Here is a 144,179-nt window from a genome sequence, read left to right on the forward strand (position 1 = left end):
AGTGCCTCCTATTAGTGCCATATATGAGTGCTGCCTTTCAGTGCCCATCAGTGATGCCTGTCAATGCCCATCAGTGCCACCTACCAGTGCCTCCTCATCAGTGCCCATCAGTGCCACCTATCAGTGTCCATCAGTGCAGCCTATCAGTGCCCATCACTGCAACCTCATTAGTGCACATCAGTGAAGGAGAAAAATCACTTATTCACAAAATTTTATAACAGAAACTAAGAAAAAACTTTTTTTTTTCAAAAACCCGGAGATGATTAAATACCACCAAAATAAAGCTCTATCTGTCACAAAAAATGATAAAAATTTCATATGGGTACAGCGTTGCATGACCGCGCAATTGTCATTCAAAGTACAACAGTGCTGAAAGCTGTAAATTGGCCTGGGCAGGAAGGGGTTATAAGTGCTCTGTAGGCTAGTGGTTAAGACACATATCTTTTCCAAAGTAATGGAGGATAGATCACTAAAAATCTGAAGTTTGTCTCCCTTAAATTCCAGGGAGGTCTTGTTGCGAGTTGAGGCGATCAGAGCTTCTTTGCTGTCAAAGTAATGGAAACGAATAATAACTTCTTTGGGCCTAGTCCCCTCTTGAGGCCTCAGGCCTAACAATCTATGGGCCATATGCCAATCAACATCTAGGACTTTGGGAGCCAGAGTGGTAAACAGAGACAGCAGGTGGCGTTTAAGTTGGGAGTCAGGGACCTTTTCAGAGATCACAACAATAAAACAAAAGCAAGCCACCAAAAATGACACTAATAATTAATGTCATAAGCACCTCTCCGACTCACTTATACAAGTGTGGATACATAAACCCAGGGGACAGCATACTAAACAATATGATAGTGTGACAAGAACACGCCTATCTGAAAAAGAGGGTTTCTAAAGGATCCACGCGGAGTAGTATGAATTCAAATGAATTTAACAATACTTTATTTGATCACATAGATCATGAGGAGGTTAAACATGAGCACGGTGTACATATGAAAAAAATAAAATCATGTTTAAAAACACTTAGCGTCTTCAATTGAGGGTCATCTTAGCCAACAGAGCACCATATAAGGCAGAGTGGTGTAATGATGGAGTAGTTATCCTGGATTTCCGTAGGTTTCCTGCTTAATATTGTATGAACCGTATATTCAGTGGATGTGTTCCCAGTATATATCAGGGACCTCCTGGAATGTACAAGCTGGAACACAAAAATACATAGTATGTATCTAGCAATATGGAAACCAAATCACATCCAAAAATTTACCAGGCCTCCCTCCACAATAGTCAATGGATACTACTGTTACCTTCTCAGAGGTGAGACTATCATACCCGCCTCTCAAATGTAAGGACTTCCTGGATAGCCACCCCAAATGGAACAAGGTCCACAGTACCAAATGATTCTGAGGATATACATAGAAAAAGATAATAAATGTGTAGAACATGGGCATCAGGTAACCCCGAAAACAAAACACACATAGAGATGTGGATATATTACCATCAATGAGGATCAAGAAGACTCCTGTCGACTTGAACTAAGATCAGGTCCTTGATGCTTTTCCAAAAATGCATATGGGGGTGAGGGACCAGGTATACACGATGCGTGGATTTCAAACACATATAGTGTGTATATAGCATATAGCAGGCCGTAGATACCTGAATTTAATATACCCAGTAAAGGGTTTCCAAAAATTGCTCAATTTGAGAAGGTTATTTGCGGTTTTTATAAGGATGTGGCTATGTCACAGCAAAAAAATACCTGAATAGGATAGCGTACAGTGGGGCAAAAAAGTATTTAGTCAGCCACCAATTGTGCAAGTTCTCCCACTTAAAAAGATGAGAGAGTCCTGTAATTGGCATCATAGGTAGACCTCAACTATGAGAGACAAAATGAGAAAAAAAATCCAGACAATCAGATTGGCTGATTTGGAAAGAATGTATTTGCAAATTATGGTGGAAAATAAGTATTTGGTCAATATCAAAAGTTCATTTCAATACTTTGTTATATATCCTTTGTTGGCAATGACAGAGGTCAAACGTTTCTTGTAAGTCTTCACAAGGTTGGCACACACTGTTGCTGGTATGTTGGCCCATTCCTCCATGCAGATCTCCTCTAGAGCAGTGATGTTTTGGGGCTGTCGCTGGGCAACACAGACTTTCAACTCCCTCCAAAGGTTTTCTAGGGGGTTGAGATCTGGAGACTGGCTAGGCCACTCCAGGACCTTGAAATGCTTCTTACAAAGCCACTCCTTCGTTGCCCGGGTGGTATGTTTGGGATCATTGTCATGTTGGAAGACCCAGCCACGTTTCATCTTCAATGCCCTTGCTGATGGAAGGAGGTTTGCACTCAAAATCTCACGATACATGGCCCCATTCATTCTGTCTTGTACATGCATTAGTTGTCCTGGTCCCTTTGCGGAGAAACAGTCCCAAAGCATGATGTTGCCACCCCCATGCTTCACTGTAGGTATGGTGTTCTTTGGCTGCAACTCAGCATTTTCTCTCCTCCAAACACGACGAGTTGTGTTTCTACCAAACAGTTCTATTTTGATTTCATCTGACCATATGACATTCTCCCAATCCTCTTCTGGATCATCCAAATGCTCTCTAGCAAACTTCAGACGGGCCCGGACATGTACTGGCTTAAGCAGCGGGACACGTCTGGCACTGCAGGATCTGAGTCCCTGACAACGTAGTGTGTTACTGATGGTAGCCTTTGTTACGTTGGTCCCAGCTCTCTGCAGGTCATTCTCTAGGTCCCCCGTGTGGTCCTGGGATTTTTGCTCACCATTCTTGTGATCATTTTGACCCCATGGGATGAGATCTTGTGTGGAGCCCCAGATCGAGGGAGATTACCAGTGGTCTTGTATGTCTTCCATTTTCTAATTATTGCTCCCACAGGTGATTTGTTCACACCAAGCTGCTTGCCTATTGCAGATTCAGTTTTCCCAGCCTGGTGCAGGTCTACAATTTTGTTTCTGGTGTCCTTCAACAGCTCTTTAGTCTTCACCATAGTGGAGTTTGGAGTGTGACTGTTTGAGGTTGTGGACAGGTGTCTTTTATACTGATAACAAGTTCAAACAGGTGCCATTGATACAGGTAATGAGTGCAGGACAGATGAGCCTCTTAAACAAGAAGGCACAGGGCTGTGAGAGCCAGAAATCTTGCTTGTTTGTAGGTGACCAAATACTTGTTTTCCACCATAATTTGCAAATAAATTCTTTCCAAATCAGCCAATGTGATTGTCTGGATTTTTTTTCTCATTTTGTCTCTCATAGTTGAGGTCTACCTATGATGCCAATTACAGACCTCTCTCATATTTTTAAGTGGGAGAACTTGCACAATTGGTGGCTGACTAAATACTTTTTTGCCCCACTGTATATATATATATATATATATATGTAGATTCTCCTCCTGAGAGGATTTCCAAAAAATTCCCCGAATATACAGGGTAAATTAGGCCCATACAACATGCCCTATGAACACCATGTAGGCTCTGTAAATCTCAACAGCCATAAGCTTTTGAATAACTTGCCACCGTGGAAGATATATTTCCCTGAGGGATTGCCGTTTGCGAACCGCTGTGATGATAGCCCACTGGTAGTTCTCAACAGGTCTTGGGCCTACCTAACAGGGAGCTGTGACACCGCCGTTCCTTCCCGCCTCGTGGGCGCCGCACCCTGTGAAGACGCCGAGCGTAGTGACGTAAATACGTTGACGCGTTTCGTCCGCCAATCACCGCAGACTTCGTCAGAACTGGGAGGGGACTTCAGTCCTTTGCCTTATATGGTGCACTAATTGCATACCAAAGAGTCTCCACCTCGCCATCTTGTGTTGAAAGAATATCACTACATTAGGAATATCCAAAAGTGAATTAAAACATATATCTTGAATTTTAAAATGATTGCTGGATGTGGAAGAGGAGCCTAATTACTATGGATCAAATCATCTTCCAAGAGAATGATAAACGGGAGATTATTGTTAGCATATTTCACTTTCACATAGGGAAACATCAAAACCAAATACAGCTACCAAGATTTCAAAAACAGTCCTATTGTTTTATATGCTCACCACTTAATAAGAGTAGAAAGAATCGAACACTTAGGTTCATATTTTGTCCACAGAGGCCCATATTTAGTGCATATATAAGGTATCGCAATGTAGATTATAACTCAGGGTATATAAAGAGTTCAAGGGAATTTATTTCAAAAACACCCCAAAGTTAAGTTCTGTGTTTAGTCCAAATGGGACAAGTGCCCCTAGGGTATAGATCCAGAATTTTTCTTTTTGTAGGAGGACTTTATCAAAATCCCCCCGACGGGCCGAAATATTCAGCAGGAAGATCCCTTTTACTTTTAGACCGTCTGTTTTGCCCCCGTGTACTTCTTTAAAGTGTTGCGCCAATGGGTTCACTTTTTCTCCCTTTCTTACATTCCTATTTTCATTTCTAATGTCTCTCAGATGTTCACCAATCCTAGTCCTAAGGCTTCTTTTGGTTTTACCTATATAAATCTTTTTACATGGGCATTCTATCATGTATATCATTTTACTACTAGAACAGTTAATGAAGCTTCGTATTTGAAATATCCTAGAGTTATCATTGTTGAAGAACTGATTAGACTTATGTACAAATGGACAAATCTGACAATGACCACATGGAAACATACCATATACACCAGTCTTCCTAGTTAGCCAGTTTCTCTGTGGTACCCTCTGAAATTCTGATTGTACTAATATATCATTTAGATTCCGAGTTCGTTTTGCCACCATATGGGGGCTCTCTCCTACCACTTTCGCTATCTGCGGATTTTGAATTAGTAGATGCCAATGGGAGTCCAGGGCCTTCTTGACTTCATCCCATTGTTGTCCGAATTTAGTTATGAATCTTACCGGTTGGTTTTCAGTATTCGCAGCTGCCTTTGGTTTTAATTTATTAATTAGTTCCTCTCTTGATTTACCGAGGGCTCTTCTTTTTGCTCTTCTTAGGGTTCTATGTGAATAGCCCCTCTCTCTGAACCTTTTGTAGAGCTGGATAGATTCATGTCTATATTCTAATTCTTCTGTACAGTTTCTTTTTATTCTCTGGAACTGACCAATTGGGATTCCCTGTTTTAGACTCTTTGGATGGTAGCTATTAGCATGTAGAAGTGTATTGGCCGCTGTTTCCTTTCTAAATGTTTTAGTGACCAGTTTATTTTCGTGGACAGAGATTGACAAATCCAAAAATGTTATCACCTCTCTATCCACTGTATAAGTAAGTTTGATATTTCTATCATTCTTGTTCAAAAATTCCATAAAGCTTTTAAGCTCATCCATACCTCCATCCCATACCATTAGGACATCATCAATGTATCGCAACCAGGTTATTGCATATTGTTTATAGGGAGTGGAGGGATAAACTAGCTCCTCTTCCCACATACCTAGATGTAGACATGCGAATGCCGGGGCCCAAGGTGCTCCCATGGAGGTACCACATATTTGCTGATAGAAGAAGCCCAGAAACTGAAAACAGTTATGGGTCAACATAAACTCAAGCAAATCCAATATAAATTCATTTTGGGCCTCCATTTCAGGAAAATATATCTCGAGAAAATGGGCCACCGCTTTTTGTCCCCAAACGTGTGGGATGGAGGTATAGAGTGATTCCACATCAATTCCCACCAGGAGTGCACCTTCTGGTACTTTTACATTTCGAATCTTTTTAAGTACATCCCCCGTGTCTCTTACATAGGATTTGAGCTCCAGGACCAAATCCTTGATCAAGTCATCTACAAATTTACCTATTGGTTCCAAAGGGCCACCAATAGCAGATACTATAGGGCGTCCCGGTGGTTGAGAGGGATTTTTATGTATTTTTGGGATTACGTAGAAGGTGGGGATATTATATGTATCAACTGTCAACATATCACATTCCCGTTTGGTTAGTAGGTTTGCTTCACGTGCCAGCCCCACTTTTTTATTTAGATCGACCACCAGTTTTGGGAACGGGTTATTATGTAGTTTGCGATATGTATCCAGACTCCTCAGCTGTCTAAGCACCTCCTTCTCATATTCCACACTTTCTAGTAGTACTACATTCCCCCCTTTATCGCTCTTTTTAATCACAATGTTTTTAGCATTTCTAAGTTCCTTAAGGGCTATTCTTTCACCCCTAGTGAGGTTATCAGCATTCCTCATTGTCCAGTCTATTTTTCCAAGGTCATCATGTACTAGATCTAAAAAAGTACTTAGCCATTTATTTTCCCTGATATTGGGCATTCTTCTGGAAGGAGTTTTAAGTCTAGTATGTCTTTTCCACTTGTTAGAAACATCTCCCTCCCCAAATTCACTGTCTGTGGGAGTCTCATCAAGGAGACTAATGAGATCTCTTAATGCCTGTTGTTCTCTCTCTGAATTCAGATCACAGGGATTTTGTTCTTCTCTAGATACATATGGAATTCTTAAAAGGATCTTTCTCAGAAACAAGTTTAAGTCTTTATAGACCTCAAACAAGTCCATTTTGTCCGTAGGAGAAAAAGTTAGACCTTTCCGCAGTAAATGGTATGTTTCCATGTGGTCATTGTCAGATTTGTCCATTTGTACATAAGTCTAATCAGTTCTTCAACAATGATAACTCTAGGATATTTCAAATACGAAGCTTCATTAACTGTTCTAGTAGTAAAATGATATACATGATAGAATGCCCATGTAAAAAGATTTATATAGGTAAAACCAAAAGAAGCCTTAGGACTAGGATTGGTGAACATCAAAAACCCGGAGATGATTAAATACCACCAAAATAAAGCTCTATCTGTCACAAAAAATGATAAAAATTTCATATGGGTACAGCGTTGCATGACCGCGCAATTGTCATTCAAAGTACAACAGTGCTGAAAGCTGTAAATTGGCCTGGGCAGGAAGGGGTTATAAGTGCTCTGTAGGCTAGTGGTTAAGACACATATCTTTTCCAAAGTAATGGAGGATAGATCACTAAAAATCTGAAGTTTGTCTCCCTTAAATTCCAGGGAGGTCTTGTTGCGAGTTGAGGCGATCAGAGCTTCTTTGCTGTCAAAGTAATGGAAACGAATAATAACTTCTTTGGGCCTAGTCCCCTCTTGAGGCCTCAGGCCTAACAATCTATGGGCCATATGCCAATCAACATCTAGGACTTTGGGAGCCAGAGTGGTAAACAGAGACAGCAGGTGGCGTTTAAGTTGGGAGTCAGGGACCTTTTCAGAGATCACAACAATAAAACAAAAGCAAGCCACCAAAAATGACACTAATAATTAATGTCATAAGCACCTCTCCGACTCACTTATACAAGTGTGGATACATAAACCCAGGGGACAGCATACTAAACAATATGATAGTGTGACAAGAACACGCCTATCTGAAAAAGAGGGTTTCTAAAGGATCCACGCGGAGTAGTATGAATTCAAATGAATTTAACAATACTTTATTTGATCACATAGATCATGAGGAGGTTAAACATGAGCACGGTGTACATATGAAAAAAATAAAATCATGTTTAAAAACACTTAGCGTCTTCAATTGAGGGTCATCTTAGCCAACAGAGCACCATATAAGGCAGAGTGGTGTAATGATGGAGTAGTTATCCTGGATTTCCGTAGGTTTCCTGCTTAATATTGTATGAACCGTATATTCAGTGGATGTGTTCCCAGTATATATCAGGGACCTCCTGGAATGTACAAGCTGGAACACAAAAATACATAGTATGTATCTAGCAATATGGAAACCAAATCACATCCAAAAATTTACCAGGCCTCCCTCCACAATAGTCAATGGATACTACTGTTACCTTCTCAGAGGTGAGACTATCATACCCGCCTCTCAAATGTAAGGACTTCCTGGATAGCCACCCCAAATGGAACAAGGTCCACAGTACCAAATGATTCTGAGGATATACATAGAAAAAGATAATAAATGTGTAGAACATGGGCATCAGGTAACCCCGAAAACAAAACACACATAGAGATGTGGATATATTACCATCAATGAGGATCAAGAAGACTCCTGTCGACTTGAACTAAGATCAGGTCCTTGATGCTTTTCCAAAAATGCATATGGGGGTGAGGGACCAGGTATACACGATGCGTGGATTTCAAACACATATAGTGTGTATATAGCATATAGCAGGCCGTAGATACCTGAATTTAATATACCCAGTAAAGGGTTTCCAAAAATTGCTCAATTTGAGAAGGTTATTTGCGGTTTTTATAAGGATGTGGCTATGTCACAGCAAAAAAATACCTGAATAGGATAGCGTACAGTGGGGCAAAAAAGTATTTAGTCAGCCACCAATTGTGCAAGTTCTCCCACTTAAAAAGATGAGAGAGTCCTGTAATTGGCATCATAGGTAGACCTCAACTATGAGAGACAAAATGAGAAAAAAAATCCAGACAATCAGATTGGCTGATTTGGAAAGAATGTATTTGCAAATTATGGTGGAAAATAAGTATTTGGTCAATATCAAAAGTTCATTTCAATACTTTGTTATATATCCTTTGTTGGCAATGACAGAGGTCAAACGTTTCTTGTAAGTCTTCACAAGGTTGGCACACACTGTTGCTGGTATGTTGGCCCATTCCTCCATGCAGATCTCCTCTAGAGCAGTGATGTTTTGGGGCTGTCGCTGGGCAACACAGACTTTCAACTCCCTCCAAAGGTTTTCTAGGGGGTTGAGATCTGGAGACTGGCTAGGCCACTCCAGGACCTTGAAATGCTTCTTACAAAGCCACTCCTTCGTTGCCCGGGTGGTATGTTTGGGATCATTGTCATGTTGGAAGACCCAGCCACGTTTCATCTTCAATGCCCTTGCTGATGGAAGGAGGTTTGCACTCAAAATCTCACGATACATGGCCCCATTCATTCTGTCTTGTACATGCATTAGTTGTCCTGGTCCCTTTGCGGAGAAACAGTCCCAAAGCATGATGTTGCCACCCCCATGCTTCACTGTAGGTATGGTGTTCTTTGGCTGCAACTCAGCATTTTCTCTCCTCCAAACACGACGAGTTGTGTTTCTACCAAACAGTTCTATTTTGATTTCATCTGACCATATGACATTCTCCCAATCCTCTTCTGGATCATCCAAATGCTCTCTAGCAAACTTCAGACGGGCCCGGACATGTACTGGCTTAAGCAGCGGGACACGTCTGGCACTGCAGGATCTGAGTCCCTGACAACGTAGTGTGTTACTGATGGTAGCCTTTGTTACGTTGGTCCCAGCTCTCTGCAGGTCATTCTCTAGGTCCCCCGTGTGGTCCTGGGATTTTTGCTCACCATTCTTGTGATCATTTTGACCCCATGGGATGAGATCTTGTGTGGAGCCCCAGATCGAGGGAGATTACCAGTGGTCTTGTATGTCTTCCATTTTCTAATTATTGCTCCCACAGGTGATTTGTTCACACCAAGCTGCTTGCCTATTGCAGATTCAGTTTTCCCAGCCTGGTGCAGGTCTACAATTTTGTTTCTGGTGTCCTTCAACAGCTCTTTAGTCTTCACCATAGTGGAGTTTGGAGTGTGACTGTTTGAGGTTGTGGACAGGTGTCTTTTATACTGATAACAAGTTCAAACAGGTGCCATTGATACAGGTAATGAGTGCAGGACAGATGAGCCTCTTAAACAAGAAGGCACAGGGCTGTGAGAGCCAGAAATCTTGCTTGTTTGTAGGTGACCAAATACTTGTTTTCCACCATAATTTGCAAATAAATTCTTTCCAAATCAGCCAATGTGATTGTCTGGATTTTTTTTCTCATTTTGTCTCTCATAGTTGAGGTCTACCTATGATGCCAATTACAGACCTCTCTCATATTTTTAAGTGGGAGAACTTGCACAATTGGTGGCTGACTAAATACTTTTTTGCCCCACTGTATATATATATATATATATATATGTAGATTCTCCTCCTGAGAGGATTTCCAAAAAATTCCCCGAATATACAGGGTAAATTAGGCCCATACAACATGCCCTATGAACACCATGTAGGCTCTGTAAATCTCAACAGCCATAAGCTTTTGAATAACTTGCCACCGTGGAAGATATATTTCCCTGAGGGATTGCCGTTTGCGAACCGCTGTGATGATAGCCCACTGGTAGTTCTCAACAGGTCTTGGGCCTACCTAACAGGGAGCTGTGACACCGCCGTTCCTTCCCGCCTCGTGGGCGCCGCACCCTGTGAAGACGCCGAGCGTAGTGACGTAAATACGTTGACGCGTTTCGTCCGCCAATCACCGCAGACTTCGTCAGAACTGGGAGGGGACTTCAGTCCTTTGCCTTATATGGTGCACTAATTGCATACCAAAGAGTCTCCACCTCGCCATCTTGTGTTGAAAGAATATCACTACATTAGGAATATCCAAAAGTGAATTAAAACATATATCTTGAATTTTAAAATGATTGCTGGATGTGGAAGAGGAGCCTAATTACTATGGATCAAATCATCTTCCAAGAGAATGATAAACGGGAGATTATTGTTAGCATATTTCACTTTCACATAGGGAAACATCAAAACCAAATACAGCTACCAAGATTTCAAAAACAGTCCTATTGTTTTATATGCTCACCACTTAATAAGAGTAGAAAGAATCGAACACTTAGGTTCATATTTTGTCCACAGAGGCCCATATTTAGTGCATATATAAGGTATCGCAATGTAGATTATAACTCAGGGTATATAAAGAGTTCAAGGGAATTTATTTCAAAAACACCCCAAAGTTAAGTTCTGTGTTTAGTCCAAATGGGACAAGTGCCCCTAGGGTATAGATCCAGAATTTTTCTTTTTGTAGGAGGACTTTATCAAAATCCCCCCGACGGGCCGAAATATTCAGCAGGAAGATCCCTTTTACTTTTAGACCGTCTGTTTTGCCCCCGTGTACTTCTTTAAAGTGTTGCGCCAATGGGTTCACTTTTTCTCCCTTTCTTACATTCCTATTTTCATTTCTAATGTCTCTCAGATGTTCACCAATCCTAGTCCTAAGGCTTCTTTTGGTTTTACCTATATAAATCTTTTTACATGGGCATTCTATCATGTATATCATTTTACTACTAGAACAGTTAATGAAGCTTCGTATTTGAAATATCCTAGAGTTATCATTGTTGAAGAACTGATTAGACTTATGTACAAATGGACAAATCTGACAATGACCACATGGAAACATACCATATACACCAGTCTTCCTAGTTAGCCAGTTTCTCTGTGGTACCCTCTGAAATTCTGATTGTACTAATATATCATTTAGATTCCGAGTTCGTTTTGCCACCATATGGGGGCTCTCTCCTACCACTTTCGCTATCTGCGGATTTTGAATTAGTAGATGCCAATGGGAGTCCAGGGCCTTCTTGACTTCATCCCATTGTTGTCCGAATTTAGTTATGAATCTTACCGGTTGGTTTTCAGTATTCGCAGCTGCCTTTGGTTTTAATTTATTAATTAGTTCCTCTCTTGATTTACCGAGGGCTCTTCTTTTTGCTCTTCTTAGGGTTCTATGTGAATAGCCCCTCTCTCTGAACCTTTTGTAGAGCTGGATAGATTCATGTCTATATTCTAATTCTTCTGTACAGTTTCTTTTTATTCTCTGGAACTGACCAATTGGGATTCCCTGTTTTAGACTCTTTGGATGGTAGCTATTAGCATGTAGAAGTGTATTGGCCGCTGTTTCCTTTCTAAATGTTTTAGTGACCAGTTTATTTTCGTGGACAGAGATTGACAAATCCAAAAATGTTATCACCTCTCTATCCACTGTATAAGTAAGTTTGATATTTCTATCATTCTTGTTCAAAAATTCCATAAAGCTTTTAAGCTCATCCATACCTCCATCCCATACCATTAGGACATCATCAATGTATCGCAACCAGGTTATTGCATATTGTTTATAGGGAGTGGAGGGATAAACTAGCTCCTCTTCCCACATACCTAGATGTAGACATGCGAATGCCGGGGCCCAAGGTGCTCCCATGGAGGTACCACATATTTGCTGATAGAAGAAGCCCAGAAACTGAAAACAGTTATGGGTCAACATAAACTCAAGCAAATCCAATATAAATTCATTTTGGGCCTCCATTTCAGGAAAATATATCTCGAGAAAATGGGCCACCGCTTTTTGTCCCCAAACGTGTGGGATGGAGGTATAGAGTGATTCCACATCAATTCCCACCAGGAGTGCACCTTCTGGTACTTTTACATTTCGAATCTTTTTAAGTACATCCCCCGTGTCTCTTACATAGGATTTGAGCTCCAGGACCAAATCCTTGATCAAGTCATCTACAAATTTACCTATTGGTTCCAAAGGGCCACCAATAGCAGATACTATAGGGCGTCCCGGTGGTTGAGAGGGATTTTTATGTATTTTTGGGATTACGTAGAAGGTGGGGATATTATATGTATCAACTGTCAACATATCACATTCCCGTTTGGTTAGTAGGTTTGCTTCACGTGCCAGCCCCACTTTTTTATTTAGATCGACCACCAGTTTTGGGAACGGGTTATTATGTAGTTTGCGATATGTATCCAGACTCCTCAGCTGTCTAAGCACCTCCTTCTCATATTCCACACTTTCTAGTAGTACTACATTCCCCCCTTTATCGCTCTTTTTAATCACAATGTTTTTAGCATTTCTAAGTTCCTTAAGGGCTATTCTTTCACCCCTAGTGAGGTTATCAGCATTCCTCATTGTCCAGTCTATTTTTCCAAGGTCATCATGTACTAGATCTAAAAAAGTACTTAGCCATTTATTTTCCCTGATATTGGGCATTCTTCTGGAAGGAGTTTTAAGTCTAGTATGTCTTTTCCACTTGTTAGAAACATCTCCCTCCCCAAATTCACTGTCTGTGGGAGTCTCATCAAGGAGACTAATGAGATCTCTTAATGCCTGTTGTTCTCTCTCTGAATTCAGATCACAGGGATTTTGTTCTTCTCTAGATACATATGGAATTCTTAAAAGGATCTTTCTCAGAAACAAGTTTAAGTCTTTATAGACCTCAAACAAGTCCATTTTGTCCGTAGGAGAAAAAGTTAGACCTTTCCGCAGTAAATGGTATGTTTCCATGTGGTCATTGTCAGATTTGTCCATTTGTACATAAGTCTAATCAGTTCTTCAACAATGATAACTCTAGGATATTTCAAATACGAAGCTTCATTAACTGTTCTAGTAGTAAAATGATATACATGATAGAATGCCCATGTAAAAAGATTTATATAGGTAAAACCAAAAGAAGCCTTAGGACTAGGATTGGTGAACATCAAAAACCCGGAGATGATTAAATACCACCAAAATAAAGCTCTATCTGTCACAAAAAATGATAAAAATTTCATATGGGTACAGCGTTGCATGACCGCGCAATTGTCATTCAAAGTACAACAGTGCTGAAAGCTGTAAATTGGCCTGGGCAGGAAGGGGTTATAAGTGCTCTGTAGGCTAGTGGTTAAGACACATATCTTTTCCAAAGTAATGGAGGATAGATCACTAAAAATCTGAAGTTTGTCTCCCTTAAATTCCAGGGAGGTCTTGTTGCGAGTTGAGGCGATCAGAGCTTCTTTGCTGTCAAAGTAATGGAAACGAATAATAACTTCTTTGGGCCTAGTCCCCTCTTGAGGCCTCAGGCCTAACAATCTATGGGCCATATGCCAATCAACATCTAGGACTTTGGGAGCCAGAGTGGTAAACAGAGACAGCAGGTGGCGTTTAAGTTGGGAGTCAGGGACCTTTTCAGAGATCACAACAATAAAACAAAAGCAAGCCACCAAAAATGACACTAATAATTAATGTCATAAGCACCTCTCCGACTCACTTATACAAGTGTGGATACATAAACCCAGGGGACAGCATACTAAACAATATGATAGTGTGACAAGAACACGCCTATCTGAAAAAGAGGGTTTCTAAAGGATCCACGCGGAGTAGTATGAATTCAAATGAATTTAACAATACTTTATTTGATCACATAGATCATGAGGAGGTTAAACATGAGCACGGTGTACATATGAAAAAAATAAAATCATGTTTAAAAACACTTAGCGTCTTCAATTGAGGGTCATCTTAGCCAACAGAGCACCATATAAGGCAGAGTGGTGTAATGATGGAGTAGTTATCCTGGATTTCCGTAGGTTTCCTGCTTAATATTGTATGAACCGTATATTCAGTGGATGTGTTCCCAGTATATATCAGGGACCTCCTGGAATGTACAAGCTGGAACACAAAAATACATAGTATGTATCTAGCAATATGGAAACCAAATCACATCCAAAAATTTACCAGGCCTCCCTCCACAATAGTCAATGGATACTACTGTTACCTTCTCAGAGGTGAGACTATCATACCCGCCTCTCAAATGTAAGGACTTCCTGGATAGCCACCCCAAATGGAACAAGGTCCACAGTACCAAATGATTCTGAGGATATACATAGAAAAAGATAATAAATGTGTAGAACATGGGCATCAGGTAACCCCGAAAACAAAACACACATAGAGATGTGGATATATTACCATCAATGAGGATCAAGAAGACTCCTGTCGACTTGAACTAAGATCAGGTCCTTGATGCTTTTCCAAAAATGCATATGGGGGTGAGGGACCAGGTATACACGATGCGTGGATTTCAAACACATATAGTGTGTATATAGCATATAGCAGGCCGTAGATACCTGAATTTAATATACCCAGTAAAGGGTTTCCAAAAATTGCTCAATTTGAGAAGGTTATTTGCGGTTTTTATAAGGATGTGGCTATGTCACAGCAAAAAAATACCTGAATAGGATAGCGTACAGTGGGGCAAAAAAGTATTTAGTCAGCCACCAATTGTGCAAGTTCTCCCACTTAAAAAGATGAGAGAGTCCTGTAATTGGCATCATAGGTAGACCTCAACTATGAGAGACAAAATGAGAAAAAAAATCCAGACAATCAGATTGGCTGATTTGGAAAGAATGTATTTGCAAATTATGGTGGAAAATAAGTATTTGGTCAATATCAAAAGTTCATTTCAATACTTTGTTATATATCCTTTGTTGGCAATGACAGAGGTCAAACGTTTCTTGTAAGTCTTCACAAGGTTGGCACACACTGTTGCTGGTATGTTGGCCCATTCCTCCATGCAGATCTCCTCTAGAGCAGTGATGTTTTGGGGCTGTCGCTGGGCAACACAGACTTTCAACTCCCTCCAAAGGTTTTCTAGGGGGTTGAGATCTGGAGACTGGCTAGGCCACTCCAGGACCTTGAAATGCTTCTTACAAAGCCACTCCTTCGTTGCCCGGGTGGTATGTTTGGGATCATTGTCATGTTGGAAGACCCAGCCACGTTTCATCTTCAATGCCCTTGCTGATGGAAGGAGGTTTGCACTCAAAATCTCACGATACATGGCCCCATTCATTCTGTCTTGTACATGCATTAGTTGTCCTGGTCCCTTTGCGGAGAAACAGTCCCAAAGCATGATGTTGCCACCCCCATGCTTCACTGTAGGTATGGTGTTCTTTGGCTGCAACTCAGCATTTTCTCTCCTCCAAACACGACGAGTTGTGTTTCTACCAAACAGTTCTATTTTGATTTCATCTGACCATATGACATTCTCCCAATCCTCTTCTGGATCATCCAAATGCTCTCTAGCAAACTTCAGACGGGCCCGGACATGTACTGGCTTAAGCAGCGGGACACGTCTGGCACTGCAGGATCTGAGTCCCTGACAACGTAGTGTGTTACTGATGGTAGCCTTTGTTACGTTGGTCCCAGCTCTCTGCAGGTCATTCTCTAGGTCCCCCGTGTGGTCCTGGGATTTTTGCTCACCATTCTTGTGATCATTTTGACCCCATGGGATGAGATCTTGTGTGGAGCCCCAGATCGAGGGAGATTACCAGTGGTCTTGTATGTCTTCCATTTTCTAATTATTGCTCCCACAGGTGATTTGTTCACACCAAGCTGCTTGCCTATTGCAGATTCAGTTTTCCCAGCCTGGTGCAGGTCTACAATTTTGTTTCTGGTGTCCTTCAACAGCTCTTTAGTCTTCACCATAGTGGAGTTTGGAGTGTGACTGTTTGAGGTTGTGGACAGGTGTCTTTTATACTGATAACAAGTTCAAACAGGTGCCATTGATACAGGTAATGAGTGCAGGACAGATGAGCCTCTTAAACAAGAAGGCACAGGGCTGTGAGAGCCAGAAATCTTGCTTGTTTGTAGGTGACCAAATACTTGTTTTCCACCATAATTTGCAAATAAATTCTTTCCAAATCAGCCAATGTGATTGTCTGGATTTTTTTTCTCATTTTGTCTCTCATAGTTGAGGTCTACCTATGATGCCAATTACAGACCTCTCTCATATTTTTAAGTGGGAGAACTTGCACAATTGGTGGCTGACTAAATACTTTTTTGCCCCACTGTATATATATATATATATATATATGTAGATTCTCCTCCTGAGAGGATTTCCAAAAAATTCCCCGAATATACAGGGTAAATTAGGCCCATACAACATGCCCTATGAACACCATGTAGGCTCTGTAAATCTCAACAGCCATAAGCTTTTGAATAACTTGCCACCGTGGAAGATATATTTCCCTGAGGGATTGCCGTTTGCGAACCGCTGTGATGATAGCCCACTGGTAGTTCTCAACAGGTCTTGGGCCTACCTAACAGGGAGCTGTGACACCGCCGTTCCTTCCCGCCTCGTGGGCGCCGCACCCTGTGAAGACGCCGAGCGTAGTGACGTAAATACGTTGACGCGTTTCGTCCGCCAATCACCGCAGACTTCGTCAGAACTGGGAGGGGACTTCAGTCCTTTGCCTTATATGGTGCACTAATTGCATACCAAAGAGTCTCCACCTCGCCATCTTGTGTTGAAAGAATATCACTACATTAGGAATATCCAAAAGTGAATTAAAACATATATCTTGAATTTTAAAATGATTGCTGGATGTGGAAGAGGAGCCTAATTACTATGGATCAAATCATCTTCCAAGAGAATGATAAACGGGAGATTATTGTTAGCATATTTCACTTTCACATAGGGAAACATCAAAACCAAATACAGCTACCAAGATTTCAAAAACAGTCCTATTGTTTTATATGCTCACCACTTAATAAGAGTAGAAAGAATCGAACACTTAGGTTCATATTTTGTCCACAGAGGCCCATATTTAGTGCATATATAAGGTATCGCAATGTAGATTATAACTCAGGGTATATAAAGAGTTCAAGGGAATTTATTTCAAAAACACCCCAAAGTTAAGTTCTGTGTTTAGTCCAAATGGGACAAGTGCCCCTAGGGTATAGATCCAGAATTTTTCTTTTTGTAGGAGGACTTTATCAAAATCCCCCCGACGGGCCGAAATATTCAGCAGGAAGATCCCTTTTACTTTTAGACCGTCTGTTTTGCCCCCGTGTACTTCTTTAAAGTGTTGCGCCAATGGGTTCACTTTTTCTCCCTTTCTTACATTCCTATTTTCATTTCTAATGTCTCTCAGATGTTCACCAATCCTAGTCCTAAGGCTTCTTTTGGTTTTACCTATATAAATCTTTTTACATGGGCATTCTATCATGTATATCATTTTACTACTAGAACAGTTAATGAAGCTTCGTATTTGAAATATCCTAGAGTTATCATTGTTGAAGAACTGATTAGACTTATGTACAAATGGACAAATCTGACAATGACCACATGGAAACATACCATATACACCAGTCTTCCTAGTTAGCCAGTTTCTCTGTGGTACCCTCTGAAATTCTGATTGTACTAATATATCATTTAGATTCCGAGTTCGTTTTGCCACCATATGGGGGCTCTCTCCTACCACTTTCGCTATCTGCGGATTTTGAATTAGTAGATGCCAATGGGAGTCCAGGGCCTTCTTGACTTCATCCCATTGTTGTCCGAATTTAGTTATGAATCTTACCGGTTGGTTTTCAGTATTCGCAGCTGCCTTTGGTTTTAATTTATTAATTAGTTCCTCTCTTGATTTACCGAGGGCTCTTCTTTTTGCTCTTCTTAGGGTTCTATGTGAATAGCCCCTCTCTCTGAACCTTTTGTAGAGCTGGATAGATTCATGTCTATATTCTAATTCTTCTGTACAGTTTCTTTTTATTCTCTGGAACTGACCAATTGGGATTCCCTGTTTTAGACTCTTTGGATGGTAGCTATTAGCATGTAGAAGTGTATTGGCCGCTGTTTCCTTTCTAAATGTTTTAGTGACCAGTTTATTTTCGTGGACAGAGATTGACAAATCCAAAAATGTTATCACCTCTCTATCCACTGTATAAGTAAGTTTGATATTTCTATCATTCTTGTTCAAAAATTCCATAAAGCTTTTAAGCTCATCCATACCTCCATCCCATACCATTAGGACATCATCAATGTATCGCAACCAGGTTATTGCATATTGTTTATAGGGAGTGGAGGGATAAACTAGCTCCTCTTCCCACATACCTAGATGTAGACATGCGAATGCCGGGGCCCAAGGTGCTCCCATGGAGGTACCACATATTTGCTGATAGAAGAAGCCCAGAAACTGAAAACAGTTATGGGTCAACATAAACTCAAGCAAATCCAATATAAATTCATTTTGGGCCTCCATTTCAGGAAAATATATCTCGAGAAAATGGGCCACCGCTTTTTGTCCCCAAACGTGTGGGATGGAGGTATAGAGTGATTCCACATCAATTCCCACCAGGAGTGCACCTTCTGGTACTTTTACATTTCGAATCTTTTTAAGTACATCCCCCGTGTCTCTTACATAGGATTTGAGCTCCAGGACCAAATCCTTGATCAAGTCATCTACAAATTTACCTATTGGTTCCAAAGGGCCACCAATAGCAGATACTATAGGGCGTCCCGGTGGTTGAGAGGGATTTTTATGTATTTTTGGGATTACGTAGAAGGTGGGGATATTATATGTATCAACTGTCAACATATCACATTCCCGTTTGGTTAGTAGGTTTGCTTCACGTGCCAGCCCCACTTTTTTATTTAGATCGACCACCAGTTTTGGGAACGGGTTATTATGTAGTTTGCGATATGTATCCAGACTCCTCAGCTGTCTAAGCACCTCCTTCTCATATTCCACACTTTCTAGTAGTACTACATTCCCCCCTTTATCGCTCTTTTTAATCACAATGTTTTTAGCATTTCTAAGTTCCTTAAGGGCTATTCTTTCACCCCTAGTGAGGTTATCAGCATTCCTCATTGTCCAGTCTATTTTTCCAAGGTCATCATGTACTAGATCTAAAAAAGTACTTAGCCATTTATTTTCCCTGATATTGGGCATTCTTCTGGAAGGAGTTTTAAGTCTAGTATGTCTTTTCCACTTGTTAGAAACATCTCCCTCCCCAAATTCACTGTCTGTGGGAGTCTCATCAAGGAGACTAATGAGATCTCTTAATGCCTGTTGTTCTCTCTCTGAATTCAGATCACAGGGATTTTGTTCTTCTCTAGATACATATGGAATTCTTAAAAGGATCTTTCTCAGAAACAAGTTTAAGTCTTTATAGACCTCAAACAAGTCCATTTTGTCCGTAGGAGAAAAAGTTAGACCTTTCCGCAGTAAATGGTATGTTTCCATGTGGTCATTGTCAGATTTGTCCATTTGTACATAAGTCTAATCAGTTCTTCAACAATGATAACTCTAGGATATTTCAAATACGAAGCTTCATTAACTGTTCTAGTAGTAAAATGATATACATGATAGAATGCCCATGTAAAAAGATTTATATAGGTAAAACCAAAAGAAGCCTTAGGACTAGGATTGGTGAACATCTGAGAGACATTAGAAATGAAAATAGGAATGTAAGAAAGGGAGAAAAAGTGAACCCATTGGCGCAACACTTTAAAGAAGTACACGGGGGCAAAACAGACGGTCTAAAAGTAAAAGGGATCTTCCTGCTGAATATTTCGGCCCGTCGGGGGGATTTTGATAAAGTCCTCCTACAAAAAGAAAAATTCTGGATCTATACCCTAGGGGCACTTGTCCCATTTGGACTAAACACAGAACTTAACTTTGGGGTGTTTTTGAAATAAATTCCCTTGAACTCTTTATATACCCTGAGTTATAATCTACATTGCGATACCTTATATATGCACTAAATATGGGCCTCTGTGGACAAAATATGAACCTAAGTGTTCGATTCTTTCTACTCTTATTAAGTGGTGAGCATATAGAACAATAGGACTGTTTTTGAAATCTTGGTAGCTGTATTTGGTTTTGATGTTTCCCTATGTGAAAGTGAAATATGCTAACAATAATCTCCCGTTTATCATTCTCTTGGAAGATGATTTGATCCATAGTAATTAGGCTCCTCTTCCACATCCAGCAATCATTTTAAAATTCAAGATATATGTTTTAATTCACTTTTGGATATTCCTAATGTAGTGATATTCTTTCAACACAAGATGGCGAGGTGGAGACTCTTTGGTATGCAATTAGTGCACCATATAAGGCAAAGGACTGAAGTCCCCTCCCAGTTCTGACGAAGTCTGCGGTGATTGGCGGACGAAACGCGTCAACGTATTGACGTCACTACGCTCGGCGTCTTCACAGGGTGCGGCGCCCACGAGGCGGGAAGGAACGGCGGTGTCACAGCTCCCTGTTAGGTAGGCCCAAGACCTGTTGAGAACTACCAGTGGGCTATCATCACAGCGGTTCGCAAACGGCAATCCCTCAGGGAAATATATCTTCCACCGGTGGCAAGTTATTCAAAAGCTTATGGCTGTTGAGATTTACAGAGCCTACATGGTGTTCATAGGGCATGTTGTATGGGCCTAATTTACCCTGTATATTCGGGGAATTTTTTGGAAATCCTCTCAGGAGGAGAATCTACATATATATATATATATATACGCTATCCTATTCAGGTATTTTTTTGCTGTGACATAGCCACATCCTTATAAAAACCGCAAATAACCTTCTCAAATTGAGCAATTTTTGGAAACCCTTTACTGGGTATATTAAATTCAGGTATCTACGGCCTGCTATATGCTATATACACACTATATGTGTTTGAAATCCACGCATCGTGTATACCTGGTCCCTCACCCCCATATGCATTTTTGGAAAAGCATCAAGGACCTGATCTTAGTTCAAGTCGACAGGAGTCTTCTTGATCCTCATTGATGGTAATATATCCACATCTCTATGTGTGTTTTGTTTTCGGGGTTACCTGATGCCCATGTTCTACACATTTATTATCTTTTTCTATGTATATCCTCAGAATCATTTGGTACTGTGGACCTTGTTCCATTTGGGGTGGCTATCCAGGAAGTCCTTACATTTGAGAGGCGGGTATGATAGTCTCACCTCTGAGAAGGTAACAGTAGTATCCATTGACTATTGTGGAGGGAGGCCTGGTAAATTTTTGGATGTGATTTGGTTTCCATATTGCTAGATACATACTATGTATTTTTGTGTTCCAGCTTGTACATTCCAGGAGGTCCCTGATATATACTGGGAACACATCCACTGAATAAACGGTTCATACAATATTAAGCAGGAAACCTACGGAAATCCAGGATAACTACTCCATCATTACACCACTCTGCCTTATATGGTGCTCTGTTGGCTAAGATGACCCTCAATTGAAGACGCTAAGTGTTTTTAAACATGATTTTATTTTTTTCATATGTACACCGTGCTCATGTTTAACCTCCTCATGATCTATGTGATCAAATAAAGTATTGTTAAATTCATTTGAATTCATACTACTCCGCGTGGATCCTTTAGAAACCCTCTTTTTCAGATAGGCGTGTTCTTGTCACACTATCATATTGTTTAGTACCTTTTCAGAGATGCCACGAACACTAACATTCTAGCGGCGCTCCCTGTTTTCCAGGTCCTCCTGCTGGAGCTGTAATTGGGACATGGAATGTTTCAAATTTGCATTATTCTCCTCCAGGACATTCATATATTGCACCAATTCATTAAATTTTGATTCAAGGTGGTCTGTGTGATCTCCCAATTGAGTAATCTCCCCGCTGAGCTCCTGGACTAATTTTCCAATTTCAGCAGAGTCAGTGTGGGTGATATTATGCAAAAATACTTGCAATTTGTCTTCCAAGATATTCACTGTCAGACAAGGGTGCACCGGTGTAGGAAGCAAGGCAGCAGGGGGTCTGTGTCTGTCCCAGCCATGTCAGCGGACTCTCCGGAGCATTCACTCAGGCCTCTGCAACTACTCGAGGCCAGGAATGCAGGTCTAGTGAAGAAGCAATCCAGCATGGAAGGCCTTGGATCTGGAGGAGGCGGCATGGGTGGCTTCCATCATCCAATTTTGCCCATGGGTTTGCCTGGGTACGTCCTGACATGGGTGAGAGCACTCCCGGAGCTGTGGCTGCTGCAGAAGGGTGTCGGGAGGCCATTGCAGTCTGAGGATCAGCAGAGCTCACCCTTCACATGTCCACCATTTTGGGATGCTGCGCATGCGCCCTATCAGTTTTTTTTTTTTTCAACCCAGCAGACTGAATGAAAAAAAAACTGAAGAGCTCGGGCGGAGCTTGCTATACTAACTATCCAATGTTAGTACAGTGAAACCCACCCCCTGCTGTGCTATTTTGTTCTGAGTGGGGGAATACCCACCAGCCATTGGCAAGCTGGTGTACACATGGGCTAAATGTTGGCCAGTGTCTATTGAGCACCAAGTGCAAGAAAAGTGCCAATACGAAGGTCAGTGCGGAGGCAAATCTATCTTCCAGAAGTTCCAGTTTTGTTGGTAGGCACTTCAAGGAATCTAGCAACCTTTACAGATGTAAGTAAAATAAAACATTTTGTTATACCATTTTTTAGCTTTGCCAAAGCCAACTGAATCTTTATATTACTACACTGTAGGTATTTATCTCACTCCTATTTTGTTTTTGTTTTTTTCTTCTCCTCCTTTCTTAGAGGATCCATAGAAAATCTATGCTGGCTTAGCTTAGTAACAACTATACTCCTCAACACAAGTGTCCCCACACAGATTTGAATTGCAGAAAATGCTACATCAGTTACTTAGTGCTGATTACTGAGAGCATTGGGTCTACCTCTGGTGCCTTTTGAAGTATTACTATGACTTAAATTGAGTTCTATTGAAAAAAGATCTCATGTATTGAAAAACAAAACTTGTTTCTATGCATAGTTTATAATTATAAATTGAATATACAAAAATAATAGTTATGGCTTGATGACTCTATTATAACATGCCAAGATTCCCAAATAGGGAAAACCACTGACTCTTTACTGTCTCTTATGACTTAAAACACCCATAGGATTCTAGTAACCAGAGACCATGTAAACCTTGCTTTGGCTTTTCTGTTAGGGTACAGTGGTTTTATTAGACAGAGGTCCTTTCTCTTAAATAATTACATGATTGGCTTATGCTGGAATGTGCTCTTCTGATTCATGTTTCAGTGTCAGTCATAATGATAGGTCTAGTTTAATGCTGTGAGAGATTTTCCCATTTACACCTCTTACTGTCTGGTCTGTGTAATTCAGGGGCAAGGCAGGGAGAATATAGAGGGTTTATGAGATGTAGAGTCAAAAAGGAATGGGCAACACTACAACTTGACTTTTCTGGAGAAGTCTCCTAGGGTTCGAGGCTCAACTTCTAAAGCTGCCCATGGGCTTATAGTAGTTCTAGACCTGAAAGCTACACATAGATACCTCACCTAACAGAATACCATTTTGGACATCAAAGAATTAAGCTAGCAGCCACATCATAGAGATGCTTTCACTGGTGCAGTGTAAAGAAAATAGACATGCATTCCTTAGTTAGGTTAATAACAGGGTTCTCCAGTTGTCCTGGGAACTGGTTACTTTGATGTTACTTTGTCATGCTGATGCTACTCCACTGCAAGTAGCATTACTACAAGCAATCTAAAAATGGCATGGACCAGGAAAGTATTTAAAAACAGCAAATGATCAACTAGGATATATATAGACTATGGGATAGATTTACTAAAACTGGTGCACTCAGAATCTGGTTCAGCTGTTCATGGTAGACAATCAGCTTCTAACTTCAGCTTGTTGAATTAAGCTTTGGCCATAAAACCTGTAATCTGATTGGCTACTATGCAGAGCTGCACCAGATTTTTCACTCTCACGTTTTAGTAAATAACCTTTTGTATGCCAAAATGAACATAATTTGAGACCCATAAAACCCAATTACATTTTAAATTTCCTATTGTAACCTGCATAGGTAAATTAATATCATGTGAAAAATGTGGAACAATTGCTTTTCCTGCATTTCACAAAATAATCTTTCATCTTTTATCAAACATTTTCAAACGTGTAGAGAAAATTACAATTTTTTTTTTCCTTCTGTATGTATGGTAATCCACATTGTCACATCATAGAACAGTGCCATCAAACTCTGCAGTGATTATATTGTGTGCATTCATTTTTCTTGTGTTACAGTTAATGATAATAACCTAGACTTCATTAGGAGATAACAGCAGGTGGTTTGATGTAGACCTCATTTGTTTTACATGATATTTTGTGAACTTTCTAAGTCTGCCTCACTATTCATGCCTATGTAAACCTTCTGGGTCAATGGCAATTAATAACAGTGGGATTCTGCTGAGGCCTATGGCTATAAAATGGTGCAGCATGTTCCCAATCAAATTAGTTGTACAACTCAGCTTTTCACAAACGTCCAATAGTGCTTTGGAATACAGTGCAAAGGCTTTCATTTAGTATTATGTTAATCTGCTATAGTTACTGTATATAAACAGTGGATAGCAATCATTTTTAAATTAGCAAACTGATTTGATTGTTTCAGTGGGTGATCAGACTTATTCAGACATAATTAATATACTTGTAATAGAGGCCTGGTGCTTAAACTCTGCCCTGATCCTATGAGAGTCTCTAACGTAGAAGGAATGAGGTGAAATCTGCTTGGGTTAGTTTTGCAAACAGTTTCAGGAATCTTGCTCAAAGTTTGTAAACTTTGCGCCAAACCCAATTGAAGTCGATGGGGACAGGGGTGATGGGGTGTGAAGATGCAGAGAAAATCTCAGTTCTGCAATATTTAAAGCTAAAAACAAGCTATTGTAGAGCAAAAGACACAGGCAGTTGGTCACTGACATAGGGGACTTTTACCAAAATAAATAATAAAAAAATTAAAATGGAAAATGTACACTCCTTACACAGGTTTGTCAGGTCTAACACCATGAAAATATTTTTGTTGTAAGCCCACCCTTTTATAAAAAGGTGTCTGGATTATCCAGTTCTTTAGTTTGTTGGTTCTTATGACTCTTATGGCCATGCACTGCAATACAAGTTTTTCCTTTTTTCTGGCAGTGAACCTGCAAAAGTTTGTGATCCACAGGGATTTACCTTGAAACCATAGTAGTGACTAGCCTGAAACGTATCCCTGGTTCTAATAGATTTTGTGGCAGTTGCATAAATTTTTACTGCTGAGGTTAATAGGACAGAGTTTAGTAACAAAGGGGCAGCTAATAGCTCATATGTCCCAAGGACTGTAGTTTAATCTTAAAGTGATTGTAAATTATTTTTTTTATTTTTTAAAAATTACAATCAGTTTTTTACTTACCTGCGCTGTGCAATTACATTGTACAGAGCTACTCCGATCCTTCTCTTCTTGGTTCTCCTGACAGAACTCCTGCCCTCCGGTGAGTGCCCCCATAGAAAGCTACTTTCTATGGAGGCACTCATGTGGGCTCGCTTCCAAACCCTGCTGTCTGCATCTATAGACACAGACAGCAAGACTTGGCCCTGCCCTCCATGCCCTCGTCACTGGCCTTGATTGACAGCAGTGGGAACCAATGGCTCACGCTGCCTCAGAAAAGCCAGTAAGACCAGGAAATGAGGGTAGAAAGGGGCTGCAGACGGGCACAGCACTGGATCGAATTAAGGTTCATGTAAGTAAAAGGAGGGGGGGGGGGTGAAGGGGCAATGCTGATGCCGAAACATTTTTACCTTAATGCAAGGAATGCATTAAGGTAAACAATGTTTAGACTTTATAACCACCTTATAGCATGATTTGTCCAAAGAGGATGGTGTTAAGAAATGCCTTATAACACTGAAAATGTGTCTGTAAGTTGATGGAGGCACCATGCAAAGAAAGAATACAAACTGCAAGATCTTGTAGACAATACAACAAGTTTATAGATCTGCATGAAGAAATTCTTGAGATGTCAAACTATACAGAAGCACTTTACTTCTTTAGGATAGGTTGTTGGTGGAGGACAGCACTGAACTCGCACACGTTCCTGCACTAGCAAGCTCATGCAGTCAAAATGTGCTGTTCTTAAGCAGATGTGCCATGGAGCCACTAATTCTCAATTGCATTTTAGAAAATGTGTAGGGGCCTTTTCCCTGTGTTTCCTGCAGGTACAGCAGTCCTTTCAAACAAAATGTGAACGAGAGCCGCAGGAAGCGCAATAGTGTGAACCTAGCCTTAAAGCAATCAGACAACTACATTGTAACTTTGTGGGCTGCAGCAGGGGGTTACTCTGTGTCAGGGGCGGACTGACCATTTCGAAACTCGGGCACTGCCCGAGGGCCCTGGGTCAGTAGGGGGCCCTAGGAGATGCCCCTGGTACCTGGGCCCCATGAGTTGTCAGTCCGCCCCTGCTCTGTGTTAAACATTTGCAAGCTGCACAGGCACCAGAATTTACAACATTGTGTCATCTCTGAGAAAGCATATCAGTCCAGGTAGTAGATGCTGACCCTGGATGATGCCTGAACAAATATTGCTTCATTCTTCAAACGAGACAAACATTGCTTAGCATACAAGTATGTAAAAGAAATATATCTATATTTAATAACAATAAGCTCTTTGGGTTCTGCATCATTTTCTCTATGCCAGGTGGATAATTACATTGTTATAAGCTGTTTTTTGTAGGGTGTTAAACAACATACTGTACTTTCCAGTAGCATCAAAATGGGAATGAAATGATTAGACTTGCCTAAATATTCAGGACACCAACCATAAACTGTACTTGAACCTAATCAAGACCATCTAATATATTTATCATGTTTTACTGATTCCCAAAATTCGGGTCTTTTCCACCTAGGACACATATTGTATATGTGGACTCCGGGCAGGGGGGCCTTAAAACCGAGTGACCGCATATATATATACATACGGTCCTGTATAAAGAAATTACAGCACACTTCCTGCACACTCCCAGCATGGTAGCCAATCACAGCATTCACATGACCCAAATGCTGGTCTCTGTCTCCTGGCATCTAGAAGCTCTTAAAGGGAGGAAGCGGCAGGAAGGGGTTAAAGTATAAGTAACCATAACAGAATGGAATTCAGTTTGGGGAAGCACTGGGGTTCATTTACTAAAGGTGAAAAGTCCTTTGCAAGGGATTTTCCCCAGAGCTAAGTGAATGTGGTGAAATTTCACTTTGCAAAGAATACCCAAATAACATTTTTTTCTTGCACGTATTTAGATGATAGAAGTCAGCAGAGCTTCACCTCCTTTACTAAGCTCTGGGGAAAATTTCCTTACAAATTGCAACTTCCCTTGCAAAGTGAACCGCATATTTGCCTTTAGTAAATCATCCCCACTGTGTATCATAAACAAATGTTTAACTTGCTGTTTTTACCTTTATTTCGTCCTTTGTTACATCTCAGTGCTGTTGATAATGTCCAACCTCTTTCAGCCACCTCCTGTCTACATGCACTTGCTCTACTACACCTCCTCCCTCCACGCAGCCAAACAAGCCTACTTCCTGACCCTCATCAAGGCCCTCTCCTCCAATCCTCGTCGACTCTTCTCCACCTTCAACTCTCTACTCTCTCCACCCCCACCTCCACCCAGCACCTCACTCACCGCCCTTGAGATTGCCAATCACTTCAAAAACAAGATTGACACAATTCGCAAGGACATTGCCGCAACTCACACGCCCTCTCAACCCGTCCCCTCTCACACAGCTACCCCCTCATCCCCCCTCCCCCTCGACATTACCCGCAGGGACTTCGTCACTGCTCAAACTCCCTCCAACCCCGTTCCCCCTCACTCAGCTACCCCCTCTTCACCCCTCTCCCACAGCCCCACCACTGCTCTGACCTCCACTCCCACCCCACCCTACATTCCTCATACTGAAGCTCCCCCAACACTTCACAACTTTGACCTTACTACCATCGAGGAAGTCTCCAAGATCCTCTCTGATGCCCGCCTCACCACCTGCCCCTTCGACCCTATCCCCTCACAATTCCTACGACCTCCCTCCCCCTCCATCCTACGCTCCCTCACCCACATCTTTAATCTCTCCCTCTCCTCCGGCACTTTCCCCTCCCCACTGAAGCATGCACACATCACCCCCATACTTAAAAAGCCCTCCCTGGACCCTCCTCAGACCCATCTCCCTGCTCCCACTTACATCTAAACTCCTCGAGCGCCTCGTCTACACCCACCTATGCTCTCACCTCAACAACAACAACCTCCTCGATCCCCTACAGTCTGGCTTCCGTCCCCTACACTCCACCGAAACCGCCTTACTCAAACTCTCCAACGACCTTCTAACTGCCAAAGCTAATGGCCACTATTCAGTGCTCCTACTCCTTGACCTCTCTGCGGCCTTCGACACAGTTGACCACCCCCTCCTCCTCAAAATACTACACTCCCTCGGCCTCAGAGATTCTGCTCTCTCCTGGCTCTCATCCTACCTGTCACAACGCTCTTTCAGCGTTACCTATAATGCTACCACCTTCCCCTCACTCCCCCTCTCTGTTGGGGTCCCTCAAGGCTCTGTCCTTGGGCCCCTTCTCTTCTCCATCTACACCTCCTCCCTTGGCCAACTCATACACTCTCACGGCTTCAACTACCACCTCTATGCCGACGACACACAAATCTATCTCTCAACCCCCCACCTCACCCCCTCGGTCTCTGCCCAAATCACACACCTACTGAGCGACATATCAGATTGGATGTCGCTCCACTTCCTTAAACTGAATCTCTCCAAAACCGAGCTCCTTGTCTTCCCCCCAGCCCGAACCACACCCTCCATTGACTTCTACATCACATCCAACAACGCCAATATCAAACCCGCTCTGCAGGCCAGAGTACTTGGTGTCATTCTGGACTCCAACCTATCCTTCCAGCCCCAAGTCCAATCTTTAACAAACTCGTGCAGACTCCACCTCCGCAACATTGCCAAAATCCGCACGTTCCTAACCCCAGAAACCACTAAACAGCTCATCCACTCCCTCATCATATCACGACTCAACTACTGCAACTCCCTCCTCACTGGCCTGCCTCGCCGCTGGCTATCCCCGCTTCAGTCGATCCTGAATACGGCTGCCAGACTCATTCACCTTTCCAACTGCTCCATTTCCGCCACCCCCCTCTGCCAATCCCTCCACTGGCTTCCGATTGCGCAACGGATCAAATTTAAAATCCTAACACTGACGTACAAAGCTGTCCACCATACTGCCCCGAACTACATCACTGACCTAATATCCAAGTACCGCCCAACACGCTCCTCACAAGACCTCCTTCTCTCTAGTTCCCTGGTCTCCTCCTCCCATGCCCGCCTCCAGGACTTCTCCAGGGTGTCACCCATCCTCTGGAACTCCCTTCCCCAACCCATCAGATTATCACCTACTCTCCTCTCCTTTAGGCGTACCCTGAAAACCCATCTCTTCAGGGAAGCCTACCTCACCCCCTGCTAACTTGCCGACCTCCTCCACTCTTCCTACCACTCCATCCCTCACAGCTATCTCCTCCAGTGCCTCAAGAAAGACCTTTATGGCAGGATCCCAAGGTATATTTTTACTGAACGATGCAGATTTAAAAAGATTGAAAACAACTTTTTTGTTCAAATTACATTTTTTATTACATTTTATCAGTTTTCCAACATACAGATAGCAGTAAATATAGTAAGGAATTAGAACTATACATGTTGTACAGCATAGAAACAGAAGCAGTTGAAGAAACAAATACAAATGCAAGTGCAATCCGAAAATTAATGCTGACTCAAAACCAAGTGCACCACTTGGGGTCTAACTAGTAGAGTTTATCCATAAATATGAAAATACAAAAATACAAAAGAGGCCAGGGGAAAAGAGAAGTAGCAGATTACTTTCATAGTGTTATTGTTTGTTCCATTCAGTCCAGAATTTCCAATTTTTATCAAATGATGCCCAAGAGGCTGATTTAATGGCTAGTTGTCTTTCGTATTGATAATTAAGGCTGACTTGTGCTTGAACTTCAGAGGGGTTAGGAGTGCGTTCATCTCTCCAGTGTCTAGCAATTATTAATTTAGAAGCTATTAGTATGTGAGTGACTACAATACGGTGAGCTGTTGCGTATTGATCTATACTTAGATGTAGAATTGCTAGTGCTGGAGCTGGGGGTGAAAATACCCCAGTGATGTTGGCGATGATGCTAAAAATTTTCTTCCAATAACCGGTCAAATTTTTACAATTCCAAAATATATGATAGATGGAGCCATCTTGCCCGCATTACCTCCAGCATAAGGATGATAAGCTGGAATAAAACTTTGCTAACTGAGACGGGGTTCTGTTCCATCTGGTTATTATTTCTGAGTAAGTTCCCAATGATTAATACAGTGGGATGCTATATAATTGTTCTTTAATGCAATGGCCCATTGGTCAAGTGTGAACACATTGTTCAGATCCATTTCCCGTAGCAGTATTGGTGAGGATTTAGAGAGTTGTTGGGGATTTAGAGAGTTGTTGTTTATTATGGAATGTATTATACCATAGGGAGATGCCCTTATTATTTTTATATTCGCCTGTTAAGAATGCCCATATCCGGGGGTTTAAACAGATAGAAGGCGGTGGATATTTGGATAGGAAGGAGACTATGCATGTATACATATATTGGCATACCTTAGGAAGATTTTAATGACTTGTTAGTAAGTCAAAAGATCTGAGGGTATTTTGCCGCATTAAATCATCAAACCAGATAATACTGTTCTCTCTCCATTGTTTAGTAGAGAAGTAAGGCAATAATATCTCTATAGGGAGCCTGACTTTAGCACTTGGGGGTTCTTTGGGTGACTGAAGGAGTAAAGTTTTTTAGGCCGAGATTGAAGCCTGAGTGGTTAGAGGCAAATGAGATAGGATAAGCGGTTTCCATGCATCTGCTAATAACAGCAGGTTTATGTGGCTTCAATTTCAACTCATCGGGCTTCAGCAGGGATTAGAAACCAGTGTTTGAGTTGTGCAAGGATAGCAGCTAAGTAGTAATCTTTTATGTCCGGAAGAGCCATTCCCCCAACTCTTCTATGTTGAATGAGGTGTTTATGTGAGCATCTCACTCTTTTCACTTGCCAGATAAAATGTCTGAGAGTTTTAGTGAGTGCTGATATGTGGGCTGCTTTTAGTGGAATCGGGAGGGTTCGGAATGTATATAAAATTTTCGGGAGGATCATCATTTTAAAGGAGGCTATTTTGCCTGCCCAGAATAGCTCTGCTTGGGGCATACAGGAGATATCTTTATGAATCTCTGAGATAAGAGATTGAACGTTAATTTCAGCTATTAGTGATGTTTTGGCTGTTAAGATAATGCCTAGATACGGTATGGAACCTTTCGCCCACGTATACAGAAGATGAGATATGAGGTGTGATCGGGCATGAGTGTTTACGCCTAAATCTAGGATTAATAATTTATTAAAGTTGACCTTATAGCATGACAAGGTACTGAAATGGGTAAGAACATCATGTGCGAAGGATAATGAAATATTAGGGTTGGTTAAGAGGAGTATGACGTCATCCGCAAATAAATTAATAACATGAGAAGTGTGTTGAAATTTAAATCCAGAGATGTGTGAGTGAGTTCGAATGGCTTCGGCTAGCGGTTCCATCATCAAGTTGAATATACATGGTGACAGTGGGCAGCCTTGTCGGGTGCCAGTAGAAATTTTAAAAGTTTTGGATACTGAGGTAAAAACCTGGGCTGAGGGATGATAATATGGAGCTAGTATACAGTAGCTGTTTGTATCTGATATTGAAAGCCAAATTTTTGGAGGACCGCAGACATGTAACCCCAATGGACTCTTTCGAATGCCTTCTCTGCATCAATGGAGAGAAGCAGAGAAGGCATTCGACGTGATTCTACATAGTGTATATTGTTTAGGAGATGTTGAGTGGCATCCGCTGCTTGGCAGCCTTTCGTGAAACCGAGTTGGTCGGGTTTAATCAAATATGGTATGATATCGTAAAGTAATTTGGCTATTAGCTTAGCATAGATTTTGATGTCCCTATTCAATAATGAGATAGGCCGGAAGTTGGATGGTGTGTCTGCAGATTAACCTGGTTTGGGAAGGGTTACAATATGGGCTTTAAGCATCTCTGTGGGGAATGAGCCTGAAGAGTTTGCTTCCTGGAAAACTAAGCGCAGATGGGGGGAGAGAATCTTTTTAAATAATTTGTAGTAGTCATTTGAAAGGTCACCTGGGCCTGGAGCTTTGCAAGTGGGTAGGGAAAGTATAATACTGTCAATTTCTTTTAGGTCAATGCTTGCATTGAGTATTTCTGAGATGGAGAAAGGGAGGGTAAGTTAAGCGTGGCTAAGAATTTGTCTATCTCTTCTTTTGCGAGTTCTACAGTGCTGAGGTCTTCTTTCAGGTTATATAGGGAATAATAATAGTCTGCAAAACCATCAGCAATATCTTTTGGGTTTGTGAGCCTAGCTAATGTGGAAGGGTGGCTGATGTGGGAAATTTTAGATTTAATTTTCTTGTTTGCCAGACATTGGCCTGCTTTATTTTGATTGGCATAATAAGTAAGCTTGAGTTTACGTAGGAACACATCATTTTGTGTACATAGAAGTTCCCTAAGTTTGTGGCGAAGCCCAGACAACCTTCTAGCCAGTTTGTTGGAGGGATTAGACTGGTTTTGTGATTCCATAGTGCGGATATCAGTGAGAAGGATGTCTAACTTAGCCAGCTGGAGTTTCTTTTATCTGGAACTAAGTTTTATTAGTATGCCTAGTACATAAGCATTATGGGCGTTCCAGTTAATAAAGGGATCTGTCGTTTGTGGGTCGTTAAAGTGAAAATATTCTTCCAAGTATAGGATAACCTCTTGTTGTACTCTTGGTGTCTGTATCACCGCATCAATACATCTCCATAGGCGTGTTGCTGCAAAGGTGTTTCCCTCCTCTAGCTGTATGGTGACAGGCGCATGGTCTGACCAGGTGATATCATGGATTGTGGATTTGGATAATTTTGTCCTCCAAGAAGAGGTCAATATGGGAGTATGAGTTATGTCTAGGAGAGTAGTAGGTATAAGTTTTTTCAGTTGTGTGTTGGCACCGCCAGACACCATAGAGATCCTCTCTAGCCAGGAGGTTTTGTAGAAGGGGAGGGTGGTTCCTAGTCAAAGAGGACGCATCCTAATTGCCATCTAAAAATAGTGTTAAAGAAATTTAGATTTGTGTGAGTAAGGAGCATACGGCTGGCGAATAGACGTGCGCATGCGCACAGAAATGCATGATCTGGTCTTCAGCTGTTCCCTGTTTCCTGCTCGTTCCTGTGTGATTTCCTTGTTGCTGACCAGGCTTATTCCTAACCTGACTCTGATTACTCTCCTGCTTGATACTGGTTCCTGACTTCAGCTCTGCTCCTGACTTTGGCTTGCTTTTGATTTGGTACCTCGCTGTCCACCCGTTGATGACCCTGGCTGTTCCTTTGACATTGCTCCTGTCTCCCTTCCCTTCTTTCTGCCTTGCTCTAGTGCACCCCTGGCGATCTACCATACCAGCTCTGCATATCACTACTGTGCCTGAATCAGAGGTTCATCAGTCTTCCAAAGTCTCCAACTACAACAGCTGGAAACAACATCTGCTGATGCTCTTGTCCCCATGGTCCCTAGACACCCTCTGTTCCACTTCCAGTGGGGTCAGGGCTAGTGACACAAGTGAGGCCGACCTCGTCATTTCAGTCTCCAATCAGGTATGTGACACATACACATTTGTTATAGTAAAGGGTAAATTATTAATAAAACACGTCAAAATAATATACCGTCCTTCAGGGTCGATGATTGAGGTCTTGAGTTCAAAGGAGACCGAGTCTCTTATAGCAATCAGAACTCTTTTTCGCTGGAATGGAGGCCATAAAAATGTGAGGGAAGTTCTTATGAGAGAAAGCAGGAGATGCATCTTTATGGAAGTGGGTTTCTTGTACCACTAAGATGTCAGATTTGTGATATATTGCTTCCAGCCATAAAGAGCGTCGCTTAGTCAGATGGTTGAGGCCTCTGGCATTTACTAAAAGGAATTTAAGTCCCATGATGGCGTGTCCATATGATTTTGAGACCCACAGTTATGGGGTATGGGTACTTCCACTTGACATGGTAGGGGTACATGCAAAAGGTGTACTGCTGACATGGCATGGGTGAAACAAGATTCAGAGTGATTAGTTTGGGTGGTGTGGTGACTTCAAGAATGCATTTGTTAGGCCAGTAGAAGTGAGAGAGAAAGATACTTGTGGACGTAGAGTACAGAAAATAACCGTCCGTAACTGTGAAACAAGAATAAACAAACTGTTGAGACCTATAGTGTAAAGCCTTTAAGAAATATAGTCCAACATGGACCGGGCAGTAGATACTGCCAACAATCATGGGGGTCCAGGTACGTTGACATGTACCTCAAGCACAAGAGGATATTAGATCAACTAATTAGGTAAAGAAGTTGCAGGAAGCCTCAAGACTTCTTGGAGAGGGTACTGCGTTAACCTTTGATCTGCCAATCAGATTGAATGCGTGGCTAGGGAAGCCGCTGGTTATCGATAATGCATTCAGGCACAGGAGGAATAATATTCCAGGTCCTCAGGAGTTTTAGGTCATTTTCTAAGGATTCAATCATGTGGTTCAAGCCTTGGTATGTAATGTTAAGTTTGTTTTTTCTATCTATAGATGATTTTATGATTTCTCAATGCCTTAGAAATATTTTCCAGATTTCTGCGCTGCTGTAAGGTGTGTTGGGAGAAATTGGGCATCCTCTTACTACTCCCGCTCTGAGCCCCTGATAGTGGGGACAGAGGGCACCAAGCTAGGAGTGGCACAAGTGCCTGGTGGGTCTTGAGATGACTGTAGGAAGGTGATGACCCAGGAGACCAGGATGCAGGCCTGGTGCTGAAGCAGGAACGTAGGTGCAGCAGCAGGAAGGTATGGTGGCAACCGGGACACAGGCCAGGTGCAGATGCAGGAACATAGGTGCAGCAGCAGTTAGGTATGGCGGCAAACAGAATACAGGCCAGGTGCAGATGCAGGAACAGCAGTATCAGACAAGCCGGGTCAGGATCAATCGGGCAGATCAGGTACAAGGGAGCAGGCAAGCAGATAGTCTGGGATAAGCCGGGTCGGTGCAGGTGGAGTTCTTTCTTAGTCAGGGTCAGATCAGATACAGGCAACAGAATCAGGTTATGGAGTGCAGGATATTATAGACCAGGAGGAAAAGGCTAAAGTGTATTGGTGATTTAAATAGCCCGCCTTGCGATGACGTGCACGCCAGTGTGCATCCGTGTAACTGCACGCTTGCGCACGTGCACTACAATGGCTGACAGGGATCAGGCACATAGATGCGTGCCGGCAAGAGGACGATCCCTAACAGAGAGCATCTGTATGATGAAATGCTTCTACAATTTTTTACTTTACTTGAAAGAAATGTATTCGTAGGACCATATCTTGAGGAACCTCTGCCGGAAGAAAGGATGGTTTGGGCACTCTGTGTATCTTATCAACAGTAAGATCTGCAGGAGACAGTAACGGAATTACCACTTTAAATGTAGCATGGGCATAATGAGCGAGTTGTGACTGAATGGATTCAGGGACCCCACAAAGTTTTAAATTGTTCTGCCACTTTTGCTAGCCGTTTGGAAATGGTTTCTTGCTGTGACCTTTGCGAATCTACCAAACCGTTGAAAGAGGATGCATATACACTCATCTTAGATTCTACTTGGTGTGCCCTGTCACCCAGCTCATGTTTGTCGGCTCTGCATTGCTGTATACATGTAATCATGTCCGATTGTTTGGACGAATGCAGAGACATTAGCATATCCTTTAAGGTCACATCAGAAATCGGTTGTCCAGTGGTTGGAAACTGTGCTATGGGGTCTCTATTAGATGTGATGGGTATGGGGTTTAGGGTATGATTGCTCATGTCTACATTAGATATAATGTCAGCATCCTCTCCAGATTCCCTGCGGGGTTGGATTTTAGTTGGCTTCTAGAGGAGGGAGAAGATGGGACAGAGTCTGGGGATGTTGACCCTGTGTTTACAGCTCCAGCATCAGTGTGTTCTTGTACAGTGTCATTGTAATCTACTGTACTGGGCACTAGAGGTCTGGCCAGTAGTGGTGAAGAATGTCTTCGGCCACCATTTTGTTGAATCCCACCCTGTAGGTTAGGGAAGAAATTGGAAAGTATGTGTACCTGCGGCGGGGGTTGGCGGGTCTTCCCCATGTCAGCAGTTGCAGTAGGAGCTGGGGATGTTGGTGAGTTGGTCCAGTTGATGAAAGGTGAGTCCTGGGCTGAATGATGTGCTATATCTCCCTTGTGCAGAGCGGAGCTCTAGCAGAGTGCGGCCATACAGATGAGCAGTCTCCACGCCCCCCCCCCCCCAAAAAAAAAACATCTTTTGAAATTGCATTAACATGTTATACCATTATACTGTACCAAATATGAGATTTTAGTGATTGAGTTTAGATCTACATTATTTCACCACCATTTCTCATCCATTTTGAATATACAGCTGAAACTCAAAAAATTAGAATATCATGCAAAAGTTCATTTATTTCAGTAATGCAACTTAAGAGGTGAAACTAATATATGAGATAGACTTATTACATGCAAAGCAAGACAGTTCAAGCCGTGATTTGTCATAATTGTGATGATTATGGCTTACAGCGCATGAAAACCCCAAATCCACAATCTCAAAAAATTAGAATATTGTGAAAAGGTGCAATATTCTAGGCTCAAAGTGTCCCATTCTAATCAGCTAATTAAGCCATAACACCTGCAAAGGGTTCCAGAGCCTTTAAATGGTCTCTCAGTCTGGTTCAGTAGGAATCACAATCATGGGAAAGACTGCTTACCTGACAGTTGTGCAGAAAACCATCATTGACTCCCTCCGTAAGGAGGGAAAGCCTCAAAAGGTAATTGCAAAAGAAGTTGGATGTTCCCAAAGTGCTGTATCAAAGCACATTAATAGAAAGTTGTGTGGAATGGAAAAGTGTGGAAGAAAAAGGTGCACGAGCAGCAGGGATGACGGCAGCCTGGAGAGGATTTTCAGGAAAAGGCCATTGAAAAGTGTTGGGGACTTTCACAAGGAGTGGACTGAGGCTGGAGTCAGTGCATCAAGAGCCACCTCACACAGACGGATCCTGGACATGGGCTTCAAATGTCATATTCCTCTTGTCAAGCTGCTCCTAAACAACGTCAAAAGCATCTTACCTGGGCTAAAGAAAAACAGACCTGGTCTGTAGCTCAGTGGTCCAAAGTCCTCTTTTCTGATGAGAGCAACTTTTGCATCTCATTTGGGAACCAAGCACCCAGAGTATGGAGGAAGAATGGAGAGGCACACACTGCAAGATGCTTGCAGTCTATCTCATATATTAGTTTCACCTTTTAAGTTGCATTACTGAAATAAATTAACTTTTGGACGACATTCTAATTTTTCGAGTTTCACCTGTATTTGTATGTACATTAAACAAATACAGAGACAATGCCATTGGTTTTGGTTAGGTCCATCCTAAATACAGAAATTGGAACTGAAATTAAATTAACCAGATATAAAACATTTGCTGTAAATATGATTGGGTAATAATAGGGTATGTTATCATTACATTGGAGAACCTGGAATTTGCAGCAGCAAACCCTTTTATTCTTGGTTTCTTTTCTTTCCTGTATAGATTTTACTAAAATATATAATGGATATTATGTGCCTTAAAATGAGTCATCTTGGAATTATATAAATGCGTCAGCAATGTTGTCTGTACATGTATGGGAAATGTACAGGTTCTAAGTCAATATCCCATCTTTGCTTTCTTTTTGTGTATCACTTCTGCAAACATTGTTTTCTTATGTTACATTACAAGTACAATAGGCATATGTTTCATTGGAAGTATGATGTTACATAGTGAATTGAGATACACTCCAAAGACCCAGCAATACATTATATTAGTTATCTAGGGTCCTAAAAGCAGAACTTCACTTAAAAGTAAATGTTCTGCCCAATCTCCTTCTCCCCCCTTCCCCCCTACCATTATTGGCAGTTATTTTATTTCCTGCAAGACGCTACCTTTTTTGACACTTAACATGTCCTGGCAGGCTGTGAGACCAATCTGGAGGTCCAGCAGGATCTTGCACATGTGCAGTGGGGAGCAGGTTGTGAAACAGGAAGTTAGAGATGGCTTCTCACAGTCAAGATGGTGACAACAGAGATCTGTAGACTGGTAAAGAATCAGCCGGGGTGAAGACAGTGCTGGATCCCTGGGTGAGTCATCAGCTACAGTATTCATAGCTTCTAACTTTTTTTTTAACAGTGGCTGCAGTTCCTCTGTAAGATGTGAAAAAACAGCCCACAAAAGAACATATTGTCTAAATGCAGTTTGCAAATGTAGCGCCCTCTAGTGTGCTACTAGAATATTGTGTTAGATTCATGATAGTTGTGTGAGTCATGTGTTTAAGGTTGGGTTACTGCAGGTCAGCTGGTAGACTTAGCAGGTTGTGATTCTGTCACCTCCTTCTGACTCTAGAGGACCATAAAACCTTCCAGAAGTTGGTAAGAATGAAGGGGTGGAGGCTTAATCTGCATGTTCATGGGAGGTCCAGCCAATACCAGGTTTGGAGGCCCTGGTGGAGTAGTGGACTGGCCTATAAATATGGGACAGGAAGGCTGGTGGAAGATGGAGTGCTGAGGAGACTGTTGGTGCCTGGGAGGGGTCCCCTACGTCTGGAGGGGGAGCCTCCAGGCTGGGCTCAGGCTGACTCAGGAGGATACATTCAGTTGAGAGGCATGGATGGTATCAAGGTCTGGAGCAGCGGGGAGTAAAGAGGATAGTGTGAGTACAGCAGCACACTCTGGGATCTCCAAGGGGAAATACTGCCACATGTAGAAAGCTTTCTAAGGACAGCACTGGGCTTAATCCTTGTCCCAGTAGGTCCGAGAAGCCAGGAAGGCTGGTAGTGTTTGCAGGCTGTGGAGCTGGGAGCAGCTTTATAAGGGGATAGAAGACATCTCTGCATGCAGCTATAAGAAGTAAAGTGATTTTTGAGGGGCTGCTTGTTCCTCACCTGTAAAGGGCAGCTGCTACTGATCCAGAACAACTGATGGCTTTCAGGAGAAGTGTCCCCCTTCCATTGATTAAAGCCAAATTGGACCTCCCATAATCCCTATTTCCCTGTCCAAGTTGGATTCCCCCAATAAAGCAACAAAACCAAGCCCATGAACTGGTCATTGTCTCTGGATGCAAGTCTGTGTGGGAAATACCTGTTGCCTGGCTGTGCGGGGAGAAGCTTAGGGATACCCACTACACAGTGGCCCTCAAAATTCTTCATAGTGTTCCTGTAACAGAATGAAGCACTGCTATTACTGCCAAACATAGCAATATTTTACTTGCTATATTTTAATGCATTTAATAACTTTAAGGGAATATACAACTACATTAAAAGGTGTTACTTATTTAATGTCCAAAATTCAGGTTAAACTAGCAACATTGCTTCATTGGGTCACTGATGTGAATATCGTCGTGCACTTATTTATGTTCTGTGGAATTTTGTGCTCTTTCACTTTTTTCTTGACTTCTTGTTCTACAAAAAGAAGTGAGCTATGTCTACAATTAAGTAACAGGTACACCTTCATATAAGTGTAGCAGTACCCTTCAGGAGCCAGCAGTTAGATAGGTCCCTAAGGTATTTTTCCATAGCTTCACTTCACAGTCAGGCACACGTACACAGTCACACTTTGGCTCAGTAAACAGTCCAGGGGTGTTCTTTTTTGGTTGTTTTTATGTTTAGGGGTAACTTGAGTAGGGATTGGGATGAGTGGGATGCTCCAAAAAGGACTATGTACAAAAGAAGGACACTAATTTTCTTCTGCAGCACTTTAAGTACAGTCCTTGTAGGGGCCAGTAATGGACTTGGCTTAGTTGAAACAGACAAAGGCATAAACCTCTTTCTTTAATTAAACTGAGCGAAGTTCCTCCCACAGAACAAGATGGACTAAGCTCTTCATAAATCCAGATGGTACCCCTGTTTACTGCACTCTCAGCTGACTCTCAAGCACCAAGTCTCTAGGACCCCTCACACAGTCTGTACTCACAAATGTCTTCAGATGAAATGGATGCCTCCAGACACCACTACCAATGATCCCAGACCAGACCCAAAAAGAGACAGGCTTTTAGTCAGCTTCCAGAACTCTCAGCGAACCCAGATGAGGCCTCATGAACAGTAAGAATACTGAAGTACAGCCCAGGGGGCAGCACGCCCTCTAGAATGGATACTTCCCCCCAGGACAAGACAAGAAGACTCTAGATCTCAGGCTATTTATACCTATTTCTGAGCAGCCACTTGTGCAGGGCCCACAAAGATTGGTTGAGGTTGTATAAATATTCATGCTGTCCATTTACATTACTCCACACCTATGTTCCAGAACTATCTATGTAGCTCTAGAAAGTGAGAGCAATTATATCTTCAGCCTGTGAGACACAGAGTAAACCCTAAACAATCACATGCAGCTGCACTGGCTACAGTGAGCTAGAGCTAAATTTCTCTAACCCAGAATTGGAGCCACACTGAGTACAGTGAGACAAGCTAAATTTACCGAACAACAAAAATGCAGCTCCACTGGAGACAGTGAGCCAAACTGTATCAATTTGCTCTTAACACATATCAATGAGGGTGCTACATAAAGTGCATTTATTCTTTTCTCCTAAACTAATCAATTCCAACTCCCCTTATGCAGATGCATACTCACCAAATTCCAGTGTCTGAGGCTTCAAATAATTGTTTACATCCCCTACTGCAAGTCTTCTGTCTCCAGCCCACAACTACTCAGTAGGTATCACATAGAACCCTATGGGGCCTGTCTCCGTGAATCTCCCGACTGAGAAATGGAGGTAGAAGAGCCCATAGAGATCTATAGAGCTCTACTGTGCAAGCACAAGCAAGATACCGAGGACTTGTGGTGTAGGAGAGAAACAATCAGTTCTCAGCAAGTATGCATCTGCAGAGGGGGAGGGTGGGGTTGATTAGCAGAAATTATATTGGAACGCACGTTTGTAGAGGTGATGTCGAGATAGTGGGATAAAAATTAGGCCAATCACCTTTACCAGTGTGCGTTCCAATGTGGTTTCCGGAAGTCGGATGTTTGAGGTGCCATCTTTCCACCATTTATCTGGATATACAGAGCCAGCCAGCGCACATGATGAAGATATGTGATGAAGACATCACACACAGAACAGAGGTATCTATTCATGAGTCTGTTGACTTTTAACAATGTGAGTTGCCAATTTTATGTTTTTAATAAACAATCCTTATGCTACATTTAGTTGGTGCTCCCCTTTCTCTCTTATTTCATTCAAATATAAGTGCTATAGCGATTACTTACAATTCCATCTGCACATTTTTCTCTAAGTTCCCCCCTCAAAGTCCTACAAATACTTGCTGATCATGTCATGTGAAGTTTACCTAAAGTTAGGTTCACACCTATGCAGTTTGCATTTGAGCCGTTTCTGCATTGTATTTTGCATTGCATTTTACATTTTTGCACCTGCATTTTGATGCATTTTTTCCAAAATGTTGATACTTTTTGTGGGGTTTTTTATTATTTTTTTATTTTTCTTGTTGCTAGGCAGATTTAAAATCCAAAATGCATCAAAAACACATAAAAAATGTGGCAAAACCCAGCATGCTTTTCTGCAGCATTTCCGTTGAATTCTATAGAACCAAAGTTCCTGACCCTTTCCAAAAAACGCACCGGGTAAAAACACAGAGATGTGAACGTGTCCCATAGGAAATCATGTTAAATGGATTTTACTGCATTTCTGAAAATTCTTAGGTGTGAACCTAGGGTAATACAGCTTCCTGTGATGGTGTGGCAAGGATGTCGCATTGCTCCTTAATTCAGAGCAGAGTTGCTCCTCTCATGTAGGCTGCGCCTGCTTGAACTGCATTGTGATGACAAAATGATGCCTGTTCCTAAGATTGAGGCTTGTCATTCAACACTTGGCCACACCCAGCCCAGCCCAATGCTTTCTGGATTGACAGCACTGCTTCTGTTACTGAAGCACCCCCCCCCCCCCCCCCACTGTGATCTGCAGTGTCTTGGAGGGGGAATGTGTGAGACACAAATAAAAAATGATCTGGCTTAGTCATGGAAGGTAAACTATTTTTTGCATCAAACATTAACTGGATTTGGTACTTATTTAGACTGTCAATTGTACATTGTACTTTAATTCACCAAAACAAGTAAACTAGTGAATTAAATACAGCAGTATGAACAAAGCCTTCCACAAAGCCACAGCAGTATGAACAAAGCCTTCAGCACTGAATGAAGTAAAATAGTGAAAATGTACATATTACATGAATCACCATGGCTGAACAGCAAATCAATTAATCGCTTAGAACAATGTACTGTCGTACTCATCAAGTAGAAAAAATATTTGAAAAGTATTTTATTGTAAAATAAATGAAATGATCAGCACTTTGCTCATGTCTTCACACATTTCCAGTGACGGATCAATTCATCTCTGTAACCACTCTCACCCATGGAAAACCACCTGTATTTGATTCCGCTCTTGCTGCTAAATCTTTCATGAAATTCATAAACGAGGTGCTGCTGAGTCAGCCGACACATGAAAACATTCTCCCTTCCAGAGAACTGATTGCTCACTTTGGTGCTGGAGAATTCAATTTTAGCGATTTCCTTCCCATTATCATTATGTCATATCTAATACATGTGCTGTTCATGAAGCTTTCAGTGCTGGTAACTGCATCTACCATTCAGTGAGAGAGAACAAACTGAGATATATGTATGATGAAAGAAAAAGAAAATGTAATGAAGAAAGACACTTCTGTAGGTTTTGATACAATAAAGTAAATACAGATAACACAAGGTTTCCTTTATAACATTTAAATGAACAAGGTTTGTTTCAGTTAGAATCATTCATGTGTCAAATTTTTGAGTTTACTTGGCATCTGTGCTGCTACAATCCTAGTAGTGGCTAGCACAAAGGCTATGGAGTAGGTCTTATTAACCAATGGAGATATACAATTGCACATTGGTACCATGCACAAAAGCAAATCCTATGAATCCAAGGAATGTATTATTTGTCCATGATGTGTGGCACTGCATACTCAGGCTACAGTGAATATACTTTGAATTTATTAACAAGGGTGGTTTGCTACAGAATGTAAGGTCCAGTATCCACAGGTATGCCAAAAAAGCCAGCATTCTTGCCTGAAATTAAAGAAGTGTGATTTTCTATACCATTTCTGGGTTTACACACTATTCAGCAATCATAATAATGTGTCTTGCCACTGAGACGTCATCAGGGGCCTGATGAAGTCTTAGTGATGAAGTATGTTGATGTGGCCTCACACAATACTCTGGTGCCTGCCCTGTCTTTCAAAATAAACTTCTTGCTGTTATATGCTCAATCCATAGTTATTGGATGCACTATTTATGTGTAAGTGTATTTCTGATTTTTCAACCTTATCCCAAATAAACAGTTTTACATTTTGTGGATTGTTTCTTGTTTTGTTTATGAGCTATATACAGTACCACTGACTCCCTATGAGTATGAAGATGTATCTTCAAGGTAGCAGTGTCAAATTGGGGGAAATGGCTATTACAATATACTGTACTTGTGCACTGTTAAAAGAGAAGCATGGATTTTTTTCCCATTATACTTACCTAGGAAGATGCAGCATATAATGATGCTGCATCAATTCCTCACCAGCTCTGAGTGTGGGAACTCGGTGATCACAAGACCACTGATCACTGAGTTCTCACAGCCGCTCTAAGCCCCGTGCACACTGCTGCTTGATACTACTACCTTGAAAACAGCTTAGGCTGTACTTCTCCTTTAAGTATAATAAATTATCTTTTTCTCTGGGGAGTTTAACTTGCCTTTGGATGGTAGTTGTTTGCTTCACCCAGGAGGACACACAGGAAGCTGGGAAGTATTGTGAGAAGTTATTGAAGTCACTCTTGGAATTTTTTCTTTGTCTTCCTTATGGCACTTTTTCCCCTTGTTTTGTGCTTTTATCTTTATAACCTTTTTTTATATTTATTAGGTGGAAAGCATTATTATTTTTTGGTTAATTAAATGGTGCTTTTTTTGGTACATGTTTTAAGAAGGACCCCTTAGTAGTACATTTTTGGGGCTTATTATTTCCATTGCAGTTTAGGTAATTTTGATAGTACAGTGTTTTTTGTACAAGTTTATATTTGAAAAAATGTTTGGTGTACTCACTGTTTTGAACCATTTTTGAAAATTAGGCAAAATATTAACATTATTTATATTCAAATATTTTTATTGAAGTTTCAACATACAAAAGTGGTATTTGATAATCAATCATATATGGTTCACATTTGAGGATAATAGTATATAAAAATAAAAACGAAAGGGAATAGGAGGTTCCCCACCAGGTGGCAGGGAAACCTACATTTCTATAAGTTGGCTACATGAGAGGTATGTTTCGTATGTCGTGAACCATTTTAGGAAACTAGTGAAACATAAGAATGGGGAGAACATAAGGATAGTGGAGAAACAAGGGAATAGGGTGAGGGAAGGGAGGGTAGGCACCAATTTGGTTTGGACAGAGTATTGTACTCTTTACTAGTAGTAATCATATTATTGAGCAATTAGGGTTATTAAACCATTGTGACCATTGGATTTTAAATTTGTGGTAGGAGGAATTATAAAGTGCGGTTCTTCTTTTCATCTCGCATTGGAAGTTAAGATCAGCTATGAGGCGTGACAAAGAAGGGATTGTGGTGGATCTCCATAGTTTGGTGATGTTAGTTTTTGCGGCTGCTAGGATGTGGATTATAATAATACGTACGGTGACAGGGAACTTGTCTATTCCAATGTGGAGAAGAGCAAGGGCAGGATTTGCAAGGACTAAAGTTCCCGTGAGCGATGAGATAATCTGGAAAACCTTATTCCAATAAGATTTGAGGGATTTTCATGCCCAAAGTATATGAAGGAGTGTTCCCTTTTCTCCACAGTGTCTCCAGCAGAGTTGTGAGTGTTGAGGGCAGAATAAGGATAATTTAGTTGGGGTCAAGTACCATTGGTGCAGGATTTTCAAGTATGTTTCCCAATGGGAGCTACATTTAGAGGCTTTAAATGTGATAGTGAATGTTTTTTCCCAAGTGTTTATGGTTATTGGTTGGGATAGATTCTTTTCCCAATTGATTAAAGAAGAAGTGTATGTAGTGAATTGTGTTTCAGCAATAAGTGAATAGAAAGTTGAAATTCCTTTCTTAGGGTACTGTGTTCTTTGGAAGAATTGTTGTGCAGTTGCAGGAATTTCTATTTCGATTGGTATATGTGTTTTGGAGATGGCGTGGGCTATTCTCATATAAGTATATTGTTCTTTGTCGGGAAGATGAAATTTCTTTTGAATAGCAGAGAATGAGTCCAGTTTAAGGTTTGTGTGGATGTCTTGGATGTGGAGTATACCAAGGCTGCACCATGGTAATATGTTTAAGTGAGGAGTGAGGAAGTGCAAGGATGAAATGGGAGTGAGAATTTTCACATTGCTTTTGTTTGCTTGGTTGTGAATTGAAAAGTCCAACCAAGCATTTAAAGAAGCCTGGATACAGGGGTGTGTTTGTAGGTTTTTAGGTTGGGCTGCTCTTGGTATGAACAGTATGTCTGTTATTGTGTGTGGCCAGCATAAAGAATTTTCTAATTTGGTCCAAATCTTCTCGTCAGTAGGATACCACCAGAAGAAGATTTGGTCTAATAGGACCGCTTGATGATATGATTTTAGATGGGGGAGACCTATCCCCCCTTTGGAGGGTGGGCGTAATAATAGGTTCGTAGAGCATCGGGGTCTTTTAGAGTTCCATAAAAATTTATTTAGCATAGCTTGAAGCTTAGAGAAGAAGGTATGATTAACTGGGATAGGGAGCGTCCGAAAAATGTATAGTATTTTAGGTAATATGCACATTTTTATGGTTGCCACTCTACCTAGAGTCGATAATGTGGTTGTGCGTAAGCTTTTAAGTTCTTGAGGAATGGTTTCTAATAATGGTGTGTAATTAGTTGCGTAAAGTTGGCTAGTGGTTGCAGTGAGTTTGATCCCTAGATAGGGTATGCTATGTGTTTCCCAGGTAAAGGGAAAATGTTTGGAGATTAGAGATCTGGTTCCTACAGGTGTATGTAGGTTGAGTATGGATGATTTGGGCTCATTAAGTTTGTAATATGAAACCTCCGCGTAACAACGAATATGTGAACGTATCGATTGGAGTGATTTATAGGGGTTCGTAATCATAAGGATAATATCATCTGCGAAGAGACTGAGTTTGTGCTCGCGTTGATAAAGTTTAATTCCCGTAAAGTCTGGGTCATTTCTGAGATTGGTTGCTAATGGTTCGATAAGTAAGGCAAAGATTATGGGGGATAGAGGGCATCCCTGTCTGGTACCGTTTGATATACAGAAAGGTTGGGATAGTGTGCCGTTGGTCAGTACTCTGGCGGTGGGTTTGGAGTAGAGGGATAAAATCGCTGAGAGCATCCAGTCCGTTATTCCAAATTTTTGTAATGTAAGGGTCATAAATTGCCAATGGATTCGGTCAAACGCTTTTTCCGCGTCTAATGATAGAAGGAGGGATGATTGTTTTTCGGTCTCGAGGTGATGTAGTAGGGATATAATTTGTCTTGTAGCGTCAGGAGCTTGTCTACCAGGTATAAATCCCACTTGATCTGGGTGGATTAATGTAGGTAGATATGGAAGTAGTCTTAGGGCAATTATTTTGGCATATATTTTTATATCTGTATTGAGTAAGGAAATCGGTCTATAGTTTTGGATTAATTGGGGGTCCTTACCCGGTTTTGGAATGGTAGTGATTATGGACTGTAACATGTCAGGGGGAAATTCCCCATTTGTTGCGACATAATTATACAAGGCAGATAAGTGAGTAGTGAGATTAGGTGCTAGTGATTTATAAAATTCATTAACAAAGTCGTCGCTCCCTGGTGATTTATTTAGGGGGAGAGTATTTATGGTTTGTTTAATTTCTAAGGGTGCTATCGGCACGGAAAGAGATTCAAGTTGATTTGGAGTAATGCGGGGAAGATTTGTGTTCTGTAGAAAGTGTCTAATGGAGAGAGTTGTTGGTTGGGTTGTATTTGGGTCATCTTTTATATTATACAGATTCTGGTAATATATCGCAAATGCGTTTGCTATATCCTGTGGGTTTGTTAATAGAGTGCGAGTATTAGGGTGATGAATTGTAGAGATTTTAGTTTTAAGTCGTTTTTGTTTGACAATTTTAGCAAGGAGTGAGTTTGCTTTATTTCCTAGAGCGTAAAATTTGGTTTTTGTTTTTTGAAGGTTATTATCGTAATTATGGAGCAAAATGGTCCGTAGTCTGTTTCTATCTAGGGTTAGGGCCGCGGATGTGGAGGGATTTGGGTTCTTTTTGTTTACCTCTTCATGCGCGTGGATAGAGGTCATTAGTTGGTCAATTTGTTGGGATCTCTTTCTATTTGTGCGGGAATTTAATTGAATGAGGATGCCTCTCATGTAAGCCTTGTACGTTAGCCAGAGTGTAGTAATAGAGATATCAGGAGTAGAGTTCGTATCAAAAAAAAGGTTGTGAGCTTCTAGGATATGTTTCTGGTTTTCTGGGTTTCTCAGAAGTGAAGAGTTCAATCTCCAGATGGGAGGAATCGCTGAGCGTAGATTGTCGTCTAAGGATATACTGATTGGAGCGTGATCTGACCAAGTTATGGTACCAATTTTAGATGATCTCACGTGCTGTAATGTCCATTTGTCGGTGACAAAGTTGTCTATTCTTGAATATGAGAGATGGGGAGGGGAATAGTAGGTGTAATCTCTCTCAGTGCCGTGCTGACATCTCCAGATGTCATACAGATCGTGGTCATGTAAGAAGTGATTGAAGTCAGGCTTGGTGGATTTTTTGTTGGAGGAAGAATCTAAAAGCGGATTGCCCATAACGTTGAAGTCACCACCAATGATAAGTCTGCCTTGTTTATGTTGTGTTATGAGTTTGTGGAGTTTGCGGAAAAAAGACAATTGTTTGTTGTTTGGCCCATATACGTTCACTAGGGTATAGATGATGTCATTCAATTGGCACACTAGGATATGGTAACGACCATGTGGGTCGGCTGTGCTTGAGATAACTCGAAGTGAGGTAGTATCTTTAATGGCTGTGAGAACTCCATTCTTCTTTTTAGCGTCAGTTGCTAAAAATATTTGAGAGAATCGGTGCAGCTGTAGTTTGGGAATTTTCCCTGTGGCGAAGTGGGTTTCTTGTATAAAAATTATGTCAGCTTGAGATTTCCGGATTTCTTTGGATAGCATCGATCTCTTTAAGGGAGAATTAAGGCCTCGTACATTGAGGGATGTGATTTTAATCATTTAATAGTCCTTTCTTGAGGTGTGTATCTAAGTGGTATGTTGTTTGAGAGAATCGTGGTCCATTGTATGGCCATATGCGAGAAAAAGGATTTGCATCTCTGTTATACAGGGTAAATTCGATTAGTGAATCAAAGTCAGTTTTCCATATATAGTCCAAGTGGGTAGGTCTTGGGTTGAAGGTAGGTATTTGGTGGTGCCACCTTGGAAGGAGGGGAAGGGCATAGAGAACAATAATAAAAAAACACTTGCGCAAAATGCAAGTAAACCATGCAGCTTCATTAGCTACTTTTAAACTGGGGGTTTTAAACAAACCTTGACCGTCTATGAGGTCAAGCCAAATGTAAATGTGTAGAGCGATTTTCATCTGTTCTAGGCCGATCGCCAGAGAATCGATGTTGAACTGGAGCCTCTGGGGAAGAGCGTAAATATAAGTGTGCCTCAACTTATCTTGATCTGCGTTGTTAGTCATGTTGCTTCCATATGTTGGACGGGAGGTAGTGCGGTCTCCTGCGCATTTACAGGTATGATGTTCCAGACTTTAAGTAGATCTAGGCCAGCTTCAAGAGATTTGATCGTGAAAACTCTGCCTTGGTGTCTTACTGTTAGTTTTGTGGGGAAGCCCCATTGGTAAGCTATGTTGTGGTTTCTTAGGGCCTTGGTAATAGAAACCATTTTTTTTCTGTTGTAAAGTGTGGCTTTCGACAGATCTGCATATAACCTAAGATTTGCATGAGATGGTGGAAGCGGCGGCGGGTTTCTTGCCACTGTCATGATTCTCTCTTTGATATGGTAGAAATGTATACGGGCTAATACATCTCTCGGGATAGCCGCGGATAGAAATGAAGGTTTGGGCAATCTATGGGCCCGATCAATCGCCAGCTCTAGGTCGGGGATTGTTGGGATGAGGGTCCTGATATATTGTTGTAGGTAAGGTAGTAGTGTCTCGTTGGTAACTGATTCAGGTACCCCTCTAAATTTAATGTTGTTACGGCGCGATCTATCTTCTAGATCGGCTATTTTTAAATTGATTTGTTCCATTTCTGAAGTGTGATCCACGTGAGCGTCAATCAAATCGTTATGTGCCTTTATGATATCTCCCATATTAGTTTCAATGTGATGTATTCTGCATTCTTGCTGTTTTATAATACCAGTAATTTGGTTGAGCGATGCGGAGATATCAATGTGCAGGGTTTGACGTAATGATGAGAGCATGTTTCTCATGCAGATCTCTGTCAGCGGTTGGTCTGATGCAGGGAATGCATCTATTTCAATAAAGGTTGCGTTTGGAGTGTGTGGTGGAAAATTCAAGGCCTGATATGCAGGGCCTGGGTCATCATCTAGTCGTGGCCGAGATTTGGCTGGACTACTGGTTGTGGGGGACAGTGGAGGTGACAACTCACCAGGGTCCCCTGGGTATAACGACTGCTTCAGTCTGGGATCCGTCTGCTGGTCCCTGTAGTCCTCCACAGTGCCGCCTCTCTCTCCCTGTCTGCTGTTGCGGGCGCCATTTTGGATTCCCGGCCCGACGGCCGGGAAGAAGTTTGTAAGTTTCCCCGGCTGTCCCGGGGTTTTTCTTCTGCGGGGCATATGCGTGGAGGAGCAGGCACCTGTCAGTAAGGTCAGTATGCCTCTTGTGATCCCCAGGGCTGGAGTGTGCCGGTTTAGTGTCGGCGGATGGACGGAGCTGTGATCAAAGCGCGTCCATCTAGATGCCGGCCGCGCATGCGCCCTATTAACATTATTTAAATGTATTGTGTACAATTAGCAAGATAGGTTAATCATGATTTATCCCCTTTCTTGCATATTTTCCTTAGTGAATCAGCATTATTAGTTGAATAGCCTTCATCAATTCAATGATCAAAATCAAGTAATTTCTCTGATGTAAGACCAGTGCAAGATAGAGTCCTCTTGTTTGGTTTGAATACTGCTTTTCACACTTAGAGCTTTGCTCCTCCTTGTGCCATTTTATTGAATAAACCTCAGTATCATTATTGGGCATTTGTGTAAAATGGCAGTTGACAACAAATTATACTTCATACCCTGTGGCATATGATGAAAAATCACAAATATTGAATTGGGCATTTTATGTACATAAAGTAGGTACAGTGTGTGGGGCTTTGTCAATCATTAGAACATGTTAAAGCCCAATTCTGGGCAAAAAAAAAGTTTCCCATGCAGTGAGGCTGTGCTCACACTGCAAGGGTTAACAGCTAGTTTTTGTCTAGGGGATCGGAGAAGGGAGATATATTTGCCTAATCCTTCAATCCTCTCAGCACAAGTTCGGTCCCTATGGGTGAAATCTTCAGGAACAGTCCACCGCTGGATCATGGGGGAGTGCCGTTTGCTACTGGAGTGGAGGATCAGGTGAGTATAAGATTTCTATTTGCCCCTGGACAAAACAAACAGTTAACCGATGCAGTCCTGGAACAGCCCCACTGCATGGGAAAAAGCCCAGACCTGGGCTTTAAACAACACACACGCATGTGTGGTTTTACCACCTCCTCATCCACCCACCTGAATTGGAGAAATACAGCCTGACAGGCTGTGGGGCAGTACACACGCCATGGCCACAATGCTTGCTTAGCAGCTGCAACACATATAATGCTGGGTAAAGAGTTTGACAAGCAGTTGGGGTGCGGTAATGCGGCATTACAGGGTTAAACCAGGGGGTGAAGAGGCAATATAACCCTCCCCTCACAGCCTGTCAAATTCCCTTTAAAAAGTGATCCAAACACGAATGCTCTTCAGATGACATTGTAGTCTATTGCGAGTGTGAAAGAGACCTTTCTGCATCTACCCTAGTACTGGCAGTGTTTCTGTCATGATATATACTGTATATACACAAACACATACACACACATATTTTTTTCCACTCTAGAGCACTTTTCCTTCCAAGCAATGTTTTACTGGAATGGAGGATATTTTCCAATATGCAAGAAGTTTTTGCGAACATTCCTAAAGAGTTTTCATGGGTCCAAAATGTCCTTCATTTGCCACTGATTCAGTACCCAGTGTGTGGATGTTGGACAAATGTGTAACTTTTCAGAAAAAAGAAGATTTCTATATACTCTTCAGATTTATGCCCATCTGGTACTGCAATTGGCAGAAAGAAGTGCTTTTATTGATAGATTTCCCTAGACAGGAAAACGCAAGATTGTTCCTCGTTTACTCTGGAAATCCGACAGTACACTCTTCAGTCTACGGTGTCTTTTATAATGCAATACACACACTGTATAATGACTAAAAACCCTTAGCACCAGTGTTCACATCATTCCACCAATGCACTTCATAGTAAGTGGCACCAAATGATATTGTAAGATACATAAATTATTTAAAGGCTAGGATAATGATTTTCTGGGAGAAAAAATGGCCCTTGGCTGACACCCATAGAAAATAAGAGTCTCAACCAAGTTTCTGCTTCCAGACACCATATGGTTACCCCGGGCGATATTAACATTTAAAGACTTGTGGCCAAACATCAATAAATATGTAATTAATGTGCTTCCAATGTTGTATATGAAGTAAGCGCTAACACTTAGTCTAATTTCTTTTCATAATGAAGACAAAATATATTCTGTGTTTTATGAATTTTTATATTAGTGACAAATAGATGGTAAAGAAATACAGACAAAGAAAAACAGACCGACATATGGAGGAGCAGACAGGCAGTCCGAAGACTAGATAGATAGATAGACAGATAGATAGATAGAGTAGATAGAAAGATAAAACAGTCTAATTTTCCAAGCAGTAGGGACTATGTAGAGCTGCAGTAAGCAAATCAGTAGTAAAGTTGAAGAAAGTAAACTTCCTATTGGTATCAAATAAATATGCATACGTATATAACATATAGGTTTTGTTTTCTAGAGCATCTGGAAACCCTGAAGCTGTGGGCAGTCTGATATAAAAATTTCAACCTTATCTTGGAAGTTGGAGTTTTGACTCCTCGGAATTTGTGAAACCTCCAGAAAATAGTGATGAGAGTATGGAGAATGTATGTCTAAGAACTACCTACTGAGATGATGTTATTTGCAGAATAGAATACCCTAGGTATTGGGACTCTTGGGTGCTCCAGCAGCTAACTCAAGCTATGAGTAGACAGTTCTGGTTAGCTACATTTATCACCTGGTAGAATTTGAATTTCTTCACATTTACCACAGGTATACTTTATGCATCACAGAGGTTGGAGAAGTGTCAGGAGAAGAGCTGATTCACACATGTGCAGTGCGGATTGAAGCTCAGGGTTCACAGCTAATTGACACAGTAGTCGTTCTGCAGTTCAGGTCAAAATTACAGGTCTAGATCTGGTTCAGGTCAGCATTTTATCCTGTTCACAATGGATGATGTGCAGTTTAGAAACAGTTCCCATAGAAGTCAATAGACTGAAATACGCACCTGAACCAGACCGCTCTGCTCAGAAATCGGACAACACTCTTTTTTGATCCGCACTGAATCTGCTTTCCAGTGCACCGGACATATATGAATGGGCACCATAGAAAGCAATGTTATTTCACATGTCATGCGGATTGGATGCGGTTCAAATAGCATCCAATCAGCATATATGAGAATCGGCGCAAAGGATTTTGTGATACCATCACAAAGAACCCCTGTCAGTTTTTTTTACTACTGTTTGTGATTAACTATTTCTATATATCTTGATTTCCTTTATCACCAAGCCAAAAATTAGGAGGAGCTACAGAATGTTGATATCAAACTTAAATGTTTAAAAACCACTGACAGGCAGGGTTTTTAAAACAGAAGAGACCCTAGTGGTCCTCCTGTCATAAATGCCCCCATGCCTGTCAGCGGAAAAGTGATTTGAGCCCATTGTGCCATCATTTCAGCCTGGTTGTTCAAGCAGCCATTGTGACAGAACCCAGAAGGAACACCCAATGAAGATGGAAGCACCTGGGACCAGCGGGAGCTATGACAGTGCAGTGCTGGAGAGTTCTGTTTGACAAGTAAGTTGTATTGTGTTATTATGAGCTGCATACTACTATATTATGACTTAAAACAACAGGAGGGGGCGCATGCGCGGCCGGCTCCGGGATGACAGCTCTGTGAAGAGAGCTCCGTATCCCCGCCAGCCATAACCTGGCACGCACCGGACCCAGTGACACCACAGACCTCTCCCCGTACTGATAAGGGGACACAGGTCTTCTCTGGATCACCAGGGAAGCCAGGAAAGCTGACAAGCTTTTTCCCAGCTCTCAGCCCCTGCAGTAAAGGTGGCGCCGGCTCCTCACAGCATGAGACCACACAGCAGGAATACAGCAAGGAGCACACCACAGACCCCAGGCTCAAAGCATCCCTGTACCCTGGAGACCCTGGTGAGTCTTCTCCGCCCCTGTCTCCTACCACAAGCAGCCCTGCTAAGTCCAGACCTAGGCTGGACACATAAAAACCTCCTGTCTCTCAGCCTTCCTATTCTGCACTTAATTCTGCTATATCTGCTCCATCCTTAATAGAAAATGTCCCTGCTTCAGACCAACCTATCACTGAACTGTTCATGAAAAGTGTGCTTCTCTCACTGCGACAAACTTTACATGATGACCTGACGACGACGCTATCCCAAATTTCATCCGCGGTGCAACAACATGACAACCATATCCGCCATATTGAAAATAGAATGGGAGAAATGTTCGCCGCCCATAACGACCTCATAAATGCATGCACTGACCAAGGCACCGACATAGAACAGATTAACCTCAAACTAGCGGATCTAGAAGACCGCTCAAGGCGAAACAACATCAAATTGCGCGGAATCCCAGAAACCATTAATGCGGACGCCATAGTACCGTACTTACAAACATACATGAAAAACCTCATCCCCTCCTTATCAGATGTGGAACTCGCTATAGACCGTGCACACAGGCTACTTAAACTATCGCTCCTATCGGCTGCAGTACCTAGGGACATCCTGGCATGCATCCAGTTCTATCATGTAAAAGAAAAAAATATGATTGCCTCGAGAAACACTGCATCACTACCACCAGACCAAGCAAATATAAAATTATTTGCAGATCTATTGAAAGCCACACTTCTCAACCGCAAGAAGCTTGTTACTATTACAAAAGCGTTGCGGAACCACGGAATTGGCTACCAATGGGGCTATCCCACAAAGCTCATTGTTAAAGAACAAGGAAGGCTCTTTACGATTAAATCCCTTGAGGCAGGCATTGATCTGAAAGCCTGGAATATCCTACCGGCAGAATCTCACCAACCCGCATCCAACCATATACAGCGCATGGAAGCTGAGTGGTCAGGATCCTGAGATCACCACCATCAACATCCACCCAACAAGCTGGGATTCTATCCACCACTAATGGCTGGCAGACGGCACCATCACTGAACCCCAAGTTGCTCGTCAACATGACTTGCTACGCGAGTCATGTATGCTCTAATTCCCATGTCACTCAGTAGCAATAAGTGCTACACATACCACCTGTATTTTCAACAAGTTTTTTTTACCCCCTTTCCCTCCTACCTCTACCAGTCGATCGCCTCAACCCCTCCTCAATCTAAATGCCAACCTACAAGATGGAACCTCCACACCAAACCAGGGACCGCATCCAACACGATATCCGTTCTTTGTGGAAACCTTTCCAAAACGACAAAAAGATATGCCTTCAGTCTGCATGACTCATGAAATACCTTTGCTACTCCGAACAACTCGCCTACATCCAGAACTATGATTAAAATCTCATCCTTAAATGTCTGTGGCCTCAACTCGCCATTCAAAAGATCTTTACTACAAAAAGAAGCTCGCTCTTTGCAAGCTGATATCATGTTCCTTCAGGAATCCCACTTTGCCACCAACAAAATCCCCAACATCTGCATACACCATTTCTCACCAATTAATATGGCAACCAACCCCAAGAAGAAAAACGGCATCATCATGGCCATAAAAGACTATCTCCAATACCACTACATTTCAGAAGTCGCAGACCACAGGGTCGCTACCATATCCTGATATGCAAAATTAATGGAATTCTATACACCCTGGTCAACATCTATGGTCCAAACACCAACCAATTGCAATTCTACAATAAAATAAATTCTATAATTTCTGCTCAAAAACAAGGCAGACTAATTATGGGAGGAGACTTCAATATCATCGGCAACCCTCTACTGGACTCTTCTTCTAGCAAACGCTCCTCCAAACAATCTCTTAGCGTCTTTCTACATAAAAATGACTTCTATGACATATGGCGATGCCACCACAGTATGGAAAAAGACTACACCTACTATTCTTCCTCTCAACTCTCATACTCTAGAATTGACTTTTTCATCATGGACAAGTGGACTCTGCAACATGCCACATCCTCCGAAATTGGTACCATAACCTGGTCTGATCACACTCCAATCTCCATCTCTTTAGATCACAATCAACACTCAACAATCCCCCGTATCTGGAAACTTAATGCACTTTTACTGAAAAACTTGGACCACAAAAAAGCTATATTAGATGCACACAACATGTTTTTTGACATAAATGACTCTCCTGAAATATCGGTATCCACTTTATGGTCTGCATATAAGGCATCCATGAGAGGTATCCTTATACAATTAAACTCCCTCACCTCCAAACAGAGAAACCGACAAATTGAGGAACTTCTTCTCTCAATTAAAACAAAAGAAGAATTAAACAAAAAAAACCCAAATTCCGCAACAGCCGCCCAACTCACCACTGACAGAAATAAACTTAGAACCCTCCTGCTCTACAAATATGACCTCAACCTTCAAAAAACAAAAACTACATTTTACTCCCTTAGCAACAAAGCCAACTCCTTACTAATCAAAATGATTAAACAACGACGACTAAGAAATAAAATAGCCACAATTTATCATCCATCCTCACGAACCTTAACCACAAACCTGCAAGAGATAGCTAATGCCTTCGCGACCTACTACCAACAACTATATAACCTTAAAGATCACCCTATCATTATCCAACCAACGCCTATGTCCATACAACAATTCCTCCACACAATTAAACTCCCTCAACTGTCTTCAACCCAACTTGATGACTTATCAATACCGATCACTTCCACTGAAATAGAATCCATCATTAAAACACTCCCCCTTAATAAGTCTCCAGGAAATGATGGCTATATAAACGAGTACTACAAACAGTTTGCCCCTAACCTTTCACCATATCTGACCAGACTCTTCAACCACGCAGCCGCCACTGACACATTCCCCAAAGACATGTTACAGTCAACAATACCAAAACCTGGCAAAGATCTGCAATATGTCCAAAATTATAGACCAATTTCCCTACTTAACACAGACGTCAAGCTCTATGCAAAAATTATAGCACGCAGACTACTCCCCTATCTTCCCACTTTGATACACCCAGACCAGGTGGGATTCATACCAGGCCGTCAAGCACCTGACGCCACTAGAAGACTCATATCCCTCATCCATCACTTAGAGCAGCGGTTCTCAACCTGTGGGTCGCGACCCCTTTGGGGGTCGAACAACGCTTTCACAGGGGTCGCTTAAGACCATCGGAAAACACATATTTCCGATGGTCTTAGGAACCGAGACACCGCTCCTCTAATCCGTCTCCAGGTGTGGGCGGGATGACATGCAGCCCCTGTCATCTGGACACACCCCCAGGATCAATCCTCGCCGGTGATTTGCCGCCGGAACTGTAGCTCAGGAGAGGCGCACAGGCGGCCAATCACCGGCGAGGAGGTGGAGCTTGGAGAGGAGGAGCCGAGCGGCACCGCAAAGATCGAGCAAGTGAAGAGGAGCAGAGCGGCCGGAGAAGGAAGACAGCTGACCGGTAAGTGTCTGTACCATGGGAGAGGGAGGGAGCGAGCGAGCCCAGGCTGGAGCAGGGGTCAGCAAGGTAAGTATCATTGGTGTCAGTGGGAGGAATAGTGCCCCATCATTGGTGTCACTAATACCAATGATGGGGCACTATTCCTCCCACTGACACCAACGATGGGGCACTATTCCTCCCCCCACTGACACCAACGATGAGGCAAGATTCCTCCCCCAAATGACACCAATGATGGGGCACGATTCCTCCCCCCACTGACACCAACGATGGGGCACTATTCCTCCCCCCACTGACACCAATGATGGGGCACTATTCCTCCCACCACTGACACCAACGATGGGGCACTATTCCTCCCCCCACTGACACCAACGATGGGGCACTATTCCTCCCCCCACTGACACCAACGATGGGGCACTATTAGTCCCCCCACTGACACCAACAATGGGGCACTATTCCTCCCCCCACTGACACCAACGATGGGGCACTATTCCTCCCCCCACTGAAACCAACGATGGGGCACTATTCCTCCCCCCCACTGACACCAACGATGGGGCACTATTCCTCCCCCCACTGACACCAACGATGGGGCACTATTCCTCCCCCACTGACACCAACGATGTGGCACTATTCCTCCCCCACTGACACCAACGATGGGGCACTATTCCTCCCACTGACACCAATGATGGGGCACTATTCCTCCCACTGACACCAATGATGGGGGCACTATTCCTCCCACTGATACCAATGATGGGGCACTATTCCTCCCACTGACACCAATGTTGGGGCACTATTCCTCCCACTGACACCAGTGATGGGACACTTTTCCTCCCACTGACACCAGTGATGGGACACTTTTCCTCCCACTGACACCAGTGATGGGACACTTTTCCTCCCACTGACACCAGTGATGGGACACTTTTCCTCCCACTGACACCAGTGATGGGGCACTATTCCTACCACTGACACCAGTGATGGGGCACTATTCCCCCCACTGACACCAATGATGGGGCACTATTACTCCCACTGACACCAATGATGGGGCACTATTCCCCCCACTGACACCTATGATGGGGCACTATTCCCCCCACTGGCACCAATGATGGGGCACTATTCCCCCCACTGACACCTATGATGGGGCACTATTCCCCCCACTGACACCAATGATGGGGCACTATTCCTCTCACTGACACCAATGATGGGGCACTATTCCTCCCACTGACACCAATGATGGGGCACTATTCCTCCCACTGACACCAATGATGGGGCACTATTCCTCCCACTGACACCAATGATGGGGCACTATTCCTCCCACTGACACCAATGATGGGGCACTATACCTCCCACTGACACCAATGATGGGGCACTATTCCTCCCACTGACACCAATGATGGGGCACTATTCCCCACACTGACACCAATGATGGGGCACTATTCCCCCCACTGACACCAATGATGGGGCACTATTCCCCCCACTGACACCAATGATGGGGCACTATTCCCCCCACTGACACCAATGATGGGGCACTATTCCTACCACTGATACCAATGATGGGGCACTATTCCTTCCATTGACATCAGTGATGGGACACTATTCCTCCCACTGACACCAATGACGTGGCACTACTCCTCCCACTGCAAAATTACAGTTATGAAGTAGCAACAAAAATAATTTTATGGTTGGGGGTCACCACAACATGAGGAACTGTATTAAAGGGTCACGGCATTAGGAAGGTTGAGAACCACTGACTTAGAGCAAACCAAACAACCCTCATTGCTTTTATCGTTAGACGCCGAAAAAGCATTCGACCGTATACACTGGCTATTTTTGCAAATGACCCTACAAAAATTTGGCATCACAGGTTGGATGTTAACAGCCATTTTAGCACTATGCTCCCTCCCCTCAGCCAGAGTGTTAACAGACGGAATACTGTCAGATCCCTTTGATATTACCAATGGCACCAGACAAGGTTGCCCTCTATCTCCTGTCATATTCGCACTACTCATCGAACCCCTAGCATCTAAACTTCAGGATGAGCCAATGTTTACTGGCATAGAGCACCTTAACACTGAGCACAAAATTAGCCTATTCGCAGACGACATCATATTGATGATTACCAATCCAGTCAAATCCCTTCAAACAATTCGTACCCATCTCCAGCAATATACAGTAGTGTCCTATTATAAACTAAACGAGCCCAAATCCTCAATTTTAAACCTCCACACACCATATGTCACTCAACTATCCCTTGCTAAACAATTCCCCTTCACATGGGAAAAAAATACCATCCCATATCTGGGAATCAAACTCTCTGCTACAACAGACCAACTATTTAATTAGAACCATAAAAAATTTCTTGAAACTATACCCCAAGAATTTGCCAACCTTAGTACCTCAGAATTATTTAAAATAGGCAGAGTAGTGACATTAAAAATGCTCATCCTACCGAAAATTCTTTATATCTTTCGCACTCTCCCTATACCAATCCCCAATACTTTCTTCTCCAAACTCCAATCGATATTTACCAGATTTTTATGGGATTCCAAAAAACCTTGATGTACCACCAATCTTCTAATCAGACCACCCCCAAAGGAGGTGCTAGCCTACCACACCTCAAATCTTGATGTAATGCCACTCTCCTGGACCAAATTTATTTTTGGTGGCACCCAACCAGAGAAAAATCTTGGTCCATAATGGAAACCTCACCCTTCCTTCCACTTAAATCACAACATCTACTCTTAACCACAATATTCTCACAAACGACATATCACTTAAAACACCCATGCATCCAAGCCACTCTTCAAGCTTGGAAATATCTTTTATTCACAGATTACGCAGACTCCAAACAACTCCATACCCCACTTAACATACTACACTCCATTACGTCCTCATTAGACGTAACCCAGTGGGAAAAACAAAACATACATCACATAACAGATATTTACAAAAATAACATCCTACACTCATTTCAATATCTTCACACCAAATTTAGCCTCCCGGACGCTGAATATTTCACCTACCTACGAATCATCCACTGCATTCGAACAAACAACATACACCAAACCATATCAATCCCAGCTACGGCGTACACTTATTTCTCCAAACCGCATTACCCAAGTAAAGGCATCTCCACCTTCTACAAATATTTAACAGACCTGCAATTTAACTTAAAATCTACCTCTTTATCCAATTGGGAAAAAAACTAGCGGAAACCATCCCAACCCACTCATGGACTACTGCATTTAATGACACTTACAAATCCTCTCACTGCAGCTCACACTGGGAATTTTATTTGAAAATACTTCATCAATGGTACCTAACCCCTGCCAGATTTGCCATTTTCTATCCAAAACACTCCCCCTCCTGTTGGAGACAATGCGGGGACGTAGGTTCCACTCTTCACATACTTTGGTCTTGCAAATCTATTAAATCCTTTTGGAATAACGTATTCCAACTAATAGCGGAAATCTCCAAAATAATGATAAACCCCAATCCGGCACTTGCACTCCCACATATCTGGATTAACAAATTCCCATATACCTCCCGTACCATCATAGTCCACATTCTTTTTGCAGCAAAACTAAACATAAACCGACTCTGGAATACCACCACAGCCCCTTCCTTTCAATCACTAATCTCAGATCTTAACTTTCAATGCGAAATGGAAAAAAGACTGGCCACTAATAACTCCACCCAACATAAGTTTAATTCTCTATGGCCTAACTGGTTACGAAATCCTAACTGCTCCGTAAAACCCTGATACTGTACAAACAATCGCACAAACTATTCACGTCAGACTGGTACTCCTCCCCCATCCCCACACAACCTATCTTCCCCCCCTCCACTACCCCCCCTATTACTCTTCACCCTGTTTAACCCCCCTCAATACCTACTACACCTCCCCACGGTTCAGTTCACCCCAAACATACCTCTGATGCTTATGCCGCAACTATAACTCAGACCCCAGCCAAAAGGTGTGGTAAATGTCTAATAAAGTATTGTATTTATTACATTCCAAACTGAACCAAATGTTTATCTCTGTTAAAAATTTTTCTTGAAAACTTTCAATAAAAAATATTGAAACTCAAACAACAGGGGGGCAATTTTTTTTATACTGAGCTTACTACCGCTTTCAATAGAAGGGAAGCTTCCAATGCTGGCAACTTTCTAACAGGGGATTTCTAATATTGAAAGGTTTCTTCTTACTTCCTGCTTTGTCCGTAAGACAAAAAGTAAGAGGTGATCTAACCATTAGAACACAGATAGCACACAGGGTTTTTAATCATTCCGTATTCTAAAATAAAATATAAAGTTTTGACTTTCAATATAGTTTAAGCCTTATCACCATACATGTAAAGCCTCTGCTAGTTACACCAATATAAGAGCACCTCCTGCAAGTTGTCAAAAATCTTCCCCCATGCTTTTTTACATTTTTTTAATGAATGGCTGTGATCCACAACTTGTCAGCCACTGATCACAGATATTCATTAATCGGCAGAGTCAAGGGTATCCTTCTGCCATAATTTCACGGTCATTGAAGTGACCATGAGCTTATAGCTTCCGGCTGAGCTAGCCAGCTGGAAGTAGTTCTGTTCCACTGTAAGCCTTTTGCAGTGGCAGCAGAAGGGTTAAACGTAATTCCTAAATTAATCTTGGTTAAAACATAACCACTGAAAGAAGCAGGTTCATGAAATGCCACCCCTATGGGACATGTTTCTGTTGTGTTTATAAGGGCAGCACTGGCCATGAGAAGGGAGGAGATTTTTAGAGGATCAGAGGGAATGCATTCAAGTTCTGCACTGTAAGGAATGATTGTGGATAGAGAAGGGAAAGGTTAGAACTTTTGCCAGAAGACACAATAGAATGTAAGGGGAAAAAAGGCCATGAGGATAGAGATACAATAAGAACCAGACTGAAGTTGTTATCCCTCCCCAGTTGAATCGAAACTAGAAACAATGTTTTTCCTGGTGTTTTACTTTAACTCTTAAGCTATTGCCTTAAAGAGTATGTCCAGCCAAACCTGTTTTTATTTATTTCAGTTTAGTTTTAATGGAGAAGGAATAGAACTCTTGTTTGTTTTATTGCCATCCTGAACTCCATTAGAGTAACTTCCCTTCACTTTCTGTTCTGATGACAATTTCACTAGACAGGGAGAAAGGAAAAATCTGCTACAGGTAAACAGACAGCAATAACAAATTGACAAGGGTTCTAGCTTTCTCCTACACTAAAAATCTGCCTATGTTGCTGTTGTATATTTTCCTTCACTTTCTGTCTGGTTAAACCGTTGTCAGTGGGAGAGGAAGTGAAGACAAATCTCTCTAAGGGAATCTTGGATAGGAGTAACACCTGACAGATCTTCTAAAATGTCTTATTCTATGCAGAAGTAAAAAAAAGTTTAGGCTGGACACGCAGTTTAATTATCCCATAAAACATCCTTATTAGCAATGAAAGCATAGCAGCCAAGGATCTGTTATTTAGAAATGGAAGTGCGACAGGCCAACATCATCTATAGCAGGTCATCATGGCAGCAGGGAAACATCATTGGGTGGTGGTAAACATTGTTGGGAGGCGGTTATCATGGCTGATGAATTGATGATGGATGTACAGTACACCAGGGAACATTGTTTATGTTTCTGGATTTTTGTTAAATGACTTTGTCACAGTGTATGTGTGTTATTTACTTTTGGCTTACTTGTTTGTCCCCTGGGAGGGGGTGGATGTCTGAGCACCCCTTTATTTTAAAGGGGGCTTTTAGATTCACACAAAATCCTTTTTGGAGAACAGGACTTAAAAACACAATGTGGAGTTTCCCATGTAATTTCAACCAAGTCCATAGCTAGGCATGTAATCTAGGTGACCAGGAAAGGGTGGACAAGGAGCCTGTTGCCTCCACTTTCTGAACTACATCAGGTCACATGCCTTTCAACACTAGGGAGGGTAGTACCTTGCAAGGGGGTAGTGGCAAAGTATCTTTCCCTTTGCAAGGCATCTTGTCTCATTATTTTCCTTAAAAGGGATGTGAGAGTTTGGGAAGGGAACTTATAGAAATCTGGAAGCCCTTTTTAGAATAAGTGGGCCCTCAGATATCCACTCCTTCTCAAGGTAATAAGTACAGGGTACTGAAAAGGTCATAAATAAATAAACACTCACATACAGTGACAAAAGTCCTTCAGTAAAACCCTTAAAAAAGTAAACCTCTCCAGACATGAACCCAATGTCAAGCATATTGCCCAGCTATGTAGATTCACCATCATCAAAAATGACAGATCCCTGACTGGTGTATGTAAATAATACAGCTGGAAATCATGAGTGACAGCATTGACCAAATATTGTCATGGCCATATTTGAATTATTACATTTCCCGGTATCCCCAATTGCTTTGTGTATTTATAACAGCCAGAGATCTGTCACTTAACAGCTGTAGCACAGCAACAACATCTCCATGTGGCTCTGATAAAGGGATTAATGAGGAGTCCCAATGTACCCCATAATCATTCCCTTTGGAGGAGGGCGATAGCTCGGGGCCCTGTTATTATAAAGTGAGCTTCCAGGTTTCGATATCTTCCTCTCCACAAACCTCCATATACCTTTTAAAGGGCAGAATGTGGGGAAGAGGCTATTATCCTTCAACACTTCGGGAAGCTGGCTTGCAAGGAAGGTTGGTCTTTTTCTAAATTTTTGTTGCTTTGGAACATGTCCCCCATGGCAGTTTCAAGCTCGATATGCCCTTTTTTATCATTAACTATGCAATCTTTGAAAATGGAAAATGAAAAAAAATAACAATGTTCACTTTTTTAGAAATCAGCAGCAGGTATGGCCAGATCTGCGTGACTACACTAAGGAGACTGGGGCCAACTGTATATGCTATAAGTGAGATTTATTTACGTACGTTCCTAACCCCAGACACTACTAAACAACTCGTTCACTCCCTTATTATCTCACGTCTGGACTACTGCAACTCCCTTCTCACCGGCCTACCTCATCACAGACTATCCCTGCTTCAGTCTATCCTGAACTCAGCGGCCAGACTCATCCACCTTACCAACCGCTCCGCTTCTGCCACCCCCCTCTGTCATTCCCTCCACTGGCTCCCGATTGCCCAACGCATTAAATTCAAACTACTAACACAGACATACAAAGCCATTCATAACGCTGCCCCAAACTACCTCACCGACCTGATACCCAAATACGACCCTACCCGTAATCTTCGCTCCTCACAAGACCTCCTACTTTCTAGCTCCCTGGTCTCCACCTCCCACGCCCGACTGCAGGACTTCTCCAGGACTTCCCCCCATCCTCTGGAACTCACTACCCCAATCCATCAGACTGTCATCTACCCTCCTCACCTTTAGGCGCACCCTGAAAACCCATCTCTTCAGGGAAGCCTACCCTGCCCTCACCTAACAGCCGATCTCCTCCACTCCTCCTACCACTCCATCCCCACAGCCACTTCCTCCTGTACCACTATCCCCTCCCTCCTAGATTGTAAGCTCGAAAGAGCAGGGCCCTTGACCCCCTCGTGTTTTGTATTGTGACTGTATTGTCTCATGTTCTGTCCCCCACTATAATGTACAGCGTTGAGCAAACCTTTTAGCGCTTTATAAATACTGTATAATAATAATAATTATAATAATTTACAGTGAAATAAAATCCATCTAAGTGAACCAAAAACCTAGTGACAGAATACCTAACTAATCAACCTAACAAATAATAAGCCTAACAACTAACTATATACAACATAGACAAAATGGGAACACAGAAAAGCAGGGAAAACTTGAGGTTCAGGGAGTAGATGGGGAGGAGGCACCAAAACTGGGATTAGGAACAAGGGGGAGCAGGTACAAGACAGCATGGTACAGGGCACAGGGAAGGAGCAAGATCAGGATCAATGGCAAACAGAATCTCCTAGAGTGAGAGGCATTAGTAGGAGAACGAAATACCTTCCCAGCAGCCAGGTGGAAACTGATTACTGGAATCTGCTGGGAGACTCACACTGTGGGACACCGGAATTACAACCAGTGCCACCAGCAGGTGATACAGGTCCTGACAGCAGGTGACAGGTCCTGATCTGCTGGGAGACTCACACTGTGGGACTCCAGAATTACAACCAGTGCCACCAGCAGGTGATACAGGTCCTGAACAGCCATAGATGTTCAGCGCTAATTTGGAGGATTTCAGACTTCATTCTGGATTCACAGACTCTCTTGTGAAACAAACCTGAACCTGTTTACTCATCCCTACACCAGGTCCAAACAAAATGAAAGTAGTCTATTCTACATATAGTCTAAACTAATCTAGTCTACATAGAACTAAAATGTGGCCCTAGGAATTCCAATTGAACATTTTTTTATCATATGTGCTAAAATATAAAAATGTCTAAAAATTTCTTCTAACATTATTTTTCTACTAACAAGCATACAGTATTCTCCGCACACAACATAATGTGTTCTAGCTCTGTTGTTATGCTAATAGTTCATTCTCTTATGTTTTGAATATGCCCGCTAGGCCTTGGAGAAAATTAGGTCATGTTTGTCAAGTTTAAAAGTAAAGAATAGAAACATAAAGTGAATGAATCTCTCTCTGCCCCCTTTAAACCCTTAGCTTAAAAGATTATAAAGCTAATAACACCAGATAAAACATAGTTATTAAACCTAAGTCTAAAAACCTCTTCACTGTTCATTTTCTTAAACCTAAGCAGCTTTGGGGAAAAAAACCTTAGCTCTCACAGCCAAACTTTTACATGTATCTATTGAAACTTATTTTGCTCTGACGAATATCTGTTTTTCTGGGACTTTGGCAAAGCTGGATTGAATAGATTTATTCTGATCGAAATTTTTTTTGCCACCTAGCTAAAACAAGCACAGTTTCTAACACTGCATTAGTAATGTATGACCTACTTAAGTTTTTAATCCATTTTTATTTTTCAAGTGCTATAGAGAATCCTAAAATGTTTGTGCCTCAGGCTCAGATAATATATACCAAGCTGTGTCTTACAGAGAATATTATGTGCCATGAATTCAATATCCACATTTATTGTAGAGAATATTAATGTTAGCAGAAGACGGCCCAGTGGTTTTTGCCTATTTTGCAATTTCTTTAAGCACTACACTGTAAATGAAACCAAACAAAAACATGATAATATTGGCTTAAAGGGCATTTAGAACATTTCAATGATTTTTAGATATAGTATATATATATATATATATATATATATATTGCTCAGTGTAAATGTTTTTTGTATCTAGTCTTATCAGATATATTTTTCATGATATGTGCATGCATGTCAAAGTATACCTAAGCCCAAGAACCGAATTATAATATATTGCAGCTTACAGTCCTTAGGTGTGCAAACTACATTAGTTTTCTCTTTTTTTTGGTAATTTGGCCAGGAACAATCTTAGCGAGGCTACATCCCCCCCCCCCCTGCCCTTCACTGTATCTATGGAGATACAGTGGGCTCCGGGTTGGCAGAGGCTGGGAGATGAGCTGAACTGGTCCCTGGACACTGATAGCCTTGGGGTGGGAAGGAGAGGGTCACTGGAGCAGAGAAGCTGAGGAGACACTACCAGCTGGGGGAGGGGATCTCACTGTCAACTTCCTGGCTTCTGCGGATTTGCTTTTCCCACGTCTTAGGTTACCTGTGCCTGGGGGAGGCTCCAGAAGAGCAGGTTCTGTTGGGCTTTTATACATCAAAGAATTTTGATTCAGCACTGAACATTAACAAAGTTGTTATCACAAGTTGTCAACTGTTGATGAAGAGAGCGAAGTGCATGTATTCATCATCTTTTACAGCAGTGATCTGAAGCAGTATCCCTCTTAAGGGTACTTGGAGATTTACCTTGGGAAGAGCCTATAATTGGGAGTCCATTCAATATTCATTTGCCCATGTGACCATCTAGCTAGGAGTCCATACCCTCTGTTCCTTGGAGAGCCATTCACAAAAAGGAAATCAAAGAGGTCCATCCCATGAGTTGAGAACCCATATATTGCTTGACCGTAGAGCGGTATTTGACCACTTTCACAGGGGTCAATAATTTCCGGTGAGTGAGGAATTCATCTGTTGCACACACGTGGTGGAAAAGAAATTTCTTAGAACTTTGGGATACCCTTATATGGGACTGTTATTTACACTCTATATTTCAAAAATTTTTGGGAATTTAAGTTATCCTGTACCAATTTATCACCCATAAGGTGTTGGGAGAGCACTTTGATATTATTTGATATATGTTGTATTGCGTAAGCAACTATCTATTCACGATTGGATACAATTTTAGTGTTTATGAGGGAAGGGACAGTGAAGTAGAGCCCCCTGAATGCCCAGACTACATGGGGAGCAGTGGCAAGAAAGTATGGGGCTTGATGTTGTCTTTGTTCTGCAAGGGGTACCACTTGTCTATGGACTACCTCTATACAAGTGTACCACTATTTAGACACTTATACAATCTTGGAATTGGCTGCTGTGGCACCGTGCAACCTAATCACTGGGGCTTCTCCCCATGGCTTGTAAATAGGGATGGGTTTGAACATAGGCTGTTTGTGTGTTCGCCGAACACACAAACAGTAAGGGCGTTCATCAGGCTGCTCGCCTGCTGCACCCCACAACGCACTGCGCTCTCACAATACATTGTGATTGACCAAAGCAATGCACCTGACCACAGCTGTTGTGAAAAATTATACCGTTGCTGGATATTTTGATATGTTAGGAATTTATTTATGTTGAATTGTAATATCACTAAAAGGTCTTTTGATCGGAAAAATTATTACAAATTGTACCTTAACCAAAATTATTTTTGTAAGGTCAACCATGCTTTCCACATATTATCAAGTTTAAAATGTTTTAACATGTTAATGTTATTTTAAAAGTAATTTTCATTATTTTAAAATTAAAATATTACTTTTCATTGAAATAATACCTGGTAATTCTGCATTGTTCTGGAATTTCTGGTCAGCATTCTCTTCTTGTCTCCCACTTGTACTCCTGTGTTGTCACTTGTTCACGTGGGCTTCCAATGGTGACCGATTTAACACACATTATGCAGACATGACCTAAGTAATGCCAAGCAGCAGCCACTGGAGTTCTGGTGGAAAGTGATGCAAAGAGGCTGCATGAGATCAGCAATAATGAGATGCAACAAATGGACAAAAATCATGGTAATTGTTAATGATGCACAATGCTGAATAAACTAAATATCTTTCAGTTGGGGTTTAACCTACACTTTAAAGTGTTATTAAACCCAAAACCAGAAATTTTATATATTTCAGCTTAACAATCCACAACAAAGCAAAAAATATTTTACTCAAATACTGTACAGTGGGGAAAGGATCCTTTTAATGCGATTTTGATGTAAACACCAATCCTTTAAATTACATGCTAAGGGGATGCCTTTATCCTGGGATCACATATATGCGGTGCGGGATGCGGTGCGATTTTAAAGGCAATGCATTTTTGCTCATATGGTGCAGTGTATCAGACTAGAAATTGCACCCGCACTGCACTGAAAATCACAAAGGACCCTTTTTAAGTTCACACTATGGCTGTCCCGCATGTATGTGAATGGGCTCTTCAGAAAAGCATTTTAGTTCACATGTCATGCAAATCTGTGCGGTTCAAACAATATCAGAATTTGCATATATGTGAACAGAGGCTTAAAGCAATAATTAACCCAAAACCAAAAATGTAATATAGTGCAGCATACCATTCATTAGATGTGGCGGCTCCATTAGTTTTATGTTTTTAGGCTTTTTTAGACCTTTTTTTAGGTTTTTTGATCTGGTCAGTAACACACCTCCTATATTAGAGTGCATTCTCTCCTTTGGACCTCAGCATTGACAGTTTGGGAGGAGGAGAGTATAAGATGGACTAGCAGATTTAAATACACTAACACATTGAAAGCAAACTCCAGCTAACACTTTATAAGCAGTTACAGCAAACATTTTTTTTTCCTTTTGGGAGGAAGGTTTTATATAAATAAGTAAAAGCTGATCATTGTAAGCACCCCTGCTAGTGTTAAATAGTTTGCCTCATCTCATAAAATTGATACATCTGTAGGACATCTTGCTCTTTTGAAAAACGACAGCTTTACTGGATGAAAGTAGAAGAAAAAAAGACTAAAAATGAAAATCAATGCAGCCATCAAATCTAAGAAATGGCAAGCTGCAATAGAATAAATACTTACTTTTGGGTTTACCACCACTTTAATGCTAGAGGATAAAAGCATGACATTGAATGGTTGTTATACAGCATCCCACTTTTGTCATCCAGCTATTTTAAAGCGATATTAAAACCAAAATATGTAATATATTGCAGGTTATAAATCATTAGAGGTGGTGGCTGCATTTGTTTTGTTTTTCTTTTTTTATTTCCTCTCTGTTTTCACCTGGTTATCTGGCCAGTAACACAACTGTGGTATTACAGTGTCTCTACTTTGGATGAAGGAGCACAGGAAGCACAGCAGACAGCAGCATTGTCAGTCTGGGGGGAGGGGGGTATTATGTGGACTAGCAGATTTAGATACACTAACAACTTGTTCTTTTGAAAAACAGCAGACTTATTGGCTGGATCATTCGATGAAAACAGAAGACAGAAAGCCTATAAAAACCTAATGCAAACATCACATCTAAAAAATGGTAAGCTGAGACATAATAAATGTTTGCTTTTTGGTTTAATACCACTTTAATTACTATCAATTTAAGATATTAGACCTCATGTCTTGTCTTGTTACCTTTAGCCTTTGTTTTCAAAACACCCAGTTTTCCTCATCTTTCTATTCACAATGCATTATAAAGAACAACTTGCATCTCATCTGAACTCCCAACTTCCATTTTTGTTCTTTTGCAATTCAAATATAATATTCCATGTATTAAGTGCGATTTGAAAAATGTAATTATAACTCCGATAATAAGCAGGATTATAACGACCAGGAATAATAGTCAACTAATGCAACGTATTAAGAATCAAACATATTTAGATAGTCTCACGCTGGGTTGTCAGTTTTCAAATGGAGCAAAATGTAATCGGTAAAATGTTGAAATTGATGGCATGCTGACCACTTGTGCTCAAAATAAATTAAAATCGTCATATAAAACATATCACTCTGCAAACATAGAAAGAGTCAAGCTGGGGTATTTTATTATTTCTTAATACGCTACCTGTCGTTAGAGCAGGATAAATCCATCTTTTATTACCAAGAAAAGCAGGTCAAATGGAGAACATGTTTTCCTGACATTAATTAAACTCAAACAATTGGCTAGTCTGAATTTTTATGTTATGAGATATAAGATAGGATATGAAAGCACAATTCCAGTTTAAACATTTAAAAAATATAAGTAGTACTACATTAGATCCAATAAAAAGCAATTTTCTCTGCAATACTCATATTCTGCCCAGCACTTTCTATCACAGACTCATGGTCCTGGCCATTCAGCACGATGTCCATTCACAATTATGTCCATTCAAAATGACTATCCTTCAACCTTCTTCCTGAGCCCAGGGTGTCATAGTCACATCTCCTGGGAGTGTCTAATCTCTTTGTCCTAGGCTCACAGTAGAATGCTGTAAAGGACATGGCAAAGGAGTGCTGACGTCATTTTGTCCGCACTGACATCTACAGCATTAAAGTGATATTCAAATATCTTTAAAACAAAACACGTTATGCTTACCTGCTCTGTGCAATAGTTTTGCACAGAGCAGCCCCGATCCTCCTCTTCTCAGGGGCCCCGCCAACGCTCCAGGCCCCTCTGTCCTGCCTAGTGCCCCCACACCAGGCAGCTTGCAACAGGGCACCAGAGCAGACTCATTCCTGAGCCACTGTTCTGTGTGTCCATTTACATATGGAGTACAGCTGGCCCCACACCCACTCTCTCCTCATTGGCTCAATGGCTATGATTGACAGTAGCAAGAGCCAATGGCTACCACCACTGCTGTCTCAGCCAATGAGGATGGAAAAACTCAGGAGAGCCAATGCTCTCATGCACATCACTGGATCAAGATGAGCTCAGATAAGTTTTAAGGGACGTGGCTACATCATCACAAAGTCCGCCATCTTAATTGCTGTACTTTGGATGGATGTTTATCCTTAAGGGGGCAACTTGTCTTTTTCAGGTGGATATTCTTGTGCACAGGATTAGTTTGTGAGTATTATTCTTTTTATATGCAAATAAGTTGACATCCTTGGGATTACTCCACTATGAGCGATCTCTTATTTCTCCCCTAACATATTGGCTTTTATGATAACCAGTGAGCTGCTGAAGAGATAAAGATTCTAACCCATGATATTGGGAAGGCTGTTTCTGACCTAACTTGAGAGTTGGTCAATAAGTGGAGGTAAGCAGCAGCATTGACAGGTGGAGGCACACGGAGGTGTAGCATGTGGACATGGGAGCACGTTTCTATTATGTGTGTGTGGACATTGCACTGCTAACACAAATTTGGAGCATGTGAAGATATGCTTTGCAGTTTTTTACAAGGACATTATTATTATTATTATTATTATTATTATTATTACATCATTTAATATTTATATTTTGCTTGTTTTTTTCATCACTGACTCATTAGGTATTTGTTTTGTTATTATATTTATATACACATATTTGCTGTAGGCATGTATAGTATTGCACACTTATAGCTATTATTGGGTTGTGCAGCACTTTTGGTATTGTGTAAGTTTTAAGGGGGTAGCTGCACACAGGTTTTTTACCTTCATGCATACAATGAAGGGTGTAAAAGTGTCCGGTATTGAAGTGGTTAATTATATGTGAGCCTGTGCCTGGACAGTGAAAGGAGAAGCAGCACACTGATGAGGTCATCTCTCTGTCACCCTCCTCTCTCCTACTATCAGAATGTTCTTTGAAATGTAGCAAGACTGACTGAAATGTGCACACCAAAAATTTTCATTTAATTTCAGATGCATTTGTTCATTGGAGAATTTAGTTTCATGCCATGCATTATGTTGGCCCGATTCCTTTTCAGAATTTGTTTTGTATCTTCAGCATTCGTTTTTCGTTGGTCCGGTGGATTTGAAAAAATTTGCATATTTTTCATAAGATTGCTATATATGTCATATTTATGAAATTGGACAAATTCGAATCATAAAGATTCAATACTTTCAGATGCATACCACCAATAGCATGAGCTGATTGGATATTATCGACTAGCGTGATGAGCATACGAATTAAAGTGGAACTTTAAGTAAAAAGAAAAATGTCGAACAGGCAGGAATTTTAATGCAGAAGAGACATGCGTAGTCTCTTCTGCATTAAAGTTAATTACCTGCCTGTCCGCCCCTGTAGAGTGAGCCAATCATGCGCAGCTCACTGTACAAACTTAAATTTGAATAAATTCCTGCACTTCTTCAGGAGTGACGTTGGCCCCGCCCAGCCAATGACAGCCGCCTGTGATTGAGACCCTAGAAGCCGGTTGCTGAAGATGTCAGAGGCCAAGCGGGGAGAGGGACGCTGTATTGCTGGAGTCTAGGTGAGTATAGTTCTGCTTTAACCACTTGACCTCCAGAGGATTTACCCCCCTTAATGACCAGGCCTCTTTTTGCTACTCGGCGCTGCACTAATTCAACTGATAATTGCGCGGTCATGCAATGCTGCACCCAAACGAAATTTACGTCCTTTTTTTCACACAAATAGAGCTTTCTTTCGGTGTAATTTGATCACCTGTGCGCTTTTTATTTTTCACGCTATAAACAAAAAAAGGCCAAAAATTTTGAAGAAAAACAATATTTTTTACTTTCAGCTATAAAAAAAATATATAGTAAACTCAAAGTTGGTTATAAATTTAGGCCAAAATGTATTCTGCTACATGTTTTTGGTAAAAAAAATCCCAATAAGTGTATATTGATTGCTTTGTGTGGAAGTTATAGCGTCTACAAACTATGGTATAGATACTGCAATTTACGCCATTTGTCTGCTATACATCGCTGCGCTAGTTTAACGGACAATTGCGCGGTCATGCAATACAGTACATAAATGCAATTGACATCCTTTTTTTCCCCACAAAATGAGCTTTCTTTCGGTGGTATTTGATCGCCTGTGCAGTTTTTATTTTTTGCGCTATAAAAAAAAAAGGCTGACAATTTAGAGGAAAAAAAAACAATATTTTGGACTTTTTGCTAAAAAACATGTCCAGTAAAAAAAAATGCAAAAATCAAATTTAGTCATAAATTTCTGCCAAAATGCATTCTGCGACATGTTTTTACTACAAAAAAAACCCAATACGTGTAAATTAATTGGTTTACGTGAAAGTTATAGCGTTTACAAATGGCGGGAAAGATACTGGGATTTTTAGGGTTTTTTTTATACTAATAATGGCGGCGATCAGCGAATTATGGCGGAGATCAGGGACTTATGGCAGCGATCAGCGACTTATGGCGGGACTGCGGCAGACATTCTGACATTGGGGGGTACTGACTTGGGGTCACTGACATCCCCAAAAACACTAATACATCAGTGATCAGTGCAAAAAGAAAAACACTGACACTGTACTAATGGCAATGGGGAGGAAGGGGTTAACTTGATTTTGCAGGGAAGGGTTATAGGAGTGAGGGGAGTATTTTACTAGGGGGCGGGGGTGTGTACTGGACAGGACAAGGCTGATCGAGAAAGAGAAACTGTTCTTTCTCGATCAGCTCATCCTCAAGCTGACAGGGAAGTGACAGACAGCACAGCTACTTCAGCTGTGCTGCCTGTCACTGTTTGCCGCTGATCGCCGGGAGATAGCCACTAAGGACCGGCTGTGACCCGGCGACTCACATCTGCGGCGGTGATCGGCGGGACAAATAGGGCGGCGGCGCACCTCGCGCGCGCCCCCTAGCTGTTTACAAAACACACGTTTTAAAACGTGGTTTTGCCTGCCAGTGCCGCCCTGCCGCCATATATCTACAGTGGCAGGGCGGCAAGTGGTTAACAAATGGAACTAAATTCATATCCATTTGTTATCTGAATCCAAATTATTGAACACATTTGAAAATTTAATTAATTTCCCCACAGGTCAAAGCTACTATCACATCATGTGACAACAACCAAATTAAACTAATGCATTTGTTTCTCTTTTTTTAAATTCATTGACATTCATTACTATGTCCATTCAGAGATTTATGTACATCTGAATTTCCAAAAATGAACATGTCTACCTATTGACTACTTCTCCCTCTCCCAGTTTGAACTCTGTTGAACAGGAACTGCACAAGGCTGATACCAAGTGCACTTACATTGCTTGCATTAAAAACTATGTAACTATGTAAACGATGTAAGAATGATTACATAGATATTAAGAATGTATTAATAAATACATATATACATTAGTTTCTGTCATTTATTTTTACACTAGTTGCTTTAAAAAAACATACATGTAAAACCATATTAAAGAATACAGAGTTGCATTTAGTTAAGTAATTTCTATCTCTATTCTAAACTCTATGCCTAGAGTTCAGCTTTAATTACCTAAAGGCTTGACACAGCAGTCAGGTATTTTCCAACAAATCCTTTCTATTTATACAGTCAGGGTAATAATCAAAGTAGCAAATATTTTAAAATAATTTAAATGTATTTCATTCTCCACCATAAAAGTCAGAATGATAAAAATGAAATAGTTGCTTGAATAAAAGTTCACTTTCATTATAAGAAGATTTGTGAGTGTGCCAGGAAAAACACATGATATCATAAATAATCCCTTTCAGTGCAGAGGTGGAAAAGTCATCACCGCTAAAAATACTTAAAGAATAAATTGTAAATGCTGTCTGACACGTTGATTGTGCCTTCAGGCTTTAAGCATTTTTTCTTGTTCTTAATTCAACTGTGTTTTAAGTGTAACAAGAAAAGTATGTGTGGCAAGGGAGAGAAAAAAGGAGCACAATAGCACTGAACATCCAAAAAGCCTCGGGATGTTTTCTATATTTGTTATCGAATTTGATGTGCAAACATTTGTCTGACCAGTTTAAAGAAAAAATGCAACGCAAACAGCTAAAAACACCACTAAAATAAAGATATGTGAACTGGTTTACATGGAAAATAGTTTTTAATTCTGTACAGCCAGTCTTGTGATTCCTACACTCCTGCCACACACTACATAGCCAGGCAGATGCCAATTCTGTTGCCTAGTTTAAAGCAGAATTAAACTCTGTCACTCAACATTAACTATTTAACCCATATGCTGCTATCATTTGTAAATGCTAAATTATAGATAGGATGGTATATTATATTTACTTTGTTATTTAGGCGCAGACACTGCACCATTTTCTCTTTCACTGTGAAAAAGGTATGTGAACTTTGTTAGGCCTCTTGCACACAGCCGTTTTTAAAGAGTACTGTGTTTTTTTACTGATCTAAACTGCAGCCAATTGTTTACAATGTGCCTGTACACACAGGTGCGTAAACAAGCGCTGCTTATTCTTGAATAAAAAAAAAAATAGAAAAATCTGCATTCCGGTCAGTATTTTGTGCTGGTATGCGCAAATATGCGCATATGCACATAAATAGTAATGCAGTTTCCCTAAGAATATATTGTGTGAATGCGCAAATACATGCATAAATACGCGTGAAAATGTGTGGCACTTGTGCCACTTAGTTAAAACCCCTATAGTGTATGCCTTGAATTAATTGTGGTCCAAAATATTCCCTTAGAGGTGTCTCTGTTGTTCTTTTTTCAGCTCTGTAGTAAAGAAGTGTCTGCAGAACAAAACCACAGCATGCAGAAGGGAAAAAGGCATCTGTTTCTTCCAGAAATGTTGGATGCAGATTTCTCAGCCAGTGTAGCAGATATCAAGAGCTTGATCAGTGGGAGGAATAAGTATTAGGGATGAAGTTCAGGTTTGCAACTACCATGGGTTTGTGACGAAACGCTAGGACTCTCAAAGTTTTCAAATCACAAACATTTGCCCACCAGAAATAGGAGACAACCTATAATGCAGTGCATAGCCTTTCCATAGCCTTTCTCCCTGGTCATCTGAGTCACAAGACTCAATAGTTTGAAGGAATAGATAACCCTGTCCCGTTTCTTTAAAAGGGAAGGCTCATAGCAGCCATATTGTCAGTGAAGCAGCCTCCTAAATAGATGCTTAATTAGGTACAGTTGAGCTACATGTGATTATTTTGGTCTGTTTGTATTTCACTGGCTACAGAGTTAACTGCTTCCCCCTTTCAGACTAGAAAGGTTCTGGAAGATAGAGGACTAGACGAGTCAAAGTAGCAGCTGTATATTTATGCAGCTCTGGTCAATCCCTTAGAAAAGTGTGCCCTGATGGCAGCTGGGAGAGTGTATAAATACTCAAGTCTGGAATGGAGGGGTCTTTTGTATTGATGAAAGAGACTGCGGCCTGGGGGCGGCTGCCCTTCTGGGCAGAATCGCCATGTGTCTGCTGTTCAACAAGGTCTCAGATAAGCTAGCTGGGGGAACTTATTCTGCTGATAGTTGTTGGAGCTGACTTTCAACTGGTGATCTGGTCTGGTATCACTGGAGAGGTGCCAGGAAGATATTGGGAGGAGGCGTCCAACTATCCAAGGACATTAGTGTGTAAAGGCTGGTATGAGAGATCCCTGAGACTGTATGCTGTGGTGACTCAACTTCTGTTAGAGTCAGCATTGCTCAAAGGGGACATTGTGCCTAGTATCCTGTGTAACACCCTATAGCTAGGATAAGTATAGCTATGTTTCTCTGCTTAACAGAGACTGTTAGGAAAAACTACTTGGGCTCTCTGCTTAATAGAGTGCTGTGATGGATTAGTCAGGTCTGTTCATGATGCGTTGATGTTGCCTTGAGTTCTGCCCACCTTCAAGAAGCTATGAGAGCCTTCCAGAACCTGGGAGGGAACTAAGCAGATGAGCAGCATGAATATGGATACAGAATGATATGGAGGGTGACCCTGGTGCATGCTGGGAGTGGTATTTATGTTCTGTGAGCACACGGGTTCAGCATCTTTCCTTGGAGAAAATTGAACCAAGCAAGGCTGGAGGCAGGATTGCTTTGCCTGGCACTTGCCATCATGCAGGCCTCGGGAGGGCCTGAAGTTAGAAAGAATGACCTTGGCTCTACAGTAAGCTGACTGAGGGGAGTTGTCTGCCAAAGATCTGTCTGGTATCACTGGAGAGAATCACTTGGAAGATTGGAGGGAGACTGATATTCTGTCCTTGGACTTGTGAGTACAGACACTGAGAGAACTTGGGGACTCTGTGAGCTTTGCTACCCCTCTGGTGCTTGATAGTCAGTGTGGGTCTGAGAAAAATGGAACATTGGCTGGTGTTCTGAAAAGATTGTCCAACCACTGCTACTGCAAAGGACTTTGTTCAGTTTCTATAACTTCTAGACTGCCATGGTCTGCCGTAACAGGCCTGTACCTGAGGAGCTCAGCCCTGCAACTTTTACTACCTCTAAAGGGACTTTGCTTACTCCTAAATTACTTGTTACTACAATTTAAAGAGAAGTCTGCTTTCAGGACTTCATAAGTGATCAATTAAGAGATCAACTAGATATCCTCACAGTGAATAGTTCTAATTTTGGAATATCCTTCTGAATTCCCAATCCCTATCCCCAGTTCTACAATAAAAAAAACATCCCCTAGATTGGTCGTTGAAGACAATGAGCAAAAGAGTGTGTGTACCTAGCTGTTGAAAATACTTTGTGCTGTGGGGCAATGTAAGGGGAGACCTGGGCAAAAATACAAGTGACTCCTCCAGGGGTAGCGCTACACCTGATATAGATCAGTTCAATATTTGCTTGTGTAAGAAATCTGCTTAGATGTTTACAGGAAGATTAGTGTCCTCAGGTTGCTGCTAAACGTTTCTAGAGTATCCAACAGTCCAACTTCAAGTTCTGCAATAAAGCATCAGAAAAGCATACCCCTAGGTTGTTTAATGAGGCAAAGGAGTGACTATGACTGTGTGCCTGGCTGTGGGGCAACAACAGGAAAAGACTCTTGGGACCTTAAATCTGCATGAGGGAGTACTATATTAGCATGTGTTAGAGCTGTTAGGAGGAGCTGACAATTTTGTATAGAGACAGACCTTTTTTTATTTTTGACATTGGTACATGTACCTCGTGACAGTAACAGGCTTCCCATGCCCTTTGTTTACCAAAATCTTGCTTATTTGCCCTACAAAGACCAAGTTTGAATAACATGATTCAACCCCAGTAGTCTTCAAAGTGGTTCAGGAAAGTCCACGAACTTTGAACTTTGAGCAAGAATCACAAAACTGTTTGCAAATCACACCCAGTTAGGTTCACTCATCCCTAATTAACATTAACCTCTTTCTTTGCAACCACACTTTGTGTTTGAAATTTAACCACTTTAGTACTAGGCACTATCACCCCATTCCTGCCTAGGTCAATTTTCAGCTTTCAGAGCTGTTGCACTTTGAATGACAATTGCACAGTCATACAACACTGTACTGTACTGAAATTATTATAATTTTTTGAGACAGATAGAGCTTTCTGTTGGTGGTATTTAACCACATCCTTACCGCACTATAGCCTAATGATAGCTACAGTGTGGTTGTCCAGTTCTGGGATGACCTCATATGACGTCCTCCCAGAACTCACCCTCCCGCATGCCCCCAGAGGCGCACACCTGGCGATATCCCTGATTGCTGTGTCCTATGGACACAGCTGTTCACATGACTAGGTGAAATGCCAATCACAGCAGACTTTTACCACGTGATCGGCTGTGTCCAATGACACAGCAGATCACTGAGTGAATACAGTTGCTGGTTATCTGCAGCACATTCCTCATGCTGTCACAACGTGAGGAAAGTACTGACAATAACTGGTAGCTGTCACAAAGCAGATCGGCACTGATCATCAGGGCACTGATGATCAGTGCCCTGATGATCAGTGTCCTGCAGTGCCATCCAGCAGTGCCACCCACCAGTGTCCAGTAGTGCCACCCATCAGTGCCACCCACCAGTGCCCAGCAGTGCCACCCATCAGTGCCCCCCATCAGTGCTGCCCAGCAGTTGCACCCATCAGTGTCCAGCAGTGCCACCAGTCAGTTCTGTCAGTCAGTGCTGTCAGTCAGTGCCGTCAGTCAGCTCCACCCATCAGTGTCACCCATCAGCGCTGCCTCATCAGTGCCACCCATCAGTGCTGCCTAACCGTGCCACCTCATCTGTGCCCATCAGTGCTGCCTATCAGTGCTGCCTATCAGTGCAGCCTCATCAACGCACATCAGTGAAAGAGAAAAATCACCTGTTTGCAAACTTTTATAATAAAAACAAAGAAAACTTTTTTTTTTCAAATTCTTTGCTCTTTTTTCTTTATAGCGCAAAAAAATTAAAAACACCCAGTGGCAATTAAATACCACCAAAAGAAAGCTCTATGCGTGTGAAAAAAATTATAACAATTTCATATGAGTACAGTGTTGCTTAACTGCACAATTGTCATTAAAAGTGCGACAGCTCTGAAAGCTGAAAATTGGCCTGGGCACAAAGGAAGTAAAGTGCCCAGTAGGCAAGTGGTTAATCAGAGCTAGGTTTTTTAAATTTTTGCTAAACAAATTAAAAAAGACAGAAAATGTTGAAAAAAAATGTTTTTCATGGTTTCTGTTATAAAATTTTGTAATATGTAATTTTTCTTCTCCACTGATGTGCACTGTTGAAGCTGCTCTGATGGGCACTGATAGGCTGCACTGATGAGCACTGATGAGGCTGCAGTGATGTGCACTGATGAGACTGCACTGATTGGCACTGGCTAAACACAGCTAATCACATGGTAAAGGGCCGCTGTGATTGGCCCTTTAATGTGATCTGTGATCAACTATGTCCAAAGGACACAACGATCACAGAACATGCCTGAACTGTATCCTGAGGACATGCAGGTGGTGGAGTTCTCAGAGGACAAAAGACTCAATTTCTAATACAATGGCTCATGATTTATTATGATCTGTGTTTACTCTTTTGTGATACAATAAATCACAATGTACCTTGCACACGGGTGATACTTGTCAAGTGATTTCACAGTTTCAAAGTGCATGACAATTCACACCCTTTTGTTGGCAATGGAATTGTTCAACTTTGTTGGAGTCACACCGAATTTGAAAGTAGTTCCTGCACTACTTTTCAGGTGAAACGTAAAAAATCGCACAGATGTCTTCCAAGTCACACTTGACATGCGACGTTGAAGTTGTGTGACTTCAAGTGAAATTGCACAATTTCAAAGTAGGTTCCAGTTTGAATCCGGACATAGTGAGTGATTTTTATCCTAGTTTGCGTTCATCTAAAATACCCAGTTGGGTTTTTTTTTTAGATTACCCTGAATTGTATTGGATATGTTGTTGTGAACACTGTCTAGGGTGAAAGTTACTCCTTTAGTACTCTATGGTTTCCTTTGTGTTTCTTCTATATAGCTTACAGCAATGTTGCCATGGTGACACAACCATTAGCCAATTCTGTTGTTGATACATGTAATGCCTCAAAATTGTATTGCGTCCTGTCTACAGTGAACGACTATAGGCTACTAGATACTTTCATAGCACTCATATATATAATCTTGTCACAGGCAGCCGTAATATTTAAAAAAATAGTACCTGAAGAGGGATGTGACAGGTGAATATAGAATTTACCCCCCGAGGTCTTTCCTAATGATACCACTTCATATTCTGTGCTGAAATTGGAACTTGAAAGTGGGTATATGTGATTGTGCAGTCATTATCATGCTGATCCCCTGAGACATGGAAGTAACCGGCAGCCTGAAAATGAAAGGCCTGGGTTTGATCTGAAACATTGTTTAGCATTCATGTGATTTTTAGATAGTTCACTGGATTTTTACAAAGAAACATATACCCCTTTGTAGATATTTTTTTTAAATAGTCCATAAAATGTTCTATTTTATACAAAATCAAAATTTGGTTGAGTGGTGCATATATATATATATATATATATATATATATGTATATATATGTACATATATAATGTACAACATAATGCCAATTAGTTTTAAAGCTGAAACAGCTATTTACACAGATGAAAGGAACATGTGGAAGCTGTGTTACCTGCTAACGGATGTGTATTTATGTCCATCCAGCCCTGAGATTTACACAGTCCTGGCAGACAACAGCTGCAGGCTAGTGACCTGACTTTTCTCTCCTGCAATTAAAGCGGAACTTCATTCTCTCAGTCAACATTGATTATTTTTAATCCTTTTGCTGTTAGCATTAGTAAATAGATAGGAAAGTATATCATACCGTATTTTTCGCTCCATAAGACGCACCTAGATTTTAGAAGAGGAAAACAAGAAAAAAAATATTCTGAACCAATGGACTGCAGACAAAATTCAAGATATGATCAGAGATGGCAGACATAGTACAGGAGATGACCAGAGACTGCAGACATAGTACAGGAGATGACCAGAGGCTACAGATATAGTACAGGAGATGACCAGAGACTACAGATATAGTACAGGAGATGACCAGAGACTGCAGACATTGTAGAGGAGATGACCAGAGACTGCAGACATAGTACAGGAGATGACCAGAGACTACAGACATAGTACAGGAGATGACCAGAGACTGCAGACACAGTACAGGAGATGACCAGAAACTACAGACACAGTACAGGAGATGACCAGAGACTGCAGACATAGTACAGGAGATGACCCGAGAGTGCGGACAGGGTACAGGAGATGACCAGAGACTACGGACACAGTACAGGAGATGACCAGAGACTGCAGACATAGTACAGGAGATGACCAGAGACTACGGACATAGTACAGGAGATGACCAGAGACTGCAGACATAGTACAGGAGATGACCAGATACTGCAGACATAGTACAGGAGATGACCAGAGACTGCAGACATAGTACAGGAGATGACCAGATACTGCAGACATAGTACAGGAGATGACCAGAGACTGCAGACATAGTACAGGAGATGACCAGAGACTGCAGACATAGTACAGGAGATGACCAGATACTGCAGACACAGTACAGGAGATGACCAGAGACTGCAGACATAGTACAGGAGATGACCAGATACTGCAGACACAGTACAGGAGATGACCAGAGACTGCAGACATAGTACAGGAGATGACCAGATACTGCAGACACAGTACAGGAGATGACCAGAGACTGCAGACATAGTACAGATGACCAGAGACTGCGGACATAGTACAGGAGATGACCAGAGACTGCAGACATAGTACAGGAGATGACCAGAGACTGCAGACATAGTACAGATGACCAGAGACTGCGGACATAGTACAGGAGATGACCAGAGACTACAGACATAGTACAGGAGATGACCAGAGACTGCAGACATAGTACAGGAGGTGACCAGAGACTGCAGAAATAGTACAGGAGATTACCAGAGACTGCAGACATAGTACAGGAGATGACCAGAGACTGCAGACATAGTGCAGGAGATGACCAGAGACTGCAGACATAGTACGGGAGATGACCAGAGGCTGCAGACATAGTACAGGAGATGACCAGAGACTGCGGACATAGTACGGGAGATGACCAGAGGCTGCAGACATAGTACAGGAGATGACCAGAGACTGCGAACACAGTACAGGAGATGACCAGAGACCGCAGACATAGTACAGGAGATGACCAGAGACTGCGGACATAGTACAAGAAAAAGAGAGGAAGGCGCCTCTAAGTGCAGTATAGACAATTTATTTAGTAAAACAGCAGCAAACTCTGTCTATAGGATCAGGAAGTAGAGTCCAGGATGTGCCTGTGCATCAAAATGAAGCTAGGAGAGCAGAGTCAGATGTAGAAGGTGAAGGGGGCGGTAATGCATTTCAGAGCATGCTCAATAGGCTCCTTCAATCAGACCTGTCCGAGTGAACGGCTGCTTTTGACAGGACGTCATATGACACCCATTCACAACTGCGAGTGTCCCGCCTGGCCATTAATCTGCTATAGACTGGGCGGGAAGGTGTTAAAAAATAATTAAATAGTGTTTTTGGTTTGTGGTGCTCAGTTGCAGTTAGGTTCACTTTAAGCAATATGACTTGGTCACCTTCTTGCCCCCTGTGATTGGACAGTGAAGGAGCAACAGTGCACTAATAGGCTTATCTTGCTCCTCCTGTCAACATGTCAGTTATATGCGCATGCCTGAGTGGCCCCTGGTCCTGCCCCTTCTTCTCCCAGTATGCATGGTGCTTTGCTACTCAAAATAAAAGGCACCACATAGCACTAATATGAAGTTTAGAATTATGAAATTGGCAATTTTGCCATATATAATTATGCCTTGCATTTTTAATGGCCCCCTCAACTCATCTTCCCCAATGCACCTGCATTTTGTACGTAGTATAGGTAACATCATGCATTAACCCATTTTGCAACCCCTATCCTATTTAGCTTTGGCAGTTTTTTTTCTCAGATAGCTATGACTAAGACCTTTTGTGTTGAAACTCTTGGTGTCCACATCCTGCGTTGGCACATGTGCTTTCTCTGTGTTGAAACTCTTAAGAGATGCTTGTTTTTATGCTTATAAAGTACATTTTGGATGATTGGAACAATATTTTCTTGTTGCATAGTGAACATATTAGAGACTTAAAGACTTCCTGTCCAAGCACCTCAGAAGATTAGCCATGGGCTTTATATAAGGTTTGCAGTGGCTGTGCTGAGTGTTTGTTGTAGACAAAACACAATACCGGAGCTCAACCCCGACAACTAGATACTAAATACAAGTGTGCAGTGCTCACCAGGTTCATGTCAGCCATAACTTCAATGAGGTAAAGCTGATCGGTACCTGTACTTGAGACACACAGAAATATTTTATTCAGTACAGGATAAAAATAACACATCTGCTTCCATGCTCATACACTCACCGGCCACTACACTTTGCTAGTACTGGGTTGGACCCCCTTTTGCCTTCAGAGCTGCCTTAATTCTTCATGGCATAAATTCAACAAGGTGTTGGAAACATTCCTCAGAGATTTTGGTCCATATTGACATACTAGCATCACGCAGTTGCTGCAGATTTGTGCACACCCATGATGCGAATCTCCCATTCTACCACATTCCAAAGGTGCTCTATTGAACTGAGATCTGGTGACTGCGGAGGTCATTATAGTACAGTGAACTCATTGTCATGTTCAAGAAACCAGTTTGAGATGAATTTAGCTTTGTGATGCAGTGCGTTATCCTGCTGGAAGCAGCCATCAGAAGATGGATATACTGTAGTCACAAAAGGATGGACATGGTCAGCAACAATGCTCAGGTAGGCCGTGGTGTTGAAATGATGCTCATCTGGTACTAAGGTGTCCAAAGTGTGCCAAGAAAATATCCCCCACACCATTACATCACCACCACCAGCCTGAAATGTTGATAAAAGGCAAGATGGATCCATGCTTTCAAGTTGTTTACACCAAATTCTGACCCCACCATTTGAATACAGCCACTGAAATTGACACTCATCAGATCAGGCAACGATTTTTCAATCTTCTATTGTCCAATTTTGGTGAGCCTGTGCAAATTGTAGACTCTGTTTCCTGTTCTTAGCTGACAGGAGTGGCACCCAGTGTGGTCTTCTGCTTATGTAGCCCATCTTCTTCGAGGTTCAACATGTTGTGCATTTAGAGATGGAAATCTGCAATCCTTAGTTGTTACAAGTGGTTATTTGAGAAACTGTTGCCTTCCAATCATTTCAAACCCTTTCTCCTCTGACCTGTTTTCTCTTTTTGGGACCGTTGTCTGTAAACCCTAAAGATGGTTTTGCATGAAAATCCCAGTAGATCAGCAGTTTTTTAAATATTCAGACCAGCCCGTCTGTCACAAGCAACCATGCCATGTTCAAAGTCATTTAAATACCCTTTGTTCCCCATTCTGGTGCTCAGTTTGAACTTTAGCAAGTCCTCTACACCATGTCTAGATGCTTAAATGTATTGAGTTGCTACCATGTGACTAGCTGATTAGCAATTTGTGTTACCAAGCAATTGAACAGGTGTACCTAATAAAGAGGCTGGTGAGTGTATGTTTCACTGTTAAAACATGTGTGAGTGGAAGCAGACGTGTTATTTTGGTGTTGATCTGCTTTATGTCTTTGAAGTTATGGCTGGATTATGGTGCTCTTTGTATTTTTTTTTCTTTTTTTGTGTGTATTTGATATTTATTAATGTACTTATTGTTGCTTTATTTTTTGTTTTTAATTGCTGTTCAAAAAAATTAAAGCAGTAGTAAACCGGGGTTGAAAAACCAAAAAAACTTGTCCTCCCATAGGGTAAAGTCATAATGTACTAGTATGCACTGCATACTAGCAGATTATGGCAGATTTACCTGTGAAAAGGATCTCTGAAGTGGCACCCTGTCACCACTGCCTGGAAATCCATCTCCACCGAGTCTTCTTCTGGGTTCCCTGGATGGAGCCGCTTGAATGGCCGAGCCACGATGACGTCACTCCCGCGCATGCTGCACAGGGTTCTGAAGGAATGGCTCAGGTATGCCGTTCCTTCATAGCACATGGGCCAGTGATGTCAACGGTGACTATACAGGAAAGTATTTCCTAAACAATGCACTTTTAGAAGATATTTACAGAACCTACAGGCAAGCCTTATTATAGGCTTACCTGTAGGTACAAAGCAAAAAAGGGAGTTTACTCCCACAATAAAATAATTTGTCTTATGGGGAACTGTTTTTTTTTTTTGGTGCAAAGACAGATCCAGGGGAGCTGCAAGGAGCTTCTGTAAGGCTGGCCATACATTATACAATTTTCTTGAGATTTTTGGTTTAAATTTACCAAAAACCATATAATAGCAGTCAAAACTAACAACACTTTCAATTGTATCCAATTAGGTAGGCTCTTGCACTACATAGTTGAAGGTAAATCTAAAGGAAATTGGGCAGAAATTGGACAGAAACAGTACAAAGTTAAAGTTGTCCCAAAAGCAGGTCCCAAACAGTGCATTTATCTGCACTGGATTGCACAGTACAAAACGACCATGCCATCCAGTTGCAGTGTGGCTCAAAAAAAGATTCCTGCATATTTCCAGTGCAATGCGATGCGATTTGAGCCCATTCAAAATGCGTGGGCTCAAATCGCACTGAACTGAATTGCACATGAATTGCACAGAAGTGTGGTGTGATTCCTGTTTGATTCACGTGGGCTATAGTGTGAACTGGGGGTTTAATATCATTGAAAAGTTCTTAATTTTTCATATTTCCTTCATGATAGGTCTCTTTTCCTTAAAGCATACTGAGAGTTTTATCCAATGGAGCCTGCTGGTGTGTGTCTCACCTTGAGTCGTGAAACAAATCTGTTGTCTTTTTCTATTGTATTTCCACATGCCTATTGTGCTGTCTGAGATTCTGTTCGTATACATCATTCCCCATTGTCTTAAATGAAAATGCCAAGAATAAAGAGATCATTTTGAGCAATTAACGAGGAAATGTAATAAACTGACCAATTTAATAAGAAAAGCCTAAATGAGCTGATACTTTGTATATCTCATTATGTCTAATTATAATAAATGAATAAAATATTGTTTATGCTGTAAGTCAATTAACTCTGGAGAGTCTGGAGTCCCCGGAGATGGTCTGAGCTCCTTGAAATATTTACTGCTGAAGTTGCTATCTAAGCACATTATAAATGGATCAACAGACATTGTAATGAAAACATATGCCACACTCATATGGGGAAATGGCACGTTGCCAGCCTTCTTACCCTACAAAACATTGTTTTACCATTAATTCACACACTATTTGTAAACATTGGTGGAATATTTGCTAATGGGTGACATTGGTTCATATATACTGTATACTGATTCTATTTGGGTACATTTTTCCATGTGTCCCACTGTTCTCTCAAAGCCCTACCTTGTGCATCATACTTAGCTCAGAATTCATTAATAATTGTCTAGAGAAAAGCTAGTTATCAGTGTCTACTTTGTTTTTGTTTGCACCATTTGTAAGAAAAGTAATTCTCCAGAACTTTTTATGGACCTCTTAGTGTCAATGATGGATCCCTTGTATTCAGCTAAGACTTATCATTTTTTTTTTTATTTCAGTGCTTGTTTTTGGTTTATTTAAGTGGTTATACATGTAAAAGCAAACATGTATTACATTTCAGCATAGATTTGATCACTGCATTAGTTTTCTTTTTTTATGCTCCCTTATTTTCACCTGGTGATCTGGCCAGTAAGTCTGTTTTTTCAAAAGAACAAGCTCCCTTGCAGATGTAGCTGTTGGAGGGATGAGAAAAATCATTTACCACTGACAGGGGTGCTTACAATGATCAGATTTTTAAAAATTTACAACCTTTATCCCAATAGGAAAAAACAAACAATTGCGGTAACTGTTTATAAAATCTGTTTATAAAGTGTGAGCTGAAGTTCAGCTTCAGTTTCTAAGTTTATCTAAATCGGCTAGTGCATCTAACACTCCCTCCCCATAGAATGCATGAAGGTGAAAAACCTTGAGTGTTTACAAGCACTTTAAATTAGCAAAAATAGCCAAGAAAAAAGGTGGAATAACGGCAAATAAGTTACACAAGGGAGATATGCAGAAACAATTGACAGAGATAGCAATAGTCATTTTTAAATACACTGCTCAAAAAAAATTAAAGGAACACTTTGAAAACACATCAGATCTCAATGGGGAAAAATCTCATGCTGGATATCTATACTGATATGGACTGGGTAATGTGTTAGGAACGTAAGGATGCCCCATAATTTGATGGAAATGAAAATTATCAACCTATAGAGGACTAAATTTAAAGACACCCCGAAAATCAAAGTGAAAAAATGATGCAGCAGGCTAGTCCATTTTGCTGAAATTTCATTGCAGCAATTCAAAATGGTACTCAGTAGTTTGTATGGCCCCCACGTGCTTGTATGCATGCCTGACAATGTCGGGCATTCTCCTAAGGAGACTACGGATGGTGTCCTCGGTTATTTTCTCCCAGATCTGGACCAGGGCATCACTAAGCTCCTGGACAGTCTGAGGTGCAACCTGGCAGCGTCGGATTGACCGAAACATGATATCCCAGAGGTGTTCTATTGAATTTAGATCAGGCGTTTGGTCCATTCAATGGTATTAATTCTTTCATCCTCCAGAAACTGCCTGCATACTCTTGCCACATGAGGCCGGGCATTGTTGTGCACCAGGAGGAACCCAGGACCCACTGCACCAGTGTAGGGTCTGACAATGGGTTCAAGGATTTCATCCTGATATCTAATGGCAGTCAGGGTGCCATTGTCTAGTATGTAGAGGTCTGTGCATCTCTCCACGGATATGCCTCCCCGGACCATCACTGACCCACCACCAAAATGGTCATGCTGAAAGATGTTACAGGCAGCATAATGTTCTCCACGGCTTCTCCAGACCCTTTCAGGGCCAGTGACTGACCTGTCAATTGTAGTGTTCAATGGCAAATGCCAATCAAGCTCTGTGGTGCTGGGCAGTGAGCACAGGGCCCACTACAGGAAGTTGGACCCTCAGGCCACCCTTATGTCAGAGACATTCACACAAGTGGCCTGCTGGATATCATTTTGTAGGGCTCTGCCAGTGCTCATCCTGTTCCTCCTTGCACAAAGGATCAGATACCAGTCTTGCTGGTGAGTTAAGGACCTTCTACGACCCTGTCCAGCTCTCCTAGAGTAATTGCTTGTCTCCTGGGGTCTCCTACATGCTCTTGAGACTGTGTTGGGAGACACAGCAAACCTTCTGGCAATGGCACATATTGATGTGCCATCGTAGAGGATTTGGACTGCCTGTGCAACCTCTGTAGGTCCAGGTATCGCCTCATGCAGTAGTGACACTGACCCTAGCCAAATGAAAAACTAGTGAAAAACAGTCAGAAAAGATGAGTAGGGAAAGAAATGTCAATGGCCTCCACCTGTAAAACCATTCCTGTTTTGGGGGTCGTCTTACTGTTGCCCATCTAGTGTTTCATTAACACCAAATCAGCTGAAACTGATTAACAACCCCCTCTGCTACTTAACTGACCAGATCAATATCCCAGGAGTTTAATTGACAAGATGCTATACTCTGATTAAAAAGTGGTCCTTTAATTTTTTTGAGCAGTGTATGTTTGGGTTGGGCACAAGACTGGGGAGGAGAACAGTCGTGTGCTCCTCCTCTTCTCCCCTATCTTCCCTATTCCCTTAGATAATGGCATGTATTTATTAAGACACTGCCCAATCTTTATATGCATATATAAATTGTTCTTTTTGTCTATAATTATAGTTATATACCTCTGTTTGGTTTTTCCATTATAGATGAGGTGACTGGGGATATTCTCCTGTCAATTTGTGCCATCCTTTTTTGCTTAAAGAGGAATATTTGGGTCCTCGTTGCCAGTTTGTTCCGCCCCATATATGGTCAGCATTTTGTGTATTGATGTGTGTAAATTGTTGGTGTTTAGGATGTTCTGTTTCTAATATCTACAGTATGTTTTCTTATATGATGATTTTTTTAGAAAGATACTGGAGAGTGGACTGCTTTCCTCTGCTGCAAATATTATAAGATGTCCATGTGACCACTCATGTCCACCTGACTGCTCACACCATTGAATATCAGAATATACAATTCCACTTTGAAAGCCAGTGTTTTTAGGACTGCTCTAAAACATATCAACTGTCCAATCGCTGCTCTGTAAGTATGAAAATAGACTGTTATTGATGGTACTACAATGATTTGCCATTAACTTCAAATGTGTTTTAGTGCCCCCCCGAAGAAGATCTTGAATTCAAATGATCGAAACACGTTGGCGCTCTTTGGGAACATTGTATTGCTTTAACCCTTTAAGGGACTATATTTTTGGAACAGTTATCAGAGCTACCAGTATGATTTTAAGCTGTAACAGATTTTTTAATATTTTTGTGCAATAAAAAAAATTCTTATTAATATACATGTGATGTTATGTCAGTTGCATTTAAGTCCCAAAAGGGGTCTGTATGGAGGTGTGGGTGGAACAGGACACACATGGAGAGCAGTTGTACACACAAGGCTTTTATTGAAAGACAGAGATAGCAGAGTTCTGGTTGCCAAAGGGCTAAGTCCGCAACACAGCATTGGCACATAGCAGGGATAGCAGAGTTCTGGCGGGCAGAGAGTTAAATCCATAACTCAGGGCTGAACACACTACTGGGATGGTAGGACTCCAGAAGACAAAGGGTTAAGTCCGTAACATAGGCTGGACAGAAAGCAGGGATAGCTGAAATTTTTAGTACATTTAGTTGTAAATAGATTTTAAAGTTTAAAAATAAGAAAAATCTGAAATAATCCCTTTCATGAAAACCATATAAATTGCAAGATTTTAGCAAACTTTTTTGAAGTTCTGAAGAAATTTATATTCAGAATTATAAGCTGAAAGGTTTGTTTTCATTATTAGCAGTTATTTTTTTAGAAATTGTTTATTTGGAGATTTCCAGTAAAGGAAGAAACAGGTATACAACAGGAATAATAGCACAATAACTTCCACAATCCACAATCGGAAAGAGAATGAAAACATAAAACTTATAAAACAGAAAATATCTAACAGAATTCTAACAGAATATCAAACTATTTTATGGTCTATGTAGTAAGTAAATACATATTCAATATGTCAAAAGGTAAAAGGTGCTGAGGACTTGTTGTGGAGACAATTAAAAGGAGAGAAATGTGGTTGTGGTCAAAACACCAACATTATATGTGGAGGCCAGATGAGGGTTGATCTACTAAAACTGAAGAGTGCAAAATATGGTGCACCTCTGCATAGAAACCAATCAGCATCCAATCCTTTTTTTTTTGTTCAAAGCTTAATTGAACAAGCTGAAGATAGAAGCTGATTGGTTACCATGCAGAGCTGCACCACATCCTCCACTCCTAGTTTTAGTAAATCTCCCACATTGTGTTGAAGGCCCTCAGCTCTGTGCAACAATGGTTGTTCCAGTTTGACATAGATGGTCATTTAGATGGCTGAGTTGCTTGGACACGTCTTGGAAACGTCTTCAGCATTACAGAACAAGTCCAGTTGAATGTGACTAACTACTGCTAGATATATCATGACCTGAATAATGAGAATCTTCACAGACCACAATTAGATAGCATGTCTTGAGGGCATAAGAGAGCATTTGTTTTCTTTTATTATTTGTAGACAACCTTGCAATACTTTGTACCAAAAATATAGTAGTTTTTATAAATTGGACAAATTGCAGAATAAGATTGGCACTTACACAAGAGCTAGTATGGGCTTAGACATGTTTGTTCCTAGTCCAAACCCATCTGAACGATTTTGCCAGGAAGCTGTCACTGCACACTGCCAACTATATGTGGTTGAGGTATTCCCTGTCCCAGAGCCACACATACACACAACCCTTGTGTACGTGCAGAAATCTTGGCCACTTATGATTGGCAGTGTGGAGTGACAGCTTCCTGGCAGGATAGCTCATCCCTATACAAGAGGAGGCTAAGGAGTTACAAACAGCCTGAAGAAATAATTTTCCTTATAGTAATGTTAATTAAACTTGGCTCCGTTTTATACTCATAGCTAAACCACACTGGTTTACCCATGCCTATTGAGTCATGGCAACTTTTAAATAAGGCAGGTCTGCTTTATCCATGGTGCCACTATAATCTCCCTTGGTCTTTCATTGACTAAAAGATGGCAACCCTTCAGGAGCAGAAATAAAATTAGTTGCAAGAAGCTTTGTTGATTTTCCTGTATCTTCCTGAAGCTCGTACATTAAACATCCAGGTTGGAGGACCCTGCACTTTCATACAAGGTTTGTTTTAAAAATTTTACATGAGCCCTGGTTGCACAGTAAGTCACTGCATGCTAGTTGTCATCCTTTCCTACACCTTCCGACCCCCACCCGTTATGCTGCAGTTGTTCAGCTAGTGGAAAAGTAATGACTTTGGCCAGGTGTGGCCTAGAGAGGCTTCTGCATCTGAATTAAATAGTATTGCAGTTTGGACAGTAATTTCCTGGGTAAGGTTCAGCAGAATGAAATCTCCTCAGACTCCCTGCTGAGAATCTATCAACAAGCATTTATTTGCAGGCTAAGCTACACCTGCTTGCACACCATAATAATACACAAGTGAGTTAAGTTAGCATGCCAAGACAAATTAGCTAGATTTTGGTTAAAAATGGAATTTAGAGCACACAAGATAGCAAAGAAATGCTTTCACTAGATGTACGCAGGGATAGCTGTCTATACTCAGTGTTCGGTAAAGTGTTCTTTCTATTTAATACATCAAGAGTACAAATAGAACATTTATTTACAGATACGATTGATTTATTTTATTGTACTTGCATAAGTAATCTGTAATGACTGTCAATTTTACTTCGTAGGACGAAAATGAACTGAAATGGAAAACTTTTTCAAAGATAATGTATTCATGGGACAGAACATCAATATGTAGTTTATATAAAAAAGTGAGAAAAAAATAGGGCATCCATTGTTGACCTCTCCTTTTAAAAATATAACTTCCTTGGCTGTCATCCTGATTCATTCACTTCAGTACTTTATGGGGGTTATTTACTAAAACTGAAGAGTGCAAAATCTGGTGCACTTCTGCATAGAAATCAATCAGCTTCCAGGTATTATTGCCAAAGCTTGATTGAGCAAGCTGAAGTTAGAAGCTGATTGGCTATGATGTGCAGCAACGCCTGATTCTAAGTGCATCTGATCTGAAACAAGTATACAGATTGGGAGTTCTGCCTTAATGCTGCCTTTACTGATCCGCATGCTTGTTCCAGGTCAGTGCCTTTAAGTAATGAAGCCAGAAACAGTAAGGCAACCTGTATTTTCATAAGGGGTCAAAAAAGGAAGCTACCATATTTCCCTGAGTACAGACTGCTTTAAAGCTGGCTTCACACCTATGTGCTTGCAGTAATGGTATTCTGAATGGCAGTCAAATGTACATTTTTTTTTATTTATATATATAGCACTTCCTCCTGGCAGTACTAGGGTCGCTGGTTCGAATCCCAACCCCTGCACCACCTGATTGGAGTTTGCATGTTCTCCCTGTGACTGCGTGGGTTTCCTCTGAGTACTCCGGTTTCCTCTAACACTCCAAAGACATGCTGTTAGGTTAATTGGCTCCTGTCTAAATTGTCCCTAGTATGTATATGTATGAATGTGAGTTAGGGACTTTAGATTGTACACTCCTTGAGGGTTAGGGACTGGTGTGAATGTACAATATATGTATGCAAAAGCGCTGCGGAAATTGATGGCGCTATATAAGTACCTGAAATAAATAAATAAAATAATATATTGTACATTCACAGCATTCCCTAACCCTCAAGGGGCATACAATCTAAGATCCCTAACTTATTCATACATACACATACTAGGACAAATTTAGATAGGGCCCAGTTAACATACCAGCATGTCTTTGGAGTGTAGGAGGAAACTAGAGTAACCGGAAGAAACCCAGGCAGGCACAGGGAGAACATGCAAACTCCAGGCAGGTGGTGCCGTGATTGGAATATATATGCAGCATTAACCTATTGCCAACTGCAGCCGGCCAGTTCTGGGAGGGTGTCATATGACGTCCTCCCAGAACGCGCCCTCCCTCTTGCGCGCACCCGGCGATCTCCGTGATCGCTGTGTCCTACGGACACAGTTGATCATGTGATGTGGTAAAAGGCCAATCACAGAGGCCTTTTACCACGTGATCAGTCGTGTCCAATGACACAGCAGATCACCGGTAAATGCAGTTGCCGGTTTTCGGCTGCACTTTCTTCTCGCTGTCACAGAGTGAGGAAAGTACTGCCAATAACCGGCAATTGTCAGAGGAGGGTTTGGCACTGATCATCAGGGCACTGATGAACAGTGCCCTGATGATCGGTGCTCAGCGGTGCCACCCACCAGTGCTGCCCATCTGTGCCCAGCAGTGCCGCCCACAAGTGCCCATCAGTGCCACCCATCTATGCCCATCAGTGCCCAGCAGTGCCACCCACCTGTGCCCAGCAGTGCCACCCACCCGTGCCCAGCAGTGCCACCCATCAGTTCCGCACATCAGTGCTGCCCAGCAGTGCCACCCATCAGTGCCCAGCAGTGCCACCAGTCAGTGCTCAGCAGTGCCACCAGTCAGTGCCCATCAGTGCCGCCTATGAGTGCCCATCATTGTTGCATATCAGTGCCACCTATCAGTGTTTTCTATCAGTGCCCATCATTGTTGCATATCAGTGCCACCCATCAGTGCTGCCTATCAGTGCCCATCATTGTTGCATATCAGTGCTAGCTCATCAATGCCGCCTATCAGTGCCCATCAGTGCCCGTCAGTGCTGCCTATCAGTGCAGCCTCATCAACGCACATCAATGAAGGAGAAAAATTACCTGTTTGCAAAATTTTATAATAGAAACCGAGAATTTTTTTTTTTCAAAATGTTTGCTCTTTTTTTGTTTATAGCACAACAAATAAAACACCCAGTGGTGAGTACATACCACCAAAAGAAAGCTCTCTTTGTGTGAAAGAAATGATAAAAATGTCACATGGGTGCAGTGCTGCATGACAGAAAGTGTGACAGCGCTGAAAGCTGAAAATTGGCCTGGGCAGGAAGAGGGTATAAGTGCCTGGTAGGCAAGTGGTTAAGCAACACACCTGCACTTCAATGTTCTGTAACACAGGTTTGGCAATATATATGTGCTGAAATACACTGGGACAAGTTCTTCATCCTCTGGGGCTCGTGAAAGACCCATTCAAAGTGAATGGACTACCTTAGGACAATGAGTGCCAATGCAAGAAAAAAACACGTGTTAACAAATGCATATGCTTGAATAGCCTTCAAAGAACAAGGGTCTAAGGAGGATAAGTGGTTAGCTTTTCTGCCTGGCAGCGCTTGGGTTGCTGGTTTAAATCCCAGCCACAGTACTACCTGTACAGTGTTTACATGTTCTCCCTGTGTGGGTTTCCTCAGGGTACTCCAGTTTCCTCCCACATTCCAAAGACATGCTGGCAGCTGAATTGGCTTCTGTCTAAATTGGCCCTAGAAAGTGTATGTATGAATGTGAGTTAGGGACCTTAGATTGTACAGTTCTTGAGGGTTAGGGATTGATCTGAATGTACAATATACAGTCATGGCCGAAATTGTTGGCACCCTTGATATTTTTCCTGAAAATCAAGTATTTCACACAAAAAAGGTATTGCATTAACACATGTTTTGCTATACACATGTTTATTCCCTTTGTATGTATTGGAACAAATATAAAACAGAGGCAGAAAAGCAAATATGACATAATGTCACACAAAACCCCAAAAATGGGCTGGACAAAAGTATTGGCACCCTTAACTTAATATTTGGTTGCACACCCTTTGGAAAACATAACTGAAATCAGTCGCTTCCTATAACCATCAATAAGCTTCTGACACCTCTCACCCGGAATTTTGGACCACTCTTCCTTTGCAAACAGCTCCAGGTCTCTCTTATTGGAAGGACACCTTTTCCCAACAGCAATTTTAAGATCTCTCCACAGGTGTTCAATGGGATTTAGATCTGGGCTCATTGCTGGCCACTTCAGAACTCTCCAGCGCTTCTTTGCCATCCATTTCTGAGTGCTTTTTGACGTATGTTTGGGGTCATTGTCCTGCTGGAAGACCCAGGATCTTGGACGCAAACCCAGCTTTCTGACACTGGGCCCTACAGTGCGACCCAAAATCCTTTGGTAATCCTCAGATTTCATGATGCCTTGCACACAGTCAAGGCACCCAGTGCCAGAGGCAGCAAAACAACCCCAAAACATCATTGAACCTCCACCATATTTTACCGTAGGTACTGTGTTTTGTTCTTTGTAGGCCTCATTCCGTTTTCGGTAAACAGTAGAATGATGTGCTTTACCGAAAAGCTCTATCTTGGTCTCACCTGTCCACAAGACGTTTTCCCAGAAGGCTTTTGGCTTACTCAAGTACATTTTGGCAAACTGTAGTCTTGCTTTTTTATGTCTCTGTGTCAGCAGTGGGGTCCTCCTGGGTCTCCTGCCATAGCGTTTCATTTCATTTAAATGTCGACGGATAGTTCGCGCTGACACTGATGCTCCCTGAGCCTGCAGGACAGCTTGAATGTCTTTGGAACATGTTTGGGGCTGCTTATCCACCATCCGGACTATTCTGCGTTGCAATCTTTCATCAATTTTCCTCATCCGTCCACGACCAGGGAGATTAGCTACAGTGCCATGGGTTGCAAACTTCTTGATAATGTTGCGCACTGTGGACAAAGGCAAATCTAGTTCTCTGGAGATGGACTTGTAACCTTGAGATTGTTGATATTTTGCCACAATTTTGGTTCTCAGGTCCTCAGACAGTTCTCGTCTCCTCTTTCTGTTGTCCATGCTTAGTGTGGCACAGACAGACACACAATGCAAAGGTTAAGTGAACGTCTCTCCTTTTTATCTGCTTTCAGGTGTGATTTCTATATTGCCCACACCTGTTACTTGCCCCAGGTGAGTTTACAGGAGCATCACATGCTTGTAACATTCTTATTTATCCGCAGTTGTGAAAGGGTGCCAATACTTTTGTCCAGCCCATTTTTGGAGGTTTGTGTGACATTATGTCGAATTTGCTTTCTTTCCTCCCTTTTTTTGTTTTGTCCCAATACACACAAAGGGAATAAACATGTGTATAGCAAAACATGTGTTAATGCAATACGTTTCGTGAGAAATACATGATTTCCTGGAGAAATATCAAGGGTGCCAACAATTTCGGCCATGACTGTATATGTAAAGTGCTGCATAAATTGATGGCACTGTATAAGTACCTGCAAAAAAATAAATAAATTATATATATACAGTATATTCAATTTGAATGACACCTGTATGAAAAATCTAAGGGTTGCCATTGCAGACCTCCTTTTGAAAGCTGCCTGGCTTCTATGTTTATTAAGAGACTGAACAAAACATATAGCTAGATCATTAAAGTCAAAATGACATTAAAACTCCTAGTCTGTATTCTTGTTCCAGGCCATTATTAAGAAAGTGTTGATGTCAATTGATCAAGATGACAGCCAGAGAACTAGTTTTTTTAAGAAGTAGAAGTCACTAACAATAATTTCTATATTTCTGTAGTATATATTGTTTTCATGCATAATCTTCATCTCAGATTCTCAAGACCCATCTCTTTCTATTATAGTCCAAAAATGGAAATTGACACGTTTGTAAATATCTGACTAATGCAGATGCACAGCTGTGAGAATATAACATGTGCAAGTAGAATACGATCCAATGGACACAATCCAAACTCAAAGGGATGGATATATAATTTGTGCACAAGGGCCCTCTGGGACTTAGGTGCCCATTTATATTAGATGTGGGTCAGGCAGGTATTGTAACATTCTTCCTTTTTTACATAGACCTGAATATCGTTCACTTTTAATGCAGGTAGAAATTGGATGTATTTTTAATTGTCCACAACATGCTCCAGGTTTGCAAAAGCCGAGCAGTATTCGTCAGTGTGTGCCTCCTTTTTTCCCTGCATGACCAGCACTGAGACATCCAGAATGCTTCTCCCATTTCCTCCTTTCCTCCTTAATTTGGACTGAAAATTATAGGTTCTTCTCCCTAACTGAATACAATGATCCATAAGGGTTCAGTATATGGAAATGGTTATTCTTCACCTACATCTATAAACATATCACCTTTTGATTGTGAACTCTTATGAGCAAGACCCTCCTGATCATCTTGTATTGAACTATTACTGTACTAACGCCATTTATTTTAATTTATTTAACGCCCCCTATAGTAATTCATCCCCCCTATAGTAATTCATCCCCATAGTAATTCATCCCCCATATAGTAATTCATCCCCCATAGTAATTCATCCCCCATATAGTAATTCATCCCCCATAGTAATTCATCCCCCATAGTAATTCATCCCCCATATAGTAATTCATCCCCCATAGTAAGTCACCCCCCATAGTAATTCATCCCCCATATAGTAATTCACCCCCCATAGTAATTCATCCCCCATATAGTAATTCATCCCCCATAGTAATTCATCCCCCATATAGTAATTCATCCCCCATAGTAATTCATCCCCCATATAGTTATTCATCCCCATATAGTAATTCATCCCCCATATAGTAATTCATCCCCCATAGTAATTCATCCCCCATATAGTAATTCATCCCCCATAGTAATTAATCCCCCATATAGTAATTCATCCCCCATAGTAATTCATCCCCCATAGTAATTCATCCCCCATATAGTAATTCATCCCCCATAGTAATTCATCCCCCATATAGTAATTCATCCCCCATAGTAATTAATCCCCCATATAGTAATTCATCCCCCATAGTAATTCATCCCCCATAGTAATTCATCCCCCATATAGTAATTCATCCCCCCTATAGTAATTCATCCCCCCTATAGTAATTCATTCCCCATATTGTGTCAATTCACTTACCTTTGCTCCGTGCGTTCCTCTCGCCGTGTTCCTGCGCCGTTCCGGTCTTCAGGGTGGACTGTGAGAGGAGAGCAGTTCGTCACGCTGCCCCGCCTACATCCTGACAGCCAATGTTTGCCGCGCTCCGCGGGCCGGATTAAAAGGTCCGCCGGGCCGTATGCGGGCCGTAGTTTGCCCATTGCTGGGCTAGCTGCAGAGTCCTGAGAGGAGGGAGGGGAGCGGGTGCCCGGCACACAGAAGAGCCGCATTAATGTGTGTAAAGAGCCGCATGTGGCTCGCGAGCCGCGGCTTGCTGACCACTGGTCTAGCCTCTAGGTTTCACAGTGGATGTGTTTAAAATTGGCCAGTAGTTGAATAAGGTCCCCAAAATTGTACTCACATAAGTGCTCTTTGGTGACTATTACAACCACTGCAACTCATCTAATAAAATATTATTATTCAAAATAACATAACAAGTAGATCATTCTTTATGAAGATAATAGTTTGTTGTTTTCGTTTTATCTCGGCACAGTGTTTCTGCTCTCTGTGTAATGGTAGTAAACTCAGCATTCACTAATAGACAATTTAATTAGCTGTATACTTTAAGCAGACCTTCCTTGTGATATGCAATATGGATATGATGGGCTGTCAAAAACATATTATTTTTGGTTATCCTGCTGTTCTTTTATTCCCATCACTTTATTTTCTTCCCTTCTTGGGGATAATTTATTATTTATAGACAGAAGAAATGTTTGCATATGTCTCCAGCTTTATGTCTAAGACTGAAAGCTGGTTTGAAAAATGACAGCATGCGTGTCTAAGGAAAACCACATTTTTCCAAATTAAAATATGCTGGGTTTTTTTCTTAGCTGCGTTTTTTCCTAATGATGGTTTATTTCTTCTTGCTGTTACCTCAGGAAGTTTTGCTGAAATGGTTTCTATTTCTTTATCTGACATTTGTATAAAATACACTTTTTGGTGGCCTGTAACGATAAAAGAAAAAAAAAAGAATCTGTTATTGTGATAATAAATTCTGCTTTTTAGTATGTGGGGCACCTCCTGGTGTTTATGTATGAAGGAAAGGCATGGGTGACATGAAAAGGGCTAGAGATACAGAGAAATAGCTGCGAGTAAAGATGAAAGTTAAACAACATGAACATGATCCAAAAATAAACAGAAGAAAAAAGAGCTTTAAAAAAAATAAAGTTTATATATTTTTTTAGAATAAAAGAGTGGTAGGGCTCGATTTTGGCTCCTGGGGTTTCCATTACATCAGTTACTGTACAAAGACATCAACACAATGAGATCTAATCACTTATTATCAGAATCCAGCAATAGTAACATGGAGCACACAACTTATCATCTCAAAACTGAACAAATTTTATTGGTCTGAGTTACTCACATCTCTCACTGTACTCTGACTGCTTCTTTTCTGATGCATTTGCCATCCCTCAGGGCTTAGTCAAAGAGATCACTTTTTGGCGTAGCTACATATGATTAGAAGGAACATCCCAAATCCATCTGGTCCATCAGAATGTATCTCATAATGTTGCTTCATATTAAGGACTCTAGGATCATTTAAAGCACATCTGACATTCAACATTTATGCAGACCACCATAGCAGACCTCCTTCTGAATACTTTAGTTGCCTGCTGTATGTGGCTTTTGAATCTGTGACTCAGAAGACACATACAGCAAGTGAAGTCAGAAATATAAACCTGCATACATGTTCCAGTAAAGGAAGGAAAAAACATTGAAGCCAGAGGATCAGAACAACATCCAGCTAACAAAATGTTTAAAAGAAGTTCCTGACCCAGGACAGTATGCTCATCAAAACTTTTGAATTCACTGTGACTTCACATATTTATGCCCGCTCCTAGTCAAAGATTCAAAGTATTAAAGACAGCGATAGCCAAGCAAATAAAATTTTCATAATTGCAGGCTACATGTTTCTTGTACTTGAAGAAAGCTATGTTAGGAAGCCATGAAACTGGGAGCATTGCCAAGGATTTTCTTTGGGGAAAGGTCACAGATTGTAGGGATCTCTTCTAGAAGAGTCTGTTGAAAGTTGTGGTTGCCAATTATCCTACTGCAGCGCTTCTTGCCCTTAAAGTGGGCATGAACTCCAAAAGATAAGATTTGTTATCTTATAGGGGACATCTAGAAATGTTGATTCTACCTAAGCATTGTCAAGAGAAATATACCCTTTGTCTTAAAAGGAGTTTTGCTTTGCTTTGCGAAAAATAGCAGTGCACTTCCTGGCATGTGAAAGTAGCTAGGAACTCCTTTGTATTTATCCTCATAGCTGCACAACTGCATTGTGAGATCATCTAAGGTGTGTTACCTCTAAGTGCAAATCTTACAAAATTTGAGATTTGGGGTAGTCACTATGGTGCTGCTTGCTAAAAAGAAATCTGTACCTGCAATGCATATATTTCTTTGGGGGCAACCTGTAGATTGTAGGGATCTCTTCTAGGGGAGCCAACTATCCTGTCCAAAACAAGTGATTGGCAATTATGCAGCTGCAGTACCTCTTGCCCTGAAAGTGGGCATGAACTCAGAAAGGTAAGATTTGCTATCGTATAGGGGATATCTAGAGATGTTAATTGAGTCTAAATGATACCAAAAGAAATCTACTCTTTATCTTGAATTCCTTTGGAAAAATAGCAGTGCATTTCCTGGCATGTGAAAGTAGCTAGGCACTCCTGTGTATATAGCCTCGTAGCTGTATAACTGCATTGTGAGATCATCTAAGGTGCATTACCTGTAATTGCAAGTCGAGATTAGGAGAGAGATTTTGGGTAGACACTACTGTGCTTCTTGTTAAAGAGGAATCTGTACCTGCACTGCATGTCTTTCCCTACTCCTGCTTCATTTAATCTGTGAAAATGTACTTCCTACACCTTTCTTGTTGCTTTTTGAATACTCCATCACCAGCTTTCAGATCACCAGTCATCAGAGGCAGCTCTGCAATGAGGAAGCAAAGCTCTGCCTCTATGAAGATGACCACCTTCACACAGAGACACGGTATAAAACAAGGCTCGGTAAGTCAATAATAAGTAAAGGATTAGCTTCATGAAACCTATGAACAACATTGGTGAATAGACTTTTGCCATCTGCTTCCTTGTTTTGGATAGAGCTTCCAGAGTTCAGGTTCTTTTTACATAAAAACCAGACATAGAGATAACTAACTAATGTAGTATAACATTGGATAGCTTTCCTGACTGCAGGCTGAAGGCTGTAGAATGCATCCTTGACCTGTAGTAGTAGTTAGTTACTAACCATTATTATTATTAAGGTGGACAGTGTTGTCCAGTGTCAACTGGTGTCAGTTCCCAAGTGCATTACCTATCTGCCAAAGCCTGGTATAAAAGCTGAAGCAATGGCCTATGAGCAATTTACAACAAGCATCACCTTACATTTGTTTTCTGTGGAGTTCTGGCAGTAACTAAGCATGAAAAACATACTTGACAGTGGTGGCACCTCAAACCACATCCTGTCTTGTGCGCCCAGATACAACAACCCAAGTAATGCCATCACTATGGACAGGAAAAATACATAGCAAATGGCATCTGAGCCAAGAACTGTCATAAGGAAAAAAAATATGAGCAGGAATGCTTTAAAAAAAATTCAATAAGCTACAACCACCTCTTTTTCATTTTCCACGCAAAAACCCCCACATCAGCATGAAATCAAAGCCCTTTCTTTCAGAGCTGTGTTAATATGCAAACTTGGAAAATCATGCTTCACGTGGCAGGCTGGAATAAAATCTACATTAACATGAGCAAATAACTCAACTGAAAATAAGGGCAGGAGATGGATGTTTTAATGCAAACTAATTTCTTTGGTGTTTCTATGCCTTTTTCTGTTTCTATGACCTCATTCTATAGCATGGAAGACCAATGTCATTTGTAGTAAATGAGAAAATGGCAATGGCCTATTCGTCAAAACAGAAGAAAATTTCAGGATAGCTGATTGGGAATTGATATTCCATTAAAAGCCACACTGTACATGTAGGCATTGTTCTGCATTATTTATGCATGTATTTGCTTAGTTACACTACAGAGGTCTGTAATTTACTAAGTGAATTACAGAGTTAAAAGAGTTTAGGAATTTGGCATATTTCTAGGTTATGTGTAAACACTGGGAATTGTATGAAGACTATGCAGTTTGAGTCAGTTTAATCACCAACATCAATTTCAAAGTAGTCTGAGGGGCTCATTATGGTGATGGATGACAACCCAGAAAAAGCACACTACATTCCTAAGCTTGACAAAAGTCCCTGATGTTTCTCAGACTGTGTCAATCCTGCCCTATGATTTGCACATATAAAGCAGAACAGACTAAAACCTAAGATGGTAAGTTTGCCAAGGTACAGATACAGGGTCTTCTCCATAAAGAGAAAATAAAAACGAAATTCCAAGTCAGTCAGCTGTGAGATTTTTTTTAACATTTAATGAAAAATAACTGATATGTCTAATTGCTTTGGGCAACTGATTTTTTTTTTTTGCGCCTGGCATGCTATGTATTAAAATGCACTTATTATATTATCATGATGAGTTAGGTGCAGGGGCGGACTGACCAATTGAGCACTCGGGCACCATGAAATGCCCCATGAAATGCCCCTGGTGCCTTTTATAGGCTTTTTTTGGTTGTGCTTTGAGTGTGGGCAAGGACACAGGGGCCCCATGATCCCCTATTGCCCGGGGGCCCCATGAGTTGTCAGTCCACCCCTGGTTAGGTGTCATATCAATGATTGTCCTAAATGAGGGATCCACTTCAGCTTTAACCATTTCAGCTCCAGCCAAGTATCTGTACGTTGCTGGCGTTTGAGCCATTTGCACTGGGATGATGCCTACAGCTGCAGGTATCATCTCAATTTTGTTTTTTTAGAGCCTACAGTAAGCTTTCTTGTAATATCAATTGGAGCTGCTATCTAGCCACCCCCCTCCCGCTGCCTTCCACAGCTTTACTGGGATCATCCGTCCCTCTGGGAGTCCCGATTGATCTGGTCACAGAGCCAATAAAAACTGGATCAGCTTTGTTGGGCTCTATGATATACAGTAGTAACCCCGAAGCAATGACCTAACATCACTTCTGGTTTACTCAGAAATACACGGCGCCATTTAAAAAATAAGAAAATTATTTAATCACGTTAACCTTGTGTAATTAAATGCTTTTAAGGGCGTAGGGGGTATTTGGGATCTTATTGACCCCACATCTCTCCATAAAGAGTACCTGCCACATGCCCATTTCTGTCACAAGGGATGTTTACAAAAAAAATGCAAAGCAACATTGTAAAAATAAAATATAAAAAAATAAACAAATAAGAAAAACTAAAGTGCCCCTGTCTTTGCGTGCAAAGTCCCGCATCAATGCAAACAGTGATCGTCCCACACATGTGAATTATTACTGTGACCGTCAGATTAAGGGCAGTAATTCTAGCATCAGACCTCCTCTTTAAATCTAAAGGGGACACCTGCAAAGGCTTTTAAAATGTTGCCTATTGATAGTAAAATGTATTTCGTTTTTGCCGTTGTATGGGTATGTGTTAATTTGAAAGCATGAAAAATAATTTCCATCATTTTTTATATTTTGCAAAAATAAATTGGGTCATGTATTGTGGTTTTTGTGCATTAAAATTAAAATAGTGTACTTTTTCCTAAACAATTGTATTTGAAAAACCACTGCGCAAATACTGTGTGACATAAAAAATTGCAAACCCCATAAATTTTTCTCTAGGTCCTCTGTTTTAAAAATATATATATATAATGATTTGGGGGTTCTAAGACATTTTCTAGCAAAAAATACTGATTCTAACATCTAAACAAAAAATACCAGAAAAGGCTTGGTCTTCAAGTGGTTTTGTGTGTGTCCAGCAGCGATTTCCACAGGTAAGCTAACAGCTATGAATAGCTGTGGCTGCTGAAAACCTGTCACTGAAGTGTATGAGCCGCAGCTAGGATTCACACCTGTCAAAAACAGCAGCAAGAATCAGTAGATTCCTGCCTCTGTCATTGACACTATGCCAAACTGCCCATGTGAATGTAGCCTTAATGTGGATCTAAAGTCTAAGTTAAAAAAATTGTGAGCAGGCAGGCTCTTTATGGCAGAAGAGCCATGCAATGTCTGCAATAAAATAAATATACCTACCTGCTTGCAATCTTCTTTAAAATGTACATTAAGCTGTGCATGCAAGTAAAGGGCTTCTGATTGCCTGACTGTTGGCTTAAAATGACCCAGCCTCTCGCCCTACTGCTTCTTGGATAACACAACAATCCACTGCTGGTAGAGAGGCCTACCAACGGGTTCCAGAGGCCTACCAATGACATCACCGGCCATTAACTTTTATACTTATAAGAAAAGAATGTCCATACAAGTAATATATTTTCTGCACTTTACTGATGTTCTTCAATGATGGCAGTGACACATAACATCACATAGACATACTGACAGGTGTCTTCAGCATACATCGCCACACAAAAAGGGGACAATCTGTAGCAGTCATTGTGAAAGTCAAACTGTCAGGAAATTAATATAGCTAATGCTCATTTTCTAACAGCTAATGTTCATTCCCAGTCAGCTAATGCTCATTCCTTGTCAGCTAATGCTAATGCACATTTACCAGCACACAGGCAAGCTTGGGCTGGTATCCAACGTGCAGTGACACGTAGGCGCATTTGCGTGCACCAGCGCGCATAAGTGCGCATATCCATATGCATTGGCGCCAAGCTGCCTATTTAAGGGAGATCCTGGTGTGGCTGATCGTTGGATGTTACTCTGCTTTCCTGTGATCTCTTTCTGCTTTGCTGACTGATTTTCCGTTGCTGTTCCAGCTTGTTCTTGACCTTGCTTTGTGGATTCTGGATACTGACCTCAGCCTGCCTCTTACTATTCTCTGTCTGCTTCCCTGGTATTTACCTTGTCCTGCTACTGGATCCTGCTCTGCCTACTTCTCTGGTACTGACCTCAGCCTGCTTCCTGACCATGCTGTTGCTTTACCATGTATGACCCTAAGTCTCTGATCTTGGCTGTCACCTGCTACCAAGCTACCGGCAACCGTGCTTCTTTAAGCCTTTTTACCTCTGTCACCACTTTCACGGATGCTCGGACCAGAGCCGCAAGGGAAGCCCTCTTGTCAACTCAGCCTCCAACCAAGGTACATAAGAAGAACATTGCACATGACTCATAGCCTATCTTCTCTTAGCATCTGCTATCTTCTCTCTTAGGAGCACCACAGTGTTGGGACCCATCTACCTGTTTACTAGATCTGTAATATTCTGCTCTATTCAAATCAATATTCTCAAGTGAAGCAACCTGAGCTGTCACCCGATATTAACAAGATACCTTCTGTAGTATACCAGTCTCTATTTCCCACTCCATAGCTTTACCGAGCCGGGTGCTGGGAACAGGGTACCCCCTCCAAATGTTACTCTCTTCCTCCCAGGATAATTAGTACTCACTTAGAGGGCTCTGACCTGCCCATTAGGCTTTATGCATCCAGATCATGACTACCTTCATGTTGTTCCAGAGATAGTACTTCTGCAGTTACACCTCAAGATTTTGTACACTTCTCCTAGGACCTCCAGGGGTATTAATACTCACAACAGAGAACACCTAGCATGGCTTAAAAGGCCCTTTGCATCCCATTCCCAGTCCACTTAGATCATGCTTTGAGACAAGATGACTACAGCTGGCTCTCCTGGGTATTAGACTATCTCCCCCTGACCTTCTGCCCTTTGCAGTAGCTGACTACATCTGCATGGATGTGAGGTGTTTGGCTCCCTTGGTCCGACTCACTCAGGCTCCTCTCCGCCAGGCATTTATATTGGCATTAGCAACACCCTTTACATCATTATGGAAAGACTTTGTCTAAAAGGAGACCTAACACCCAATTACATAATTCCCTATTACCACAATTAACAAAAGCGTAGTTCAGTTTACATTCCCATCGCAGTGTCTGTGTAGCGGGAAGATTGAACTCTCAGACAATCTCAATCAAGCTGGCTGAAGACTTGCACCCAGAAGAAGCCTGGGGGAAGATGCCAGTGACAGCAAGTGACCTTATATGTTTTAGCCTATTGGAGCATAGGTGAGTATTGTGGACATTAGTTTTGCTTTAAAGGTTAAGTTCACCTTTTGCCTAAAAGTGAATATGCAATCAAGGTGCCCTGTAGACAAAAAAAAAATCAGCAGCTTTTAAAAATACTGCTTAATATAGTTTTCACACCTGTAGATTTTTTGTGGTATCCCCAAATCTTGGCCCAAAAATTGATATTGTTTGCATTCCGTGTCCTGCTTTTTTGCTGAGACATGACAAACATAGGACGCTTGTCTCCAGCATCACAGAAGCAAGCTCTCGCCCTGGTTCAAAGCTGTGTATGCACAGCAAACGTTTTCTCCACTATGAGGCAACACTGAGCCCAGCATGGTTGTGACAAAGGGGGAAAGAGTGTACTACACAGGTTTTGAACCAGGGAGAGCACTTTTGATGCTGGGTGTGAGCATTTAATGTATGTCATGTCCTAGGAACAATGTAGGAGGGGAAATATGAGAATTTTTGGCCAGGCTTCAGGGGTGCCGCAAAAGCCTAGAGATAAGGAAACAACAAGTAATATTTATAAAAGCTCTACAGATGTTTTACCTACTGGGGCACCTTGACTGCACAGTCAGCTTGGGGCAAAAGTTGAACTTAGCATAGGGCTTGCACTTTATCTGCGCTTCAGCAAGCATTAAAAAATGCTTCACTGGTAACACGTTGGAGAGTTGGACCACTGCTTTCACACACAATGCAGCTGTCCAAGTCTCCAGTGGTCTGATTTGCTTCCTTCAAACTGCTCTAAACAACAGCACTGTTCAGGGTTCAGTTGATCTTTAACTATTTCAGTTACAGACCCTCAATTAATTGCCACATTTCCTACCCTTAGCCAGACTGACAAAATCATCAGCATCACCAATCTTATTAGGTATTAATATGACTTCAAAAAGTATCAACAGCCTATTTTTACTTGACCTATTGATAGCTAGGAACAGGGCAGCTGTTATTATATTTATATTAAATCACAAATACACAAACTAACTACAACTATTGAGGTTTTTGTTGATGTTTCTGGGCAAAACATGAATTCAAAGTCTAGTTACTGACAAAATTGCTTGCATATCATCTGACACATTGGGGGTTATTTACCAAAATGTGAGAGTGCAAAATCTGGTTTAGCTCTGTATAGAAACCAATCAGCTTCCAGGTTTTATTGCCAAAGCTTAATTGAACAAGTTGACGTTAAAAGCTGGCTACCATGCACAGCTGCACCAGATTCTGAGTGCTCCAGGTTTAGTACATAGGATTAGACAGCCATTAGGAGTATCAGTGAACAGCCCCAGAGATGTGATATTTCGATTCCATTACTATGCAGATAGAGAAAGAATATAGAAAAGTCTACACGATACTACCAAACTTAAATATGAGGAAACAAAGTTGCACGTATTTGCTGACATTTCCCCAGAGACACTGGCAAGAGGAAGATCATTGAAACTGCTACTGGAGCAAATGAAAGAGAAAAAAAATCTGATATACAGTGAGGAAAATAAGTATTTGATCCCCTGCTGATTTTGAATGTTTTCCCACTCACAAAGAAATGATCAGTCTAAAAATCGAATGGTAGGTGTATTGTAACACTGAGAGACAGAATAGCAACAAAAAATTCAAAAGAAATAGATGTCTAACAAATTATGCACTGATCTACATGTTCATGAGGGAAATAAGTATTTGATCCCCTTCACAAAACATGACTTAGTACTTGGTGGCAAATCCCTTGTTGGCAATCACAGAGGTCAGACATTTCCTGTAGTTGGCCACCATGTTTGCACACATTTCAGGAGAGATTTTGGCCGACTCTTCTTGACAGATCCTCTCCAAGTCATTAAAGTTTGGTGGCTGACGTTTGGCAACTTGAACTCCCTCGACAGATTTTCAATCAGATTAAGGTCTGGAGACTGGCTAGGCCACTCCAGGACCTTAATGTGATTCTTTTTGAGCCACTCCTTTGTTGCCTTGTCCGTGTGTTTTGGGTCATTGCCATGCTAGAACACCCATACAAGACCCATTTTCAATGCCCTGGCTGAGGGAAGAAGGTTCTCACCCAAGATTTGACGGTACATTGCCGCATCCATCGTCCCTTTGATAAGGTGCGGTTGTCCTGTCACCTTAGCAGAAAAACACCCCCAAAGCAGAATGTGTCCACCACCATGTTTGACAGTTGGGATGGTGTTCTTAGGGTCATAGGCAGCATTCTTCCTCCTCCAAATACGGCGAGTTGAGTTGATGCCAAAGAGCTCGATTTTGGTCTCATCTGACCACAACACTTTCAACCAGTCCTCCTCTGCATCATTCAGATGTTCAGTGGCAAACTACAGGCCTGGACATGTGCTTTCTTGAGCAGAGGGACCTTGCGAGCACTGCAGTATTTCAATCCTTGTCGACGTAGTGTGTTCCCAATTGTTTTCTGGGTGACTGTGGTCCCAGCTACTTGGAGATCATTGACAAGATCCTCACGTGTAGTTCTGGGATGATTCCTCACTGCTCTCATGATCATTGACACTTCACGAGGTGAGATCTTGAATGGTGCACCAGACCTAGGGAGACTGACAGTTGTTTTGTGAATGATTGCACCAACTGTTATCACCTTCTCACCAAGCTACTTGGCGATAGTTTTGTAGCCCAGTCCAGCCTTGTGTAGGTCTACAATCTTGTCTCTGACATCCTAGGACAGCTCTTTGGTCTTTGCCACGGTGGAGAGTTTTGAATCTGATTGTTTGATTGCTCCTGTGGATAGATGTCTTTTATACAGGTAACAAAATGAGATTAGCAGCACTCCCTTTAAGAGACTGATTCTAATCTCAGCTTGTTACCTGTATGAAAGATACCTGGTAGCCAGAAATCCTGCTGAATAATAGGGGATCAAATACTTATTTCCCTCATGAACATCAAATCAGTGCATCATTTGTTAGACATGCATTTCTTTTGAATTTTGTGTTGCTATTCTGTCTCTCAGTGTTATAATACACCTACCATTCGATTTTTAGACTGATAATTTCTTTGTGAGTGGGCAAACATTCAAAATCAGCAGGGGATCAAATACTTATTTCCTTCATTGTAACTGGGGTTTTCCAGCATGCCTGATCAGTTGGAAAAAATGGAAAGTTAGTAAGACTGAGGTTCCCTGAAGACTACAGTGATTTCTGTAAGAAGTTGGACTTGCAAAAAATGGAACTTGGAGGGTGGTCAGAAGGACGTATTGTGAGTGGCAGGCAGGGAGCAGGAAAATGGCAGTGAGTACCTAGGAAGAATAAGTAAGGAGGCGTAGGGGGGAGCGGGTCAGTGGGTAAGGTCGGAGAGTGGGGGAGCCAGGGGATGGAAGGGGTGGAGAGCCCCTAGGTATTGCTTGGGAGAGGAGGATGATGCCCTTCTCTCTCTTTTTTTCCTCTCTCTCTCCACCACCTTTCGGTCCTCTCCTGGCTGCATCATGGTTTCTCTGCCCTCGGTTCCTCCCTGCCCAGGCACGACGAAGGCTTGGGAGGGAAGGAGGGGTAAAGAGAATTTTTGTTTTGGCAGGTTGCCTAGAGGTCGGACATGCTGCCAAACCCCAATCTAACTAATGATAAGAACTTGGGATTGAAGTGGGCGTCTGTGTTTTGAGCCTCACTTAAAACTAGGGATCATTAGTGGAAACAACTCAGGACAAATTCCAGGGCAATATGTAGGCCATGATGGTTATAAGGAGATTTAAAAATGTGTCTGGATTCGCAATTGGATATGTCATCTGGTATGCAGAGAGAGGGTGGTAGGAAATTAAAATTATTGTAGAGGTTATTACACCAAGGTCAAATGACCGACACTTGGAGAATAAAACATCCAAGAGAAAGAGACTACACCTTCTTCTCTCCAGTACATGGAATGTATTCAAGACTGGACTATATAATGATCGAGCACAGACAACTTGAGTTGTTGGTCAGCTCCAACATAGAGGTCATGTCTATCTCTGATCATGCTCCAGTCAAACTGAGACTACAGGCTTGAGTGGTTCAGGACAAAACAACTAAGTGGAGACTAAATGAGATGCTAATACAAGACCCTGAAATAGAGAAAAGGCTAAGGCTAGAAACAGAGCAATTTTGTTGAGTTTAATGAGACCAAGGAGGTTTCTGTGGGCACAATTTTGGAGGTACATAAAGTATATATCAGTGGAATACTGATTGCGATAGGGGCTGAAAAAAAAGAAAGAACCGGGGGAAAAAATTAAGCGGGTGACGGAGGAGCTATATAAGTTAGAACAGTTACATACAAAGAAAAGAGGTATGGACTTATACTAGAAGAAAATCCTTAAAAGAGAAGAACTAAAAGATCTTACGGAACAGGAGTTGAGGAAGATACTTAATAGGGTATCAAAAGAAAGATATCAGTGGGGGAATATACCTGGAAAACATCTAATGCGGAGGCTAAAGTAAAAGAAATCTAAACATTTTATAGAGAAAATTCAAATTAGTAAAGGAGAATTGGTGTACTCCACCATTGACATCGCTAATAGGTTCCAAGAATACTATAATAGGCTTTATGACGTGAGACCCAGAAATCCTAAAGAAAAGAAGATAAAAAGGCAGAAATATTTAAAAGAAGTGGAGATGCCAAGAAGAGCAGAAGGAAAACTAGAGGCCCTAGAGCAGTGATGGCGAACCTTTTTGAGCCCGAGTGCCCAAACTGCAACACAAAACCAACTTTTTTATTTCAAAGTGCCAACACTGGAATTAATCACTTGCCTACCGGGCACTTCTACCCCCTTCCTGCCCAGGACAATTTTCAGCTTTCAGTGCTGTTGCACTTAACAAAGACAATTGTGCGGTCATGCAACACTGTAACCATATGCAATTTTTATCATTTTTTCACACAAATAGAGCTTTTTTTGGTGGTATTTAATCACCACTGGGTGTTTTATTTTTTGCACTATAAATAAAAAAAGAGCAAAAAATTAAAACATAAAAGGTTTCCTTTGCTTCTATTCTAAAATTTTGCAAACAGGTAATATTTCTTCTTTGATGTGCGTTGGTGAGGCTGCACTGATAGGCAGCACTGATGGGCATTGATGAGGCGGCACAGATAGGTAGCACTGATGAGGCGGCACTGGTGAGCATTGATGAGGAGGCTCTGATGATGCACTGATATGCAGGAAATGATGGGCACTGATAAGCGGCACTGACAGCACCAACTGGAGGCACTGACAGACGGCACTGACCGGCGGCACTGCTGGGCATCATTGATGGGTGGCACTGATGGGCAGCACTAATGAGGTGTCACAGATAGGTGGCACTGATAGGCGACACTGATAATGGGTACTGATAGACAGCACTGATAGGTGGCACTGACTGACATCACTGCTGGGCACTGACTGGCACAACCGCTGGGCACTGACTGGTGGCACTGACTGGCAGCACTGCAGGGCTGCACTGATGGGCACTGGTGGGTGGCACTGGTGGGCACAGGTGGGCGGCACAGGTGGGCACTGGTGGGTGCATTGCTGGGCACAGGTGGGCGCACTGCTGGGCATAGGTGGGCGCATTGCTGGGCACATGTGGGCGCACTGCTGGGCACAGGTGGGCGTATTGCTGGGCACAAGTGGGCGGAACTTGTGTGTGGCACAGGTGGGCACCGATCATCAGGGCACTGATGATCAGTGACCCTGATGATCGGTGCCGATCCCTGTTCTGACAACTGCCGGTTTTCGGCAGTACTTTCCTCACGATCTGACAGCGTGAGGAAAGTGCAGCCGAGAACCGGCATTTGCATTTCCCGGTGATCAGCGTGTCATTGGACACGGCTGATCACGTGGTAAAAGGCCGCTGTGATTGGCCTTTTACCATGTCACGTGATCAGCTGTGTCCGCAGGACACAGCGATCACGGAGATCGCCCGGTGCGCGCCCCCGGAGGTGCGCAGGAGAGCGCGTTCTCTTCCTCTTCCTCTTCCTCTCTTCCTCTTGGAGTGCCCACTGAGATGGCTCTGCGTGCCAGCTCTGGCACGCGTGCCATAGGTTCGCCATCACTGCCCTAGAGAGATCTATTACCCCAGAGGAAATCAGTTTGGCCTTAAAGGACACAGCCCTTGGTAAGAGCCCTTGCCCAGATGGATACACTGTGGGATATTTAAAAAAATTTAGAGATCTTCTGATCCCTAAAATATGTGGTTGCATGAATTCAATAGGAGAGGGGATGGTAATGAGGGAAGAATCATTGCAAGCACATATAACCATCATACTTAAAGAAAGGAAGGATAGCTCTGTGTGAGAGTTGTAGATCCATATCCTTATGGACTGATACTAAACTGTACGGTAAGGTACTGGCAACTAGTCTGCCGGAGCAGATACATCTGGATCAGGTAGGATTCATTCCTGGAAGAGAAGGGAGGGACAATGGCCTGAGATCATTGCTCCTCTTACAAAATGTAAAGAGAGAGAAACAGCCGACAATACTCCTGTTGTTAGATGCCGAGAAGGCCTTTGACAGGGTCGTCTTGGGATTTATGTTTGATACATTAAAAGTCTTAGGATTAGGGCTGAAAATGTTGAAGTGGAAAAAAGGGCTTTACAACGGTCTGACAGCGGCGGTCAAGGTCAATGGAACCCTCTCCCACTTTTTTAAAATGCATAACGGTACTAGATAGGGATGTCCACTATCTCCACTGTTGTTTGTACTATCAATAGAACCCATGTTGGAGAGGGTAAGACAGTGTGTAGATTTGCAGGAATAAAGATAGGGGAAGTGGAGCATAAGGTGGCAGCATACACAGACGACATGTTGTTTTATAAAGTAAATCTTAAAATAGTGTTGCCTAATTTAATGAGACTATTAAAACAATATGGCGAGCTGTCAAATCTGAAAATAAACCCTGCAAAGTCAGAGATCTTAAATGGCAATATTCCAAAGCAAGAGAAGTTCAGCCTTCAAAAAGAGTTTCCATTTTCCTGGAAGGAAAGGGAAATAGGCTATCTGGGAATAAAATTAACAGCTTCAACAAAAAGCTTATACCAGGCAAATTACATCCCTTTAATAAATGAAATAAAGGGGGAGTAGGGGCGAGTTTTAAAGGGAGGAGCCTCTTGGATAGGTTGTATAAACCTGGTAAAGGTGGTGATAGTCCCAAAAATTCTTTATAAGTTTCACATGCTCCTAATAAACCTGCCAGGGTCATTCTTTGGGGTGATAAAGAAGATGATTCTCAGGTTTATATGGGCAAATAAGAAGCCAAGAATTATGTATAATGTACTGTGTAGGGCGGGTGTCGGCAACCCGCGGCTCCGGAGCCGCATGCGGCTCTTTTTCACCTTTCCTGCGGCTCCGGAGCACACTGCCCACCAGGTGACAGGCAATAGGGTCGGCAAGCCGCGGCTCTTTTAATGCAGATCTTCTTTGTGCCGGGCGCCCGCTGGCAAACATTGGCTGTCAGGATGTAGGCGGGGCAGCCCGGATGTAGGCGGGGCAGCGTGACGAACTCCTCTCCTCTCACAGTCCGCCCTGAAGACCAGAACGGCGCGGGAACCCAGCAAGAGGAACGCGCGGAGGAAAGGTAAGTGAATTCACACAATATGGGGAATGAATTACTATGGGGAATGAATTACTATAGGGGGGATGAATTACTATATGGGGGATGAATTACTATATCGAGGATGAATTACTATATGGGGGATGAATTACTATAGGGGGGATGAATTACTATATGGGGGATGAATTACTATATGGGGGATGAATTACAATAGGGGGGATGAATTACTATGGGGGATGAATTACTATGGGGGATGAATTACTACGGGGGATGAATTACTATAGGGGGGATGAATTACTATGAGGGATGAATTACTATATGGGGGATGAATTACTATAGGGGGGATGAATTACTATATGGGGGATGAATTACTATATGGGGGATGTATTTTCAGTTTTAAAAATGTTTCTCTCAAAATAAATTTCAATCGTGGTTTTGGCGAGATTTGGCTCAGTCGAAAAAAAAGGTTGCCCACCACTGACCTAAGGCTATGATTGTGATTATGACGATACACTGTGGCCCTGATTACCCTTTGCTTACTGGGCCCTTAAACCCCCTTCATGACCAGAGCGTTTTTTGCAATATATGCAGTGTCGGATTTGTTTTAAATGTTGCAATGGTTTTGCGGCTCCCAGTCTTTTTTTCCCTCTCGGAAACGGGTCCAAGTGGCTCTTTATGTCTTAAAGGTTGCAGACCCCTGGTGTAGGGTAACAAGGAATGGTGGATTGGGGTTGCCCAACGTTAGGAAATATTACTTAGCGGTGATTTTATCATGAATAGTAGATTGGACATTTAATGCACAAGGCAAAAGAAGGCTTAAGTAAGGAACAGCTAGGGAAGATTGCATGGATACTACATAAATTTCGTACACTAGATGAGAATATTAGTCCTTTAACAGAAAAAGTGTTGAGTGTTTAGGATACAATTTATAAGCAGAATGGATAGAAACACAATTCTTTACTGACTCCTTTGGTGGGTGCAGAGTATTTTCCTCCAGGGAAGGATATCATTTCTGGTAAATGGTTTAAAGATAAAAATGCACATTTGAAGGATATTTTGAATAAGGGGAAATTGCACACCTACAAGAGTTAAAGAAAAAAAAGATTTATTTTTCACTTTAGATGAGTAGTAGTATGGACAGCTAGCACACTTTGTTTCAATGCTCCCACAGCCACTGAGGACCTCGGAGGATTTGTACCCATTTGAAAAGTTGTTGAATGTAAATACAGCTCCAAAACAAGCCACCTCCAGGATATATAAGATCCTGATAGATATGAATGGAACCGATCCTCCCGGGTTCTTGGAAAAATGGGAAAAGGAGCTTGGAACAGAACTGAATGAGGAACAAAAGAATAAAATATTTAAATTAGCAGACAAGGTGATAAATATGAGCACAGTAGAAATGAATTATAAATGCATGGCGAGATGGTATATTACACCGAGTGTGGCACATAAACAGCAAGATGATGACCTTTATGTTGGAGAGGTGGTGGGAAAAAGGGCACAATGACACACATTTGGTGGAAGTGCCTGAAAATACAGGCTTTTTGGAAGGACATAATTCATTGTATTTAGGAAATCGGTGGGATCATTATACAAAAGGACCCGTGGATGTGTTTATTTTACTCCGAGCCCATAGGTATACTGTATAAAAACAGGGTATTATATATTTTAATCAGTGTAGCTAAGGGCTTGATTCCCATGTTTTGGCAAGCTCCGGAACCACAAGGAATAAATGATTAGTTGAATAGAGTTGAAAAGATTTTTAGGATGGAGGAGATGTGTCATGTGGAGGAGGACAAAATGGAAGAATTTAAGAAAATGTGGAGTAGTTGGCTATATTTTAACTACTTTAATACCGGGCACTTTTACCCCCTTCCTGCCCAGGCCAATTTCCAGGTTTCAGCACTCTCACATTTGAACATTTACAACACTGTACCTGTCATGTACCGCCTGGAGGTATCTCTAGCAACTCACAGGACAGAATTCCCCAGTCTGCTTATTCACCAGAGCCCCTGATGGTGGGGATGGACTTGGAGCAGACTGTGACCAGGTCGCGGCCCCTGAGTGCACCCGCCTGTGGTAGAGGGAACCGCCAGAGGTATGTACTGGGAGAGAGCCTGATGTGAAGAGGAAGATATACCTGGGCAGCAGTAACCGGATCCGTGCAGGATGGATGGACGGATGGATGGCAGGGTAGTGTAACGTAGTCAGAGGGGCTGGGTCGGTAACAGTGGAGACAGAATGGTACAGAGCAGCAGACAGAGAGTAGTCGGGTCACATGCCAGGTTCAGCAACAGGAGGTCAGATAATCAGGGTATGCAGGAGAGTAGTCAAACGAGCCAGGGATCAGAGCAAGAGAAGGTCAGCAGAGGTCAGGATCAAACAGGGTCGGCAACAAGGTCAATCAGCAGGCAAAAACGAGCAGGAACAGATAATAAGACCATACGGCAATGTGAGTCTGTGCAGGGCTGGTTTAAATAGTGCATCTTGCACTATCATTGGTGCCAGGCGCGCATCCGTGATTGCGAGTGCGCATGCGCAGCCGCCACCATTGCCGCGGCTGCCTAGGTCCTAGCGCCCGCAGACACGCGCACTGCCGCGATCCCTGACAGTACCCAAACTAAATTTTTATTATTTTTTTCACACAAATAGAGCTTTCTTTTGGTGGTATTTAATCACCACTGGGGTTTTTATTTTTTGCTAAATGAACAAAAAAAGACTGAACATTTTGAGAAAAAAAAAAAACACGTTTTTTTTTGTTTCTGTAATAAAAGTTTGCAAATAAATAATTGTTCTTCAATACTACATGCTACATTTCTTTGGTGAAAATAACCCAAATTAGTATTTATTATTTAATCTGTAGGAAAGAATTGAGTTAACAAACCATGATATATATTAAAAATTGATCAGTCCTGAAGTACTGACAGCCAATCTAATTTTTTGAGGCCCAAAAATGTCAGAACAGTACAGATATCCCCCAAATGACTCCTTTTTGCAAAGTAGACAGTCTAACTTGAGACATGGCGAGTTTTTTGAAGTTGTATTTTTCTTTGTCCTAACTTTTAGGAAAATGAAGGAATTAAAAAAATGTTCACAAATTGTTTTTACATACTGTCACCAGTGCAGTACAGCGTCATCATATAACTGGTGTATCGGTGATCAGAGTGACAGCACAAAAAAAAATAATTAATTTTTTTTTAAATATTTTTTTTTTATTTTTTATAAAAAATGTTCACTTTTTTAAGATTTTCATTTCATATTACACTATGACCAAAGTAGTATAATGTTACCCTAGTAACATTGTATTACTTTGGGGAAGTGATCAGTATTTGTTTTTTTACACAATTTGATTGCTTATAGCAAATAATTTCTTTGCTATAAGCAAGCATTTAACTGAATGAAATTGATTCATTCAGGTTTTTTGTTGTGATTAGCTGTGATTGGCCACAGCTAATCACATGACACTGATGGGCTGTGAATAGCCCAACCTGTGCATGTGATCGCTGTGACCATTCACAGCTAGACAGACTTGTATACAATGGATGGCATGAAAGGAAGCCATCCATTGTTTACAACTGTCATGTAACCTGCTGTGATTGGTCACAGCAGGTCACATGGTACTGGCAATGGGGCCGGTACACAGATATGTTATCGGCCGTATCCGAGGTACACAGCCGGTGACAGATCTCGCCACAGCACTGCCCTGCGAGCACGTGCAAAGCGCGATCCGGGAAGGACATCGTATGACGCCCTCCTGGATCGATGAGAGTTCCGCCCTGCCGTCATTTTACTATTGACCGTCATTTTACTATTGAAGTGGTTAGGACAGCTAAAAGATATATGGAATTGGTTTGGAGTTTAGGGGGAAATGTCTAGAGAGAGCTTGACGGAGATTGTGAAAGCGAGAGGGGTTGTGAGAGGGAAAACGTGATAGCTATAGAAAGAAAACTATAAGAGGAGTAAGAACTTAGTTAATAAGATCTGGATAGTGGTAAATAGGTGGGGCACTTAGGGAGGGAAGGGCGAGGTCGGGGAAATGATATAGTAAAATGTGATTTATGAGCATGTGATTGTCCGGAATCTTGGATTGTTATACTTTTTGTACTGGAATACCTAATAAAAAATTTTAATTAAAGAAAAAAAAAAGAATCTGATCCAGTCTGCTAAAAAAATGGAAGGGATCTGTCCCCTTTTCTCTAGGTGAATTGGATTGGAAGGCAGCCCGGTGTAAACAGACAGTGAACCGCCCTGTAGAAACTTAAGAGGACACGCACCTCTCATCCACCAGCTCTGCTCTGATCAGAAGGGGATCAGTGGACAGATCCCCTGCTTATCAAATTAGAGTCTGCCCAGTGTGAAAGGGGCCTAAGGGTATGGAAGCCAGGTAGGCAATTCATTTGGTTTTGATCATAATTATTTTTTAAATAAATGGTTAATTCATAATATCTTTCTTAAGTATTCAAGTTTGTTAGTGACAACTCAAATTCTTAGCACTGGTTAAAGCTTCACCACTCTGTTTATGCTCATAAGAGCCTTCTCCGAGCCCACCTTACCATACCCTGTGCTAATATAATTTTCCATTACTGAGTGCTATAGCTAGCTGTTGCATTTTTTTAGTCATCAATCAATGTTGTCATTAACTAAATTAGAAATACATTTTAAAGCATTACCTGCAAGTGGTGAAAGATTGAACAGTTAGCTTTACAACTAATCAACCACTGCATTTTTGGGGACAAGGGAGATCTTCCAAAAACACTGTATTTTTCTCAATGCCTAAAATAACAATGAGAAACAGAGAACTTTAGATTATTAACTAAGCTAAATAATTGATCAGCTAATGTTTACACAGTAAACACTTTGCATTAACACCAGTCCCATATATTTAGTTATCATAGAATAAGTTGAAGACTATGAAATATAGATAATATCAAGGAAATACTACAGGAAATGTTTAAAAACATTCACTCAGTTAATTCCTCACTTTAGTGAATAAATGAAGCCCAAATGTAGTTCTAGCTCATTTAAAAACCATTGGGATAGAAACACCCCATTAACCATGATTCTGTAATAATTCACAGAGGAATTTGTGGTAATTTAATATTCTACATATACATTTAAACATGTAAATTACATTTTACAAAATTGAAATCCAGAAGGGCTTGTGCATGTGTGTTTATATACACAGAGGTCAGCATTGCTTACAAAAAGTAATTTTCAGACCAGTTTTTAGAATATGTACTAATTTCTGTGGCTCCTGCTTTATTTTTTATATTATTGGGGATGCTTTATATTTAACATTTGTAAAAATACTTATATTTTCATATCATATAATAGAACACAATAAAAATTAGTTGTAAGCACATTGTAAAATTGTCAAAAAATCTTGTGGTGCACGGGAGAAATGTATTGTGGGAAACTGAATTGTATGCTGGGGGACAAAATGTGTTCCTTAGTTTAAAAGCATGTGACTGGACCCCATATGTAACTTATCCAACACAGAAAAATGCAAATGCACTAGTTAGCAATTTTTTTAACTTGTGATTGAGGGGGAGGCAGCAAAGCTTGATGTAAGTGGGAAGGGAAAACATGGCTTGGTGATGTTGATGGGTCATGGCACCAAGACCTGGTGCTGCAGGGAAGCAGAAAAGCTTGATGTAGGTGAAGGGGGATAACATGGCTTGGTGATGTTGATGGGGGGGAGGCACCAAGACTTGGTGCTGGGGGATGCAGCAAGACTGTTGCTTCTTTTTCTTAGAGGTTCTGCAGATTTGACTAGATTTTACTGAAAGACTTCCCCCAATGTAATAACTAACATGACCATGGGGTAATTTTGAGAAAGTATCTTGTGTGCTTTGAGTGGCTTGCTGCATTAGCTCAGGTCATAAATATGTCTCCTTCATTGCTGAGGCTTGGTTTCTTAGAGGGGACCAAGGGCATATGCAGTCTGTTCCCAATCAACCAGAATCTGGGACATATGAATGGGTAAGGATCTTAGAGATATCTATTTTGAAGACAAATGTCCAAAAAAATCTATTAGCTGTGTGCATATTACTGTAATCATACAGCCCCACTAATCAAACACTGCTTATAATCACATAGCCAAATGCAGAGAGCATTGTTCATGTCAGTAAGACTTTACTTGGTAGACTTGCAGTGAGGGAGGAAGATCAATGTGCAACCTCTCTGCAGCATTACTAAGCATGTGCCAGGTTTTGCATATATGATAAGAAAATACTGCTGCCCTGTGTACTTTTAGAACCACAATTTATAAAAAAAAAACTTAAAAAAAAATGAACACACATCAATCAGGTTATTTAGATAAATTTGACCACCAATCACGCCTGCAATCTGAAAAACTTTGAAAAGCCAATACTTTCCCTTTAAACAGTGAGGTTTTCCATCCTTGACCTGATATTTGTTAGCAATATGACTAAAATGAGCATTGGCATCACATGTGTTTGTTGTTGCACACAGACTTTTGCATTATATTGGACCGGTCCTTTGACCACATTTACACTGTATCAGAAAGTAATTCAAATCTGGATGGAAATCTAGCTGAATATGGTAGAGAATCCAATGACCCATTGTTCTCAATGATGGGCCTGTCAGTGTATCACTTAGAACAAATTTATATTTTGCTGAACTATGTACTATGTCCCCCTACTGCAAGGATCATTGATTTAGCACCCTGGTGCCCAACCTGTGGCCCAAGGTCAACATGCAGGCCTTTGCTATGTGATGTGTGTCCCTCAAACTTCAGTGGTTTGTAGAGGGAACATTGATTAGGTAATAGCATTGATCTTTACTAGTCTCATGTTGCCAGATTCATATTGTCTTCTGCAGCCTATCACCAACCGTAAATGAAGCCTGTCCGGCTCCACACTCTCTAACCCTCATTTCCTCTAGTAGGTCTGCAGTTCCTGACAGTCCTCTCAAGCATTACATATATTGACCATTATGTGTGGACCTTTGGTGATGTCAAGGGCTGCATTTGAGGCCACCTTTAGTAGTTGACAACCACTGATGTAGCACCAGGACAATGCATGCTCCTGACAACTGTCAGGTATGGTGATTGGCAATTTAGGTACTGTACCCTGCAATTTAGGAAACTGATGCATGCTATATATATTCTCCCCTATCCAGAAGCGAGTTGGTATTAGGGGGGAGCACAGTGCAGTACATGCAATAATACACTCCCTATGGACCTGCTGTAACCTAGTACAGGCAAAGCACAGGTTCGCTATCACAATAAAGAAAATTGTTATTGTAATCATGCAAAAATGCTTTTATTTCTCTTACTGCATACATATATTAAAGTGATATATTATAGTGAAAATAAATTAATTTTGGGGTATTTTCCTGCATATGCATAAAGGTTATAGGCTGCATATGTCTTCGGCATATATTACTTTCTGTAGACTAGCAGTATGTGAATGGTCTTTTGAAGTTATGACACAGGGGTTGAATTCAATATGCTGACAGCCTATGAACACAGCAACAGTAGTGTTATTGACACAAGGAAATTTCATAATCACATACAGGAGTCTATCACATCAACAATGACATTTGACTGGGTGCATAACCTCATCAAACAAATGTACTGGTCTGTATGCAGCATCAGCAAAGCCTCTCCACTTACATACAAGGAGCACAGCTAGTATAATCATATGGAATTGCATCATGTAGGATCGGTATGTCACATCTTCGTTCATGAAATCTAAGCACAACAAATATTTAGTTTTTTCCATAAGGTGGTACATTATAAAGCGTTGAAATGAAATGTGTAGTAACCAATCAGATGTCCGAGTAATGAACTAAGGCTAATAAAAGAGTCATCCTGAATGGTTTTATGGGTTGGTACACATTGTACATCTCACTTTGCCATACTGAATAAGTCATTATTGTTTAGTGACCGTTCATCAATTAACAGTTTATGCCAACTAAATTCCAACAAAATGACTAAACAAACAAAAAAAAATCTAGTTCTAAGCTGTGTATAACTATTTTTTTAAAAAGTGTAAATATGTAATCATTAAAGTTCAATTGATCTGACATCAGGCTGCATATACAGTAATTAAGCGTCTGTATTTTTTTTTCATTTTGCAACTCTAAGTGCTGCAGAAAGTGTTAAAAAAAACTGTGAGCTTCAAGTACAGTGTGTAGGAGAGTTGGACTATGACTCTCACACACACAAATGTGAATCAGCTTTCCATCGACACCTTCCATCCCTCAAAAAACTGGTCCAATCAACAGCGCTTCCTGAGTAGTACTGTTTTTTTGGGGCAGTGTATTTTGGGGGTGTTGGACTAATACTCAGTGTGAGGCAAGTTTGATCAAGCATATCAAAAGTTCAGATGCCAAATTTGAACATCATTGAAGTCAATGGGAGCCAAATTTGTCAAATCAGTTTTCTCCATTTTTAAGGCTAATAGCCAAAGTATTGACCAAAAAAGTGTATTGAGGATGTCGGGGGGCATTTTCAAAATAAAATTATTTTAAACATACAGTTTTGCAGGCAGCATTGAATTTAAAAGGGCTGAACGTGCAGCATTAAAAATGCAATATTTCTTTAAGAAAATGCTTGAGGAGGTCCTTAAAACTGCCTGTGAAGTGGCACATCTCTGCCATGTAAACAAAGTATAGCAGAAGTGACATTTAAAAAGACAAAAAACCCTTTAACATGCAGATAATACACATAATACACATAATACACATTTTTTTGCAAGGAGAAGTGAATTAACAACTTTTTTTTTTCTATGTCATTTGGTATACAGTACATGTGAGAAAAAGAAAATATGAGGTCCCTGGTAAAATCCATACCAGACCCTTGGGGACTGGAATGGGGTTTAAATGGAAACACCATGCAAAACATGACATGGGGTGCAACCCAAAATCTACAACAGACCTTTCTGAGGTGGTATGGATTTTAAGAGGGAACCCTATGCAAAAAATAAGAAATAATGTGTGTTTCCACCCAAATCCATACCAGGTCCTTAATCTGAGCACATTGGCAGGCCAGGAAAGTGTGGGCAGTGAAGTAGGTGCTCCTGAAACATACCAGGCCATATGCCCTCAACATGGTGGTGGCTTCATATTGAAGGTCCTTTTTTTGTACTTCAGCTTTAGTCTGGTCACTGCTTTAATGCATATGCCTGACAATGAGTGAAATGTTATGTTTAAAACTAATACCAAGACCTCATACCATTCCAACCTGATAGCCTGCTAAGGGCTTAAAACTTAAAACCTTTTTTATGCTTAAAATATAAACAGGGGTCTCAGCTGCATACACTTATGAAAGTCCCACTACTTTATCAAGGTGCCCCTGTAAGGTGTGATCCCACTTTAATCTATGAAATCACCAACGCTGGAATTTGAAAATACATTGAGAGCAAAATAAATTTAGAGCAAGATTACCTGAAGGTCAGTCTATTCTCCTTAAAGGCAATGCAGCACACCAGAATCCAACCTTGCACAGGGCAGCTGACAAAATATAATATGTGTGTAGAACAACTGTTTTGGGTGTCCCCACTCTTTCTCAAGTTCATAAGCATCCTTGTTAGTTACTATATATCGCTAAACACATACACACCTATATACAGGGGTTGGACAAAGATATGGAAACACTACATGATTTGCAGGTGTGAAAGCGACAACATGTTTCACGTTTAAAGCGGAAGTGATGTAACATTATTTTGCTTTCGCTGTGTGATGAGACACTCAGCTGACAGGTGGGAAGCCTCACTTTCACCATTCACTGCATACGCTGCTAGCAATATGGAGTCATGTCAGAGCTTACTGAGTTCCAATAGGGAAAATTGTTGGTGCACGATTAACTGATGCCTCTGTGACTGAAGTTTATTTGCTGTGTCGTGAGGTACAGTTTCAAAGGTTAGGACGGCAAATACAGTTCTGGTTAAAATGTCATCTGCTAAGCATAAGCGTAGTTGACATGGTCAACTGACTGAAAGAGATAAAAAAGGAAATAGCGCACGATTGCGTAAGCAAAACATTCATGGGCAAGCTGCAATTGCCAAACCACTAGTGACAGATATCAATGCTTAGAAGAGGACAGAATGGTGCAACACCCATAAATCGCAGACTATAGATCAATGCAAGTCTGTATTATGGTCCAATGAGCTGAGCTTCACACTGTTCCCAACCTCCGGATGTCCTTATGTGTGGTGAGCATTGTCCCACACTTATGACCAGGACTGTCTTGTGCCAACCGTAAAACATGGTGGTGGTGCAATCATGGTTTGGGCAGCCATATCTTGGTATTTGCAGGCTCCATCATCACCTTGAAATGTAGAGTCACCGTTAGCAACTATCCCCAAATTTTGTCCTTGTGCACCCCATGGCACAGACATGGTTTCCTGAGCATGCAGACAAAGTCTCATACCTTCCCTGGGTGCTGCAGTCGCCATCCCTCAATATCATAGAGCCACTATGGTCAACTTTGGAGAACAAGGTTCAAGCTCATTTTCAGCCTCGGCATCTATGCAAGAACTAGAATGATTTTTGCTTGAAGAGTGGTACCAGATTCCATTATCCTTATTAAAAATGTATATTTGTCAATTCTTGGATGCTAATGGTGGTCCAACACTATATTAGACAATGATTTTGTTCATTTACCAGGTGTTTCCATAATTTTGTCCAACATCCTTTATCTATAGATATAGATATATATATATATATATATACACACACACACACACACACACACACACACACACACACACACAATATGTTGGCAAACGTATTCGGATGCCTGCCTTTACATGCACATAAACTTTACTGGCATCCCAGTCTTAGTCCGTAGGGTTCAACATTGAGTTGGCCCACCTTTTGCAGCTATAAAAGCTTCAACTCTTCTGGAGTGTGTCTATGGGAATGTTTAACCCTTCTTCCAGAAGCACATTTGTGAGGTCAGGCACTGATGTTGGACGAGAAGGCCTGGATTGCAGACTCTACTCTAATTCATCCCAAAGGTGTTCTATCAGTTTGAGGTCAGTACTCTGTGCATGCCAGTCAAGATCTTCCACCCCAAACTCACTCATCCATACCTTTGTGGACCTTGCTTTGTGCACTGGTGTGCAGTCATGTTGGAACAGGAAGGGGCATCCCCAAACTGTTCCCACAAAGCTGGGAACATTAAATTGTCCAAAATGTCTTGATATGCTGATGTCTTAAGAGTTCCCCTCACTTAAACTAAGGGGCCAAGCCTAACCCTTGAAAAACAACCCCACACCATAATCTCCCTTCCACCAAACTTTACACTTGGCACAATGCAGTCAGGCAAGTACCGTTCACCTGGCAACCGCCAAACCTAGACACGTCCATTGGATTGCCAGACAGAGAAGCGTGATTCGTCACTCCAGAGAACACTTCTCCACTGCTCTAGAGTCCAGTGGCAGCAAGGCCATGCTTTACACCACTGCATGTGATGCTTTGCATTGCACCTGATGTAAGGATTGGATGCAGCTGCTCAGCCACGGAAACCCATTCCATGAAGCTCTCTACACACTGTTGTGCTAATCTGAAGGCCACACAAATGTTGGAGACCTTTAGCTATTGACTCTGCAGACAGTTGGCGACTTCTGTGCACTGTGCGCTTCAGCATGCTCTGACCCCGCTCTGTCATTTTACATGGCCTACCACTTTGTGGCTGAGTTGCTGCTGTTCCCAGTTGCTTCCACTTTGTTATAATACCACTAACAGCTGACTGTGGAAATATTCAGTAGCAAGGAAATTTCACGGATGAACTTATCCCACATGGAAGAGAAATATATTTCCAATATATGTAGAAAAAAAATTATATATGTGACATATATTTCAATATATTGGCCTAAGCTAATGTATTTTGACATTCTAAAAAATGTAAATTTAAATATATTTAAAAATATGGGTTTTTTTAAATATATTCTTCAGATTTTAGCATATAAAAAAAGTCAGTTTAACATATATTTTTACATATATTTGTATATGCATTCCAAAAATGTAGAATAAATGTATTTTCAAAGACATATATTTGTAAATGTATATTTTTCATATGTATGTATATATATTGAAATATATTTGAAATATATTGAATACAGCCAAACTTGTAGTATTTTAAATATATGTCAATATATTTGGGAAGAATATTTTTTAAATATATTTAAAATATATTTTTCTTCCACGTGGGATGGCACAAATGGTAACCCATCATGGTACCACACTTGAATTAATTGAACTTCTGAGAGCGACCCACTCTTTCACAAATGTTTGTAGAAGCAGTCTGCATGCCTAAGTGCTGGATTTTATTCATCTGTAGCCATGGAGGTGATTGGAACACCTGAATCCAATTATTTGGAGGGGTGTTGTGCTAATCTGAAAGCCACACAAAAGGTTGGAGGTCTATAACAAAGTTGTTATAGCTGCAAAGGGTGGACCAACTCAATATTGAACCCTATGGACTAAGCCTGGGATGCCATTACAGTTCATGTACGTGCAAAAAGCAGGCATCCCAATACTTTTGGCAATATAGTATATATATATATATATATATATATATATATATATATATCTTTTTTTTGTCATCCATGAACTTAGTAACTTTCAGCTTCAGCAAGCATTTTGAGTTCATGTAGTAAACTGATCACCACACTTGAAGAGAAATATTTCAAACATGGGGGGCTGACCACAAGGTCATTTTGATTTTTATATTTACCATAATTATTATATGTCTAACAAAAGGAAAGCAGTTCCATGCTGGTTAACTAAATCTGCTACATCAGCAACTTGATGTAAAGTTACTTCTAAAATGAATGAACAAAATGGATATAAAAAGACTTCCACATTAATATAACTACATGTGCTGTTTGATTGCTTGGGTTCCCAAAAACTATTAGAGAGGTGCTGGCACTCATATAAGAAATTATATCTACACTGCTCAAAAAAAAATTAAAGGAACATTTTAGAAACATCATATCTCAATGGGGAAAAATATCATACTGAATATCTATACTGATATGGACTGGGTAATGCGTTAGGAACATAAGGATGCCCCATTGTTTGATGGAAATGAAAATTATCAACTTACAGAGGACTGAATTCAGACACCCTGAAAATCAAAGTGAAAAAATGATGTAGCAGGCTAGTCCATTTTGCTGACTTGTCATTGCAGCAACTCAAAATGGTACTCAACAGTTTGTATGGCCCCCACGTGCTTGTATGCATGCCTGACAACATTGGGGTATGCTCCTAATGAGATGACAGATGGTGTCCTGGGGTTTTCCCTCCCAGATCTGGACCAGGGCATCACAGAACTCCTGGACAGTCTGAGGTGCAACCTGGTGGCATCGGATGGACTGAAACAGGTCAGGCGAGCATGGGGGCCATTCAATGGTATCAGTTTCTTCATCCTCCAGGAACTACCTGCATACTCTTATCACTTGAGGCCGAGCAATGTCGTGCACCAGGAGGAAACCAGAACCCACTGCACCAGCGTAGCATCTGACAATGGGTCCAAGGATTTCATCCCGATACCTATTGGCAGTCAGGGTTCCATTGTCTAGCCTGTAGAGATCTGTGTGTGCGTCCATGGATATGCCTCCCCAGACCATCACTGACCCACAACCAAAACGGTAATGCTGAACGATGTTACTTGTAGCATAATGTTCTCCATGGCTTCTCCAGTCCCTTTCACGTCTGTCACGTGTGCTCAGGGTGAACCCGCTGTCATCTGTGAAAAGCACAGGGTGCCAGTGATTGACCTACCAATTCTGGTGTTCAATGGCAAATGCCAATCAAACGTTATGGTGCCGGACAGTGAGCACAGGGCCCACTAGAGGTCATCGGGCCCTCAGGCCACCCTCATGAAGTCTGTTTCTGATTGTTTGGTCAGAGACATTTACACCAGTGGCCTGCTGGAGGTCATTTTGTAGGGCTCTGGCAGTGCTTATCCTGTTCCTCTTTGCACAAAGGAGCAGATACCAGTCCTGCTGATGGGTTAAGAACCTTATACAGCCCTGTCCAGCTCTCCTAAAGTAACTGTCTGTCTTCAGGAATCTCCTCCATGCTGGGAAACACAGCAAACATTCTGGCAATGGCACATATTAATGTGCCATCCTGGAGGAGCTGGACTGTCTGTGCAACCTCTGTAGAGTCCAGGTATTGCCTCATGCTACCAGTAGTGACACTGTCCCTAACCAAATGCAAAACTAGTGAAAAACAGTCAGAAAAGATGAGTAGGGAAAAAAATGTTAGTGGTCTTCACCTGTAAAACCATTCCTGTTTTGGGGGTTGTCTCGTTGTTGCCCATCTAGTGCACCTGTTGTTAATTTCATTAACATCAAAGCAGCTGAAACTGATTAAAAACTCCCTGTGCTTCTTAACTGACCAGATTAATATTCCAGGAGTTTAACTGACTTGATGATATATGCTATACTCTGATTAAAAAGTGTTACTTTAATTTTTTTTGAGCAGTGTGTATATATATATATATATATATACACACACACACACATTTAAAATAATTTACCACAAGGGTAATATTCTCAAAGCTCTCCACTTGTTTTTCAATTAGAATAAAAATAACTAGTAAACTTTTTAATACTAGATTACATGTATCTGTTCCTGCACAATCACAAGTATAAACAGTGATGAGCAAATTACTGATTATATGAATTGTTCTGCACTACATAAATTGCCCACACTGAAAACAGAATGCAGAAAATGAAACACTCAAATATATGCACTAAATCCCCAGCTGCTACACTGATATGTGCCAAGTCCTTTTGGTTCAAATGTGTAACATCAAAAAATACATTAACACTTTTCTATATAAGTCAACACAATGCCCCACCACTAGTGATATAAAGTTTATACGTGGAGCCACTACATATTATAAATAAGTAACATTTACAAATTCCACCACAAATTGAATATTTTTATATTCAAAAAAATTAAATATATAAGTGAATCGAAAGGTCTTTATCACAAAATATAGCCCGGCTGGTAGAATCATCAAGACTTTCTCTGGAGAATTTAAAACTGCCTGCACATAATTCAGGCAAGCATTTGCATCAGTTTCAGTAACATTGCTGATACGAGCAGCAAATTCAGGAAGCTCGTAATACTGCCACATTAAGAACCTGCCTCTAATCGCAGTAACAGATTCTTAAAGAATTACCACCAGTTCACAGACCAATGTCCTGATCACCACCATGGCGTGGGCCCTCCAAAATCCATACCAGACTCTTATCTGAGCATGCAGCCTGGTGGGCCAGAAAAGGGGGGATTAAGTGGGCACCCCCTCCTCCTGAACCATACCAGGCTACATGAAATCAACTTGGAGGGGTGCTTTGGGCGACAGGGGCTCCCCTCCAAAGCACGTTGTCCCCATGATTCCTTGCCTGCCATGCTTCAAACTTGGATCTGGCATGGATTTTGAAGGGGAACCCAAGCCATTTTTTTGTTCAATTTTGGTCTGGGTTTCCCCTCAAAATCCATACCAGACCTGAAGGGCCTGCCCCCCCCCCCCCCCCCCGGCACGTAACCAGCACCTTATTTGGTTACATTCGGCTGACAAAGGGGAATCCCACTAACAGAGGTTGAACCGAACGAATGAACGGATGACTTTGTTATTTTTTCGTTAAGCTTTATTTGGATTAACTTTCTTTGTATCTTTGTCTATGTGGAAATTGAGATGCATCCCAATCTCTTAAAATGAAATTTCCATCCAAAAAATTAATTTTACGAACCGAATCATATATTTCTAATTGTTAGATATATAAACATTTGCATGCAATGACTCCATCTTGGAAATAAGGGAAGCCCATACAGTTTGTCTATAAACAATACTTTGCCTTGTGCTACATCTTGCCAGTGGTATGCATTTAAGATTGCAATTAATAGATAATTTATTTAGTCAGCAAGTTTCTCTTTTCTTTTTTTCTTTTTTTGTCAAAAGGAACATGACTTTTGTCACGCTCACCATTAGACGTACTGACACAAGCTCAAGAAATGAGTAAACAAAATGACAAGATAAGATTTTTTTCCCCTCGCTCCTTTCTTAAGCCTTCAGCATGTTCCGACTTTAATGTATTATAAGTCCCTTGGCAGAAAAAAGAGGAATACAAGCCAACACAGCAAAACGAAAAAACACACAACCTCTAATCTTATGCCGTTAAACTATGTTATTTTCTATTAAAATTAGAGCCTTCCCAGTTGTAACAGATGTCTTACATAGACGTAGCCTATTACTGGGGAACTTTAGGTAAATGAAGTTTAACCCAAATGTCGTTGTTCAGATGAAGAAATCTGAAAAGTCCTGCGGTGGGAAATGACATTTGAAGCACAAATTATAGTATGCTGTTTCAGTGACACAATATAGAAGTGGTTTTACATTTCTTGCTTGGATTTTTTCCACTGTAAGGGAATTTGTAATTAAATAGTCAAATAAAAAGTTGGTTGGTAGGCTTAAAGGGATATTAGCATCCATATAATGAAAATACATAAAACTGAAGATATGCATTATACAAAGCTTGATTTAGCACATCTACTTGCATCCTCTGACATAAGAGAAAGCTACAATAACAGGTAAAACCATTATATTTCAGTATATTTATGAAGGTCAAAAACAAATATTTTTGATTTTTTTTTGTATTTTCATTTCAGCTCTATCTCTCTGCTAAAGCTATTGATTTTTCCCTGTGGTCTGCTCTCTCCCCAGCCCCCCCTATATGTACCTGAGCCCATTCTCGATCCAGCAATGTGCACAAGAGCAGTAGCTCTCTCTCTCCTCATTGGCTCAGAGACAGTCATTAGCTTCTGCTGCAGTCAATCACAGTCAGTGAAGAGACAGAGGGGGCGGGCTGAGCCATGTTCTGTGTGTCAGTAGACACAGAATGGGGCTCAGAAGTGAGCAAGAACAAGCTCCCCCCTAGCAAGCAGATTGATATGGGGGCACTCAACAGGAGGAATGAGCAAGGAGTGTCAGCGGGGGACCCAGGAAGAGGATGATCTGGGCTGTTCTGTGCAAAACCATTGCACAGACCAGGCGGGTATAACATGCTTGTTATTAAAAATATCTGCAGTGTGAGATATCAGTCCCTGCTGTCTATGACTTCTAGTCTCAGGAAATTTGGAGTGATATTTGGAGTCACTCACTGTACTCCTTTCTGGAGAGGAAACTGTACCTGAGAACCTGAAATGAAGGGATCTCACTGCTTTTCACCTATTTTCTGAATCTGTACTTTCTCCACCTCTCTTTCTAATTTTCAAGTATTCCTCCTCTAGTCATCAGATCACCACTCTGTGACATGGGGAAGCAAAACTGTGCCTTTATAAAGATGGCCACTAACAGAAACACAGTACAAAACAAGGCCTGGAAATTCAGTAATGGGGAAAGAATTGACTGCAGCAAGCCCACCTGAAAATACTAGTGAATATGCCTATGCCATCTGGTTGCCATTTTTGAAAACAGGAACATTTTCCTACTGCGTAGCGAGGCAGCCTTTCATGGTGATGGACTCAAAAGTATGTGTGGGGCAGGAAGGAGCAGGCGAGCTTCAAAGGAGCCATTAAGCCCTCATAGGCAGACTTTAACCACTTAAGATCCGCCCTATAGCAGTTTTACTGCTATAGGGCAGCCCTCCTGTGCAAAATCACGTGTATATATATATATATATATATGTGATTTTGTGCTTCCACCATTGGGGGGGGGGGCGCATGCGTGCCGTTGGCGGATTGCTTCTGCTGGGAACATTCACAGCAGAAGCCAATCTGCGAGTGCTAGTGAACAGATGTCTGCTAGCATCCATTGATCATCCTGCAGGACAAAGAACACAGCTCTGCCTATGTAAACAAGGCAAAGCTTTGTTCGGAAGGGTGTAGTGAAAGATCGCGTGTCACCTTAAAGCTGGGAACACGATTCTTCACTTCCCCTAGTAAAAGCATCACCTAGTGTACACCAAGCACATAGCTAGGCACACAGTTAACCGTTTGATTACTCTAGACATTTAACCCCTTCCCAGCCAGTGTCATTAGTACAGTGTCACTGCATATGTTTAGCACTGAGCACTATATAAGTGTCACTAGTTCCCACAAAGTGTCAGTGTTATTTAATGTAAAAATGTCCACTGCAATATCACAATCCCACTATAAGTCGCTGATTGGCGCCATTACAAGTATTCAAATTTTTTTTAAAAAATGCCAGTATATGCCCTTTAGTTTGTAGACGATATAACTTTTGCGCAAACTAATCAATATGAGCTTATTGAGATATTTTTTTAGCAAAAATACAGTATATAGCAGAATACATGTTGGCCTAAATTTATGAAGAAATATGATTTTTAATCTTTTTTATTGGGTATATTTTATTGGAGAAAATAAAAAAAATGTTTTGTTTTTTTTTAAATTGTTGGTATTTTTTGTTTATAACGCAAAAAGTAAAAATGGAAGAGGTGATCAAATACCACCAAACAAAAGCTCTATTTGTGAAGGGAAAAAATACATAAATGTAATTTATGTACAATGTTGCATGACTGAGCAATTGACAGTTAATGTAATGCAGCACTGTATCACAAAAAATAGTCTGGTCAGGGGGGTAAATCTTCCGGAGATCAAGTGGATAGTGAATGCCCATGTCAGGGTTCTGTTTGCCCACACAGGGATGCACAACTGTTCAATGCATCCCTGTGCAGGCAGTTCTAGTCATTTTAACTGGGACATAGCAGCATCCGAGGATCAGAGGACTTCAACTAAAACCACAGCCAGCAGCACAAGGGACACAACACATTGATCCTAGATTGTAAGCTCGTAAGAGTAGGGCCCTCTTACCCCTCGTACGTTGTTTGTTGTTGTTGTACTGTGCCATGTATTGTCCCCCCTATTGTACAGCGCTGAGCAAACCCTTTGGCGCTATATAAACTCGTAGTAATAATAATAATAATAATTGTAAACACAGGCCCTTGTGCTGACTTTTTACATTTCTGACTAATCATAGGCGTTAATTTATGTTATTTTAGATCTGTCTGGAGTTCATCTTCAAGAAACCAGAAAATACCCCATAGACTGTCATTAGTTGGGGAATCATTGCACAAGCCTGTGATGAGGTCTTCTACACAAACAAATGAGCCTGCTACAACTGGCCGTATGACATGATTACAAATGCAGACTGGAAGATTTTATGAAAACTGATCATATTTTATGTTTTATGTTTTTGATTAGTAGTCTTTCCTATAAATCATCCATGTCTGACACAATTTGTGTGTTTCATGCCTTGCATTGTGGTTTGCAGTTTGAACACCCCCTGTAAAATCATCACTTCAAATCAGAGGAAAGCGTCATTAACTGGACAGAAACCATAAACCAGCACTATGATATACTGATTAATCAATTTTTTAAAAATGACTAATGTGTCTCCATCTTGCACTTACAGTGGATGCTGGTTGCAAATCTGATTTTAGAAGGCCTGAAAGGGTTAGCACAAATTATGAATGGTATATTGAACTTTTAAATCAGATTATTTTTGTTAAACATTTATCAGTTTGTGGCAAAGCAAACATCAATGCACTGCCCTGTATCTCTTTCAACTGATGCCCCAGGCTAATCTGCAGCACATACAGCCAAACGAGGGCTGGGGCCAGCACCCGGCACTATCAGATCTCTATCATCACACACTGTACTGCGTTCCAAATGTTCCACATGCCGCACAACCAAAAAATGTTCCTGCTTGCACACATCTGGGTTCATTTTCTTTTCTGCTTGCATTTTGACTGCGGGGAAGATTAAATATCGCAGGTGTTGTGATTGTTGTATTCTAATTGTTGCCTCGTAATACTGGATTACTTTTTCTTTTCCTGCTGAATGCATGTCAAAATATTTCTGCGCACAATCCAGCCTGAATGAATGCTTTAGAAGTTTAGCTTTTTTATGTTTTGATGGTGTCAGATATTCATATGGGAAGATCAGGGTTGTCAGGAAAATGAATCCACAGACAGGCTGGCAGCCTTTAATAAAAAATGTCTTTCCATCAATGCTTTTATATTGTCAGTTATGTGTAGGTATAATTAGTTACACTACATTCCACACAGATTTACATTGTGGTTTGTATTATTCTTTAGGTGTGGAGGTAAAGCAGGGGTGATTTATGAAATCAGTGGGCCTGTGTGCAAGATCACATGTTGGGCCCCATTGCTTCATTAAAAAAAAAAAAAAACACTTAAAAATCAGGTGTGCTTAGTATGATGTGGGCAGGGGCGGACTGACAACCCATGGGGCCCCTGGGCAACAGGGGATCATGGGGCCCCTGTGTCCTTGCCCAAACTCAAAAAAGCCTATGAAAAAGGTACCAGGGGCATCTCATGGGGCCCCCCATTGACCCCGGCCCTCGGGCAGTGCCCGAGTTTCCAAATGGTCAGTCCACCCCTGGATGTGGGTATGATTTTTTTTTGTGCAAGGGGCTTAACTAGGATTGTAAAAGACCTGGGGAACCTTTGGCTGCTGCAAAGGAAGTAGTAATGTGGCACGCTGCGTGCATGGTTAAATTGCGTTAACATTGGGAGGATCTTAAAAGGAGATGGGTAAACAAAACAACGGTCTTCTTGTATCCGTGAAGTGTGTTAAATTGATGCGCCTCAGGTAAGAGGTTCACGGACATGTATAAACCTCAGCAATTCATTAAAAAACTTTCCCATTACATATGATTTTGTGTGCATTGAACATAGACCGAGAGTTAACACTTTATCTGAGACTACCTTCAAGAAGACCTTCAATAAAATAGTTAGGGACTGCTTAACAATTAGCAGCTGTTCAGACAATAAACAGTATGAGAAGTATGTAATGTACAATACATAGTGTAGGAGTGTGTAATGTACAATACAGTGTATATAGTGCACGAGTCTGTTAAGATGGCCATAAACAGTTTTTTTTCTTGTTCAGCTAGTAGGCTGAATGAAAAAACAAATTCTTCCATCCACATAAATTAGGTGGATTTTGTTTTTTGGGGGGAGGGGAATTTTAAATATTTGTGTGTAACGTACATTTTTTTTAATACTTTTTACTAAATCACATAGGGGATGAAAAGTCTAAGTTTTTCTGAAAAAATAGGTGCAGGTACTCAACCTTATATTGCACAGAGTACAATGTTCATGAGTGTGCATTGCACAGCTGAGGGGCTCAGGAGTGCATATCTCACAGAGCCCAGAAGTGCGTATGGTACAGAGTGTAGGAGTGCATACCGTACAGAGCAAAGGAGTGCATACCGTACAGAGCACAGGAGTGTGTATGGTACAGAGTGTAGGAGTGCATATCACACAGACCACAGAAGAGCGTATGGTACAGGGTGTAGGAGAGCATACCGTACAGAGCAGGGGCGGACTGACAACTCATGGGGCCCCCGGGCAATAGGAGATCATGGGGCCCCTGTGTCCTTGCCAGAACTCAAAAAAGCCTATGAAAAAGGTACCAGGGGCATCTCATGGGGCCCCCTACTGACACCGGGCCCTTGGGCAGTCCCTGAGTTTCCAAATGGTCAGTCCGCCCCTGGTACAGAGCAAAGGAGTGCATACCGTACAGAGCACAGGAGTGTGTATGGTACAGAGTGTAGGAATGCATACCGCACAGAGCACAGGAGTGTGTATGGTACAGTGTGTAGGAGTGCATACCGCACAGAGCACAGGAGTGTGTATGGTACAGTGTGTAGGAGTGCATATCGCACAGAGCACAGGAGTGTGTATGGTACAGAGTGTAGGAGTGCATACCGTACAGAGCACAGGATTGTGTATGGTACAGACTGTAAGAATGCATACCGCACAGAGCACAGGAGTGTGTATGGTACAGAGTGTAGGAGTGCATATCACACAGAGCACAGAAGAGCGTATGGTACAGGGTGTAGGAGAGCATACCGTACAGAGCAGGGGCGGACTGACAACTCATGGGGCCCCCGGGCAATAGGAGATCATGGGGCCCCTGTGTCCTTGCCAGAACTCAAAAAAGCCTATGAAAAAGGTACCAGGGGCATCTCATGGGGCCCCCTACTGACACCGGGCCCTTGGGCAGTCCCTGAGTTTCCAAATGGTCAGTCCGCCCCTGGTACAGAGCAAAGGAGTGCATACCGTACAGAGCACAGGAGTGTGTATGGTACAGAGTGTAGGAATGCATATCGCACAGAGCACAGGAGTGTGTATGGTACAGAGTGTAGGAGTGCATACCGTACAGAGCACAGGATTGTGTATGGTACAGACTGTAGGAATGCATACCGCACAGAGCACAGGAGTGTGTATGGTACAGTGTGTAGGAGTGCATACCGCACAGAGCACAGGAGTGTGTATGGTACAGTGTGTAGGAGTGCATATCGCACAGAGCACAGGAGTGTGTATGGTACAGAGTGTAGGAGTGCATACCGCACAGAGCACAGGAGTGTGTATGGTACAGAGTGTAGGAGTGCATACCGCACAGAGCACAGGAGTGTGTATGTACAGAGTGTAGGAGTACATACCGCACAGAGCACAGGAGTGTGTATGTACAGAGTGTAGGAGTGCATATCACACAGAGCACAGGAGTGCATATGGTACAGAGTACAGGAGTGCATATGGTACAGAGCACAGGAGTGCGTATGTTACAGAGTACAGGGGTGTGTACAGGGGCGGACTGACAACTCATGGGGCCCCCGGGCAATAGGGGATCATGGGGCCCCTGTGTCCTTGCCCAAACTCAAAAGAAGCCTGTGAAAAAGGCACCAGGGGCATCTCATGGGGCCCCCTAGTGACCCCAGGCCCTCGGGCAGTGCCCGAATTTCCAAATGGTCAGTCCGCAACTGGGTGTGTATGGTACAGAGTACAGGAGTGTGTATGGTACAGAGTACAGGAGTGCGTATGGTACAGAGCACAGGAGTGCGTATCGTATGTAAACAGGCTATGGTGACTGCCATCGGCAGCTAAGCAACCAAGACTTTGAGAGTTTCTTCCAGGACATTAATTATGGTTAGCATAATTGGAAAAACTGAGTAGTCCATGTGTACCCACAATGGGTTGGGTGTCTATTTAGCTTTACAGCGGCAGCACCCAAATGCCAGGAAATTAGTCCAGATTCATGACCCACATTATTATGTTTAAATTGCTTGTAAGCAATGTGTTAGTAGTAGTGTTATTTACATTTTTTAGTATTATGTAAAGGCTAATTGAGATCTTACTGGTGAAAAGTTCTGAGTATAATTTATATGATCATTACCTAGCATTATCTTGAGGAGGTGAGCATGGTGCTCATGCCATTCATAGGGAGATTAAATAGTTAAGGGGGGAGAGTTGTAGCTGGGTACATTCTCTTTTAGGCAGTTCTCTCCATTTTAGTGGCCAGTGCATGCTCCGAAACGCGTCGCATTACATTCTGATCACTGACTTCATCACGCCTATGCCGATGTTGCACTGCAGCATGCGTACCAGCTGCCATCTTGAGGAGTATGTGCATGCCGGCCGGCTCCACATCTGTTTCCCTCCTGTTGCCACGCTCCTTCCAGTGAGACGCGGATGTACTAGGCACCAGTGACAGCCGTTCTACACGGTGTTTCTACACCATATACTAAAAAATGCCTGTATTACTCTACTAACGTGTGAATGTTCCTATTTTATGCTGTATTAAAGTGGTCTGCTGCACTTAGAGGCGCTTCTTCTTCTCTCCTTACTACACAGAGTCTGCTACAGTACTGCATGGAGCTTGCCCTTAGTGCCATATGGACCCCTCTAATCCAAGTCACCCATACAATTTCCACCAACTATTAGACTTTTTGGACTTGGTTCCAGTATTTGCGCTGATTATAATTTCTTGATATCCTGATGCTAACTGTACTGGGCCTGTACTTGTTTAAGTTTTCAATGTAACATTTGTGCAATTCAGACTTACAGTAAATACTACTGGAACTGCCTCTCTTAGGATCACAAAGGAACCAACCCTTCTCACTGTAAAGGTCCAAGGTGAAGGGGTTTTTGTCTGAATTTCAATGCCAAATTTTTCTTGTTCTTTATGGTACTTCATTGTGTGGTGTGCGTGGAAACTTTCCCATGCCACCTTGTTAAATACAATGATTTGCTACTGCAAGCCCCTTGGTACGTTTTAACATAGCCACCAGCCCACCAGAAAAAGGTGTCACTAATCCTTAATTAACTACTGCAGGTGGTACTGCAGGCTATACAAAGCCCTTATTGCTATTCACTAATGATGAGCAAATGTTGGCCAATATATTTTGCCAAGAGTGCCAAATGACCCATTTTCCAGTTCACAGAACCTAAGTTTGCCTGGGGTAGAGATCAGAAATCCTCAATAAACATTTGAACTGTTTTGCTGTGAATACAGATTCAAGCAAGCTGATTCACTCATCACTTCTCTCCACTTTGATTTGGTTGTTTTCCAACCTTCATCGCTGCTGCCAACTTACTCACTTGCTTTTGGATGTTTCCCCTTTATTGTTGTGTTTGTGCTTTTAATCACTAAAATACACTATTGCTCCTGGCCAAGCCAGTAAAGTTTCACAATTGTAGATGAAACATTTGATCTCAAGAAACACAAAATATTTTTGTAGCCAGGGACAGTCCTGTTAAACTTTGACTTTTCCTCTGATTGGCTAGACTCCAAGCAAGAATGACACTAAGTGCTGCAGTAAGGTAAAAGCATTTTACGGGTTGTCACAGGAAACCACATACAATGGATTTAGATCAACCATTCTGACAGTGTCCCTTAGCAGAAGTGTTTCTATAAGGCATAAGCACAGTCTGTATCTTATCTCTTTGTAAGTGAACAGTGGGCATGTGCAACAGACAGCACTTGGCATAAAAAACGTACAGTTCCTAAGTACTCAGAAAAATATTATAATATTCCAACATACTCACATTTTTTAAGTAAATTCCCTGTAATCCAAATCCACTCACAACAAGAATTGAGTGCTTTTGCCTAATAGTAAATGCAATAACCAAAGGAACGGCATAATAACTGCAGCAAAATTACAGATTTTGCCTGCACCAAGACTTCATCAGAATGAATCTCAGATTTTGCCATACACAAAGCTTATGCAAAATTTGCCTGCAAAAAAAAAAGAAAAAAATCACATTGCTTTTTTTCATACAGCAGTGGTGATCAGTGGATCTGTTGATAAGAAAAGCTAACCTTAAAGGCTATATTCACATAGGAGATTAGCACATCCAACAATTTCCTGTGAGGGACAGAAGATATTGGCTGGACATGTCTGTGTCCAGCTAAGATCACCACAGGTTATCAATGGCTGCACGAACAGTCATGGATAGCTGCAGCTGCCACTCACCTGATGAAGATTTTCGCACACCCCAGTGATACCAGCTGCAGGAATATGCTGATTCTTGACACTGGAATTTGCAGGTTGTGTTAGTCGCCCTTGTGAATGTAGCCTAATGCTCACCTCAACCATTTGTTTAAAAATAAAAATAAAAGTAATGTCACCACTGACATGATCATATTGTTTTAGTTGCTAAAGCCCTTGTAAGCAGGAGTTAGGATAATATTTAGGGTGACTCCACCCTGTTCCCTGTTTGGGTTGGACTGGACTCATTTCCCTCTGGGGGAAGGTAAAAAAGAGGAAGGAGGAGTTGGAGAAGGGGATGATGGGAAGAAGACTCCTTAGAGTTCCTCAAGATGTGGCAGATTTGTCCTTTGCAAGCCCTGTCTGGCTGATGAATACCTTCAAAGTATTGAGGTATGAGGATGACATATGGACATCAGAATGCTGTCTGGCAACCCTCTGTGTAGGATACATTTTCTGTTATCTGGATATTTCCTGAGACTTGGATGTGTTATCCCCAGGGGCGGACTGACAACTCATGGGGCCCCCAGGCAATAGGGGATCATGGGTCCCCTGTGTCCTTGCCCAAACTCAAAAAAGCCTATGAAAAAGGTACTAGGGGCATCTCATGGGGCCCCCTACTGACCCTGGGCCCTCGGGCAGTGCCCGAATTTCCAAATGGTCAGTCCGCCCCTGGTTATGCCATTCTTAACCTCCTCAGCGGTATGATTATTTCTGATTTTTTTGTGCTGAAAGCGGTAACATTTTTTTGCATGGAAATATGTAGTTTTTTATTGTAGGCTGTAATTTTTAGGAATAACTCACTGAACAAGAGTCTAGTAAACATCCCGGGTAGGATAAAATTTGAAACACGAAATCATAAATTATAATTTAATAAATAATCATAAAAAATAATAATATAATAATAAATTTAATTCAATAATATAATCAAACCAAAAACACTGAAATTTGAAATAGAGCGCCAAGTTCGCACATTGCTGAGCAAAGTCGCAAAATTGTTTTCAGTGTCTGATGACGAATTTCCCCACGAATCATTATCACTCAATTCTGCAAGTGGTTCTGATTTACTATCGCTGTTCTCTACCTGGTCTAAAACCGCTTTTGAAGTAAAGGGACGCTTTTTGGACGCCATGGACTTTTCTAAGTTTCCAGGCAGAAAGAACAGTCAAAATGCAGGCAGGGCACAGGACAAGCACTAGGGACAAAATGTATGTGAAATGCATTGAAACAGCAATGTTTTACTATGTAATAATCATTTTAAAAAAAATGACATTTTTTAAAAATGTCAAATTTGCTGCCGGTTCTGCGCCCGTACGTCCCGACGCACAGGGACTGGAACACGGAAGCCGGATGCCGGCATCGGCCGGATGAGATGGCCGGGGACGCTGCAGGGGACACATCGTGGGAGCGAAGGACAAGGTAAGTGCTGCAGGGACACCCCGAGCAACGCCGCATGGTAAGCCCAAGTGTAGCTCGGGGTTACCGCTCTTGGTACTGAAATTGTACCCCGAGCTACACTCGGGAATACCGCTAAGGAGGTTAAATTAGTAAATCATTGGAAAAACAGGATCCAACTGTACAGTCTTTAATGGAGCAGGGATTTGGATTCTCATTACAGAACCTTGGGCCTGGAGTGTACATTTGGAGACAAGATGGTGGAACCACACCTGAAGATAGGACAATCAGCAAACCCCAATCCCCTTGTGTTCCATGAGGTAGCAGGAGGATGCCCCTAAGCCAGCAGATGTTATTGCTGGTCATCACCAGAGGAACTGCTTACACCCTGTCAGTAACAGATGTAATGTATTTCTTATTAGGTGCACCTTTGTCTTCTCTATTGACACCAATGCATTTTGCCAAAATTTACCAATCTAGCTAAAAACTTGCAAAACAAAAATTTCAGATTTGATCATCCCTACCCACGCAACATAAAAAAATAAAACCACAAATAGATGTAAATAGTAATATTAAAAAAAGCCCCAGTTTTTACTTGTTTCTGATACATGTGGTAAATAAAAAACCTTTTGCACAAAGATTAGAAAGCTAATTTCCACCAACCATTGGAAGCACTGTTCTGACAATCACTTCAAAACTTTGGATCAGGCACCTCAGACTTACTGGCAGTCACCCAAATAAAGCTACCAGCACAGCACACAGCTATTGCAACCTCCTTCACACACATTGCAACCAACCCTTCCAGTTCCACAGATCAAAGCTGTCAAGGCCAATGAAGGCATATAGGCCAGGGTCCTAAACATTCCAATGATAATTTTCATTAGTTTTAAATTCTCTACAATAGACTGAATCTTTATATCTTATCAGAGTGTATAGAAAACATGTTTTCTGTTTTAAGCTATTTTAGAACCATAAAAATGAGGCCAGTAATGCAGCATTAGATGGCAAAGCTGCGTGACCACAAAAATCCATTTTAAACTATCCACATACAGAATTGAGTAGTAAGACTCAGATTCCACAGATATCCTCAGAATGTTCAGTATAACCCACATGAACACTAGTTTAGGTACTAACAGCCAGACATGAAATGCTCCAATATACATGTAGTGAAGCCTCGCTTTGTTGTCTGTTTACATTAATTTAATACTGGAATGATGGTGTCGCTGTTTACTGAAATAAGCATCACTGCTGATAGATCACAGGGAGACCCAGCAAACACGCTGACAGCAATATAAGATGGAATGTCATGATAAAATTCTAATATGACAAGATAGAGCCAGTTGTCAGTATTAAATGGAAAATCAAATAAAAGACAACATGGGTTCGCCTAATCATAAGTAAATAGTCATTTGTAGGAAAACATGAACTTTATGATTTTATTTTCCTTATCATACATATTAATGCCATGTTTTAAATATAATCATGGAATATTCTAAGGCAAACGACCCATAAAATTGCTATAGATATGAAAAACTAAAAGCAGCAAGTAAAAACAATTACCTGGAAAATAATGCAAATGGTATAAATTCAGAAAAAACATTCAGTTTTCAATCTCCAGTCTGAGCTTTATGTATTTCTTGGTTGGACTTCATTCCAATGTTATGCCAATCTGTGCTGTGCAACCTCCCTCTCCCTCCAATGTGTGTTGTCAGAGCTACTAGGTGGTATAAAAAAATGTCAAGACTAGATTTGTAACACACCAACAGATAAAAGCACAAGGCTGCAAGCACAGTCACAGAGAGCACCGACCTTCACAAGTCAGTGTACCAAAAGACATTGTCCTGTGTACATCCGGAGCTGTGCAACTGGTGCTATTCTGACCACATGCTTTACCACGTCTGCTATTTCATCGTGAACAGTAAGTTAGAACAAAGAGCAAACATAAAACTCTGTGTGAAACTGGACAAATCTACCACAGAGTTGTTTGACATGATTCATCAAGTTTATGGCGATGCTGCAATGAGTCATATGAGGTGTTTTGAGTGGTGCACGTGCTTCAAGAGCAGCAGAACATCACTGGAACACGACCAGAGATCAGGGAGACTTTCATCGAGCTCAGTCCCGGAAAATGTTGAAACCATTTGGCAAGTTGTGCATGCTGATTGTTGGAGAACAATCCACAACCAGGGGCGGACTGACCATTTGGAAACTCCGGCACTGCCCGAGGGCCCGGGGTCAGTAGGGGGCCCCATGAGATGCCCCTGGTACCTTTTTCATAGGCTTTTTTGAGTTTGGGCAAGGACACAGGGGCCCCATGATCCCCTATTGTCCGGGGGCCCCATGAGTTGTCAGTCCGCCCCTGTCCACAACATTGCTGCCATTGTTGGTGTATCATATGGAACAGTTCAGGCAATCCTCACGTGTGATTTGAACATGCGTTATGTTGCTGCCCCCAGTTCGTCCCCAGACTGCTGACGCAGGAGCAGAAAGAACACTGCATCAAAGTCTGCCAAGAACTCCATCAGTATGCCGTGGATGACCCGTCCTTCCTCCTGTTGAGGATCATTACCAGTGACGAAACCTGGGTTTATGGACTTCACACAGAATTTCACGTTTGCTCTTTGTTCTAACTTTCTGTCCATGTTGAAATAGCAGATGTGGTAATGCACATGGTCAGAATAGCACCAGTTGCACAGCTCCTGCTGTACATAGCTGGACAATGTCTTTTGGCTCACTGACTTATGAAGATTGGTGCTCCCTGCAACTGTGCGTGCACCCTTGTGCTGCCATCTGTTGGTGTGTCACAAAGCTAGTCTCAAAACGTTTTGATACCACCTTGTATATTAGGGCCAACAAATATTGGTCCTGACAACACACTGGCCTATATTTGGCAGACCCAGAAGTGGATACCTGAAATAAGATCCAGGGTGAAAATTACAGACAGTTAACTTGTAGGTTGTCAAATGAAAAATGTTCATGATTTGACTGATGTGCACCCCATATAACATTGTCTGAAAGAAAATGTGCTGTATTAAAAATCATTTTTACACTCCTTTCAACTTTGCAGAAAAAGTAGAAACGTTAAACACTTGAAGATAGACTTTGATTGGCTGTTGCGTGAAAAAAGATGAATTATTTTATAAAGTTATATGGATGGTGCTATAAATGTTTGACTGTCTGAACTCTAAAATGAACACTTATCAGCTGAACTCTTCAGTGCACTTATATCATATATAATATCATGGTTTATTTTGTAATTTTGTCCCTTACCTTTTGAATGTCCTTAGCTATTGTGCCAGAACTAGATCCAGTGGTTGCAGCCTAAAGAGATGTGTTTTAGGCATACTCTGTTTTAAAATACC

Source organism: Staurois parvus, unplaced genomic scaffold, assembly GCF_062004578.1.
Source record: "Staurois parvus isolate SC_StPar_1 unplaced genomic scaffold, SC_StPar_1.0 ptg000299l, whole genome shotgun sequence".
NCBI lineage: Eukaryota > Metazoa > Chordata > Amphibia > Anura > Ranidae > Staurois > Staurois parvus.